The 126,841-nt window shown below is 46.2% G+C and overlaps 1 protein-coding gene across 1 annotated transcript; it reads right to left on the bottom strand.

The window, feature by feature from the left end:
* Positions 1-5,428: 5,428 nt before the first annotated feature.
* MARCHF4 (membrane associated ring-CH-type finger 4) lies at positions 5,429-107,368 on the bottom strand. Its single transcript, XM_046642801.1, has 4 exons — positions 106,850-107,368; positions 28,200-28,355; positions 24,174-24,366; positions 5,429-5,796 (listed from the first exon to the last, which is right to left on the bottom strand). Exons 1-4 carry the CDS (start codon positions 107,366-107,368, stop codon positions 5,429-5,431), a joined length of 1,236 nt encoding a protein of 411 aa, XP_046498757.1.
* Positions 107,369-126,841: the final 19,473 nt, after the last annotated feature.

Raw genomic sequence — 126,841 nt, 5'->3', positions numbered from 1 at the left:
ATGCATCTCCACTCTTCTGAGAGGCGGTATCACACAGTGGCCAACAGCTCGACATATGGCAGCACACTGCTGCAGTGTACATTCTCGTGCTGCCGAGTGTGGCTCCGCGACCTTGGGCAACTGCTTACCTCTCCATGCGTTAGTTTCCTCACCTGAAAAATGGGAATAATAGCAGTTCGCAACTTTGTGGGGTTGTTTTGGGGAATTAAATGAGTTAATATACATAAAAAGTTTGCGATGAGGTTTGGCATGTGGAAAGTACTACATGTTTAGCTATTTTTATCATTGCCCCAAAGTGGTTGGGGACAGGACAGCCTCATTAGGGGCAGAGACTGAGCATCCACTTTCTTGTTTAACAGACGCAGAGCAGATTACCTCTCGCCGTCAGCGAGGGCCTCTCTGGAACACAGACGCCCTGGGAGCAGCCTGGGCCGTGCTACCCACTGTCCCGCTTACGGCACCTCTCCTGCCAGCGGGGCCTTAGATGGACAGCAGAGCACCAGACTCCAGCCAGCACCAGAAGTACTGAGGCTGCTCTGTTTACAGCACTTTTCCCTCTCAAAAATTAAAGCGGTATGGGCACAGGGTGAGCCTGCTTCTCTTTTCTTCCCCAAACCCCTCTGACCAGGGCTCCTCGTCTTCCTTAAAGATCTACTGAGCCCTTGGGTCGGAACTGAGTGTGATGGTGGGGCGTTTTGGTACATGGTATAGGTCACTCACTTAAAGAGGAGGGACTCACCCCTGTGGTCAGTGGCCAGGGGCCAGGAGGACACTGGAGGCTGCAGCTCTCCTTGGGTTGGGGCTTAGGCAGGAAGAAAGCCTTCGCCCAGTGGATTCTTGTTCCCATGATGGGCTTAGTGAGGAGTAGATAGGATATGCCGGAGGGAGAAAGAGGCAGAATGAGGAAGGACCTATGGTCCCCTATAGTGGGACAAGTGGGTGCTTAGCTAACCAGTTGGCTGCCAACCCAATGCGGCCCAGACCCTGGACTCAGATGTAGGGTGAGGCCAGTCCTAGATCCTCACCACTTAGAGTCATCTTGGAGTGTCACCCAATTGTCCAGGGCACCCAAGGACTTCCCAGTTCTCAATGCCATTCTGCCATAAAGATGGGTGGGGATGGGTGGGGAGGAGGTTTAGGATCCTTGCCTCATTGCTATAGGGTCAGACCCTTACAGGTGAAAATCACTCTTGATTGCTTATTACTAATGAACAAACAGGATAATTTGAGAAAAGGTGAGGAGGAATAATGCAAAAAGTGTTCCCCCATCTCCCCCCCACCTCCACAATATAATCAATTCTGCTTGCAAAGCACATTAGGGATTAGTTACTGTTGTATCCAAACCCACCTCTGCTGTATGTTCTGGGTCTCACGGGCCAAACAACGAGGAAGCAGTAAATTGTCTCCTAGGAGTCTAAACAAGTCTGTGATTTGGGTGGTTCTGTGCTCTAAGACAGTGACAGATTTGGTTCTCCTGATAGACAGGGATGAGGCCTTATAATTTTGGGGTCCTCCTAAATTTTGTGGGCTGTGACTAGAGCGCCTGACCCACCACTCTGCACCCTTCACTTAGAAGTGGGGCCAAAATTCAAGTCCCCAAATAGGATAATTTTTTACTTTTTTTTCTAGAAGGAGAGCCCTCTGTGATCACTTATGGATCCTGGCCCTTTGTCCTTAAAAATGTGGTTGAATTATGTCCATTGTCCTTTCAGAATTCTCCCATGTCCAGGTAGAGCCAACTTTCTATTATGCAGGCTTCATTCGGCCAGGTTATTATCTGGACAATGTCACAAATTGACTGTTAGGTATGCTCAGGGTGTTTTTGTAGGGGACAGAAATAGTTTAGTCCCAATTTCCCCAACCTTCAAAATCTTTCTGTAGGCCTCTATCATCATGACATACGTCCCTGCATTGGACTGACCCAGATTTCCCTTAACTTGGTGCCAGTTGTCCTGCAGGAGTGGAGTGGAGCAGTTAGGATCAAAGCCGAATTGCTGAGATGGGATCCTGACTGGTGGTTATGGGCTACTATTTAACCTCTTTGCCTCAGTGTCCACGTCTGTAAAATGAAGATAATAATGGTAGCTACTTCATCAGTTGTTGGAATACTAAGTGTGTTGATAAAGTAATTTGGTGCCTGGCATGTAGGAAGAGCTTTAGATGTTAGTTAGCATCTTGTCCCATGCTTGGGCCATACTTGAGGATAATGAGCAGGTATGGACTACTTCTCATCGCTCTGCATTAGGTAACTGCGCAGGAAATCTGGACATTTGCCGCGTGGTATGAAGGATGGTTTGCACATTTGGAAGAGGATAGTGGCCTTGTGTCGTCAGCATGTGCTTCTACCTCACTCCCCAGAGATGCATATAAAATATAGACACCCAGTTCATTCCTTTTTGTACCCATAAGTGCCATCCCCCAAGCCACAGGGAATTTACCATCCTGTTGGGTGGAGAAGTCAAAAGTTGACCTTTCTTTTCTACTCTATGACTGACTTTGAGAGCTGGAGGGTAAATGGTAAAAAAAAGGAGGCATATCTTCTGCGAGTTAAAGGTACTCCCAGACTCGTCCAGGAGTATCTTCTTCGTTCAGAAATATTTATTTGAGCCCCTATGGTGTGCCAGGCACTACTGTAGGGCCTAGATATATGGCAGTAAACAAGACAGGTCCTTGCTTGAGGTCCTTGCTGTCTTGGAGCTTCCTTCACGAAGATCCCACAAACCCTAGCGTTCTAGTGGAATTATTCACTAATCACCCATTCTTCAGCACAGCCGATTCTGAATGATGACCCTGAATGACCACAGATTCTGAAGTGCCCTGTGATTCACCAAAGAAAGACGACATCATGGCCACTATAGTTTTGGTGCTATGCATATTTAGTTGCATTCTAATACTTTTTTTGAAAATGGTCTATGTAACACATCTGTATGTTCCATACATATTTAATTTAACTGAATGGCCCATTCATAGACCATATGGAAAAATAGACACCTTCACGTCACATGAGATACACATACAGTTTTGTTGGTTTTCTTGTCTGTGTGCTTTCCTTGTATATGTCCTCTGGCCTCACTGATTATGATGTCTTTTCTGACCCTGTGGATTGTGAGTTCCATTGGGAAGGAACCTTCCCCAGCTTGTGCACATCCCACTGATGACACTGCCTGGCTGACTGCTGGGGGCCAGGGCCAGGCGAAGGGAGGCAAGGTCTTGTCTTCTTTTTTTTTTTTGAGGAAGACTAGTCCTGAGCTAACTGCTGCCAATCCTCCTTTTTTTTTTTTTTGCTGAGGAAGACTGGCCCTGAGCTAACATCCGTGCCCATCTTCCTTTAGTTTATATGTGGGACACCTGCCACAGCATGGCTTGCCAAGAAGTGCCATGTCCACACCCAGGATCCAAACTGGTGAACCCCGGGCCGCCGAAGCGAAAATGTGCGCACTAAACCGCTGCACCACTGGGCCGGCCCCAAGGTCTTGTCTTCTGCCTAGTGACATGTCCAAGCCTCTCTCAGGGCCCTGCCCCGGGGGCTGTTTTCTGATATTAAAGGAAAGCCGTCAGGAGAATGAGGTCTAATATGCTCCACTCTGTGGTTCTCTCAGCTTCTCTGAAATGACCTGATGGAGTGGAGCTCCCCAAATTTCCTCCCAGCACTAAAGGTCTCTGCTTCTAGATTCCTGGGCAGACACCTGCGGAGAGTTTGGGAGCCGTTCCTCTTTGTGACTTGAAGGAATCCATCTGCTGGGAAGCCAAGAAGAGGCCAGGAGTCCTAGTGTTTCGCTGCAGGTTCACACACACACACACACACACACACACACGCACATGGACACGCACACATGCCTGCCCCGCCCCATCTGTACCCTCAAAGGAGAGATGATTTCCGCTAGGGAGCAGACTCCAGGGGTGAGTGGACACAAGGGAGAGGGAGAACGGGACAGAGGGAGGAAAAACTCAAATACAGAAAAGGACACTCATGGTAGGGAAAGAAATTTTATTTTCAAGCTTTTAAGAGAATAATACAAACAACAGAGAGTTTTAAAAAACCCTAAAAACTAGTTTAAAAAAGTACTTGACAGTGTCCCTTTAACACCCACAGATGACGTGGCCGTTGTGCAATGACAAGAAACTCTGCAGGTGACCACCCAGTGGCCTTCCCTGGCAGGGTCCCCAGAACCAGCAGGTGGGCTCAGGAGACAGTGCTCCCAGCCAGGGTCCCCGGGTCCATCTAGCTGCAGAGGGACCAGGGAGCACGTAGCACTGAGGGATCAGCCAAAGCGCCCTCAAGGGAGGGGTCCGAGCAGCAAGGAATACTGAGACTGGTCTCCGCTCCCTCCTTGGGGCACAGCCCCCCAACTTCCTCCTGGGAGACCCTGGGCCGGAGGCGCTCTGCGGTGGGGGCCCTGGATCTCAGCGTGTGCCAGGGCAGGAGGGAGCCTGGCAACCAGCGCGTCCTGGCCGGGGGTGGGGCTGGGTAGTTGGGGGAGTGGCTCCTTGATTGACAGCTCTGCAGGCTGAAGCCTCAGCCGCGGGACGGTGCTCCAGACCCCCACGGAAAACCTGCACTTTTCTCTAGTTGTGTGTGTGTGTGTGTGTTTCCTGTAAACATCTTTGAGCCAAATCACCATAAAATAAAGTAACAAGGGCACAAAAAGACACCCATCTCCAAACCGAAGCCCTCTTTGAACCCGCCTGCAATTGGGAGTTTCAGTTTGGAAGGTTTGCAAGCGAGGAGAAATCCCCCTCCCTCTGCCGCCCGCACCAGCATCTCCCTCCCTCACCGTCTGCCCTGGGGTTCCCTAAAGCCATCGAGTCAGGAGTCCTGCCCATCCAGGTGCGCCCAGGGGCCACAAAAGCTGTGTGCCGTCCCACGGGCCCACCCCCGCCCTCTCCCGCCTGCCTGGGCCCGCGGCTCGTAGCCCAGGGACAAGCAGACTCAAACTCAGGGTTAGACCAGAGCAGGCGACGGCGCTTTCCCTCTGGGTTGGTTCTCCCTCCGCAGGTGCACACCTGGGCGCACACCTGGGCACACACCAGACTCCCGGCTCCACCCTCCCAGCCTCCACTGTTCACAGGTGTTTAGCGCACAGGTACCGGGTACTGCTGGGTGTCCTGTCGTTGTGTTTGGTTAGTTTGTATTGCACTTCGTTGTTGAGTTTGTGTTGGTTTTCCTCACTCTCGTTGGAGAATGGTATTGACTGACTGGAAATCACGAAACCGCTCGTGGCACCGGCCTCACTAACTCCAGCTCCGACCCTGTCCCCAGGCCCCTCAAGTCCCCCACTCTCCGCCTGCCCTCTGCTCTGACCCCTGGGCTGCCACCTTGCCTCCCGCACCTGCTCCCCAGAGCGCGACCCGCTGGCCCTGGCCCCTTCCGGCCCTGACTCCCCTTTCTGTCCTGCGTGGTCACGGCCTCCCTTCCAGGTCTGTCCTGTCACACTGTCGTGACCCTCATGACGAGCTCTCGGCTGCCGCCCTGGGGGGTCCGCTGTTCATGAGGTCGTAAGTGACTCAAGATGTGCAGGATGGTGTAAGCACAGTGGTGATCGGAGAGAGGGCCTGAGGGGTGGCTGGCTGCCCGGGCAGGGCCTTCCTCAGGGGCAGGGGTGCCCGTGGCCTCCTCTTCTGAGGCAGGGGCATTGGCCTGGGTGGATGAGGAGGTCCGGGGGTTTGTCCTGCCTCCTGACTTTTGATCCTCCAGGTCTTTTGTCTTGTCATAGTTCAGCACTTTCCACTGCTGGTTGACAGCTTGCCACCGTTTAAAGATGCGGTACACGGAGGGTCCCTCGTGGATGATGAGACCTGAGGCAGCAGGGAGAAAAGAAGAGCAAAGGCCAGTAAGAGAGAGCCAGAAGAAACCAGTCTCCCTTTATCTAGAAATGAATATAGGTGTTGGGTAAGCTGGATTTATATTAGGTTGGTTTGTTCTTTTCAAACCCCCCTTTCAGCCCTGAGCCACGTGATTACCATCCCTGCATTCCTGGGTTGACCCAGCCTTCAGCAGGTAGAAGGCAGAAGCTGCCATGCCGAGCTGGTGACAGAGTTGAGCATCTCCCTGCAGGGACATCGCCTACCTCTGCTCCACCCCACCCACTTCTTGGCTTGACAAAATCCAAATTTATTGTCCGTTGAGGCATAATATAAATATCTTCTTCTTCTCCCTCTTCCATGTATCCATTGTACCTGATACTTAGCAGATGTTGAATGAATTGTGTGCTTTCAAATGCACCAAAACAGAAGCCCTGTGGTCTTTCCATACCTGCGGAATGATGTCTGAAATCCCACTGGTTAAGTTTTTGTGCAAATAGACCAGTGCTAATGAAAAACACTCTCTGGAAGAGAGAACTTTGATGCAATTATACGGCCAGAGGCAAGGAGAGTCATCAGAAACCAGGAAAATAAATATTAATTGTGTGCCACACACTAGGGATAGTGCAGTGAGCAGGACAGGCAGAGTCCTGCCCTCAGAGAGCTTACATTGTAGAGCAGAGACACACAAGAGACATCTAAACCAGCCAAGAAGACTATTTCAGGTGCTGACAAATGCTATGAGGAAGATAAAATAGGATTAAATCACCACTGGCTGAAGGTGTTGAGGGTCCTGTTTTAGTGAGAGTAGTGGAAAAGGCCTTTGAGGGGAGCGATATTTGAGTTGAGACTTAAGTGATGAGAAGGAGGGATCCATGCAAAGATCTGGAGAGAGAGGCAGGAACTGCAGGTGCAAAGGCCAGGAGGTGGGAACAGATTGCACAAGGGCCAGAAAGAGGGTCAGTGAGGCCAGAGTGCAGTGACCGAGCGGGCAGCGCAGGGAGGTGAGGGGCAGAGGCTTATCCACGGTCGGGCCTCCTGGGCCGTGGGAGGGATTTACATTGTCTCCTGAATGTAATGGGAAGCTGTGGGAGGGTCTAGTGGAGGGAATGGGGATCTGATTTACCCTTCAGAAAGTTCATTCTGGCTCCTGTGAAACAATAAACTGAGGAGCGACAAGAGTAGCAGCAGAAGTGATGTAGTGATTCAAGTTGGAAAGGATGGAGGCTCCACCAGGTGACAGCAGAGGTGACAGTGAGAAATCGTTGGAGTCAGGATGTAGGTCAGAGGTAGCGCCAACACACTTGCTCCCAGATGAGGTGTGAGTCAGGAAAAAAATCTGGACAACTGAAGCTTTTGGCCTCAGCAGTTAGATGGGTAGCGGTGCCATTGACTGGGACCTGGAGGGCATGTCTCCACATTGTGTATAGGGGTGTGGATTTGTGTGGTGGTGGCAGTGACTGTACGAGTTTCCTGTTGGGGCTGCAACAAATGACCACACATGTAGTGGCTTAGAAGTACACAAATGTATTCTTGTACGGTTGTGGCGGTCAGAAGTCTAACATCAGTCTCGTTGGGCTAAAGTGAAGCTGTCAGCAGGGCCTGTTCCTTCTGGTGGCTTTGAGGGGAAGATCCATTTCCTTGCCTTGTTCAGCTTCTAGGAGTTATCTGCATTCCTTGCATCAGTCCACCTCTTTCTTCCAATGTCACATCTCCTACTATCACCATATCTTTTGTCATCAGATCTTCCTCTGCCTCCCTCTTAGAACACTTGTGATGACATTGGGCCCACCTGAACAATCCAGGATAATCTCCCCATTTCAAGATCCTTAAATTAGTCACTTCTGCAAAGTCCCTGTGTAAGGTAACATTAACAGTCTGCAGGGATTAGAACCTGGATGTCATCGGGGCCAATTTTCAGCCTACCACAGTGATTCACCGTTATATTTTGGTCGTGGGAAACTTAAAGCGTCTGATAGAAATCTCACTGGTAGGCAGTTAGACATAAGGGTCTTAAGCTTAGGAAGAGACCTGGCCTGGAGATAGGCGCCATCAGTGCAGAGGTGGAATTTGAAGCCTTAAGAATGGCCCCAGATCTCCTGGGGACAGAGAGTAGACAGACAAGAGAAGAGGCCAGTGACAGAGCCACGGAGCTTCTGATGTATGAAGGTTTGGGGCAGTTTGGTGGAGGTAGAGCCAGCAAAGGAGGCTCTGAAGGAGCAATAAGTGGTATAGAAGCAAGAGCAGCAAGTGTGGAGGCTCAGAAGTCTAGAGAAGGAATGTTTCAAGAAAGAGAGTGTGTAACTTTTTAAAATGCTATTGAGAGGTCAGCTCAAGTGAAATGAGGAGTGACCATTGGCTTAGTGGGCACAGATGGAGTAGGATGACAGAAGTGACAGTGGGAAAATCAGGTAGTTCTTATCAAAGAGTATCTTTTTCTTCCATGAAATCATTGCTCAGGTGGAAGGGATAAGGGAGGAAGTGTTGAAGATTTGTGGAGAGAGGAGAAGGTGGGAAATAATTATCTTGGAAATTAGGAGAATGAATTTACAAGGAAGATAGATGGGAGCATTATCTGATGGTGCTGAGTGCCCATTTGAGATTTGTGGCCATAAATTTGAAGCGAGTCTAGTCACTGGTTGTGTGATTTTTCTCCACACCTTCAACTGCTTGCTAGGAGCATCTGTGGAGTAAGAATAAAGTTGAGTTCAATTAGTGTAGACTGTTTTCCGATGGAAAGTAAGATAGGAGAGAGAGTGGGACATGAGAATTATGGATGTTTGCAAGGGAGTGGTTATAGAGCTGGCCCATGGAGTCTAGGCTCGGGAGGAGGGAAGTGAGGGCACAAAGGGTTAAGGGATAATGAAGAATGGAAAATGGAAAGCTATAGGGTCAATGCCAAGGGGTCTCTAAGAAGTTGGAGGAATGCTAGAGTCAGTGAACTACGAGGATGGGGGCTGTGGTCAGAGTGGGCTGGTTGAATCCAGATTTTGGAAGCAGTGTGTTTCTTGATGGTCATGAGGTCTGGGGGCGACCACCTGAGTGGGACTGAGGTGGGCTGGAGGAAAAGGACTTTGGAGTAATGAGGAAGCCAGGGAGTTGGGTAGATGATCTGCATCAGCCATTCTCAACGCTATCAGACCAAGTGCTCCATTTTTATAACAAATATATTTCAATATCCCTTTTCCTATCCTGAAGTGAAATGCATAAGAGAACATAAGTCACTATGGTTTCTTTTTAAAAAAATAATATAATGCCCTAACAGAGAATGTAAAGAAAAACAAAGGGGAAGTCATTTGTAACAAGACAATGTAAATTTCAATATAAATGCTGGAGCACAACTACATTAGAAAACAAATAAAACGCCTCATACATTTCCAAAGTGCCCCCTAGGGGATGGTACCACCTCTGCTGAGAAACACCGATCTACAGAGATGCTGCAGCCAGGAACCGTGGGAGGGGGACTATGAGGCAGGGGTGTCAAGGAATGCGAGGAGTGAGCAGGCAGTCAGCAGCCAACAACTTCAAGAAGGGGAGAGGGTGGTAATATATGATGAAATGCACTTCAAAGGAGCTGGAGCTTCTGAAGCATCAAGGAAGAGAGGTGGTTTGGAAGTGGTAACGGGGAGCAGGGAAGACGTGGACCCCACCTCCAGGCCCCACAGAATACGTGTAATGGGAGAAAAAGCAGCCACCACTTGAGAGAGCCATACAAGAAACAATGTCCTCAGGAGACAGCTATGTTGCAATTAAGAGATGAAAAGAACTCAGAGAAGAGGTTGCCAGTGATGGACCGTAAGGACCAGAGGGCATGGTGGAAGGGCTGGGAAGATAGGGCCAGTTAAGGGATGAGCCAAACAGGGAAGGGATGATTGTCCATATTGTGAGAGTGGTCCAGGAGGCTGGCACGTGTGATGGTGAGTAAGGTGATTGGGGATGAGGCCCAATGGGATTCACCCTGCAGCAACTGTAAATCTAGGGGCGGCTGGCCCTGCCCTTGAGGGGAAGAGCTGACTCACAGGAGCAAGCAGTAATGAGTCACTCCAGCCTCCTCCATGTCAAGCAAAGAGACTGGATGGGGACACTTCAAAGCCCCTTCAACCTGCAACACACTGTGATTCTGGGAGACAAGACGGCCACCCACTGTCACTCTTTCCTCCAGTATTCCAACAGTTCCTGGAATTGTACTTTGTGCAACAATTCTTCAAGGACTCATTGAAGGAGAGACAGTCTCCCTGTAGCCCAGTAGTTTCTAATCCTTTGGGTCACCTACCCCTTTGAGGATCTGATGAAAGCTGAGGACCATCTCCCTGGGAAAAAAAAACAAACACAGGAATTGTCCTTATAATTTTAGGCGGTTCATAAATCTCCTGAGGACCACTTGTGGACCCCTTGATCTGGCCTGCCTCATTCTGGACAAGGAGACTTCCTCTCTGCCCGCTCTCTCACCCTCTTCCAATGTGACAATGCTCATCGCTTCCTTCACCCTTTGGAACATGTGCCTGTGACCCTTAGCCCTGCACCATTCATGTGTTCATTCATCCCACAAGCCTTGTTTGAATCTCGCTATGCTCTTTTCTCTAGATTGTAAGCCCCACAAGGACAGAGGTCAGCTGTGGTTGAGGTTTGGACAGCTAACACAGTACCAGGAGCTAACTGAAGCCTTGATGATGATGGGAGGAGAGAGAAACCTTGGAGGGAGAGGAGTGGGATCTTCTGAAGCCCTGAACTAACTCTTTCCAATAAAAGCCACTACACTTGATTCTTAATTAGCTTCTTGATCACGCGATTTTACCCTGATTGAATAGAGTGGCTTAAATTTTTTGTCTGAATGCCGCCTTCTAATTATCTAACTGTCTAGTGTTCAGGAAGTAATTAGACCTTTTTAATGGCTAGGTGGCTGAAGGAAAGGAAGGTGCACCTGTTTTTGTAGATAATGCTTGTTTGGCAAAAGATGGAAAAGCACAAACTGCCTTATTCACCTCCACTCCCCATAGTCCTCCTTCTGCTGCCTTCTCTACGAATTATTTATTGATTACTTCGATGGTGGAATAAAAAAAAAATGGAGGAAGATGGGTGGGGCTCATCTGATTGAGACCGGTCAAGTGGGCAAGTTTGAAGAGATGGGAGAGAAAGAAGATGGGTGGGAAATGGCAGTGGAGAGAGAGACTGAAATTAGAAAAGGAGGAAAGAAGGCTATTGGTGAAGGGAGGCAGAGAAGTAGTAGAAGAAGAAAATGGAGAATTAGAATGCATGCTAATGTCAGAAACTCAGCAGGTTTGGATTAAGTCCTTTTCTGGGGTTTTCTATGTAATTTAACAGTAATCTAGAAACCACCTACAAGGCGCCCAATCCTGGGCTGTGTCTGCGGGAAATCCCGTTCCAGAAGAATTGCCACCTTCATCTTTCTAATGTCCCTCCATCTTTCGGGGCTTCTCTTCCTCACATGGCTGTGGGCTCCATCAGTGGTCAGAACCCTTCCTTTGTCATCGTGTCTCTCTCCCTGGCCTCCAGCGGAAGTGGTCCTTGGCTCAGCCCACGAGGATGGGAGGGGAGGCGGCCATCGTGAGGGGTGATTCTGCCTGCGCGGTTCCCCCTCCCCAACTCACCACAGCGCTGTCAGGGAGCTCTCCCTGACGCAGCATCCCCATCCTCCCTGCTGAATTTTGGCCATCACTCTTGCTGTGTCCGCAGCAGTGAGATACAATTGAATTCCGTTTAGTGTTTCCTGAGTACCTACTATGTGCTTCTATAGCACCTGGGATGGAACAAAAAGAATGGTTCCCCTTAAGTATGGAGTTAAGAGGTCAAAGCTAACAGAAGTCTGCGGAGAAGCCCCTGGTCCCCTCAGCGAAAGTAGAATCCCCCTCCCTACCCGCATCTCCTGCTGGTGTCCTGGTTTAAGTGGCGTAAAAGCTGTTGATGTCTCTAGAAAAATGCTTCTCCAACTTTAGCATGCATCAGAATCCCTCAGGGAGCTTGTTAAAACACATATTCCCAGGCCCCACCTCCAGAAAGTCTGACTCGGCAGGTGTGGGGTAAGGCCTAGGAATTTGCATTTCTCATGTTGATGTTGCCTGTGTGTGGACTGCCCTTGAGCAGCAATGCCTAGTACAGGTTCTTATCCTGGCCCACTGCCTTCCGGAAGGCTGAAAATTTTGATCAAATAAAGAGCTATAAGTAACTTAAAAAATACTCCACTTTCAGATGTGATAAACATGAAAATGTAAGGCAACCGAAGAAACGGATACTTCCTCTCCTGCACCCAAAGATCTCTGGCCCCACAGTTTCAAGTCAACTCACCGATGAACGTGTATTGAATGTTCAGAGTACCTGCTGCTTCCCAGCCTGGTGCCGTTAGGTGAGTTACTTCCTCTTTCTGAGCCTCAGTGTTCTCATCAGTAAACTGGGTCTGATACTCCCTTCCTCAGAGGGCTGCTATGAGATTAAGTAGGGTGACGAGTCCTGCGTGCCGAGGCTGGCACCGTGCCTGCACACGTTTAACACTCAATGCCACCTGATGTTGATTGCTGTGGGGGAGATTACAGGATAGAAAAGCCCACGCACGTCTCTTCCTCCTCCGTCATGGCCAGCCCCATCCCCACCACAAGCACCTATTCTTCCATCTCCTAAACGTCCTTCCCAATCCTCCGTCTGAGTCATGGTTAATAGAAGAGCGATGTGCTAGGACTGAAAGAGCTCTTGCGACCAGCCGATTCGGCAGATGTGGGATGAGCCTTCACAGCTGCGCCCGCTCGCCCCCGACCAGGAGCCTTCAGTAGCGCCTGTGGAGGGATGTTCTCCTCCCGCTGCGGAATTACCCGCTGTTAGGCAGCTGTGGGGCAAGACTCACCCCACGTCCCCGACCAGAGCCCCATCGTTGCCAAACACTCATCTTGCAGATGTTGCCCCTCAAGGGCCCAGCCCTGTCAGAACCCGCGTGAAAGAACTAATCAGGCGCGTGTGGGAAGGAAATCAACAGAACCAGCTAGTTTGGGTGGGCTCACGAGGTGCTGCTGGGAGATGCCGGACTGGCAATACCACCAGCTGCCCAATATTCTCCAGGAGTACAGCTTCATACTCCTCACAAGTGTGGCCAGGCTGTAGTTCTGGGGTGCTCCCTGAGGAGGTGGCGAGATGTGAATCCAGGAGCCTCATCCGGGCAGGCTTACCTTCACTCAAATGCTTCGCGTCGTGGTTCGGGTGACTCTTGCAGTAATAAAGACCCAAAGGACAGAGGAGGCGGAAAGCACTCAGTGAGGCTGAGGCAAAGCCCCCTTCCCTTTGTTTCCATCCTGTCAATGTCCTGTCAGTGCCCAGGAGAGGGCGTCCCCTGGGTGGAGACTTCTGAAAGAGTTCCCTTCCGAGCAGATCTGGCTGGGCCAGTTGACCCTGTTCGAGCTGTAGTGTTTCTCAGGTCACCAGGGCCAGACCCGTTCCAGTCACTCTGCCACCCAGGGCACTGCAGGGACCTGTGAGAAGGCCTTTGCCGGAAGATCCCTGAGAGGGCTGAGAATCTTTGAAATGAAGTGAGCTTGACTCAGCAGGGCTGGGTAGGAAAGAGGAATATTTCTGGGCCCCAAATACCCTGGCACTGGCACAACCGAGAGGCCCATTCCTGGAAGTGTGTCTGTGAAGCTGTGCCCTAGGACACTGGGGATTTTTTTCTGTGGGGTTTCTTTATGAGGCTTAGAGCTTTCACCATCTGGACAGATACAGACAGAATTGCATTTCTCAACCACTCTGCGTGGTGATGCTGAAGGCCATGTGATGATGGTGATAATGGTGACAAGGGTGATGGAGATGATAGTCAATATTTATTACATTGTTACTATGTTCTGTCACTCTAAAAGGGCTTTGCAAATATGGTCTACTTCTCACAGAAACCCTATGAGGTAGGTGATATGATCTCCACTTTACAGAACAGGAAACTGAGCTCAGAGAGGCTACGTGTCTTACACAAAGACACACAGCTTGTACATGAAGTGCGAAATAAATCCAAGTTCATTTGAGACAGAAGAGTGCCATGTGTCTGGGTTGCTTCCTCCTCCATGATCCAGGTCACGGTCTCCCCACAGAGAGCAAGCAGCTATAGAGGAGATAATTTTTAAAACATTATGTATATGTATGTCTAAACAATTTGTATTGCGATTCATAATAAGACGTGTTTTAGTGTACGTGTTACATTGTTATAACAGAGCGGTTAAGGATGTGGGCTTTGGATCAGATCAAACTGCGTTCTGCTTTTGTGACCTTGGGTTATTTAGCTCTTAGCCTCAGTTTTCGCATCAGAAAAATGGGCATTATAATAGTAACTACGTTATAGGGCTGGGGGAGTAAATAAGATAATTCACTAAAGCACTTTTCACAGTGCTTGGTACATAATAAATAATAAATGTTAGTTATTATTTTATTATCATTACTATTAAATATCACATGATTTGGGGGCTGGGCCAGTGGCCGAGTGATTAATTTTGCGCGCTCCGCTGCAGGTGGCCCAGCGTTTCGTCAGTTCGAATCCTGGGCTCGGACACGGCACTGCTCATCAAACCACGCTCAGGCGGCGTCCCACATGCCACAGCTAGAAGGACCCACAACTAAGAATATACAACTATGCACCGGGGGGGCTTTGGGGAGAAAAAGGAAAAAAAAAAATCACATGATTTTATCCTAAAGGAGTTCTTATAAAGTTACAAAAGTAGTTTATTTAAGCAAATATGCCAAACTTCTCTATCCAAAAAGAGTTTTGTCTTTTAAAATCCTTGGAATTTTAGGGGCTGGCCCCGTGGCCAAGTGGTTAAGTTCGCGCGCTCCACTGCAGGCGGCCCAGTGTTTCGTTGGTTCGAATCCTGGGTGCGGACATGGCACTGCTCATCAGACCATGCTGAGGCAGCGTCCCACATGCCACAACTAGAAGAACCCACAACGAAGAATATACAACTATGTACCGGGGGGCTTTGGGGAGAAAAAGGAAAAAATAAAATCTTTAAAAAAAAAATCCTTGGAATTTTAAAGATTACCCTTGGGAACCGGGGTATTTTCTCTTGTCAGGCTACTTTAGCTCAGAGCTGCCACAGAGAAGGAGTTACACTTTTCAGCCCTTTGCACGAGGTGGAGCCAGATGGCTGACGCTGAGCATGAGCATGAGTCCAGCTGTGGTTTAAGACATGGGCATTGAGGGGAAAAGTGTGTCTGTGTGTGTGTGTGTGTGTGTGTGTGTGTGTGCGCACACGCCTTGTCCATGCTCTGTTGTATTGTCCATTGGCTGGAGATAAAAGATCCAAGAGCCTAGGGCACCATGGAGCCACAAGATGGAAGGGGCTGGCGTCCCTGAATCACTCTGTGGGGGAGAACCTCCCACTGACAGGAACTTCTATTAGGTCAATTCACTGAAATTTGGGGCCTTAATTTTCTTTATATCTGCTGGAGCCACTGTAACTAAAATACCTTCAGTGCTAGGCGGGTGCCACAAGAGAAAAGCATTTGTGGCTTGATGGCACGTTTCGGTTGGTCCCCAAAATGTATTAGCCGGCATGAACGTCCACCTTATTTACCAGACTGGGGCTGTGTCTAGCCACAAACCCATCATCAATGGGCAGACCTGCCTCTCCTCAATCTGTCCCAAAGACTGTACCACAGGGACTGGAGACAGTTCCTAAGAGGGGCTCCTAAAATATCTTGAGCCCTCTCAGCACAAGTGGAGTAACTGAATTGCCTCCCAGGGGGTCTCCTTTGAGGGGGACAGGACTCACTTAGCATGTCTGCTTCTAAATCAGTCATCTTCACCTTCCAAGCATCCAGCAGCTCAGCTGTGGAGAGAGGTGGCCGTGCACGGGAAGCCCTGGCGGTGGGGGGAGCAGGTTAAGGAAAGAGTGGATGGGATATGAGCTAAGTTGGATACGCCACATGCAGATAACAGAACATGGACTGAGCATCGTCTTGCCCGTTTCCGTGGTTGGTGCTGGAATCCCCACAGCTGTGATTGTCAACCTATGAGAATCATGACATCTTCTCACAATGGAAGTAACTTCAGAAGACTACAGTGTCAGACCTGGAAGGCGCTTGGAGATTATGAGGTTCAATCCTCTCACTTTACAGATAAGTTAACTGGGCTGTAGAAAGAGGAAGTAACTTGCCCAAGGTGAGAGGTGGTTAGAAGCTAATCTGGTCTTCAGACCTAGCTCTTCTACTACATTCTTGTCTCTTCTATGGCATCAGGCTGCCTCCTCCATGTTTTTGGTTTCCTAATCAAAGAATTAAAAAGCTCGACAGGTGGGGTCATTTCTGGCTAGAAAGAAGGAAAGAAGGAAGGAAGGAAGGGATCTTTGTGACATATATGTGCTTTTCTAGTTAATGTAAATTAAAAGTAAGTTTGAAAAAATAATATATTCACATTCCTGCTGTCCCTACCCCACTTGCTCTCAATCGGGATCTGACCCTTTACCTCAGAGGGCAGGGCCCAGAAATTTCTAAATCATAGGAAAGAACCTCGATGGGCAGCACACAGTGGGGGCTTCAACAAAAAACTTTTCTATAGTTTTGTTAATATTCCACTGTTTTAAAGATTTGGAGCAATCTCAGAAATGTTGCTCTCCTCCCTTCCCCTGACCCCATCTCACTCGCAAGTAAGAAACAAACATGATGGGGTTGAAGGCCTCATTTCTGCAGAGTTGACTTTTTGGTGGCCAATCTCTTGGGTCTGTGGAGTGAAAAAAAATGGTTTTGGTGCCAAAGACCTTAATTAATTTGCTCTTGTTAAATCCTAATAACTTGACCCACTGGAGCAGAGAATGTCCCATTTGTTTGCTGGGAGGCCCTGTCAGCTTCTCTGCAGGGGAAGACAGTGTCATTAGAGATGACGGAAGACGGGGCAGGTGGAACAAGGACATTCGGTGTAATCAGATCTTCTCATTGAGGGGACACTGGTGAGGGAACCAAAACCTTCAAGAACAAGCACTGTCCCAAATAACAGAAGACTCTCAACTATGTGAAGACGTCAGGTCAGGCTCGTAGGCTGTGACTGGATTCAGGTTCTCATAGTTTCGGTAAACCCTTACTGAGAGCAGACTATGAGGGAAACCTACCCTGATAATTGCCTCTGACCCTGGTCACTGATATTTCTGAGTGCCTGCTTTTCCCCATACGCCATCTCATTCAAGCCTCTCAGCAACCCTCTGAAGACAGCATCATTATCCCACTTCACAGATGAAGAAAGGGAAACAGAGAGGTTGTGCAAGTCACTCAAGGCCCCAAGGTTAGTAAGAAACTGAGCAATATGCAGACATTGTGTAGCACTACTCCTGCCATTCCAGAAACCCACCGAGTTTTGTGGCTCAGTCTCTCCTGTTTCTTCTCGTTCTGTCTCCATCCATCCTTTAAGAGTTTAATGTTCCCCAGGTTTCCATCCTTAGCCACCTGCTCTCTAAACGCACCTAAGTTATCTCATCAAAACCCACAGTTGCAATCACCTCTTGCTGTTGACCTTCAAGTCTTATTATCCAACCGCCTGCAGACACCTTTCCTTACCACCTCCCCCATCAGTCACCAGTCCCCATCAGAACTGGTCCAATGCCCTCGACACCTTCCTCTATGTCACAGGAGGGAACCTTCTGTGTGCCGGCAAAGGCCTGTCCCTCTTTCTATCCCAAAGAGGCTCTTTCCTGGCCCTGCCCTCTCCTGTTTGCAGCCCGTAATATACTGTGTGTGTCCTGCTTCTCTTCTACTGCAGACTCTTGACTAGGAACTGGCTCCTGCCTCTCTGCCTGGATGTTAGGCTTAAGATGCCTTTTGTCTCAGTGCCTTGGCTGAGGACATACCCTTTGGTTCCCTTTGTTCCATCCATTGCCCACCCCATTCTCATGCTCAGCTATGGTGCCCAGTCTCCACTCAAGCCAGAGTCCTGGGGTCTCCACTTGCCAGGAAGGAGTTCAGAGGGTCCTCTCTAGTCCACCTCCTAAGTGCTTCCGAGGTCATCCTGTATACCTCTTCCCCACTACCACTGTTCTGCATCTCTTCACTCTTTGCTCAGACTATTAAAAGTGTTTTCCAAAAGGCCTCTCCCTCCCTCTAGTCTGCCTAGCTCTGATTCATCCTCCCCACAGTTGTCACAGTTGTCTCTTTAAAACATACATCTGATCATACTTCTTTCCTTTACAAAATTTTATCAATGTCTCCCCATTGCCAGGGGGGTAAAGTCTGAGCTGCTTAGCACATGAGTCATGACATGGTGGGATTTGGCTCCTGCCAACCTCCCCATCCCTGTGGCCCATCACCCGCCCCCACACCCTGGCTATTTGCACTGAGCCATACAAACCTATCCAAATTTCCTAAGAATACTTGTTTTCTCATGTGAATTTACACATGCTAGTGCCTCTGCGTGGAACATTCTTCTCCACTCTTCTGTACGAGCTTTGACTTATCTTTTGAAATCAAGTCAAGGATAGGGTCCTTCCTTCAGAAAGCCTTCCTGGCCTCCAGGAGAGTTAATTGCTGTCTGCTCCGTTCTACCTTCCTCTGGATCTTATACAGGCTCCCTCTGTGTTGTGGTTTATTTGTAGCCCGTGAGCTCCTTAACGGCAGGGACTGTGTCTCATTTATCTGTCTGTTAAAGTTCCCTCAGTTGGGGAACAAAACAAGACAGCCCATAAATGCTACTGAATGAATGGCTATGACCGTCCTAGCTGCCTCTGACTCAGTCATTTCCTGTGCTCACTCAACTCTAGGTCCCAGCTCTTATTATTGGGATTAATGATTAGCTTGTTTGCCGCCGTAGTGATATGTAGGATCCTTGAGAGCAGGTGACTCTCTTGTTGGGAGTGCCCTCTCAATAAATATTTTTGAGTGAAAGGATGGGTTCCCTAAGTTCATGTTAACCAGTAGATTTAGCTCCCCCACCCCAAGTACCTTTCACCAGAGTGTCTCACAGGGAGACAGACCACTCAAATTTCATCTCAATTTCTCAAACCACCCTCTCAATTGGTGTCAGAATAGCACTGATGAAAAGGGAGGTGCAGCAATGGCCAACCTCCAAAACCCTGAATACAGAACAGGAGCAGCTGGGGCTCACTGGATTTCTTATGGCTACCAGCCGTTACTCTATGGGTCAAGGTATTACTAGACCCATTTCCCCTCAAGCTGCCTTCCCATCCGGGCTCTGCATTTGCAACTTCACAGAGCAATCAGAGATGAAACAGGCACTAGAAAGTTCCCTGGAACTGGAGCCAGAGGGTCTTGGGCCAATCCTCAGCTCTACCATTTGCTGAGCTGTGTGACCCGGAGCCCAGCTGCTCTAAGCCTTTCCTTTTGTTAACTATGGATCACAATACCTACTCTGCTTATCTTGTAGGGTCTTGGGCCCTCTCTCAGTTTCTCTCTGTTCTTGCAGGGGTTTGGCGGTTTGTTCTCGCCACAGCGACTTACATTTGGCTTTCGTAGTGGCATGGATTGGTCTAGGAAGCTAGGACTCCATACAAGAGATATTTAATCTTTAGGGGCAGCTTGTATCTCAAAGTGTACAACCCTCTGATATGATCAAGTCCAGAGCCGTTTTCCACAACCTTGGACCCGTGCTTCATCAGAGAGAGAACTTCCTGGCAACAAATTCAGGCAAAATCCTTTGATGAGAACCAAAGGCTGTTCCCTGAGAGTCGTTGCTCCGGAGTCTTCTCATTGACCATTGATTGACCTGGAGGCCAGCCAGATGGACACAGCCATGGGTAGGGCTGTGTGGCTTCACGAGCAGGAAGCTGACCATGTTCCAGACTCTGCATCCTCTTGGCTTCATGGTAGAGAATATCTGCTGAGCTAGTTTTGACACCCAGTGGAATTTCTCCTCATGTGTCCCTCCTACTCTCATGAACTTTCCCTCAGCACACCACTCTGATAGAAAAGGTAAATCTATTTTTAAGGATTAAGTAACACTATACGTTTTCTGTTTACTCAGATTCTTTGCTATCTGAGGCCATTTAACAGTCTTAAGAAATAGACAAATTGTTCTTGGTGTCTGAAAAATAGAGAAAGTCCAAAGACTCATTTTAGGAGATGGTCTTGTTCATTTCTTACTCAGCCTTCTGAGCTAACACAGAGCTAGATGCATTTTCCCTTCTCCTGATGATAAACTTTTTATCCAGGTACTGAATTTCTCCATCCATGCAAGGAGTTTGGGTCTATGGATACAGATTCTTCAATTCAACATTTTTTTCAGCCAGCATTTCTTGAGAACACTCACCTCTCCCATCACCACTTCCACCCACTTTCTGGTGAGGAGCCTTCTCTTCCTGTGCCCTCTCTTTCATCATCTTCTTCTACTGTCTCGGGATTGCCGGAAGGGAGTTTCTCCTTTCCCATCGGAATAAGCTAATTGACTGAATTTTAAAACTGGTGACCACCTTAAAAGTAGCATAGCTGCCACCCTGTGGCTCTCTTGGCTGTGTGTTCATCTTTGTGCCATAAGAAGACCACATTAGGCCTCCTTCTGGCTGGCCCAGCCAGCTCTCCATTCCCTGTTGCAGCTTCTCTGACGTCCACTGGCTCAGTAAATCAAGTAGTGTGGCCAGAAGTCCAGATAGAGGCAGGAGGTGGTAGGAAGAGGGGTGATGGCATACTTTCTCCTTCTCTCAGAACAAACTTGACCCTGAGTTGGCATTCTGGCTCGTTTCCCCTGGAGATCTGATGAAGGTGGGGTGTCAGCTGTGCTATAATGTTGCCTTGGTTGGAGGTAACCCCCGTTTGGAGAGTGCTTTACTCTGAATGCCTAGTGGGAGTGGCTTTGCGCTTCCCTGAGTACAGCGACTCTTATAACTAAGTATGACTTTTGCGGGGACCCTGGAAACTGTGCCAAGGTGGACGGTGCGCCCACTGTTGTGGATCTTATCTCCTTCTTCCTGAGCTATCATTGAGGGGCTGAGAGACTAGCCCTGAGCTAGGACATGGAGTGACGCAAGGATGCCTGCAAAGGTAAGCCGGACCTGCCTTGTGGAGGCTGGTGTTCTTGTCCTACATTCCTCTCGGTGAAGCTGGTGCCCGTCACTCTCTGGTAGTTCTGTGAGTCTGAATGCCTAGTTGAGCCTAAAAATAAAGATACCCCTGGTAGACATTGCAGGCTCCCTCTGATTCTCCTATCCAGAGAGCCCCTGAAAAGCTGATACTGTACAACCACATGTGCGGTGTTGTGTTTCCCTCAATTGGCCAGAACACTGCAGAGGAGGAGAAGCGACCGATACTCGAACTTCACCTTTCAAACCAGCAGCATCACTACTGTGCATCATCACCATCATCGCAACCACCTCAAGAATCTGTGCCCTCCAACTGCCGCCTGTCACCTCGCGCTCTCGTCCCTAGATCATGTATTGGTCTCTTTCTGGTTGTGTCTCCCAGCATTTCCTCCTATGAACAGCATCTCTTAGGAAAACACTGAACTGAGAGTCCTACTCTGCTGGCTGAGTCAGCCTGAGACGAATCCTTCAGTCTCAGAGTTTCAACATCTGAAAAATGGGAAGCATAACCATTGCCCCCCGGGCATGCTCTGAAACGGAATTCGCTCCAGCTGTAATCAATAAAATGATAGAGCAGTCTAAACTCTGTGTAGGTGAGATAGTCTAAATGTAAATATATCTGACCACTTTGCAACGGCCCCAAAAGCAGTCAGGGTCCCCGTGCATCCCCTCCCATCAATGGCTGTCTCCGTGTGGTCACTGGCTTGTCAGAGCAGATGGACAGATCATGGAGATCACGATGGGGCTGTGCATCTGTGAAATTACGTTTTCCTAAAACCTGGGAAAGAAGGAAAACAATGTGGAAACCTCAACAATTAGCCCACTCTGCTTCTTCCAGAAAGTGAAGGACTGAGTGCCACATGTATGTGAGAAGAGAAAGAATTAGAGAGATAGAGGTGGGCTGGGGGAGGCAGGCAGATAGAGAGGAGCCAAGAAAGAGACGGAGGAGGAGATGGCACTGCAGAGCCATATTCAGGGGAAGACTCTCTGAGCAGGAGAGACCAGAACAGCAGGCAGGCCAGAGTGGGGGTGCTGGGTGGCTCAGAGCCACAGGGAGCAGGCCTGCTTGTGGGAGTTTCTCCTGTAGGGGGGCCCAGGTGCACTCAAAGTCACAGGTTGCATTTTCAGGTATCCCATAGGTGATGCCACGGGACTCCTGCTCTCTGATGCAAGAGGGCTAATGAAAGAGCACCAGACTGCCAGAGGGAGACCTTGCTTCTAATCCCAGCTGAGCAACCATGAGCAGATCACTTCCCTTCTCTGAGCCCCAGTTCTCTCAACTGCAACACTGCTCTGGTCTACTGCAAAGTCTCTGCAGTGTCTGATTCTCTCAGTCTTCAAGTCCATGGAGCCCTGAGTGGTAGGCAGTGTTTATGCTCCCGTCTCTCACACACACTCCTCCAGGGGAGGAGGAGTATATGCCCCTGCCCCACCACCCCATTGATGTTGGGCTTATTGGTGACTTGCCCTGGCCCATGGGCTGTGAGCAGGAGGGACAGTGTGTCAATAATGAATCTGAGAAGCAATGCAAGTTTCCACCAGCCCTCTTGTGCTCCTGCACTCGGCTGGAAGCATGTACCCAGTAGTCCCTGCTCCTTTCACCTGCCTCCCGGTGTGAGGAGACCCTTGGAGCCTGAGCCCAGTGCACAGTCAGGAGCTAAGCTCAGTCAAGCCCAGCAGAGTCACAGCCATCTCGCAGACCCGTGAATGGGAAATAAATGTTTGTTGTTGTGAGGCACTGCAATTTTGGAGTTGTTTGTTACTGCAGCCAAAGCTGACTAATACACCACGTGACAGGAAAGCATATCTCATAGAAGCACACATCAGGGACCGATCAAAAGCCTGCCTGAAGGAGAATGAAGGGCAGCTGGCGGGACCCCTCCAGGAAGGCCCTCCACTCTTTCCCCCGCCATGCCAGAGCCATACGCCTCCATATGGAGACACACCTGGTTTTTGGCATCAACAACCCATGCCTCAGCAGGAGTAGGAAGGGAGTTTGATGGGAGGTAGAATTAAATTAGAACGCCTCAAAGTCAAATTCCTCTCCATTCACAGTTCTTTCTCTCCCACCGTCCTCCAAACCTGGGCCGAATGTTTCTTTCATCACCGTAATTAAAAGGCTCTTGGACTCGGGGTTGATGTATTGGCTCAGCCAGCAGGCATAGGCGGCAAGATGCTTAGACTAGTTTACCAGTTCCAGCATCACTGGTCCCTGGCTGCTGTAGTCAGTATGCAAGTCTCCAGGCCTCTCTGATTCTAAAACTAAAGGACCCCAAAGAAATTCACAGTAACGTCTTCCCAGCCAAATTCTAGCTAGTAGTTGTTTTCCTGCCAAACAGAGCAGTGTAGCACAGTTGATGTGATGCACAGACATCATGCCCAGAGAAGACAATGGTGGGCCTCTAAGGCCCTCAGAACTATGGCCCAGAGGATAACCTGAGAGCTCCGGGTTAGCATGTATGACCAGTGCTCAAGCATGCTTCATTTCACTCAGAGAAAACCAGGACCATTCCCCACCTCCTCGGTTACTCGGATGAAGACTTCAGAGTTGACAGCCATAATCATCCATTGGGAAAAACAAAAAGACCCAGCTATCCACCAACCAACCTCACATGATGGAAGAGGAGGAAACATAGATTTAGGAATAGTGTAAGGGAACAAGGAGGAACTAAAGTGGTGGGTTTCCAAGTTTTTTCTGAAACACTGAAGACTTAAGCAAAACCTTACCTGGAACGGAAATGTATGTAAGTGGATAAAAGGTCAGAAGCTCCGGGTGAGGCAGGAGTGAAGATTCAGAGCCTGTCTGTGGAGTATTCCATTTCCCACCTCACAAGGTGGCTCCTGAAACTGTGTATGGAACCCCAAGACTACACACGGTTTGCAAACCACTAGACTAGAGAAAGCTTGGGCATTGGAATGGGCTTAAGGAAAGCTGAAAAAAGGGGGCAGGTATCCTCATGGCTGTTCCTGGGTGTTTTGCTGTGAAGAGGATGGAATTAAATGTATAGGCACCCCTTGTCATGGCTTGCCAGTCATGGGGTACACAACAGAGAAGAGGCCTTCCATATCTTGCTTGAAGCAAATAGATTGACCAACTGACCTTTTGCAAATCTTCTTAGAGGCCAGCCTCCTTATCCTCATCTTCCACTGGGAAAGACAGATTTGCTTGGGAAAGATTAGATCTTCCTTCTTTGCCCTGCCTCCACCCCCTCCCCACTCACCCCTCAAATCTAAGCTGCTGGCCCCTCCTGAGCTCATGGGTCTCAAGCCTGGTGCCATCTCTGCTCTGACCTTCCAGAGGGAGGAATTCTGAGGGATTTGGCTAACTCACTAGCATGTGGCTCCCCATTTCCCAGCAAGACAAGCCCCCAGACCCACCTATGCACACCACGTCCATGAATCCATACATCCCGTAGCAGATCTGGAAGAGGAGGTCTTGGCGCTGCCATTTTGCCGAGGGACTGAAGGTCGACCAGATGAGCCAAGAGATACTAGCGATGAGGAAGAGGGAACCCAAGATGGCAGCTGCAATCTGAACCTTCTCGATGACTGTCAGAGAGATGGCCTGCCACTGGGGAGAAGAGAATGGCAGGTTAGCAGTGGCTTGGATGCCTCACCCCATTTCCCTCCCATTCCCACCCTTCTTCCTTCTGCTGCCCCGACCTCTCACCTCTGGCTTGGGGTTTAAACCAAGGCTTCCCAACTTGTAATACAATGGATATTTTTGCAGATTTCTGAGTTTTACATTGTTCTTCTGATGTGGAGGAAACCTATATCACACCAAATGATCAGAAGTTACTGTAGGGAGGGGATTCTGGGCGCACATGGCTGGGAAGGAAGGCCTACAGACAGAGGGATGGGAAGAAGGAAATGAAAATGCAGAGCTAGTGCGAGTGCTGTTCTAGGGCCCAGAATATTCTTTTCAGAGCAACGCTGTCTAATTTCACACTAATGGGCACTGAGAGGGCACAGACCTTTCTTTTGCTTGTTTTCTACACCACCTGGCATGTCATTTAATATACATGCTGGAGATTACCAATTCAACAGACAAGGAGAGGAGACAGGATGTGGGGGAGAGATAAGAAAAACAGTATGATTTCCTGACTGTATATGGTTACTGAGATTTTGGGTTTTTTTTTTTTTTAACAGAAAAAGCACTTTACTAATAGCAGTATTGATGGATGGGTTGAAGGCCGGGGTGTGGGCGGGTTTCAACTCTGAAATACAATGATTCTATGGCTGGTCTAGGTAGTACAGGCTTAAGAAACCGGAGTTGGGTTTTAGTTTGGGATTTATTCATGCTGTCACTCAACAAATACGCACCATGTATTATTTATGTGACAGCCACTCTGCTGGTGCTGGAGGTAAAGCAGTAAGCAAAAACATACAAGATTCCTGTCCTCGTAGGGCTTACAATCTAGGGAACACAGATAACCAAATAATTATTTACAACTGTAATTCATCAGGAGGTACATGGCACTGTGGAAGCCTTTGATAGGAGGATTTGACTTCCCAGAAGAAGTGATGCTTAAGTTGAGTAGGAGTTTACAAGGCAAGAGAGGAGGCAAGAGTGCTCCAGGCAGAGGGAAGAGCATGTACAAAGGCCCTGTGGCAGAAGAAATCATAGTGAGTACAAAAACCTGGAAGAAGACCAGAGTGGGTGAAGCAGAGAGAGAGAAAGGGAGCGTGGGGTGAGACAGCTACAAAAGTAAGAAAACAAGAGCATGTGGAATCCTGAAGGATGTGCACAGATTTTTGACTTTGTCCTAAGAGTACACATGATGCTATTGAATGGTTTTAAGCAGACACGTGACAGGATCAGATGTGGGAATGTGGAGGGAAGTACCATGTCCTGATTGTAGGGATCTGCGTAATGCCCTGCAGAGAACACCCCCAGAAGGTGTTTCAGCCTGAACTCTGAGGAAATGCAGACAAGCTTCCATCTGCCAACAGGGAGTCCTCCCTACGTGTTAAATGGCCTGGATAGAAGCACAGATTGTGGCTCCAGCCAAGACTGACCAGTGGCCCCTAAGGAATTGTAACCATTGGAAAACATTGCGCTTGTTAGTGTAGATATAGGACATGGGCCTTTACACTTAATTATACAGACAGCATCCCGTTACAGGTAATTGGGCCTTTAAGTTTTCCACTGCTTCCCCCAGCCTAGGGTTACACATAACAAAGAAATTTTCCAGAAGATGGCCTGATCCTAGAGCCTTCTCTCATATACAACAAATGCTTCTTCCAGAGCCTGCCTCACTGTCTGTGAAGAGGGATTTTGACGGAGCTGTTTGTTTCTACCATTGAGTCATCAATAACCCTTGCTTTCTCCTTCTCTAGACTTCAAAAACCTCAAATACAGAAGCACAGAAAGAGCCCAGGACACACAACTGGGACAATTTGGGCCACAACCACACAACACTGCTGCTAGACCAAACTACTTCCTTCTCCTGGCGCTATCAGGAAAAGTGAAATGGCATTTCCTGAGCCCACACCGCTGCATTTCCAGGAGCAACAGAATCAGAGGGAGTCCCTGGTGTCTAGAAACTCATAGTTCAAGACACAGTAGTAACTTAAGAATAAGCTAATGTCAGTATTATCAATTCTGCCATTTGCTTACTATACTTATGAGATTAGAATAACTTTTTCTTTTTTTTCACCCCCAGGAAGAAGTTATCCATAAATGGTTTTTTATTTTATGAGTCAAGGGCTGATACCAATTTATGAGCCACAGGGGTGCTTTGTGGGGCTTGTGGGTCTGGACTCGGACCCTTTTCTGAGGCTTGAACAGCTGAGAAGGGGAGAGTTAAGGCACCCCAAGATGTGGAATCAGCCGTCTCACGACACTTATTTTAAGACATTTCCAGATTTGAAATGAATGGCTAACAGTGGAACCAGCGTGGGGGCCCGCTCTTCTTCTGACCCTTGGGACACCATCAGGATGGCTGAGGTGTCTGGGGGTTGTACTGCCTCCATCCAGAAATCATGCCCCCTGCTGGTCCCCATGCATGTACTAGCATGCATGCACACACGCACACACACACACACTCATTCCTGGCAGACCCCCATGTAAATCTCCATAGTGTTCAAAATAAAATGCCCTGGACACTGCAGCACTGGGTTTCCAGCTGCCCCACCCGCAGAGACTCCACTCCACCATCACCGCCAAACCGCTCTTCTCCTGGGCTTGCAGAGTCTACTCTCCCCACCCTCCTTCAGAGAGGAGGAGAGAAACAACTGGACCAGGCCCTGAAGTTCCGTCCTCACTCGCACGCTGGCTAATTGATTATGTGGCAGCTTAATTGGCTGACCATGCAGATGTGGAGGTATTTTCAGAAGCAAAGTGCTCTCTGTTTGTGCGTGCGCCTTGCAGGGGAAGCTGCTGGATTTGGAGAATTTATGAGCTGGTGCAGGGCCTGCCAGCTCCTCTGGGGAAGATGGATGTGGCAGGGCACGGCAGGAGGGGTGGAGGGTGGATGAGAGGACCCCCTGGCAGGTCCAGCCCTGTGTGAATGTGTGTGGCAGACCCCACCCCCTGCCCCAGCCCCTCACAGGAGCCTCTTCATATTATCTCCCTCTTTCTTTCTTCCTTATTATCCATTCTTCTGTTTTTCTCCGCCTCCCTTTCCTGTCTCTTCTCCACTTTTCTCTGGTCCCTTGTCACAAGACATGCGGTCTATGGACCAGAAGCATAAGCATTACTCGATAGCTTGTTAGAAATGCAGAATCTCAGGCCCTTCTCTGGACTCCTGAATCAGAGTCTGTGTCTGGACCAGATTCCAGGTGGATTACATGCACGTGAAGTTGTTTAGTGGCATTGAGTTTCCTCTCTCGTTATTTCCTCTTCTCTCGCCTGTAGCTTTTTCTGTCTTTCTCCTCACCCTCCCACCCTCTGTCATTTTTCTGTCCTGCCCACTTCTGTCCTCTGGTCTTTCTTTCTTTCTTTCCTTTCCCTCCCTCCCTGCCCTCCCTCCTTTCTCTTTTTTCCTTTTGTTTGTTCATCCATGCATGCATGCATCCATTCATCCATCTATGCATGCATGCATCCATCCATCCATCCATACATCCATCCATGCATCCATCCATGCATCCATCCATACATCCATCAGCTCACTTATTATTTCATCTGATTCTCCAAACTTCTTTCCTTCTATATCTTTCCCTCTCTTTGCCCCCTCCTTTTCTCCAATTCTTGCTGAGGCTTGAGAGAAAACACAAAACTTCTTTCATCCCCTCCTGCCCACATGCCATCCACAGTCTTGCCTACCTGGCCCATCTTGTTCCTTTTCTCCAGACTGCCCTGACTCTAAGGTGGAATCAACCTCCTGCAGAAAAGCAGAGAGTGTGGGCAGCCCCAGTGCCCCTAGTGCCCCCAGCACCCCAGCGGGCAGCCCCCGGTTGTACCTGCAGAGGATTCTTTGTGCTTATGGCAATGACGTGGTACTTGTAGTAGCACAGCTCGCAGCTCCAGCAGCCCCGCTCGCTGATCCACTTGATGAGGCAAGGCTGGTGCGTGCATTTGACTGAGCCATCACAGCGGCACGGGCTCAGCAGCTCCCCCTGCAGGAAGAGAGGCAGAGGGTGGTGAGGCCCAGCCTCGGAGTCTGGCACGTGGGTGGATGTCCCTGAGACTGCTACTTTGGTCCATCCAGGTAGGCCAGACCACACCACTCAAACCTGGCCATGGGCTTTGTTGGGAGGCACCAGACCCCACAGAGGAGACCTGGGCTCCAGCCCTCCACTGTGGGAGCCAGGCTACATCAGTCAACTCAGCTAAGAGTTCTAAGCCCCAGCTCCCACTCGGTGCTGGCCAAGTCCTAGGGTTTCTGTGAAAATGAGTGGTTAGATTTCTAGGGAAGCCCTCTGCTGTACAAAGCCGGGGTCAGCCTCTACTGGCTTCTCTTTAAAGGCTCAGCCAGGGCTCTCAGACTCAGATGCCCTCAGGGCCAGATAGGGGACACAAGTGACAGAAGCCAGGTGGTGGGGACTGGGGCAAATTAAAGGGCCCAGACCACAGTGGAAGGGTCAGCCTCTATCAGATCCAGAAAACTGTAGATGTGGGAATCTAGGCGGTGGTTTTTATGTAGAATCTCCCCAAAATCAAATGTTCTGGTGAGTGCAGGTTTTTAAAATATATTGTGAGAGTCATTTTGCCGAGTTTGGAGCTCAGGGCTTGAGCGTTTGTGCTCTCCTGCAGGCCAGCATGTGGAGACCCAGATGCCCTCTGGGAAGCCTTCTGCCCTGGGTCCCAGAGTGACAAAAGCATGGCAGGCGGGCAGGCCTGATCCCGGGAACCTAGAAGGTTGGGCAGATGCCCTCACTGGAGGCCGGATCCCTCCAAGTATTTCCCTCGGGCCTGGCTGGGAGTGGCTGGGAAGCCCAGCCTGGGCAGGCCAAAGCAGGAAGGCAAAGGACCGGCCCAGCTCCATGGTGGCAGGATTTGAATCCCCTGGTGGGTGGACCGACAGTTGGGCTCAGTCCCCAGAGCACCCAGTGACCCTATGTCAGGTGACCACGACTGAAGCCTGCATCTGCTTCCTGCCAGGCCCGGCACGACGGCCCCAAAGTGCCTCCATGAGCCTCCCCGTCTCCTCTCCTTTTGCTATTTCCCCCTATTGTTCTCCTCCCTCCTAGCTCAGAGTCCATGATTTCTAATCCCATCCACCCACCTCCTTCAATTGCTTTCCCAGAGACTTAGCAGTTGCTCCCCTGACCCCCCCAGTGCTCCCTTCTGACCTATCCTTCCTTACTCTCTGCGCCCTCCCTCCCCCAACTCATTTATTCTGGATCCAGCTCCTCTGCCTCATTCCTATCAAAGCATCCAGGACATGCCATGTACACCCCCAATCCCTGAGCCCCATGCTGGCCTGGTGGGATACGACCACTGGAGCCATGTCCCTGCTAATTTAGGAAATTCGCCATTCAGGAAACCACATCTTGTGGCCAGCCTTGAATAAGCAAGCACAGGAGCTCCTGACCTAAAAGTTACAGATGTCTATTTGCATATTTAATCGTGCTCTTTGCTGTAGACTGTAGAACCAGTCATTTCCTTCCAAGAAGCACGGAATCATCTTTCCCTTCCACTTCAACTCCTATCACTCAAAGGCCACCCCTTGGGAGGTGGGATCTAGATGCCCTCAGGGCCAGATAGGGGACACAAGTGACAGAAGCCAGGTGGTGGGGACTGGGGCAAATTAGAGGGCCCAGACCACAGTGGAAGGGTCAGCCACTATCAGATCCAGAAAACTGTAGATGTGGCATGGGATCTAGAATGACCTTTTGCACCTGCCTGGTTTGACAGGTTTAGCTGTCAAACTGCTCCTCTGTCTTCCCGATGGTTCCAATGCCACCTCCTACAGGGAGTCGTCCCTGACTTCTCCAGGTTGAGCTCATGCTTCGGTCTCTGAGTATCTCGTGCTGAGTGCCCTGGGTGTGTCCCTGTTAGAGCACTCAGCACAGCCGTAGGAGGGTCTACGCGTGTGCCTGTCCACCCGCCAGAGGAGCCCTGGAGGGCAGGGATGAGAGGCTGTTCCCCCAGTGTGCAGCCTATCCCCAGAAGGCCCTCAATAACATTTGTTCTGAGTAAATGAAAAAATAAATCAAGTAGCTGCTCTGCTTTCCTGCCGCATTCTGAGGAACAGGGATGAGGCTGCCCACTCTGTGAGAATGGGAACCATGTCCATCTTGTTGACCTTGGAAGCTCAGCACCTTGCTCAGTGCCCAGCGCTCTGTGTATTGATGTGCAATTAATGAACCTGGTGGCAGAAATGCTTAGAGGGCCTGATCCCCATAAAACCCTCCCTGGTTCCCCACTCTGTTCCTCCAATATTGACAGGCCCCCTCTCCTGGGCTCCAGGCCTTTCCCATACCCTTGCTATAGCATTTCCCCCACTTGTCTCTGGGCCACTACACTCACAGGGTCACTATCTCATCCATCTTTGCATCCTCAGCACCTAGGACAGTGCCTGAAAATGTTAGACACTCCGTCCAGCTTTGACAGTGGCATGCATCCACATCTGTTTGATGAACAAGAGGTTTTGCCCCTCCAGGACATGGTCAGCCTGTGGCTCCAGGTGGGCAGCTGTGGCAGCTTGGAGAGGAGTAGAAGAGGCAGAAGATGCTCACATTGCTGGTGCTCACCACACCCACCCAGGCCTAAGGGCCCTTGGTATGGAGTAGCTGCAGTGCAGCTCTGAGAAAGAAATAGGAGGCAGTAGGGGGAGAGGAGCTGAGGGAGGGGCAAAAGCCCACATTATTCATGGCAGCATTTCCTAGGCTCATTAATTCTAACAGGATGAGCTGGGTTTGATTAATCGGGTTGTTAAGCAGCCATGTCAAATTGCCGATCAGGTAAGAGACATTGCTTCCGGTGCCTGGCAACGGTGCCAAGCAACTGCGAAGCAGTGCTCCTTGCTTCCCAAGCAGCAGCCGTGAGGTGGGGCAGAAAGAGCTGCTGGCTGGGGCACAACTAATAACCAGACCCGTGCTCTCCAGCATGGCCCCGAGTGTGGGACCAGCACGGCTCCCTGGAGCTCCCTACGCCACAACATCCTTATCGGGAGAAGAGAGAGCCTGACCAGGCCGGGTCAGAGCACCTGGCTCCGAGGCCAAGAGGCCACAGGTGTTCTGCCTCCCCCGGACCTCCTGGTCCCCCACCCTTTCCCTTGGGACAGGACAACCCAAAAGGCATGACAAATACTAGAAATCGAGGTCACTGAAACTGTTAGAAAAGTTTAACTTTGATGAAGTAAGTGATCCAGGATTTTAGAAAAAAATAATAAACCTGCGAAGAAGGTGTTTTAACCCTGGCATTCACATAAGGTTTGTATTTTATCATTTAGTATATTTTTATGTACATTTGGGAGGAAAGCCATAATCTCTTTCATGTGTAAGGCCTCTAAGGGACCTTAACAAGGACCCTTCACCATCTTTGACTGGTCAACCTGTGCTTCTCCAAGAACAAGAGAAGTGGAAATGAGCCGGCAGCCAGGCAGGTCCAGGTGAGACTGAATGAAGATGTGCTTTGCAGTAAACTCTGTTAAAAGCTAAAATGGTGTAACGTGGACATTGAGGTGGCAAACACCTCTCAATGTAACAGAGACCCTTATCGAAGAGAGAGGTTAAATGGCCAACTCAAGGTCGCTCAGCCAGCTGGTGGCACGGCCAGCAAATAGAACCAGGTCTCTCTGGCATCAGACTCCGTTTCTCACCACACCGCTCTGCTTATCCCCTGCACTCCGGTCCTGCTGTCCCTCCCACGCCTGTGCCCGTGGGTCTCTTCTCTGTCTCTCCCCTCCAGACCCCACCCCCCTCCCTGGCCCAGCTCAGGCCCCTCCTGCAAGTCTCCCACAACTGTCACCTACAGACTTGTCTTCTCTCCCTGCATCGTCATTCACAGTTTGGCACTTAATCATTCTCTAATCGTTTCCTCTGGGATTTGGGGTGCTCCGGCATGCCCCATAGAACCGGGCACATTGTAGGTGCCCGATAAAGGTGCGTTTACTGACTGGACAGCACGGGGCACAGGAGAGGACGGCCCCTCCTGAGGCTCCAGCCTGTGGGCTGGGAGGATTATTACGATCTTGTCTGCAAAGCCCAGCAAGCTCCACAGATCAAAGGGGCTTATTAGATGCAAAGGGCATCAGACACTTCCTCAATGATCTGCTTGGAGCTTTGGGGCCCAGGGACCACCTGGGAATGACTAAGGCAAGAAAAACTGGCCCTTCTCTAATCTCTGGCGCCCCTGCGTGGGGGAGGGGTGAAAAGCACAGTTTTTGGAGACAAACTTCTTAGGTTTGAATGCCTCTTCACCGCTTACCAGCTGTGCAAACTTGGGGAAGTCTCTTGACCTCTCTGAGGCTCCGTTTCTTCATCTTTCTGTTGCAGGCAACTCGTACCTCCTCAAAGGGTGGCTGCAAGGGTGGAGTGAGATGGTGCAGGCAGAGTGCTGGACACGATAAGTCCCCTTGTGAAAATACCGCAGTTCTAACTTGTGCTTCCATAAGCACTTCAGTTGCACAGTTTTTTCCCCTACAGCTCTGTTTTATTCTCCTGCTATCCAATAGGTAAGGAAGGGCGCCATGTGTAAGTGAAGGGGCAGCTGAACCACAGAGAGAGGTTGAGATGAAAGAACCAAGAGAGTCTGCCCTTGTAAGGTGGATCAGGGTTCAGCACACAGATCGGACTTCTGACCCAGGACGGTCCTCTGTGTTACCCGGGGTCGCTGAGAGCATGGAGGGCCCTCCTTCCCTGGGGATGCTGAACAGGAGGACACGGGCCTATTGGATAGTTTAAGTGGGGTCATGCTGGAGGCAGGAGGCAGGACAAGGTGACCCTCAGCCCTTGGCTGTGGCTGAGCTGGCAGGTGGGGTAGAGAACAGGGTGGATTTTCCTCGCTGCCAATGACACAGCAAGCTGCAGACGCAAGCCTGCAGCTTCCCCTCCATTCACAGATTCTTTCAGTTTATTTCGGGCTTGCTTCATTTTTTCCCTCTCAGTCTGAAAGGACTCACTCCTGGAGTCCTCAGGTTACCTGGTTGCCATGGCAGCAGCAGGTAAGCCAAAGAGTTCCCCTTCCACCCACACAGGCACCAGGCCTCCCGGCCACCGTGCAGAAAGAAACAAATGCAGGCTGGGCAAGCGGAGACAGCCCCAGCCCTGCTGCAGTTTGCAGCTCTGGAAAATCAAAACAAGGGGACAATAGAAACACCAGCCTTGGGGACAGTTTGGGGACATCTTCCCTCATTGAGACTAACATGGTGGTTGAGGGCCTGGGCTCTCATCTCAGACAGACCTGAGTATATCCAGCCTCTTACAAGCTGTGCAACCCTGAGCAAATCGCTTAACCAGTCTGGGCCTCATTCGATCATTCCTTTATTCATCAAATATTCATCTATTATGTTCCAAGTTCTGTTCTGGGTAACAAGGACAGAGCAGTGAATGGAACTAATCAAAATTCTCTAAGAGAGACAGACAATCAAAAAGGGAGACAAGGAAGCTGTAAGAAACTAAGATGCTGTCATGTGCTATGGGGAAAAATTAGCAGGGAAAAGAGAAATGGAATACCGGGGAGGGGGCGGGTTGGAATTCTAAATAGAGTGGCAATGGAAGACTTCATCAAATGGAGACATTTGAGAGAAGACCTGGGGAAGGTCAGGGAGCAAGCCATGCAGATATCTGGGGCTGAGCATTCCAGGCAGAGAGAACGTCAAGTGCAAAGGCCCTGAGGCAGGAACATGCCTGATGTGTTCCAGGGACACCAAAGAGGCTGGTGTGTCTGGGGTAGATTGAATGAGGGGAACGGGGGTAGGAGATGAAGTCAGAGATATAATAGGTACCAAGAAAGGGGGCAAGGCTTGTGGGCCATTTTAAGGACTTGGCATTCACTGTGAATGAGATGGGAAATCATGGGAGTTTTAAGCAGAGGGGAGTGACATGATCTGACCATGTTTGACAGGATCACTCTGGCTGCTGTACTGAAAATAGACTGGAAGGAAGGAAGGGCAGAGAAGGGAGACAGGAGGCTGTTGCAATAATCCAGATAAGTGAGGATGGTGTTTTAGACCAGTGTGGCAGCAGTGGAAGTTCTGAGAAGTGGTCAGTTTCTGGATGTATTTTGAAGACACAGATATTAAGATGTGCTCATGGACTGGATGTGGTGGATGAGAGGAGAAAAGTCAAGAATAATGCTGATTTTGACCTGAGCCACGAGAAGGATGGAGAGTTGCTTTCAACGGAGATGGGAAAGACTGAGGGAGGAGCAGATTTCAGTGGGTAGATAGGAGTTCAGTTGTGGATGTGCCGATTTTGAGATGCTCATTAGATATACAAGTGGAGGCATCAGATAGGGACTGTGATATATATTCGGCTGGAGTTTAGGGAAGAGGTCCAGAGCAAGACATAAATTTGAGAGTCATTGGCATACGGATGGCGTTTAAAGCCAGGAGCCTGGGTGAGGTCATCAAAGGAGAGAGCGTAGGTGGTACCCAGACTGCTCCTTGGAGGGACATCGGAGCTTAGAGACGGGAAAGGACCAGGAGAAGAGGCTGAGAAAGGAAGGTCAGTGAGGTGAGGTGAGATGAGAACATGGTGTTCTGAAAGCCAAAGAAGACCAAGTGTTTCCAGAAAGGGGTCAGCCTCATCAATTGCTGCTGATGGGTCAAGCTGGAGGAGAACTGAGAATTAATCCTGGGTTTGGCAAGTTTTCCTTCAATTTCTTCGATTTTCTAGGTGAAATATGAAGCAAAGTCATGGGCTGAGAGTAAACGTAGGGGAGGAGGTATTGGAGTCTGAGAATTGGCATTATTTTATCAGTCATCAGGAGAGTCTGAATGATTAGACTAGAGAGAGAAAGAATGACAGCAGGCAGCACTAAGGGTCCTTTCTGTTAAAATAAAATAGCTCATCTGTGCAATGAAAGGAGGAGGGTAGTAAGAGAATATATTTAGCCCCATTCCTGGCACACAGTAAGGTCTCAGTAAACACTGGCTAATATGTAAGGGGTTGTGATGGGAGTTAAGGCAGATCTCGTCTCTAAGCTCACTTTCTCACCTACTTCAAACTTTGATCACTTTCCTTTCTTCCTTCTTTCCTTCCTTCCTTCTTGTTCATATAACATTCTCTTATTAAGAATCTTGATATTGCAAACATTTCACAGTTCCAACAAAATACGTTCATAGACATTCTACTACCTCAATAACCAAAGGAGGCTAATAATTATTTCTCCTGTTTTACATATGAAGCTACGCCACTCAGAGAGGTTGTTATTTGCTCAAAAGAAAGGCAGAGTGATGCTCTGCAATCAGTTCCGTCCATCAGGTACCTGTACCTACAGCATCTCTGCCCACTCCAGTGTCACTGGCCTTTCATCTCTTCTCCCACCCCTAGCAGCCTTGTTCATCAGATCCTTACCTTTCCAGCCCTGATAAGAGAGAGAACCTTGCTGACTGCCCTATTAACATATAAATGTAGAGGTGTAAACTAAACCCTCTTCTCCTCTGCCCTTCTCCTCTGAACCCAATTCCAGGTATTAATTCCAGGTATAATTCCATGAGCATTGGGTATTGATTGATGTGGTGGGGTGGAACATGATGGGGTTTAATTTCTCCTCGCACCCCCACGCTTGGTGGGGAGGAGACAACTGTTACATCAAAATTCAGAGAGATTTTTGTAAGCATGGTAATACATTAAAGTTCTCTCTGAGATGCAATCTAGATTAGTAAGGAAAGTTTCACTTTAGTAGGTGCTCCATTGTGCAGACTCAGAGGAGCTAAAGCCTCCAAGTCAGTTTCCCCTCCAGCATGGAGCCAGAACCGGTGTGTATTAGGGTGAGGAGGAATGGGCATAGGAGTAGAGAAAGTTCATTGGGATTGTAGAGGTGAATAAGGAGGGATGCCGAAGAAAGCAGAGACCCGCCCCCTGCCCAGTGTCCATCCTAGGTAGTCTCTATGAGGATGGATAGTTGGCTTGACAGGGAAAGTAAAGAACTCTTTACCATTTTCTGGACTCCACATATTTGGGGGACCAACTAACAGTAAATCTTATCAACAGCACATCCTCCTGACTCTAGGGGCACAACCAAAGTGCTCCAGGATATTGAGCAACTATTTGAGTAGCTGTATATAGGTTAATGGGGGAGAGTTAGGGAATGAGAAGACAAAGGGAGAGCACAGATGGAGCCAGTGAATAGAGGGAAAACCTAGAAGATTCTAGGGTCTTCTTCCTGCAGCACACCAGGCAATGATTTCTTGGTTGCACAGACCTGTAAGAGGTCAATGTATGCTGGCATTAGGATCAGGAAAAAATGACCTAGCCTGAAGATCTTACCGTGCAAGGTTGTGGTGAAGAGATGAGTAGGAAAGGGTGTGACTGCTGCTGCCTTGGAGGATGACAAAGCAACTTTCTCCCTTATCTATGGGAGGCAGGCTGATTGGCAAGATGACCTTCAAAGATCCCCATGGCTCTAGAATCGATTACTATACACAGACAAGCCATTCTGAATTTTCTGCATATTGTGTCAGGCAGTATACAGCCAGTTCTTTGTCTTCTGGCTGGAGCCCTTTCCAGCCAATCTTTAGCTCTGCCACCCATCCATAGCATTTAACATGGTCTCTTCCCAGCCAGGCTGTGCCCAAGCTTCTCACTTCCCCTGCTCATGGCGCCAAGGCCAAAACTTGGCTTCAGGAGACTAACAGTGTGTCAACACCCAGCAGAAGGAAATAAGAAATCGTGGCAAGATAATTTGATTTTTAAAAGAAAGAACTCTATTACCAAGTAGAAAAAAAATAGTTAAGGCTTTAATGAGCTGTAGTTATCCACACTTAATCCAATTAACCACATAATTATTTCTAGTTCTACTCTCATACCAGCAGCTTATTTTCACATACGTACACACACACACACACACACACACACGTATAATCTACCTCCCTCTTCATGGGAAAATTTCCAGGCTTTTTGTTCTTCAGTTCAAAAAAAGGAATACAAAAGGAGAGAAAAAATAAACACAGAGACCCAAACCAAACCCTCCAAACCATTTTTTTTCATTTTCATGATAATTATTTCATTCCTGCAGCTCTTTTCTCCCCATCATTTAACTGGTATAAGACAAATGTACCTATTTCCTCTAACTGCCTCTAAATATACTCGACTGGTAGTAGAAAGAAGAACTTAACCTCACAGTAATTGAATTTAAATAACATCCAATTCCATAAAGTCAAACATGATCTGCATAATAAACAAACCAAGCTGTACAAGGGCTGGCGGAAAGAAAGGTCATATTTTATGTGTATATTCATAATCACATCTGTATTTCTAATGATGTAAATGTGCGACATCCTGTCCCTGTGTCTTTCCGGGTGACTCATCATTGCCATCACCATCGTTACCAAAGAGCTAAAATTAAAGGCTGATCTGCCCTCAGTCCTCTGTCTGACTCAATAGAAAAACGAAATTTCAATAAACCTGGACTGGCCAGAATTGGGCTATTTGCATAAAGCAGCGGGCTGGGCCTGTTTCCAAGGTTCCAGGTCACCAGGCTGAAATTTCAGAGATTCCAGTCTGCTATGTCCTCTTTCCTTCCCACAAGTAGGGCCAAGCCAAGGGCACAAGTCAACTGTCAAGTTAAGGGACAAATACTCAATTGCCCCCTGGGGCCAGCCCTCCGTAGGCACTACACACTGGTAGAGGGATGCCCAGCTTCAATTGTGCAAAATCCTCATGTCATTTGAGGGGTTGTAGTGAAATTCTATAAAAATTAATTTCCAGTCATGGTAATTAATCTATCATTCAGTGCGTTTAGGGTATACAGCAGATGTTACAAGTGTAAATGAGCTATGATGACGTGTTACGCTGCATGGACGTTCCGAATCACAGTCCTGGGCACTTAGAGCCTTATGTAGTGCTGACTTTTATGGAGCAAAAAAGGCAATGACTTTCATGGGTGTCAGTCCCAACTCTGCCCCCCTCTGGCTGGTGACCTTGGGTTTAAATTATCTAAGTCTTGAGTCCTTGGTTCTCAGAATCTAGCATACGTAAGAATCACCTGGGAAACAAGAATTCCTGTTCCCAGGCTTTACTCCAGAGATCCTGACCCACTCCTCCTCTCTTGAAGCAAGGTTGGCTAAGAATCCTTTTGTGAAGCTCTGGACCAGATATACTTCAGCAAAGCTTCTGTCTCCTGTATCACTCTAAGACTTCTGTGTATACGAAGATGAAAAGAAATACCAAGAGCTAAAACTTATTGCGCACTTACGATGTGCCCAGCCCCGAATACACGCTCTGACTGCTAGGTTCGAATCCCGGTTCTTCCACTTACTAGATGACGGATATTGGGCAAGTTACTTACCCACTCCGAGCCCCAGTCCCATTGTCAGCATTATCCTGCTTTACAAATTCATCTGCGGCTGCGGCTGCCTCTGTTACTTGCTCATGCTTATTGAACATGTGCTAGGGGCCAGCACTTGACGTGCATGAGGCCTGTAGCACGGTTACTGGGCCCAGTGGACCCAGACTGGCTGGTAGAATCCTTGCTCAGCCATTTATTACCTGTGTGACCTTAGCAAGTTTGTTCAGAGTTAAAGTGGGACCAAGGGTACTTCCTGCCTCGCCAAGGTCCCATGAGAATTAAAGGATATAATACACAATGAGGAGGACTTAGAACCCTGCCTGACTCATAGTGAGTACTCATTGTAGGTCATTATGTATTGTCTCTCATGGGCCCGCCTATCCTTGCTGAATCCCTTCACATCCCAACAAAAGGAGGTAGGCAGAGGATGCTGCTCTCCCGATCTGTGGATCAAGCGTCTCGGCAGGTTGTTGCCTTACCAACACCTCACTTTACCTACTTGTAAGTGAGGCTCATCAGTTTGAAGCCTGTGAGTACTTAAGCTGCCTGGGAGCCTGGATAATGAGTATAGGTAATAGCAGCGTGACGAAGGCCAGGAGTCTCCAGGTGCTGCTGACTGTCCTGTTATTTTAGGCAGAGGGGAGAACAAAACAGATTCCCCAGCTCTCCATCCACCTGGCTGCCCCAGTGTCTCCCTGAGCCTTCTTCCCTCGCTTGCCTGTGTTTCTACCTCCTGTGACGAGATAATGAAAAGGTCGTAAGCTGTGAGTGTTTGCAACCATCACTTCTCCTTCCCCCACCTCTTTCAGGTAAGGCTGTAAACTTGTGTGTTCCAACTGAGGGCTTTGTGATGCCCTTGGAAGTACAGGAAAGGAGGGAACGTGAAACCAGGGCAGAGAAACTAAAATGATCTGTGTAATAAAGAGCTCAGCAAGGAAAGGGAAGTGAGAAAAGGAAAGAGGGATTTTCATCCTATGATTTCCTCTGCCTGCTTTATAAACAGATTGCAGTAAACATTCAAATGTTTTTCAATTCTTTCCCTGTATGGGATTTGCATTTCTTCTTCACTATGAGCTTCATTCAGATTATACTCCGTTTAGACTGAAAAACCTGAAGCCCAGAGCAGGCAGTGGCCTTTCCTAGGGTGGTGCAGTCAGGCAACACTGAAATAGGAATAAATTACAGACCCCTCCTGCTCTGGGTTCAGAGCTCCAAAGAGTCTGTCCCACATCCCTGCAGGACTGATGCCTCTTACTGGATGGTACCCATTCCAGAGTCTGCTGAAAGTTCAGCCCAGTTCTTTTCACACCTCTCAAGGAAGCGTACTATTCCTGAAGTCTTGGCTCCAGTTCCCTGTCAGGAATAAGCATGCTAAGTAGAATTGGAATTACTATGGCGTGTGAATAGACGCCCGTCTGTTGACTCCAAGCCTCTGCTAAGCTGCTCCAAGTGGTTGCAGCTTCTGTCATCTTGGCGATTTTACTTTTTGTTTGAAAGAATTCTATATCCCTCACTTCTGGACCTGGGAGGGGGGCGGTCTGCAAAGGCCCTCATCTCCATCCCCTAGACTCTGGTCAGACTGCCTTGCCCCCAACCTTGACAGATGGGGTGCTCCTGTATAGAGATAATGCTGGGGAAGGGGACCCCAGAGGGTCCCATGTTTACCAGTGCCTTCCAATTTTCCCTTTCAGATCCATATATGAAATCCAAGGAAGGACAATGCCAAAGCTCATAGAAAAGCCCAAACCTCTACACTTGAGGATTGGGAAGATATGCATGGACCATCAGTGTCTCCCTCCAGAAGACTGAGACTGTGGCCCATAGTCTTCATTCAGGAGCCATTCAGCAGTTGGGTTGAGCACTGACTCTCAGCCTTGGCATTGAGCTCTCCAGACGGCGCCTGCCTAGGAGACCCTCACACGCTAGGATGTGCTTCCTCCAACTTACCCAGATTCTCAGTTTTTGCCATGGTTTTTAGGCCTGAATTTCACTTAATTAGTGGCTGGTATGCAAAATATTACTTCCTTCTGTTTGCCTTTAACCTCTTCCAGATGATAAGGTGGTTAAGCAAGCCATCAAGACTTCCTGTTTTCAGAGACTTGGCAAACCAAGTCCCTGTTCCCCCTTCCCTTATCTGTCATGATTATTTAAAGCTTTATTCATCTTCCCTCAGCAGTCGTCCATTCACACTGAAAAGTCCTATTTTTAGATCCAATTCTCATGTCATGCATCATTTTAGCCACCTTTCTCCAGCCCTTCACCAGTCTTTTAGGTTTTTAGGTAAGTTTCTCTGCCATGTCCAAGACAGCCAAGGATCCACATATCTAGAGGCTGGAGGAGAAAAAACTATATATCGAAAACATGAAGAGATTTATTATAAATCAAAATTTTCCTTATAACTATAGCTGCACCCCGCACACACATAATTTCCCCCAAATCTCCTGACATAATATACATAATATATAATAATATAATATGCAGTCTGTTTTTAACTTGTATTTTTCCATTCACACTAATTCATGAAAAATTTCTTATGGTGATCCACGCTTTCATGGATCATATCCATGATTATTTCCTTAGGAGACAGTCTCGGAACGGAATTACTAATTCAAAGGGCATGGGCATTTTTAAGGCTTTTTAAGTGCATTACAGTACATCTGTACCTGCTGCTGTCGTCCCATCTTCAAAGTCCTGTCCTTTCTCCATGTTCTCATGGCTAACTATCAGTAGTCCCATGGCTGTGGCCCTCAGAAGGAAGGCTCAGAAAATGCAGGGAGTCTATTTCTTTCTCCCTTTCTTTCCAGGAACAGGAGGTGGCTGCAGGATTGGGGTTGAGTAAAGTCGAGAATTTGCAGCATTGCAACCAAGGCAATCTTGGGGGAGAGTCTCAGGCATGAAAGAGAACCAGGGGGCTCCTAGCCAGCTGGAAGCTGCAGAATCTTAGGCTGGTGCTATGGGGCTTTTCCTCCTGCAGGGAACTGAGGGATGATAGAGATGACTCAGAGTATTCTTGTCAAGAGTCTCAGCATAGCCCAGTCTCTGAGATGTCAGACTACAAGGCTAAGACACCCGGGCTGAGGGTCCCACCGTTAAGACCCTTCACCTGGATGATTGCCCACTACTGCCTTGAAGATACTGAGATATGGGAATGCCATACTCCTTGCAGTAATACCCTCGTGTGACTGGGCGACTTTGTTGTTAAACACATATCATAACTTAAATTTATTTTCCCTGCTACAGTTTCAGCCTTTTTCTATCTTTTTATAACAAATTAGACAATGCACAGGTTTTAAGATCAAACAACTTCTGGCTCTGCCATTTACTAGCTTTATCAGTTAGTTCCAACTGCTAACTATGCTCCTGCCTATGGACTCCAAAATTAGTGGCTTAAAAAACAATCATTTATTATTTTTCATAAGTCTACAAGTTGCCTGAGTGGTTCTGCTGATCGGGTTTGGTGTCTTGGCTGGGTTCTCTCACGCATCTCTGAGCTGGCTGGAGCCTGGCTGATCTACAATGAGATGGCCCAGCTCTGCTCACCTGTCTCTTATCATCCAGTAGGATTGCACAGGCTTGTTCACATGATGGCAGAAGAGTTCCTGACAGTAAGAGAGGGCAAGCCCCAATGCACCAACACTCTTCAAGCCTCTACTTGTATCAAGTTTGCTAATATCCCATTGGCCAAAGCGAGTCATGTGGCCTACTCCAGAGTCAGTGTGAGCAGGCATTGCCAAAGGAAGTGACTACAGGGAAGCAGAAAGATCTAGGCAGTTAATCAATTTATCATATTAACTGTGTGACCGTGGACAATTTCCTTAACCTCTCTGAGCCTTAGTTCTATCATCTTAAAAATGCAAAGTTTTTATAGGATTCTTTGCTATAATATATGTAAAATGTCTGGCACATTGTAAACATTCCATATGTGTTAATTTCCTTCTCTTTTCCTTTTCCATCATTTGGACTTTCTCTTTTTTTTTTTTTTATATGTACTTGACTTTTTATACTCCCATGCATTACCTTCTACATTCACAGCTTCGACATAATAACACTAAACATTATGCCTATAGCTTCTGTTGAATCCTCAGCTCCTAGCGTGTGCCTAAAAGAGTAGGCCCTCAAATCATTCCCATGATTTGGAATTTGGATACTAAGGGAATCAAGAGATCTCCCCTCCCTTTATTCCTGGGACTGTCCAGTTGAGAGATCTCTTGGTCTCTGATCCAGCTCCACCAGCAAAAGTGAGATAGAAAGGGCATTAACTGATCACTCTCAACAGAGACAAGAGGATGGGGAACCTCCATTTCCTAATTTAAAGGTGGCCTTGGGGGTAGGATAAGTATCCTGGCCTCTCCTTAGCTAATCAGGCTCCAGAAGAGTCATTAATTGCAGCCAGTCTGTCCTGCTGGGGAGACCCAAGGCTGCCAGCTCCCTTGTTGGGAATAGAATAGAATTTTAATTGGCTGTGAAGCCTTCATGGCAGGAGGCGCAGGAAAGAGTTGGTCCTTTCCCCTGAAGCAGGGGAGAGAAGCTTCAAGGGAAAGGCCTTGAAGGCAGCAAAGACCTGCCACCTTCAGAGGCCATCCCAGCTGCAACACCGTGTTTCCTGTCCCAGGGCTGGACTCCAGCCAGGGTCCAGGACTCTCTTGCGTGGTGCACTTGGGATGGTCAGCACAGGAAGGCCTAGCCTGTGAACATTCTCATCTCTGTGCTTCCCCTGACTTTCATGAGAGAAGCACTACACAGTTAAGGTCACTTGTATAGCCAAGAAAACCAGGGTCCCCTACGTCAGAGAGCTCTCAAAATATAAGCTCGACCCCACAGTGTTTGCATGTGTCAATTTGTCCACTCATGTAGTTTGATTCAATGGCACAGCATTCTTGTGCTGTTGTTTCTGAGCAATGTTACACTCAAATAAATTTGTTTCACTCAAATTTGTTGTTTTCACTCAAATAAATTAATATGATAATGTTTGGGGAAAACACGTTCTTGTGGCAATGTGTGTGCTCTTTCTGCCATGGCAGTTCCTAGAACACACATATAACATGGGATGACATGTGTAGGTCATCGTGACAATGTAAGCTTGTTAGCATAAACAGACAGTGATGTATGTTGTGGTTTTCAGAGACTGTTGGGAATGTTGTTTAACCTCCTCATACCTTAGTTTTGTCATCAATAAAATGGGGCAATAGTAGTTCTTATCCAATAGGACTGTTGGAAAGAATAATGACATGTAAACAGCTTGGAATAATGCAGAAACTCAGTAAATGTGGTTTCATGAATACTTCCAGTAAAGGGTGGAGATGAAGCTGATCACTGACCCACCTGTGCTCTGTTGACCTCGTGGTATAATGAACCTCTTGGCAAAAAGCAGAGAAGTAAAACAAAAAATAAACAAGCAGCATCAACACTTTCAGAAAACTATTTTGTGAAATGAAAGCTTAATAAAAATTGACTTTCTAAAGAAACACTACTTCATTAATACTTTAAAATTTAAAGCAATAAACCATCATTTATAACTACTAAACAGTTTTATTTTTATTGTGTATTTTTATTCTTATTGTAAGTTTATCACGTATTCAGTTAGGGAGAGGAGAGATGCATTGAAGGAGACAGTTGAAAACGGAATTTATAATTTATAAAGATATGAAGACAAACTTCTAATTTTTAACCGAAAAAAAAAACCCACATGACTCAATTCCATTTCTACTCTCACTGCCCCCTCCCCGTATTCATATCTCCTGTCTCTTCATTGGAGAATAAGACATCTTTCTGGTTTAAGCTCAGAACATAGGAATAAAAATAGTTGGTATAAAAGAAGTGACCAATACACAGCAGCCTCTCTGAAATGGTGAGATATTCATCTCCTGGAAAAGCAGACCGAAGTCCCTGACGTTTGGGGAAAAGAGTCTGAGGAAGATGATGCCCTTAGAAGGCAGAACAGACCTCTTGCTATTGAAATCAGCCCTTTCTCCCTCCAAACCTGGTCCCCAAATCACACTTGGGTGCCCAGGCTCCTGTGCCTACTCTCTCCCAACTTGGACCATCAATGTTTGGGAAATTAGCAGGATAGTCGTTCAAAGAAGTAGTTGATCACACAAATCAGCTCACCCCTTCAAAGGATAATTTTTCTCTGATTTCCTGCATCTGTAGTAGATGATTAGCGTCATTGGAGACAGAGCCGGTTTTTTTTTCTTCACTGTCCGAGGTACTGAAAAGCAAGGCTAGGCCGCTTGACTGGGACGAGGTTACAGGTGGCAAAGCTGATGCCCCAGAGAGAGCCAATGCCCAAAGTGGGTGCATTCCCGATGGTGTAAGGGATGACTAAGAAACTCTGGGAGCAAATTGGATGAAAGCCTGGCTTTGAATCCACTTGGGCAAGTCTGTTTCTCTTTCTGGGCCTCTGTTTTCTCATTGTTTAAGTGGGGGGCGTTGGTTTAATCTCTACCGGTCTCTGACAGCTTTTGACTTTTTAAGATTCTATACATTATACGAAATCTCTGTAGGTGCAAAACAACTCAACACAAGATTCCAGGAGTTGCTTGAAGGTGAACTTGGCCAAAGGCATAGAAGCAGGAGCTCTTTGTGATTGAAGTGAGCACACTCCACGGGCAGATGAAGAGGTTTCCTGGAAGTGGCACCACCAACCCCTGGAAATCCCTGCCCATCCCAGAACCTTAAATCTGGGACCAAAAGAGAGCAGTTTAGGGTCGTGCATCTGCAACACAGCAGAGGAAGAAACATGTAGCCACGGGAGTCCTCAAGGAACTGGAAAGATGTGCTCCGTAGAGTGGAGAAGGGCAGATTTCTATTGCTTGCCCCAAATTATTTTTAAAGAGCATCTGGTTCACTTCCTCATGCCCCCATGTCATTAAGCAAGTTTCCTATGCTTGGTTTGGCTGCCCACCTATATAGGATCCTAGAATGAGCTCCCTTGATGTGGGGACAAAAGAGCTCTGAGTACTGAAAAGCAGTGTCTTCCACTGTAAACATAAATCAGCTTTCTAGTCTCTATCTTGGTTTCTTACAAATTTTCTTGGCTTGAATTATGTCTTTTCAAAATATGATCACCCAGAGTAAAAGGTCATTAAATCAAGGTTCTAGACATCCTTCCGCCCATCCTTGTGGAGAAGTTGGGGGCAAAATTCCTCTTAGGTCGGTTGCCCCTTTTTCCCCCTCTTCCTTCTCCCTGCACCCTCATCTGATAAAGGAGATGAGTTACTTCTGACATGTATATGATGTAAGGTCAATACCATTTATTTACGTTTTTATTCTGGTTTTGTCTTTACACTTTAAATCCCCATCAGTCAAGTCTGTCTTAGACCCTAGAACAGTATGGAAAACGTTCATAGATTCCATGGAAGCCATTCCAGGCAGCACGCGAGCATCCCCGGTGTGCTATTCCTAACCATTCACCAGCCTCTCCGTGACAGGGAGCTCACTACTTTACAAGGCTACAACTTGCATTTTTTAATAATTCCAACCAGTGAATGCTTGCTGGAAGAGTGATAAATATTAGATTGCAAGCTGCAAGAGGGCAGGGCTGTGTGCAAGCCATGGCGAAGAGGCATTACAAAGGTTGGAAGATGATCAGAATACGTGGTGATGTGCATCTGCGTTGGTCAGATGATATGCATGTGGAGCCAGAAAAGGAGACAGGCAGATGCACTATGGGTTTGTCTGAATGTTCATGTGGTCATGGTGCATGGCCTGAGTGCCCTTTTCCATCACCTCTGCCATGGTTTCTCCCATCACCTGTCCCATCTACCTCTTCTGGAATAAATCCCTATCCCTATTCACCATGAACATCAGCCTTCTTGGCCTGACTCTAACCCTCAGACAAAAATACCAGAAGCAAGAAGAATGGACGAAAGCATGAGAAGAGGAGGGGAACATGGGAAAAAAGAGCCAACCTGGGGTGCTTAGGAGCTGCTAAATATCCCCCAAGAAAAGTAGTGGAATGGATGGACAAGCCCCTCATTGCCCCAGCAAAGCTGGCAGAACTCCACACATACTATGGCAAAGAGGTCCAATTCCATGAATCTTTAACCTACCACATCTCAGCCCAGGGTTATCATAGGCTCATGTGGAAACTGAGTAACTTGTTCTTGGGGCTGTCCTAAGTGGTCCAGTCGTGTGGAAGGATTCAAGGGCTGGTCATCGCCAGCCATCTCCCTGTATTCATCCTTTTCCCTTTTGTCTGAGCCCCTCAGAGGAAAGACACAGCACAAACCCTAAAGAATAAAGAGGCAGAGGGACCATACACATCTTATTCTAGCATCTCCTGTATCTAAACACTCTCCTTTCTTATCAGACCATCCCAACACATCTACATAACCACATCCCACCTTTCCTTCACCTAAACATTCCTCATAGCAGTCATCATCCTCATCATCATGACCCTGGTAGAGATTGTTTCTGTTTCTCTATTTAGACCCCAAGGACATTTTGATTCTGTGTTTACAGTGCAAAGTTTTAATGGGAATTATAAACGCTTGATAAACTCTCCTTGAGAATGTATTTTCCAAAGAGAATTCCACTAAGCCAATTTAATTTTTGATCAATCTTCTTTAATATAGAGCAGTTAAACTGTTCCCATTTTTTTTCTATTTCTCATTTAATATTATTGAAACTCTGCATTGGGATAAATCATTTTAAAGTAAAATACATGTGAACCATTTGATTAGTTTATCTGGTTTCGGTCCATATTAAAACTCACTAATTATAGCTTCCGTCATTGAAAATTTGATTTTGTGGCCTTTATAATCCTTCCAAATTCAATTTTTTTCTGGATCAAAGTTTGTGGATCTGAATTTTGTCAAGAAGCTGTGAGTCTTCTGCCAGATTTTAATAAATTATAAATTTTACTGAGGGCAGTTTTCCACTATCAGTTTTCTTGTCTTGAATGTTTCTAAACATCATTAGGGTGAAGATGTCCTGCCATGTAAGAGCAAGGGTACTATTAGCTGCTTGGTACGTGCAGGTATCAAATAAACATGACGTCACTGAAGTCTACAACAGTGCTGAGAGATCAGTAGTATTATCCCCATTTTATAGATAAGTGAATTGAGGCTAAGGGAAGTGAGGTCATTTGCTCAGTGTCACACAGTGACTATGTGATGGACCTGAGAATCGAAAACTAAGCTTTTGAGCATTAAAAGCTTTGATTTTTTTCTATTGTACCACAGTGTCTCTCTCTTCATTCATAATTGTACTGTATCCACTGGCTGCACACACTTCTCGTTACACCTTTAGATTTGTTCTTGCCTATTTCCTGTCATCTCTCTCTCTCTCTTACACACACATACACACACACACACCCCTTGTGCTTCTGACAAAGCACGTCAGGCTATCATTGGACTGCAGGCCTCACCCCTGGAGCAGCTCGACTCGCTTTCTTCTTGCTGGGCCCCACAACTGGGCCAGGGGACCACCAGGGAGGAGCTCCTATTGGCAGCTCCTTAGGTGGGCACATATCACAGCTTCACACTGATGAGTGCCTCCAAGTTCCAGCTGGAAAGCTGGATGAGGTGACCATGTAAGGGTGTGTGTGTTTGTGTGTGTGTGTGTGAACCAATGGGCCCCCACGCAGGGCCAGGGAGCAGGCTGCTGCCCAGGAGGCCAAGCCCCTCAGCCCAGCCATCCACCGTGCCTCACGGGGCCATGGCCGCCAGGCTGGGGAGTACATCAGCGTGCTGTTTTATTCAGTCAGGAAGAGCGTATCTTTTCAGTGGAGCACATCCAGGCGGTTTCCTTTTTTACAACAAATTACAGGGGGATGGGAAGGAAAGGAAATGGAGGGAGAGCGGGAGCGAGAGGGGCTTCTATTTTTAAGCCTTTCCCAGGCATTAGTTCTGTGGAAGTTTCTGTGAGGAAGGAAGAAGGGAAGAGAAAACGGGAGGGAGCAGGGCACTGCTGCTGGGAAGGGCAAGGCTTAGGAGAGTGGTTTTCAAACACTTTCTCGTCTCAAGTAGCTGGAACCTTTTCTTCAAATGTATCCTATGAAGAACGCCAACATTTAAAAGAAGTGAAAGGAGAGCAGTGTTAATTGACGTGAAGGTGGGAGAGTCCACATCTCCACCCACGTGGCCTTTCCCCTGAGCACACAGCGGCCCCGTGACAGTTCCACTGAAAACGGGTTTAAACCATGTATTGAGTAGGGTGTAGGAAGGGGAGAACTTTTCCATGTATTCATTCATTCATTCATTCATTCATTCATTCATGAAATACTTACTGACGCATCTTATGTGCCAAATTCCATGCAAGGTGCTAGGGAACACTGCGGCAAATAAAGCAAATGCTGGTCCCTGTTTATGGTCGAGTTGGGGAGACAAACATTCATGAAAGAGTCACACAAACATGTGTAGAACGGCTGCTTTGACAAGCTCTGAGAAAAAGAGGACACGGTGACCCAACGGGAGGCAGCCCTGAGGGAGCCACATGTGGGCTGAGGGCTGACACACAGGCTTAACCAGATGGAGAGGGGAGGGAAGGGAGGTCTGGAAAGACAGGACAGGAAATCCAGGCTTCTGTGACAGGAGAGAGCATGGCAAGGGTTCCTATTTTTGACTCCTGCCTAGCAACCCATCCCAAAACTCAGCGACTTGAAATGATCACCATTTTATTAATCTTACAATTTTGTGAGTCAGAAATGTGGACAGCGCTTGGTGGGGCGCTTCTTCTGCTTGGTGGTATGTGATTGGCAGATGAGCTAGTCCAGGTGTCCACGACAGCTTCACTCATGTGTCTGGGCCTTGGTGAGGATGACTGGAAGCTGGGCTCCTCTAAGACTGTCTGCCTGCACATGGCCACTCTAACCAGATGGTATCGGAATAGTTGGGCTTCGTACATGGGGGCTCAGGGCTCCCTGAGAGAGTGTTCCAAGAGACAAGAAGTGGAAGCAGCTGGTTTTGTAAGGCCTGGATCAGGAAACTAGCCCAGCATCACTTCTACTGTATTCTATTGGCCAAGGTGGTCAAAAAGCACACCTAGATTCAAGAGGAGGGAATGTGGTCCCCATCTCTCAATAAGAGAGCATCAAGGAGTTTGCGGCAACCTTTAATTCGCTACAGCAAACATAAAGGATTGAAGGAAAGTCAGTGTGGCTGGAGGACAGGGGGAGAGCTGCGAGAGAAGAGGGAGAGGGCAGGAGGAGTAGGCCTTGTTAAGGAGAGATTTCCTTACCCAGACAGGGCTGCAGTGAGCATTTGTGTAGGTTGCGCACAGCTCAGCTCCAGAGGGCGCCATTCCCATTGTAGGCCATGTGAGTGAGGCCCTTGGAGTTATGCAGTTATGCACAACCTACATGGCCACACTGACCCCAGGAAACAGGGAGACCATGCAAGGATTCTGCTCATTGACTCTCAGCTTTTCTGTCCCATAGAGATAATGTACAGGCAGCCTGCAGCTTAAACAGTAGTTGGTTTAAAGTTTGGGTCCTTGCAACTTGGAAGTTGCTATAGACTGAATGTTTGTGTCCACCCGCAATTCATACATTGAATTCGCTGCCCAATTTGTGATGGGATTAGGAGATGGGGCCTTTGGGAAGTGATGAGGTCAGGAGGGTGGAGTCATCATGAATGAGATTAGTGCCCTAATAAAAGAGATCGCAGAGAGTTCCCTTGGCCCTCCCACCATGTAGGGACACAGCAAGTAGACAATCTTCTATGAACCAGGAAGCGGGTCCTCAGTAGACACTAAATCTACCAGTGCCTTGATCTTGGACTGCCCGGTCTCTAGAAGGGTGAAAAAGAAATAAACTCGTGTGGTTTGTAAGCCACCCAGCTTACAATATTGTGTTACAGCAGCCCAAACGGACTAAAACGGAGCTGTAGCTAGATACACTGTCACAGGTCACATTAGCTCCCTTTTAAAAACAGGCATGCCCCCTCCTCCTGGGCCCACCCTGGGCACGCTGGGCAAAGGGCTTATGTTGTCTGAACTGCCCTATCTGGCCAATGGCAGGGCATCCTGCCCTGCCAGCTCCGCTGTGTCCCTCAGGTGCCAAGGCCTTTCTGGTCTGTCCTAACTTGTCTGCTGCACAGGCTCTTTCGCACTCACTCTTGATCCCACGCTGACTCTCTGGCCCTAACCAGATCCTGCCCGCCAGCCTTCCCTGTCCGGCTCCGCGATGTGTTAGTGCTTCCCGACAGACTCCGCCCTCGCCTCACTCCAGCCTGGCTCAGCTTTGACTTGGTGCCTCGCTGACGAAGCTGCTGAGGTTTGCCCACAGCCCATGGCCACCCTTGATGGGACTTAGCAGAACACGGTTACCAGTGGGCTCAGGTTGTTAGATCCAACAGTAATTTGAACGTTTTCGTTGCTGTAGAATGTTGCACTGTATGAATATATCATAATGTGTTATCCACTCTACTGTTGATGAAAATTTGTATTGTTTCCAGTTTGGGGTTACTATGAACATTCTTGTGCGTGTCTCAATAAGAAGGATGGCCACTTGAGGAAGAGAGCAGCAGGGCTTCCCTCACTGGCCCAGTGGAAGTTCTAGACCTCTTAGCAGCATCTTCTCAGCCCAGCTGACCCTCCTCCTCCAGAAGTCCCTCCAGGGTCCCACGTGGACTCCTTCCCACGTCGCTTCAGGCTTCATCACAGTCAGAAGACTGGCTTCCAAATGTGGCTCCAACTCTTAAGGGTTAATGGCAATTCTGGGCCTCGCACACCTTGAGAGTTTTACACCGACCAAAAGATAGGATCACAGGCCCCCAAAAGAGGCCCCACTAGAATTTCTCCCTCTCCCCACCCCAGGAATTTACCTGGAATAAATATGACTGGCTTTATCTTCTTGTCAGCTCTTCCTGGTCTCGACTTCAAATTTGTCTCCGGACTCCAACCCTTGGGCACATCTCTATTTGAGCAGCTCCTGTTGTGCTGGTCTAGCCCTGACTCTGACTCGTGGAAGGGAATTCCACCTTTATTTCATAGACCAAATTTGGCCTCTTGTCCACACTATCCTGAGACCCCAGCTTTTTGTCCTATAATGAATGCCATGTGATCCTGGGCAGGTCACCCACCCCCTCTGAACCTCTCAGTTCCCCAGTCTGTAAATTGGAGCAAGGAATTAACTCTTGTCCCGCTTTAGCACAGTTGTGAAGGGCCTGGCTCTTAGAGCTAGACTCCCTGGGTTCAAATTCCAGTTCTGCCACCCACCAGCTGTCTTAGCCCTATGGGCTGCTATGACAGAATATCACAACCTGGCTGGCTTCCAAGCAACAAACATTTATTTCTCACAGTTATAGGAGCTGAGAAGTCCAAGATCAAGGTGCCAGCAGATTCGGTGTCTGGTGAGAGCACACTCCCCAGTTCACAGACGGCCATCTTCCCGCTGTGTCCTCACCTGGTGGAAGGGACAAGGGAGCTCTCCAGAATCTCTTTTATAAGGACACTAATCTTCTTCATGAGAGCTCCACCCTCATGATCTATCACTTCCCAAAGGCCATGCCTCCTAATACCATCACACTGGGGTTAGGATTTCAACATCTGAACTTTGGGGAACACAAACATTCAGCCCATAGCACTAGCTGTGTGACATCCTTCTGCACGAGTCGCTGAACCTCTCTGCTCTTCAGGGTCCTTACCTGCAAAGTGAATAGCACCTCCTCACTGGGTCATGGTGAGCATCACATGGGTTAATATACAGAAAGCACTTAAGCAGCACTCGGCGTGTGGCAGGTCTCAAATAAGCTTTAGCTAATATTGCTAATACTTTGGCTCACACGATGTTGGAAGGATGAAAGAAGATGACTATGGTAGTGAGCCATCGATGCCATGTGGTACACACAGCGTTTCTAGAAGTCCTAGGAAAATAGGTCAGGCTGTGATGGTCAGGATAGGAATGCATAGTCTTCGACACCTAAAGGACCTAGGTTAGAATCCCACTCTTCCATGGCTGGGTGGCCTTGGACTAGTGACCTAAGTGACGGTCTTGTCAGCCTAGAGCGATTGATTGTGAAGATTAAGAGGGCAGTAGGTGGCCTGGCTGGCACAGAGTAGCAATTGGGTTCATGTCAGCTTTCTGTCCTGCCACATGCCCTGCTCTGGTGTAAGCGATGCCTGAGCTCATGTCAGACAGAGTCAGACCCCTTACGAGTGAGGTTTCGTGATTTGCAGACAAGGTGGGGCTCCAGGAAGGTTCAGCCTCCAGCTCAGGAGGTGAAGCATGCAGGAGCAGGTGACACTTATGCAGGGCGGCTCCCAGCAGGAGTTGCTCCGTCACAGACATTGCAGGGGCCTCATTGAGTGCTCTGAGAGCAAGGCTGTTTCCAGCGAAGGATGTTTATAAGCAATTAATAATGATTAATAATAAACCGAGTAAATCATCATCAGGGTCTACAGCTATCACCATTCCTTGGCAGAACTGGGCCAGGAATAAGAAGGAAAAGATAAATGAGGGCATGGTTCTGTGAGCAGATGCCCACAGGGAAACTGAGACAACCCCACCCTGAGCAGGCCCTACCATCACGGCCCCTGGGACCTGTCTTCAGTGTTCCACCTCGGCTCTCCAGAGCCTGGGGGCTCTGCAGGGATGACCAAGGCTCCTGGGTGCTCCATCTCCGCCAAAACTTCACCTGAAGTAGCTCTATTTTAATCTGGGTTATATACTGGGTTTCCATGAATTTCACTTGAAAATTAAGTTCTGCTGATAAAAAAAAAAAAAGTTTGGAAACTATTGCATTAGTTAAACATAGGAATTAGGTTTTTGTTAGATGCTAATTTCATTTTAACCCCCATTTTGATTCTTTCTGTTACACAAGAGGGTAAAAAATTCAAAAGTACGCAAACACACGATAATAATGATCCTTCCCTGTGTTTTCGTATCATATTCCAGTTTGCACTGTGCTGTTGATCACATTTCTTATATGATTCTCACAACGGCCTAGTAAGCTATTCAGAACAGGGCTTCTTCCTCATTTGTGGATGAGGAGAACGGGGTTAGGAGCCCTGGAAGTTCCCAGGGAGATGGAACCCTGTTTGGGAGCAGCACCCATAGGCTCTGGATGGGGATGTCAAAGATGACGCTAATTACAGAGCAAACAACTTTTAGGTGCTTATTTTGGTCAGCTCCTGTGCGAAGAACTTTAGATGTTCTCTCTCTTGGTTCTCACAACCACCCTGTGAGGTATGTAATATTATCAGTAAATCAAAGTTCTGCATCATTGAGTAACTTGCTAAAGGTCACGCAGCTAAGAATTCATGCATCGAACTTGGATCTAATCGGGAGGAAATGATCAAACAAATCCAAATTGAGGAGCAGTGTGCAAAACAGCTGGCCTGTGCTCTTCACCCTTCAAAAATGTCAACGTCCTGAACGATAGACAAAGATCGGGGGGCTGGAGAGAAAGAACTCGGCTTAAAGGACATTATGGGGTCAATCGGGGTATTTGAATACAGATTGTAATTTAGCTTTTATCATGGCATCAATGCTAATTTCTTGGGTGTGATAATTACACTGTGCTGCTATAGCAGAATATGCTTGTTCTTTGAAGGTTCATAAAGAAGTTTTTAGGGGTAAGGTATCATGAAATATGCAGCTTACTCTCAAATGGTTTAGGGAAAAGATTTTGATATCTAGTTAGCTGGCTAGATAGATGTATATATTTGCACAAATGCATACATACACACACTCATATATACGTTTCTATCAATCTATATATGCATGCATATGTATAGATATATGCCATATACATATCTATGTACACACCACATACATATATATACACCATATCTGTCTAGATAGGGAGATAGATATGGATATATAGTATATCTATCTCTGTGTCTATCAAGAGAGAGCACACAGTGTGTCAAAATGATGAATCTGGGTAAGGAGTACATGGGTGTTCATTGTACTATTCTTTCAACTTTTCTATATGTTTTGATGTTTTTAAAATTAAAAGCTGGGAAAATATTTTCTTAAAGGAAAAAGGTCAGGCACATGGAGCTCCTGTCCTGGACTCCAGAACTTGCTCCCTAGAACAGGAGTGGAAACTGGCTTCCTGAGGGCCGATGATGGGCCCACATAACGTAGGTAAGCAGACGGATGGGAGAGCCCTACCACATGCTCAGGCCTGCCTAAGGTGCGGCTTGTACCCTGTGTTCAACTCTCCCACCAAGCACTTCTTCCCAGCATTTGTCCCTGACAGTCCTCAGAAAAGGATCTTGCAGGTTGACAGAGAAGCCCAGACTATGACGTTTACATACTTCCCAGACAGTTATAAAGCATTCATAGCTCATTAACCCGAGCTAAAAAAGGAAAGCCACTCAACACAGCCAGCTGCTAATCCTTGGGGAACTGATCCTGGTTTGGTTCATATTATACAACCTACAGTAGCCACTCCTAGCTCCCTGTTCCCACCTTCTCCTACCCCTTTTGGAGAGTTTAGGAATAGGATATTCAAACCTATCCTGTTTGCTCCTTGGGAATGGCAGAGGCAAAGTATTTGGAGAGGGAAGGAAACAGTTATCATGGCTAAAGTAAAGCCTCAAGACTATTTGCAGACTTCCGTTCTTAGCCTTTTGATCCAGCCTCACCCCCGTTCTCCGTAAGCATAAAAAACAAAGAGTTGATTCTAATGGCAACATATCTTTACAAAGCATCTGGTTCTGAAGATCCCATGTCCATATACAGATGGTTTCTGGAAAACCTAATTAATCCTCACAATGTGTCTCTGAGGGAAGAGGTTTTGATCGAAATCTACCTTGAAGATGGAACAGAAGAAGATGGGTGGAAATTATAGCAGAAGGAATTCAAGCTAGAAGAGAGGTAGATTTACCAGATGGTATGGACATGAAATAGATTTCCATGGCAGCTGGTACATCTCTTTTTCCAAAATATTTTAAAAATAGGAGCAAACTCCCTATAGTGGACATAGGACACTTTCCTTCACACATCCTGCTCAACCCAGAAGGTCCACAAAAGGCTAACTTGCCTCTACCACACTCAAGTTCCAAGTGTGTACGTACAACCAGCCTAACCAACCAGTTGACGACTACCCTGAGACACAGTGATTGGTTTAAGAATAGGTTACATGACCCAAACCATCAAAGAAGATCTTCCTAAGGATTTTACTTAAGTTTTAGAGGAAGACACTGTCTTAGTCTGAGTCCATGAGCTGTAAGTACAACATACACTCAAGGCTGTCAGAGACCATCTTGCTTCCATATGAAGAAGCCTGTCAGGAGGCAGCAAACAAGCTACATGGATCAAGGGATGGAATCTGAAATCCGATACCCCTGCCATTTAAATGATTTGAATCAGCCCACGAATACCATGGAAATTGGAAACAAATTACTTGTATTAAATTTTAAAGATTAATTGAAATTGTTAGAGATATGTACTCTTGGCACTAGCCATGTGCACCTGGTTCCACTCACTTGAGCTTTCCTGCTTTTTGGCTAATACACTTTCTATTTTGCTTGATACAGTTTCAGTTGGCTTTCTGTCACTTGCAACCAAGAGTGCTGGTAGAGCTCCATTTCTCTGCTCTCCAAGCCCCTCCCATCCACAAACACATAGCACTTGTCTCAAATGGCTTTGGTGCCTTCCTGCTAGGAACTGAGGTACTAGGAGGGAGTGGGGAGAATGACTAAGTGATACCTCCAGGACTCTCTTTTCTGTTTTATGATGGGCGAAGCATAGATTCATTTGCCTTGATGAGATTCTGGAGGGCACCTAACCAGTATAACCACTCAAGTGATGCCAGACCCCTCTCACCTTTGCCTCCAGGTGGTCACCTAGCCATGACCCCAGCCATGAGTCTCCCTACTCACTGAGGCTGCCCTTTCACTTTAGGGCAGTTCCAATCATAGACAGTTCTTTCTTACTAGTGAACCCAAATCTAGTTGTCTGTTATTTCCAGTTATTGGTCTTGCTTTCTGATGACACAGAGTAATTTGCTCTCTTTGCTTCATGACAACCTTCATGTACTTATGGGCAGCCAATCTGGCTTCCTAATCCTGCCTAAGTATTCCAGCCATTTCTCATGTCCCGTGATTTTAAGTCCCTTCATCATGTCACGCTTTTATTAACCCACTTCTGAAGATACGTGCTCTTAAGGGCTTTATCCTGCACAGACAGGTGTTAGGGTGACAAGGAAGGCATATAGCTCAGCTCTTACTTCCCTTTTCTGGGCTCCATACTTCAGTGAGTGTAGCCCAAGACCACACTAACATCACCAAGGGATGGGAAGGGAGAAGGGGGGAAAGACTTTTATAAATAAAAAAGTAATAGATTGGGTTGTAAAGAATCTGGAAAATCTTAAGAAGGAAACAAAATATTCCCTTTAATCCTACCACCTAGAGATAAGCACTGTCAACACTTTATTATCTCTCTTCTAATATTTTGCCTATAAAATACAAATATAATTTAAAACTTGAAATCAAACTCTGGATGCTCACTAGATTCAGGAACATATCACATGTCATTAATTGATCCACAGACATGATTGGCCATAATAGTCCATACTGTGGCTGAACCCCAAATTTCTTTGCATTCTTATTGTCAAACACTTAGGTTTTCTCACACTTTTACTTTCATAAACAACCACATGATGAACATTCTTAGTAGAGATTTCTGAAAGTAAGATTAGAAACGGGCAGAGTATGGGCATTTTTAAGGTTCTTGCTTCTTTCTGGCAAATTCCTTTCTGGAAACATCATATCTATTTATTCCCCCATTCATAGTGCATGAAGCACTGTCTTACTACATTCTGTTCAGCGTGACATGTTATAATTTCCTATATTGCAATGAATTTATTAGACGTAAATAGTATCTAATTGTAGGTTTAAGTTGTATCCTTTGATTATTTATAAAGTTGAAGATTTTTAGGTTTAGTACAAGAATTTCTAAATGTAGTAAAATTGGTTTCTCTTTTGTGAGTTCTTCCATAGTTTTGAGGTAAATGGTATCTAATTGCTCCTTAAGTTGTATTCCTTTCATTATTAGTAAAGTTGAACATTTTTAGGCTCATTAAAACAGTTTTTTAGTAGAGTGAAATCAATTCTTTCGTGACCTCGTCTGGTATTTTATGCTTTGTGGATTACTTTCATAAATTGGAAACAATTTACTGATACCAAATTTTAAAGACTAAAAGTTATGGCCTCCCTACGCCTGATTGTAACTCTGTCCTAGCTACTCCACGGGTCGGTTTTGAAGGGTCAGATGGCATGTGGCATGAGGTGGTGCTTGAAAACTTTAAGAGCACATGTAAGCAAGTGTCGTCATCTTCCCCTTTCTGACTGTCTCTGACTAACTCTCCATCTCTCTCGTCTTTATTCGCAGCTGTGAGATGTGCTCCCTAGATACAGAAAGGATGTAGGGAAAGCCAGTTTCTCAGGCTTGTGGAAGCAGCATAGATTTCTCAGGGTTTCCAAAGACTGGTGTGAATATTCTATGAAACACATGAAAGGTACCTGATTCCCCTGCCATTTAGATGCTTTGAATCAGCCAGCAAATACCATTAATTAAGAATCTGCTCTATGGGGAGCCCTGCAATGAGCATTATGGGAAGCTCTTAGGGCCAAGGCAACGATGGAGAAAAGGAAGTCATTGCAGAGAGAGACGGTGAGGCTGAAGAACGGTGATAATGAGAGCCATTGATTCTGCCCCCCTCCCGCATCCCAGGTTTTACTTCTTGGTTCCAAGTGGAATGGAGATCACAAGAGAACTAGTCTGCATTATAGCTGTCTGTTGTAATCACAAGATACCATCTGAAACACTTAAATTCTATCTCTAGTTCACACTTTATACCAAAATAAATTCTAGATGAAGTTACCATTCAACAACTTTTAACAAATATCTTTCATGTATCTACTATGTGCCAGACACTAGATTAGGTGCTGAGAAAACAAGACAGATATGATTTCTGCCCTCCAAGAGTTTACAGTCTAGTTGCAAATATTGAATAAGTAGACAAAATATGTAACTACAATTCTTCATAAAACTTACGAAGGAAAACAATAAAGTGCAAGAGAAAGAAAAAGTGGGGGTGGGAGAATCTTCTTTGGGTGATATAACCAGGACAGTTGTCTGAGGAGGTATTTAATCTGAGACTCAAGGAAGGAGAAGGCGTCACCCAGTTGCAGAGTGGAGGGAGGTCATTCCAGGTGGAGGAGACAGTGGTCAAAAGACCATGAAAGTTGAGAAAGCTAGAATGCACAAGGAGAAAATCCAGGGAAATATTTTCATAACCATGGAATAGAGAAGGCCTTCTAAATGCCTTCTGAAAAACCTGGAACCACAAAAGTTAACTTTATTAAAATTTTGACCTCTTCATGGCAGAAACCACGTAAAGTTAAAGACAACTGGCAAATGAGGCAAATTCCTTATAATTTATATGACAACAGGTTATTATCTTTACTGTATAGAAAGTATTTAAAACTGAATATAAGAAAAGTTAACACTCCCAAAGAGGAGGAAAAAAGTCGAGAGACTTCACAAAACAAGAAACACAAATGGCCAATAAACAAGAAAAAGTCTTAAATTCCTCTAATGAATAGAGCAATGCACATATCAACAACTGTGCGCTGCCATTTTTCACTCAGGAAATTGGCAAAGATGGAAAAAATGGTAATCCCAAGAATTGAAGAGAATAAAGAGAAGCAAGTACTCTATAACCTGCTGGTGAGGGATACGCATATTGGTATAACTTTTCAAGCAGCCAGAGAGCAAAAGACTTAAAAATATGCATACTCTTCAACTCCTCAATTTCACTTCTAGGAATTTACCATAAAGAAACACTCTCAGTTCTGCAAAAAGATTTAACTATGAGACTTTATAATATATTTGTTATAATATAATTCTATCATGATTAAAAATCAGAGGCAACCTCAAGAAGTTCATTCATATACAGTGGAAATCATTAAGATGGAATGGAATACTACAGTGAAACCATTAAGAATGGTTTTGTGAAATTTACATTTTATTGACATGGAAATGTGTTCAAGATGTTAAGTGAAAAATACACATTACAAAACAGTACTTATAATAGGATTGTATTTTGTTTTAAAAAATTGCATATATGCGTAGGAATGTCCTTAAAAGGTTAATAGTGGTTATCCCTGAGTGGTGGGATTACACGTAATTTTTACTTTCTTCTTTATACCTTTATATGTGGTATCGTCTTTTTAGAATGAGCATGCATTACTTTTTACAATAAGAAAAAAAGAAAGCTGTTTTCACACTGAGGTGGGTGGAAAGTGAGTCATCACAGTGCCCCTGGGCCAGAAGGGACTGGAAGATGATCCTGTCTCTCTCGCTTCCTCAGAGCAGGCCTGCCTGTTTGATCAGCATCACCTGAGGCCCTGGAACAGGACTAATCACCCGGGGAGACAATATCCTCCTCCAATCCCTTTCTATCCCCGCTTTAGACACAGTCACCCCATCCACATAAGCCCCCTACTCAACGTTTGCTCTTTTCCTGAGAAACAAAGCCCTTTTCGTGCTCTGATTCATAGCCCGGTTGGAGGCTAAGTCACTGGAGCCTCCGACGCAGGTGTCCAGGGTGACACAGTGCGACACAACGCCTCCGGAATCAGGGCAGCCCTTCCGCCTTCGAGGCTGTGAAATGTCAGGCGTGATTAGAAAGGTCACTTGTCCTGACAGCTCTCTGTGCTTCCCGGAGAGCAGCCTTCCTGCTGGGAACATTCTTAATTGTGCTTCCTGTTGTGGGGTCCCCGCCTGCTCATTCCTTTATAATGAAGGCAGCCCATCCTCCCTCCAGTCCGTCTTGAACGTAAAAAAAAAAAAAAAAAAGCAAAGCCAAGGATTGCAAAACCTTGCAAAACAGAACAGCTCTCTAATTCAAGAAAAGAGATGAAAGGTAAATTTCTAGGAAAGGGTCTTGCATGGTGGAAGATGGAAATTGCATCCTCGGAGAAAAGAAATAGGCAGCCTTGGGGAGTGTGTGGAGGCAGGGGGCAGGAGGGTGAGAGGAACAGAGAAGAAAAGAACAGACGCGCCCCAAAGTTCTATCAGGTAAGAAGGAACTAAGAGTAGTGCATGAATCTATGAAGCACAAATTCTGAAGACTGAGGCAGAAGTTCTCAAACAGCTTCGTGCTCCTGGCCCCACCCCCAGAAACTCTGGTTTTGCAGGTCAGGGGTGCTGCCCAGACATCTGCATTGTGAAAAAGCCCATGGGGTGATTTGGAAGCAACAGCCTGCGCACCCTGCTCTGGGAAACGCAGCCTAAAGCATGAGGATGGACATGTTTGAGGGACTAGTTGCTGGGCACGTCAGAGGAATCCAAGGGGGTAGTGAGTGAAGGATGTGATGGGGTGGGAGAGGAGGAATGCCTGTAAGGAAGGGAAGAGGTGTTGCTGTATAACCCTTTGGCTGCTTGAGGCCAAGTTAGCCCAGAAGTGGCTTCTGACCCTGTCGAGTATGCCTGATGTGAGTGTCCACAGATCTGTAACCTCTAGTTGGTGTCTCTATGGAGGAGCTGTACTCCAGTCAAACGTTGGCTGGACAATTGCCTTCTAGCTGGGCTTCCAACATGTGCACAAATCACCAAGGATCCTGGTCAAATGCAGATTCTGATTCAGTAGGTCGGGGGTACGGCCTGAGATTCTGCTTTCTAGCAAGCTCCCAGGTAGCTTCTGGTCCACGCTGGGTAGCAAGGCCCTACAGGGCAGTGGCTCTCCACCAGGACTGCCCAGGGTGATCACCTGAGGAGCTTTGGGAAGCAGTGATGTTCAAGTCCCACCTCCAGAGACTAGGAAGGAATTGATCTGAGGTGTCAGGCTATTTAAAGCTCCCCAAGAAGGCTGGCATCCACTGCTCAGGGCGCCCCAAGGAGGGTCACAGAGGCAGGCAGGGGGTTGGAGAGGGCAGCCGGGCAGCATTCCCTCTTCGTCAATAAGCACAAATCAGGCAGATGAATGTGGAAACTCCAGATGTACATCAGAGGGCCCAGACGCAGACTCAGACCCTTGGGCTTGAATATGGCTTTGACTGTATTTTACATTTGAATAATAATTATAATTATTAGAATAATTGTTATAAATAGCATTTTATAGCTTGCAAAGTTCTTTCCCATACATTATACTACTTGATCCTCAAAACACGTCTGCGAGGTAAGACAGACACTGTGCACGTTTTATGAAAGGAACACTGAGGATTAGCTGTAACACTGAGCATTAGGTACCGGGCTCCACCTCAGACCTGCTGAGTCAGAATCCGCATCTGAAGGAGATCTGCAGGGGTTCACGCGCACGTTAAGGTCTGAGAAGCTCCATGCCACTGCTCCAATCTCTAGTTGCACCTGACAGTTGAAGCAGAGGTTCTTTTGTCATCCGAGGGTCTTTTTAAAGATGCAGTTCTGGCTCTTGTTAAGATTATCTAACTATGCTTAGAGAGTCTTGGAATGATGGCTGAATTAGAGATGGTTTGAGAGCATTTGGTTCAGTCTTTCACAAAATGTGGACTGTGGAAAGCCGCTTCCGTGGAAATCACCTGCAGCGCTCGTAAAACAGACAGATTCCTGGACCCTGCTGGAGACCCGCTGGATCAGCATCTCGGGGTGGAATCGGGAATCTGCATTTTGATGGCCGGCTCCAGACTGGCTCCTCAGATGGTTCTTCCACTTAGGCTGAGAACCACTGCCTTAGATCCAGGGGGAAGGTGTCACTGACACTAAATTGTCATTTTAAGGAGGAGACATTTTTATTTCCTGTGTGGTTGGAGCTAAACTATCCACATTAATATGACGCCTTGTTGACTTATGGGGATATTTTCCTTTTATTTCCTTGTTTCTTTTTTCTGGCTGCTCCCCTCTTACTGGACTTGTCCCCAGAGTGTGGGCAGGGCAGAGGGGGGACCACACTGCATTTCATCTGTGGCTCTGCTGAAAGATACGAGGGTTGGGACAAGTGGAGGACACGATACCATCAGCCAAAATGAAGCGTTAGGGATTATCCGTGTGTTTTAGTATCTTTATTTTTGCCCCATTGGTTGGCAGTGTTATTTTCTCATCTTCAGAGGAGTTCCTAGGTTAACGAGAATATTCTGTGTGTATTCAGCTTTCATCACATCTTGTCAAGGGAATGCAGCAGGGAGGTTGGGCTCTAAAACATCACATCCAATTCCTGCGGTCCCTAAACCCCCTGGCTCCTGTGAGGAGCCAGTGTGAGCTCTGATGTGTATCAGCTTCCTGCTCCTTTTAAAGCCAACTCTTTTTACACTTCTCCATGGGCAGGTAAAGGGGAGAAGAGATATGACCAGGTCATGTGGTGATGGTGTGGAGAAAACAAACAGAAGAGTGCACAATGGACACACTGACTCTCCAGAGGATTCTGCAATTCTAGGGCAGTCTGTGGTGATGGAAGACAAGGGGAAAATCTCAGCCATTGCTCCAGCTGCCTCACACTGAGTAGGAAAAGAAAGCGTGTGTTAAAATTACCAGAAAAAACTACAAATCATGGATGAAAGAAGTTAAAGAAGGCACAAGTAAATGGAGTGACACGCTGTGCTCATAGATTGGAGACTTAATATTGTTAAAATGTCCACACTACTCAAAGTGATCTACGGATTCAAGGCAATCTCTATCAACATCCCAATGGCGTTTTTTAGAGAAATAGAAACGATAATCATAAAATTCAGATGAAACCACAAAAGACCCTGCAGATCCAAAGCAATCTTGAGAAAGAAGAGCAAAGCTGGAGGCATCACACTTCCTGATTTCAAAATACATTGAAAAGCTATGGTAATTAAAACAGTATGGTACTGGCATAAAAATAGACACATAGACCAATGGAACAGAATAGAGAGCCCAGAAATAAACTCATGCATATATGGTCATCTTCAACAAGGGTGCCAAGAATACACAATGGGGAAAGGATAGTCTCTTCAACAAATAATGTTGGGAAAACTGGAAATCTACGTGCAAAAGAATGAAATTGGACTCTTATCTTATACCATACACAAAAATCAACTCAAAATGCATTAGAGATTTAAATGTAAGACCTGACACTAGAAATTCTAGAAGAAAACATAGGGGAAAAGCTTCACGACATTGGGCTTGGCAATGATTTCTTGGATATGACACCAAAAGCACAGACAACAAAAGCAAAATTAGACAAGTGGGACTACATCAAATTAAAAAGCTTCTGCACAGAAAAGGAAATAATCAACAGAGTGAAAAGGTAACCTACAGAATGGGAGAAAATATTTGCAAACTGTATGTCTGAGAAGAGGTTAATATCCAAAATATTCTACAGCTCAATAGCAAAAAAAAAAAAAACCACAAATAATCTGATTGACAAACGGGCAAAGGGCTTGGATAGACTTTTCCAAAGAAGACATGCAAATGGCCAAGTCGTATATAAAAAGATGCTCAACATCATTAATCATCAGGGAAACGCAAATCAAAACCACAATGAGATATCACCTCACACATGTTAGGATGGCTATTATAAAAAAGACAAAAGATAACAAGTGTTGACAAGGATGTGGAAAAATTCGAATCTTTGTACACTGTTGGTGGGAATGTAAAATGGTGCAGCTCCTATGGAAAACAGTATGGAAGTTCCTCAAGAAATTAAAAATGGAAACATCATATGTTCCAGCAATCCCACTTCTGAATATAAATCCAAAAGAATTGAAATCAGGATCTCAAAGAGATATCTGCATTCACATGTTCATTACAGTGTTATTCACAATAGACAAGAAATAGAAATAACCTAAATATCCATCAACGGATGAAAGTATAAAGAAAATGTGATATATACATACAATAGGATATTATTCAGCCTCAAAAAAGAAGGAAATCCTGCCAAATGTGACAACCTGGATGAACCTGGAAGACGTTATTCTAGGACAATAAGCCAGTCACAGAAGGACAAATACTGCATGATTCCACTTATATGAGGTATCTAAAATACTCAAACTCGTAGAAACAGAAAGTAGAACGATGGTTGTCAGGGGCTGAGGGGAGGGGGAAATGGGGGTTGCTGTTCAATGAGTATAAAGTTTCAGTTATGCAAGACTAATAAGTTCTAGAGATATGTTGTATAGTGTAACACCTATAGTTAACAACATTGTATTGTGCACTTAAATATTTAAGAGGGTAGATCTCATGTCAAGTGTTCTTACTACAATAAAAAATAATAACAAGATTACCAGGAAAAAGAAGAGTTTTTGCCAAGCAAATGCAACCAGCCCTTCCCAGCTGAATTTAGAGGCAAACTACAGAAATGATAAGGTGTTGCCTATCAGAGCATCTCCCCTTCTTGCAGCAAGAAGCTCACTACAAGTCATCCACGGAAAGTAGAGTGGTCTCCATGTTTTTAATTTCCAGGCTCTGCAAGTTAGTACTTATACTTGAGGTTTCTCACCTGTGCATGGCTGATCCCTAAAAGAGTGTTATACTAAGGGAGGCAGGCAGTTCCTCACCACCTCCACTGAGAAAAATGTAAGGGGAGGGGAGCTGAAGTAGAAGCACCATTCAAGGGTCAGATGAGTGTCCCTTGGGCCAGCCACTGCTCTAGGCACGAGGATCCAGCAGTGAACAGACCAGACAACACCCTTGCTCTGAGGTGATTCAGTCCAACGGGAGGAGATAGACCACAAGCAAATACCTTAAAATATATATATGGCAGGGGGTCACAGGTGCTGTGAAGATAATTAAATCTAGATAAAGGGACAGAGAGTGATAGACGCTACTAGATAGTCAAGGAAGGCCCCTCTCAGCAGATGCAATTTGAGCAGTGATGGGAATGAAGTGAGAGAGTGAGCTGTGTCACCATCAGGGGGAACACCGCTCCAAACAGGGGAGGGCAAGTTCACAGGCCCTGAGGTGGGAGCAATCTGGTGTGCAAGGGGCTGCATGAAGGCCACCATGAATGAGGAGAATGGCAGGGAATGAATCAGAGGCAGCCAGGGCTCCAGCACTCAGGGTCTTGTTGATCATGGATGGAATTTTGAGTTAGCTAATGGGAAACATTTATAGCTTAAAAGATTTTTCTCCCCAAAACTTTAATGATGTGACTAAGGAAAATCATCAAAGCTACTTCTTTAGAGATTGTTATAAACAGAGAGATTAGAAAAGGAACACACAAAAATAAAAAACGTCTATGTTAGGGAGATGAGATCATGGAATTTATTTTCTTTTTTTCAAAAAATAAACTTGTGTTATTTAAAATAAACTACAATGCTTCTAGAATATAAAACAGGTTTTCCTTAAAACAAGTCCACCACATTAAGGGTAGGGGGGTGCTTCAGCATCCCCAGTTCTTGCAGGTGCACCCAACGCATGTCAGACACTCACAGAAACTCATGGACTCAGTGAGTCCCTGAGATGGGTGACACGTTCTGCCTGGAGCAGGAGAATAAGAAACTCTCCAGGCCCTACCGGAATCAGGCCAGCACAGTCCTAGCTTCTGTACCTCATCCTTGCCATTTTGCTGTCTTCAACTTAGTTATGCCTGTAGATAGTTTGATGGCTAGAGAAACACTATGATTTTGAGCCAAGAGGTTACAGACCTTCTATTGGCCTATCAGGAAACACAACAAGCTTGCTGCCTGGCTGCCCCCTGACATGCTCAACCAATCTGGAAGCCCCATGACTGAATAACGGAATAAGCCACCGATGCCTTGGTTAAGCTCTTCTTCATCACCCCATTAGGCTGGGTGGTGTCAAAAGGAGGGTGAAAAATCTACTTAGAACAAAGGTAGATTCAGAGAATACAAAAGATTCAGTGTTAAACAAATCTAAATTATATCAGCTGTTAAGGTATTCTTCCTTCCATATTTTCTGGAAAATAAATAAGAAAGGTGGATGTCACATATTAACTCTTTTTTGGCCCAGTTCCCATGGTTGCTCAATTCTTAATGCACCTCTCTGACGAGCACCCAGTTTAGTTAGCAATAAAAATGTCTACTGACTGAAGCACCTACTATATCAGGGTCCCTGATAAATATACCACATAGCTTAACTCATTTAATCCTATAAGGAAGATATTATTACCTCCATTTTACAGTTTGCACATTTTGCATTTTACAGATTGAAGTAACTGAGGCTAAGAGACAGGATACCATTTGCTCAAAATCACACAGCCAGCAAGAGAGCAGCCCCGGTTTAAGCCCCAGGTCTACCTGATCTCAAAGCCCGTGTTTTAACCACCACACCATAAAGCCTCTCAGGGCAGATAAGGATGTACAGTGTAGCGTCTTTTCCTTTAAATAAGATTTTGAAAATTTCTCTGACGTTAGGTAAGAGTGAAGAGAGACGATAATGTTGCAATGCCAGAGCCGTAACATGCAGTTCAAAAAGAGAAGGCTGGGGTGAGACAAGAGGGTGATTTAGTCTAGGAAATAAGCCTCCTACTGTTGGTAGGACAGCCTTAAATCCTGGGCCAAAACTCTAAGGATTCCCACAATTTGGACTACCTCCCTCCCATTCATTCATTCATTCAAGCGAATATTTAATTAAACATCTACCATGTGTCAGGCAACATGGATGCAACAATAAATACAAATAGAATGGTCCCCACTCTCATGAAGCTTATGTTTCTGTGGGATATATGTATACATATATTCAGTGGTACCCAAACTAAATATTAAATTGCAACGGTGGTAAATCCAATGCAAGAGAGCTCTGTGGTGCTATAAGAACATGTAAGAGGGGATTGGTCTGTCCTTGAAGAAGTGTTGCTTGAGCCATAGTACACATGCTGGCTAGGGATTAAGTAGGCAATAACAGGAGGGAAATGCTAGTAGAACTATCCAGCCGCTCCTCTTCTCTTTCCCTCTCAGCTTGCCACAGCAGAAACCTGAATCCTGTGAAACGGAGATGGGCAACGCAAGAAACCGATCCTTCAGGTCTCATTCTTCCAAGCAAATATAGCCCTTGGAACACTGAAAGTTTTATTTATTGAGGAGAAAGAAGAGACAAGGTTACTGGTGATACAAAACCAGGATAGGGACATTGGTATTTTATCCTCTGGTATATCAGTCTTCTGTACTCCCTAGTGACACTGCTAATCAGGGAGGACTGCCACTGTCCCATATATAGCATTTGATGGAGCTAGAGAAAGATGTCCATTCCTCCAGGAAGACCCAACCTTGGGCCTGAGCACCTGGCTGTAGGAGTAAAGCACAGGCTAGATTTCTATACCCAGTGACAAACTCCCCCAACCCAAACCAGGTGCTCTTATTCAGCGAACCATCATCACATCCATACAGAGTGGACTGTGAATAGACCTCTATTATACAAGTATCTGTAACTGAGACGGCTGTAAAAGGAGGACTAGACTGATCCAAATGTTGTGCACAATGATGCATATTTGGGAGGGAGGTGTGTGTACTGATGAATAAATGTAAATTACCAAATACAGCTAAAGAAGTCCAAGGGAAGTATCAGGAATGAGAACTCGCAAAACCAGCTTCTCCTGGAATGTGTTTCCTGGGACCAACTTACTAGGAGACGAGGAGAAAGCAAGAGGTAGACATCAAGCCACTAGGTGAGAAGAAAACTAAAACCAGATGACTGGTCCCTGGTGATGAGCTGTCTGGAATAATCAGACAAGTTGAAGGCTGGCTTAGGGTCCCTGGAATCTGGCCCCATTCTGCTTTAGAGCAAAGGTTTTTAACTTGGGGCTCATGAACGAGCCTCAGGGGATCTCTGAACCTCCTGAAATGGTTGTATTATTTTGCACATGTGTGCATGAACACTTTTTCTGTGGGAAGGGTTCTTAGCATTTAGATTTGAGCGTGAGATGGTCAAATTAAGAACCAGTGGTCTCAAGACATACAGATGACCTGTTTGGGTGGGTCAGAATGTATTCTGTAAAGATAGAAACATCTTGTTATGAGATGTCCTTGCAGAAAACAAGCTATTTACTATTAAGGCCAAAGAAGTCGTAATTTTCCTTGGGAAGGAACTATGGATGCTTCTAAGTACCCTTTCCCTCTCGTATGGAATTTGACCACCTTGCCCATAAGAACCCAATGGTAACTCTCTGAATGGCTTGGGTTTTCTGAATGAGTGTACCCAAAATTGAATAAGCAAAGTGTGTTCATCAATAGATGTTTACATTGGTACTGCACGAAGTTGTACTCGCATCATTTCTGCCTCCTCAAGCTGATAACAATTAATTTTCTCCTTCTTTGCAATCATCCGAACGACGCGAACATAGCGTGGAGGAGAATCTGGGCGCTGGAGTCCTTCACTCTGGAGTTCATAACCTGGCTCTTCCAGTTTCCAGTTGGAGAAACTGGGAGGCTATTTCATCACCCTGAACTTCAGTGTCAATACCCCGCCAAATGAGGATAACGATAGGACATACCACAGAAGCTATTATGGGGGTAAAATAACCCAGTTAATCTATGTAAGGTAGTCAGTACAGTGTAAGTGCCTGATACATGTTAGAATTATAATTTACCCCATATCTCCCTTTTTAAACGTTGTTTTTACTTTGTACCTTTTAAAATTGATATATAATCTGCACACAGTAAAATCCACAGATTTTAAGTGGTAAGTTCAAAAAGTTTTGACAAATCCGTGCATCTTTTTGATAAAGCAAAATCCTCCTGCTCTTTCTGTTGTCCATATGTGAAAGTTTTTTGTTTCCCAAATGTTGTTATATTATAATATGTAATTTTTCTATGAAAAATCTCCCCCCCTCTCCGTCCAACATGCAGATTCTAAAATAGCTCCTCCCCACCCCGCCCTAATTTAAAACCTGCAAGGAACTTGGTGCAGTCATTTTGGCCGTCCCCTGCATCCAGGAGAGGCTGTGCATAAATCGGTTTTATTTTTAAGTCTCCAGGGAAAGAGTTTCTATGACCTCCTCAGCCACCGGCTTCAGCATTTAGCAACATTTGACACAGAAACCTCCGCCCTTGTGTGTCTCTAACTTTTAAACAAGTAACAAAACTAATATTGATATGATGCTTTAGCAAGGACCACAGACGGAGAAGAGGCGGGCAGAGATGTGTCAACTTGGTGGTGTGAGTGCATACGCGTACATGTTGAGGATGGGAGGGTGTGATGCAACTGAGACTGTGTCCCAGCAGAGTGAGCGCTGCTCAACTCCAGTCCATTGGTCACATGGTGAAGCCAGGTCTACAGCTCCAGATCTCTGGATTTTCTATCCAGAGGGAAAGGCAGAAATCTATATTTTTATGTGAAATATGGTTTTTTAACGTTGATTTGGTTTAAAAAAGGAAGCATCCTGTAGGCCAAAGAAAAAGTCTGTTACCTGCATGCAGCCCATGGGTCAGTTTACAATCTCTGCTTTAGTATTTAGACAGTGTTTTCACATTTACTATCTCATTTAACCTTGAATATGCCTGTAAGATGGGTAAGGCAAGCAGGTGTACAGCCTGGCTTTTAAGAGATGAGAAACTGAGGCTCAGAAATGTTAAATGAGTTGTTCAGGCTACACAGCTGGCAGAACATAGGACTTGTGGTTTCACTGTTTCTCCTGCTGCGTCCCAGCTTTGCCTTCCAGGGGCTGTTAGAGCCCTTGTTCACGTCTCAGTGAATGGGCTGCTACCTGCAGTTTATCAGTTGTTTACGGAAAATGCACAAAGAAATGAGGAGCAACTCAAAGAATAAATACGTGGATAAATAAAACTGAATATTGACTGCACAAAACAATAACAATGATATTTTATGGGGTTTAAAATATTTGTAGATTTTAAATCTATGATAAAAATGACAAACACAGCCAGAGGGGTTGCAATGGACTGGATGTTTGTGTTCCCTCCCAGCCAGGTTCATACGTTGAAACCCTAACCCCCACTGTGATGGTATTAGGAGGTAGAATCTTTGGAAGGTAATTGGGTCATTAGTGCCCTTATGAAAGGGACCCCAGAGAGCTCTGTTGCCTTCTTCCTGCCATGTGAGGACACAATGAGAAGACCACAGTCTGCAACCCAGAAGAGAGTCCTCATCAGAATCCCACCATGCTGGCCCCCTGATCTCAGACTCCCAGCCTCCAAAATTGTGAGAAAGAAATTCCCGTTGCTTATAAGCCAACCAGCCATGGCATTTTGTTATAGCAGCACCCAACATAGTAATTAAGAGATTTAGATGTTCTAAGGTCTTAGCATTGTCTCAAAACTGGGAAAAGCACCAATTTATTAACCTATGGTAAGTAAAGATAAGCACTAGAAAAACAAAAGAATGTATAACTAAAAAGCTAATTGAAGGGAAATATACTGGATTAATACAAATGAAGGCAAGAAAGGAGGGGGAAACAACATAAACCGGGTAGGACAAACAGAAAATAACGGAAAGATGGTAGATATAAACCCAACTGTATAGTTAATTATATTACATATAAATGGACTAAATACTTCAATTAAAATAGGAACATTGTCCAACTGGATAAAAAAATCAAAACCCAATTATATGTTCCTCAAATATGAGGACTTAGAAGATTAGAAGTAAAGGATGAGAAAAGCTAGACCTTGTAAACAAAAAACCAAAAGAAAACTGTGCTGCTAATCTGACGTCAAAGTCAACTCGACAGCATGAAGCACTAGAGGAAAAGAGGAGCGTTTTATAATGATAATATGGTCGATCCATCAGGAATGTATAACAATTCTTAATTTATATATAACTTATATATAATTCAAAATATATAAAGCAAAAATGGACAGAACTAAGAGGAGAAATAAGCAGAGCCACAATCATGCAGGAAAACTTTAACACTTCTCCCTTAATAACTGATAGAATAAGGAGACCAAAAAAATCAGTAAAGATATGAAAGATCTGAAAAAAAAAATGACCAACCAATCTGACTTATAGATATAGGGAAACACTGCTCATACTGATGACAAAATGAACATTCTTTTCAAGTGCACACGAAACATTTCCAAAATTTGAACATGTATTGTGCTAAAAAGCAAGTTCTAAGAAGATTCCAAGAACTGAAATCACTCAGAATTTTCTCTAAGCATGTTCAATTGAACAAGGAATCAACGACAAAAAGTGACTAGAATATCACCAGAATGTTTGGAGATTAAGGAATAAACTTCTAAATAATCCATGGGGCAAAGAAGAAAGCACAATGAAAATTTCCATTCTTAATAATGAAATGACATATCAAAAACGTGTGATGCAGCTAAAGCTTTACTTAGAGCCTTATACATTCATATTAGAAAAAAGACAGGCTTAAAAATCAGTAATCTAAGCATTCACCTGGATAATTTAGGAATAGAACAGCAAATTAAACCCAAAGTAAGTAGAAGAAAGGAAATCATAAAAACAAGATCAGGAATTAATGAAGTAGAAAAGAAATGCACATTAGAGGAAACCAACAAAGCCAAAACTTGGGTCTTTGGAAAGAACAATAAAATGGATAGATCTCTAACAAGACTCATCAGGACAAAAAGTGGAAAAGCACAAACTACCTATATCAGGAATTAAGTTCACCACAGACCTTTAAGACATTAAAAAGTTAACTGTTAAAAATTCTGTTTATGGTTAATACTATAAATTCCTATGCAAAAAATTTTAGAAAATTTAGGTGAAATAGACAACTTTCTAGAAAAGTACAACTTACAAAACCAACATAAAAGAAACAGAAAATCTAATATCTCTCTATCTGCTAAACAAATTTGTAACTGAAAATCTTCACACAAGAAAAAACTCTAGGCCCAAATGGCTTCACTGGTGAATTATCCCAAATACTAAAGAAATAAATAACGTCAATGTTACACAAACTAAAAAATAAGAGAGAGAGAGAGAATACTACATTCCATGAAACCAGTATAACTTTGATACCAAAATCTGATATTAAAAGAAAAGAAAATTTTTGGCCCATGTCTTCCATGAACATGACACAAAAATCCTAAACAAAATATCAGGAAATTGAGTCCAGTAATAGATAAATAGGACAATACGCCAGGACCAGAAATGCAAGGATTGTTTAACAAATGAAAATCAGTCAATGTAGTTCACCTCATAAACATAATAAATATGTCTAGTTCTCTATTCATACAGCAGAAAAATCATATGACCATCTCAACAGACGAAAGAAAGAGTTAATAAAAATTAACACCCACTCATAATAAAAGTTCTTAGTGAACTAGGATTAGAAGAGAATTTCTAAATCCTTTATGGAATATCTATAAAACTTCTAAAGAAAAAGTAATACTTAATGGACAAATATTGAAAGCTTTTCCCCTGAGATCAGAAATGAGACAAAGATGTTCACCATCACCATTTCTATTCAAACTACGCTAGAAGTCTTAGCCACTTCATAAGTCAAGAAAAAATATGTTTGTATAAGAATTGGAATGAAAGAAATAAAATTCCAATTATTTGTTGTCAATTGCGTACCTAGAAAAGATAATCTACAAATTATTATAATTAAAAATGAATTCAGCAAAATTTCTTGATTTTAGGGCTACAATAAAAATCAATTTATCAGTAGCAAACAGAAAGTTAAAACTTTTAAATGATACTATTTAAAATAGCATCAAGAATTTCAAATACTTAAAAAGAAATCTTATGAAAGATATGCAAGACCTTTATACTGAAAACTACAAAACTTTGCTGAGAGAAATTTAATAAAATATGAAGATGCTCATCTTTCTAAGTGCATCTATGGATTCAACGCAATGTCAATAAATCCCATCTTTTCTGTGGAAATTGACATGTTGATTCTAAAATACATGTGGAAATGCAAAGGGCCAAGACTGGCCAATACAATCTTGAAGAACAAAGCTGTGTGCACTACCAGATATCAGGACTAACTATAGAGCCACAGTAATTAATTCAGTGTGGTATTGAACTAAATCAAAGAGATCAGTGGAACAGAGTGGAGCATCCAGAAACAGGCCCACATTCGCTCATCCATGATTACTTGATTTATGGCAAATGTGAAATTGAAGCTCAGTGGAAGGAAGGCCAGTCTTCTAAATAAATAGCGTTGTCTCAATTGCACATACACGTGGAAGAAAAGAAAGTGAATCTTGAACCCCCCTCATCCCATACACAAAAATCAACTTTAGGTGGATTACACTTCTAAATGTGAAAGTAAATCTATAGAGCTTCTAGGAGAAAGCAAAGAAGAATATTTTCATTATCTTTAGGGTAGGCAAAGTCTTCTTACACAGCACTCAAATAGCATTAACCATAGAGGGAAAAAAATTGGTAAAATTAAGAACCTGAGGGGCCGGCCCCGTGGCTGAGTGGTTAAGTTCATGCGCTCTGCTTTGGCAGCCCAGGGTTTCAACGGTTTGGATCCTGGGCGTGGACATGGCACTGCTCATCAGGCCATGCTGAGGCGGTGTCCCACATAGCACAACCCGAAGGACCTAAAACTAGAATATACAGTTATGTACTGGGGGGCTTTGGGGAGAAGAAGAAGGAAAAAAAAGAAGATAGGCAACAGATGTTAACTCAGGTGCCAATCTTAAAAAAAAAAAAGAACTTCAGTTCATCCAAATACTTAATTTAGAGAGTGAAAAGGCAAGCCCCAGAATGGGAGAAGATATTTGTAAAACACATATATGGCAAAAGGCTTAAATCCAGAATATATAAAGAAGTCTTACAAATCAAAAAGAAGGAGACAGACACCTCAGTGGCAAAATGGGCAAAGGCTTGAATAGGTGCTTCTCAAAAGAAGATGGCCAAAGGGCTGACAAATTTATGAAGAGGTGCTCAGCTTCAGTGGTCATCAAAAAAATTAATTTAAAACCACAACAGATACCATGTAACACCATTGGATCGGCTAAAATTAAAACAACGTAAAAGGCCAAGTGTTGGAGACGCCATGGAGCATCATCCTTGCTAGTGGAGTGTAAATTGGTACAACAAACAGGGCAGCTTGCTTGGCAGGCTCTCTTAAAGTGGAACAGGCATACGCCTTGTCCCAGAGATTGCCGGTGCATGAATCATAAAAGCAGCTCCTCGGTTGCTCCCACTTTACTCATTTCTCTCTGTTCTAAAATAATTTCTTTTGACCTCATTTTCTCTAGAGTCCTCCAACTCTCTTCTCACCTCTTCTCCCACAGGGCTCTCATGGGAGCTTCCAGTCTCCTCTATTTAGCTTGTACAGCCCTCTGGGAAACACTTGTCCCACACACACACCTCCTGCCTATGGCAAAGAGAGTCCTCCTCACCTTCTGGAACAGACCACAGCCTGGAATTGCTCCCACCCAGGATTTGCGGGAAAATGTTTTTGTAGCACAGTGCCAAAGCAACCACTGGACCCCCATCTCGCTCCCCTAAACCTAGGCCCAAAATAAGCCCAGCTCAAGTGATTTTCTTTTTTAACAGTAGTGGCTAATATTGGCATGGAAGGCAGAATATGGGCCCCCAAAGATGTCTATATCCTAAACCAGGAAGCCCATGAATACGTTCTTTGTTGTTAGTGCCGTGAAGTCAATTCCAACTCCTAGCAGCTCTGTGCATAGCAGAGTGGAACCCTGCCCAGTCTTTTTGCACCATCCTCTCACCTTCTGGTGCTCAATCAGACAATGCTCTGCTGCTGTTCACAGGGTTTTCACGGCCATTTTCTTCAGAAGCGCATGGCTAGCTCCTTCTTCCTGGTCTGTCTTAGTCTGTAAGCTCTGCTGAAACCTGTCCACCATGGGTGACCCTGCTGATATTTGAAATACCAGCGGCATAGCTTTCAGCATCACAGCAACACGCAGCTGCCACAATATGGCAATCCACAGGTAGGTGATGTGGTTTCCTGACCTGGAAACAAACCCAGGCTGCAGAGGTGAGAGCACCGAATCTTAACCACTAGACCACCAGGGCTGGCTGAATATATTACATTACATGGCAAAAAAGAATTAAGGTTCTTCCTCATACAATGCTGGTGGGAATGCAAACTGGTGCAGCCACTATGGAAAACAGTATGGGGATTCCTCAAAAAACTAAAAATAGAACTACCATACGATCCAGCCATCCCACTACTGGGTATTTATCCAAAGAGCCTGAAGTCAGCAATCCCAAAAGTCCTGTGCACCCCAATGTCTATTGCAGCACTGTTTACAATAGCCAAGACGCGGAAGCAACCTAAGTGCCCATCAACAGACGAATGGATAAAGAAGATGTGGTACATATATACAATGGAATACTACTCAGCTGCAAAACAGAACAAAATCATTCCATTTGCAATAACATGGATGGACCTTGAGAGAATTATGTTAAGTGAAATAAGCCAGCGAGAGAAAGATAATCTGTGTATGACTCCACTCATATGAGGAATTTAAAACTATGGACCAAGAACAGTTTAGTGGATACCAGGGGAAAGGTGGGGTGGGGGGTGGGCACAAAGGGTGAAGTGGTGCACCTACAACATGACTGACAAACATTAATGTACAATTGAAATTTCACAAGATTGTAACCTATCAATAACTCAATAAAAAAAATAATAATAATTAAAAAAAAAGAATTAAGGTTCTTAATCAGCTGACCTTACATTAGGTTATCCTAGATCATCCAGCTGGGCCTAATCTAATCACACAAGTCTTAAAAGTGGAAGAAGACAGAAGAGTGGCTCAGAGAGGGTCAACGTGAGAAGGACTGACTGATGTTGCTGGCTTTGAATATGGAGGAGGGGGCCTGTGAGCCAAGGAATGTGGTGGCCTCTAAAAGCTGAGAAGGCCCTCAGCTTATAGCCAGAAGAAAATAGGGACCTGGGTCCTACAGTCCTAAGGAATTGACTTCTGCCAATGACCTGAATGAGCAGAAAGGAACCCTCCCTAAAGCTTCCAGAAAGGATCACAATGGGCCGACATATTGATCTTAGTCTTGCGAGACCTATACCAGACTTGAAGCCTACAGAACTGTAAGAAAATAAATTTGTGCTATTTATAGCTCCTAAGTTTGTAGCAATTTGTTACAGCAGCAAGAGAAAATGAATGTAGTGGGCAAGGAGGCAAGGAAATAGAACTCTCACAAGGAAGCAGGCTGTTTTATCAGAAAAGAATTTGCTAAAACATGGATTTTCCAAATAGCCAGTTAGTTCAATAAGTCAAAAAATTTACCAAATTCGCCCTGAAAATAACCTGTGGATTCTGTACTGTGAGGGCTGGTATGAGGATGGAACCTTCAGAACTGCTCCCACTGTTCAAATGGCTATGTGCTATTTCTAGCAATGACACATGATTTATATGTCGGAAAAAATAAACAGTAATGTCAACTTGGTAGCAATTTATAGAAAACTTATATAGTTTACAATTCAGGACAAAATTGGCCAAAGCATAAAAAAGAAGATATCCATGACAGAACAGAATCACAAAATCTGCTATTCATTCACCATAAAGATGAAATATCTGACAAAGGAGCCAAAGCTAATTGGCCCCAAGTCTTATAAACACCAGAAGATGGGGTAAGTAAGAAAAAGGCAGAGCAGTCAGATGAATTAATTCCAGAGATTCACAATGAAATCTGATAATGCCATTGGAGGAGCTGATGAAAGAACGCCCAGAATAGCTGAAGAGTGGATACACAGAAAATGACATGCGAAACTGTCCAAAGCAATCCTATCAGAGGAGAACTGCTGAAATCTAAAAAATTAACTGCTAGAATTGCTTCAAGGTTGATATGCAATTTGGGGAATTGGAAAATGAATGCTAAGAATGCATGTAAGTGAAAAAAACAGAGATATTCACCAGCATACTAAAGAAATCGGAGGAAACAGTCCCATCTAGTATAAAATCCTGACATTTTGGTTTCTAACAATTAGCAATTGGGACATGATGACTTGGTAGACATTTGTAGAAGAACTGACATGAATGAGCGAGCTGCAGAAAGAAGTAGGGGAACCAGAAGAAATTACTGTAGCGAACAGTATGATGGATGCCTCAGATGCGACGGACATTGGCCATCAATACAAAAATTGGTTATTACTAATCCCAAAAATGCTAGATGATTTTAAGCTAAGAGAAAAACTAAGAAGTGACAGTAGTACCCCATTAGAAATTAAATTTTGTTTACTAATTGCTAGAAATAAATCAAGGGACTATTGGGAAATTAGCTGAAGGCTTATAAAAATGTTAAAAGTGTGGCAACGGAAAATGATGTAAAAAAAAGAATTTTAAAAAATCAGCAAAATGGAAAGATTTCCACTTAAAATGCCAACATTCTGGTTTCTAATGAAGAAATACGCTATTTTGATTATTAAAGATACTCTCACACACAAAACTCCATCATTTCAACAAAGCGAGCAATTCTTAAACTGCTGAAATAAGGACAAAATGAAACCTGGTTCACTCAAAATGATGCTCATCTCCAAAAGCCTTGAAAATCTCCCCATGCAATAGAAATTCTTTACAATGATGTTAATCTATACATTTATTAAATTATTTATCCTGTTAATTGGTCATTTAATGAACTGATTTTGGCTTGCTCTATCTATCTGTCTCTCTGTCTATCTATCTATCCATCTATCTATTTTCCTAACTGGCCATTTTGTAAATTGGTCATTTGATAAACTGATTTTTGGTAAAATGGCATTAGTTCAATTCAGTGTTGGTACGTTGATCCAGAACCCTTTCCTCTAGAGCAAATGGGGAATGCAAAAAAAAAAGAGCTTTCTAGAAAGCAATTTGGCAATCCTTAGTAAAAGCTGTAAAAATGTACATGTTCTTTGACCAATAATTCCACTTCTAGGAAATTATCCTAAAGAAACAATGACAATGTGCAAAAGATTAGGTTACACAAATTTCATAATAGAATTTTCTAGTACAGTGAGATATTAAAAACAAGCTAAAAATGTCAATAAGAAAGTGTTGGTCAAATAAATCAAGCGAATGTGTACAGTGGGCTGTTATGAAGCTTTATAATTGGTGCTGTAAAAGAGTATTTAATGTCTTGGAAAATTGTTTAAGAATTATTCTTTAAAAAAGTAGGCTGTAAAACAAATTGATACTACTTCAGTAAGAAAAAAATCGCCATATGTGTATGACTGAGTGGAGAAACTCCAAAATATTTACTGTGGTTATTTTGGGGGTTGGCATAACAGATAATTTTTATTTTCTTCTTTTTGCTTACCTAAATTTTCTAAATTTTCCACACTGAATATGTGTTATTTTTTATTAAGAGAAAAAAGTTAAAGTTTTTAATCACTCTCCAGCTGAGAAGCCAGATGTGACGATCTTCACTGTGTGCGTGACCTTGGATAAGCCCCCACCCCTTCTCCACATCCTCACACTTCTCATCGTCCTTGAACTTCATGCTTCTCTCCTGGCCTTTCCTTTCTCTCCAGTAAAATTCTGCTAGTGACTCACTGCTTCTAGGAACCCATTTCCCATGAACTCCGGCATTGCCTGGAGACTTTTGAACAGGTATCTGTAGTTATGTTGACCGATGGGCCTTTCGTCCAATAACTATTGAGTGACAGGCACTCCAGGAGCACTGGATGCGAGAGGAGGAAGCCACTCCTAGAGCTCATACTCTGGTGGAAGAGAGATATTTTTTCAAAAACGGCACTGCACCGTGATAAATACTTTACTAAAAGTATGGGCAAGGTGGTGTAAGACCACAGCCGTCAGTGGTGACTTCCAGAAGAGGTGACACATGAGTTGGATCCCAAAAGGAGGAACAGCCTGGACTCGAAGTTACTGAATGCTTACTACAACCAGGCCCTGTGCCTTATCTCATATAACACTCACAACAATCACGCCAGGTCAATCATCAAGCATCCTCTCCCTTTCCTCATTTTTTCTTAAGCAGTTTAGAACACTAAAGTTCAAGCGGGAAAGTGACGTGCCCCAGGTCTCTCTGCAGGTCACTCCTTGCCTTGCTCTGCTCTGTGTTGCAGGACACTGACCCCTGGAAACTACCCTTCCCAGGCCCCATTGCCAACTGGTTCAGACAAGAGGGAGGTTGGAGCGTGGGAGTTGAGGAGAAGCCAGGGTAGTTCCTCATTCCCTCCCAGCTTCAGATAGCGACTTCAGAAGTAGCTGTGTAGTCTTCTTAGTTCCAGCCCCCTGGCACCCCTGACAAGCCCTCTTCAGTGGTCCCAGATCCAACCAGGAAGCTTAGATCCCCAGGCTCTGGGAACCCGCCTCCTCCCTCCATTCCTCCAGCTTAGGGACGGTACCGCTTTACTACATTGCATCTCTGCTCTGCCTCAACAGCTCCAGCTTGGACTTAAAGCTCCACTAACACCTCCTTCACTAGTTCTCCCGTGAACTACCCATTATGGGCTCTGTTTTCCTGAACAGACCCTCGCCCATTTAGTCACACAGCTAATCATCGGCTGAGCTAGGACACTCATGGCTCTTGGACTCCAAAGTCCTCAAAGATGATAGTCCACATCCATTGAGCACTTACCATGTGTCAAGGTCTTTCAATGGGTCATCGATTTAATCTTCATTACAACCCTATGAAGTGGGTGCTCTTATGATCTTTCATTTACAAGAGAAGAAGCTGAGGTTCAGAACATAAAGTAAGTTTCCCAAAGATATAGCAAGCAAGTGGGGGCAGGAAGAGTTGGATCCAAGCAGTTTGAGTCCAGGGCTTGTGTCGCCAGCCACTCTTCTGTCCCCAGGTTGGACAGCAGGGAGTAGGGAGGTGGGAGAGAGTCTTGAGAGAGATGAAGGTTAAGCACAGAGAAAGAACATGAGGGTGACTTTGGACCAGTCTTTGACCTTCAGTATTGCACTTCCTGAGCTATAGTTTGAGAGGATAGACCTGGTAACCAAGACATCCCTCCCCTGTGCCCCCAGCAGCCCCATCCGACTGGCATCGGTGGGAGAAGAAACTGCTTGGCTTCTCACAGAAGATGCCAAGAAATCTAAGGTGCAGTGTTAAATGACCCTGCCTGTGTTAGCACCTCCCTCAGTGCCTCATCTCCACCCTCCCACTTTCTAGGTACTCCATCCTCAAATGGGAGAAGCCCATGATCTCTCTCAGAACACCCGCCCATCCATCTGGCCCCAGCTCCCTTGGCACTTGCACATCGCAGGGAACTCAGGTTGCTCTGATTCTAATTAGCAGGTGCTAAGCAGTTTCCACATTTCTTAGTAAATATGTCAAAACACAAAATCCGTTCACTCTTTCCCCCTCCCTCTTTAAGACACGCTTTTCTCTCTTAGCTGCTCAGCTGAGAGCGAAAGTGGCATTAACACGGGAGTCTGGCAGTTTTACAATCCTCTTCAAATCCTCATCTGCCCTCCCGGTCATTCATCCATCTGCTCATTCTTTCCTTCTTTTCCTCAGCATGGAGCAGGCACTGACTCTGAGCTTTGGGTTTTACTGGGGCCTCTCAAGGAGGGATCCCGAAGAGACCCTCGGGGGACCCCATTATCACCAGGACTCTGCCTGGGCGATAGGGTACCAGGGAGCCTCCGGGGAGTTGTGCACTGAATTTCCATCACCTCCCTGGGCCTCCTGCTCGGGCGATTGGAAAACAACGCCTTAGATCCAGCATCCGATCCAGCCCCGGGGGCTCCCCGCCCGCTGGCTCCGCCCCTAGGACCAGCCCCCTTCGCTCAGAATCCCGGGCCTGGGGGAAAGTCGAATTCCTGACGGAGCTGCCTGCCTCCTTCCCACACCTCTCCAGCAGCCTTCCCTCTGACCCCTCGCCCCAAACAAAGGAGACGAGAAGTCGAGAGGGCGGGGCGCTGTTCAGACCGATCCGCCCGGCGGAAGCATTTCCATGCGGCCTGCTGCCAGACTGGTTGTACAGCCTGGGCTCTGGGTACCAGGCTTGGTTTTCACGGCCAAAATGAGAGACCTCTGGGTGGGCTGGGGGGACACTTTCCCGTCTGCGTTTTAAAAAAAGATCTGGAGTGACACATGCATATGAAACCCAAAATGATTTTGAAGGGCTGGCAGTTCCATTTGAGCCAGGATCTCGCACCTGATGCCCTCCACCGCTCTTCCTCAGGCAACCTTCACCCTGACGGTATCTTTGGCAGAAAGAGAGGAGGAGGCAGAGGGGTGCTTCCAGGCTTGAGTCTCACCGTGAACATAAAGTGCCCCGTTCGGATCCAGTCAAAGCCAGTGATTTCAACGAATCCCCCCACCCTTCCTTTGTAAGTAGCCGGCATGGCTGCTGCCTGCAACAAACAGTCTTAGCCATCCCCGCGGCAGTCCCTCTGTCCGTCATTCCATCATCCCAGCACAGACTCAGCACCTTCCATGCTCCACGGACCTCATGGCCAGAAAGGGAAAGGAATGATTCTCGGCCTTGAGGAGGAGCTCCCAGCTGTGGGAGAGAGAGAGATAATCCAAATAATTTCAACAGAGGCAGTGGGGGTGGGGGATGTGTATGAAACAGTGTGCAGGGCCACAGGATATTGGAGCTGCCAAGGACTTGCAAGCTCCCTTAGCCCAGTATACTCAGTGATATGAAGGCTGAGGCCCAGAGAGGTGAGGCGATTGCCCTAGGTCACCCAACCAAGAGCGGACTCACACTGAGGCTTCTTGGATTCTCAAATGAGATGTCTGCATGTTTCTGTCCAGGCTGTGGACAGCCCCGCAGCTGTGAGTCAGTTTCCTCTTCCTCCCCTCATCCTCCTCTGGATCATTCAGCTTCTCAAAGAACTAATGACAAAAAGCCCTCCCCAAGTGCCAGGCCCCCCAGGGCCTGGAGCCCAGGAAAGCAGTTGCCGGAACCATTCCAAGGAGGCAGGCAGGCAGCGAAAAGTGCCAGCAGAATCATTTTCATTAATTTATACCATTTCACAGCTCCTCCAATCGGCCTGCTCCCTGCTGGTCCTCCTATGTCCTCGCTGAGACTGCTGTTCTGTTTGTTTCTATTGTCTGAGAAATAAAATGGTTTTGATTAAACCCACGGTCTCTTGTGCATGACTACGTTTTGGCTGCCTACAAGGCAGAAGGCACCATCTGTATTCTGGAAGCAGCCTGCTTGCTGCTGAGGGGCCTGGGCCCAGGCACACCACCAGACCTGCCCCCACCCCACCCCCAGTGATGGGTGTGGATTGAGGGCGCGGAGAGCCGAGATAAAGGGCAGGATCCAGGGTGGGCCAGTTGCTCCTTAGCTTGAAAAGAAGGCGGAGTGAGGGAGAGGAGAGGAAACTAACATTTTGAGACGATAAGGCAGAGTCAGTCAGTCAGCCAGTCAATAAACAACACCTACTGTGTGCCAGACCCCCTTCTCAATCCTGGGGACTCAGAAGTGAACATGGGGGCATGAGCTCCCGTACATCCGGGCAGTGATATTGTTCAGAATATTTAACAACTGGACCTGCACAGACACCAACCAGTCAGCTGCCTTGTGGCCCTGAGAAGGGTGCCAGAAGTCTCCTACTGGGCTGGGCATTAACCCTTTAGTTGCTGGATCCTGGTGAGGTCAGGGAGGAAGGGTCGAAGGGAGGAGCTGGGGCCGCCAGGATGGTGGAGCCCCAAATAGCAGTTGCTTACCTACCGGCACGGAAGAAATGCAATATTACAGTAGTATTGACTGTCAGCCATATACACAGAGGGTCAGCTCAGGGGGTTGGGAGCGACTGTAGCAAACTGCCCATAGTCGGGGGCACCACAACTGAACAACAGTTCATAGTTGTCTCATGGAAGGAAAGGGCCCAATGGTTTCAGATCTTCCAATTTTTCAAGAGGAGCTGGTGGTGGAGTGTGTCTGTGTGTGCGCACAAGTGTGCGTGCGCAGGTGTGCATGTGGGAACTCTTGATTCCAAATAAATTATTTACTCAGCCCAGGTCAAAGAAAATGTATCTTTGCCCACACTGCCCCCAAAAGCCCCCACTTTGAGCCCTCTGGCCTCAGGATACCAGGAACTGGGCTGGACTTCACAGGTCATAACCTCAGTTCATCCTCACAGCCACCCATAGGGTTCATGCTATTCCCTCCAGTTGACAGATGAGAAAAATCGAGGATCAGTTTTCTATGGGGTGGCTGGAGCCTACAAGGGCAAGAGACGGTGGTCAGTTGAACCCAGGGCTGTCTGTCTCCAAGAGGAGAAAGGACCTTCTCGGTTGCAAAAATGTTCTGTGCTCCAGTTGGCACCTGTCCTGTTGATGGACGGTCTGCGGCTAAGGGCAGCTGGAGCAAAGGAGCTGGGAATGGCTGCAACTGGCCTAGGATGGCTATGGGAGTGGCGAGGAAGGAGTATGATCTGTGTGTAGAAGTGGGAATGGAGTAGATGTGTTAGAGAGATTCTGGAGTTTATTCCCGCCAGAGGAATGAGAGAATTTGGGTCACGATGGGAGAGTCAGGGACCCTTCAAAGAGAGTCAGTGGATGGGCTGAGGTCTTATTTTTCACACACCTGCAAAAAGGTCCACATGCCACCTTCTTCTCTGCCTTGGGTCCCAGGGAACTGGTTAGCATGTGCAACAGTACATCCTGCCTTTGAAGATGCCTATTGTGCCTGGGCCTGAACCCAATCTATTTCCACAGGTCTCTGGTAGGGCCACCAGCTGGCGGGTAGGTTCTTGTGTTCCCCTTCTATAAGACTGTACTGTAATGACAATGATAGGAGAGAGGTGGAGTTGAGGGGAAGGACCAGCCAGGCAAAAGGAATTGGCCAGGAAAAGAGCCCAGAGTTAGGAATGTGCATGTCTGGGAGAGGAATGGTGAGTTGTCCCACTGTCCGGATGCACAGGGACTAGTAGAAAGCAAAGGCTTAAATGGAAGGCTGTGGCCAAGTTGGAAGACCCTTAGGGCACTGGGACCAGAGCTGAGATATTTTATTCAGTAGGCAATAGGGAGCCATAGAAAGTTTGGTAGCAGGGCGTCTGATGACTTAGGAGGTTGGAAGTTAAGAGCTGAGTTCCTAACTTGTGCCAGCCTCTCTATGTATCCTTTCTCCAGCTTTATAAATATTCTTTATATATCTTTCTACTGATCCTGAGAACAGTACTGTGAGAAAAGTATGAAATACTTCTGCCTTGCAGGTAGTGATATTGAAGCTCAGAAATGTCAAACGACACTTCTGACATCATGTAGCTTATAAGTGACAATTCAGGCTTGTAATTGACGGAGGGGTTGGGAGAATAGTTAGAAGGTTATTGTAACATTCTGGGTGTAAATAGTAATATCTGTAACTGTCATGGAAGCAAGGAGAAAAGCAAGGGAGGATGAATGCTAGAATCCTCAGCGTGGGACCCAGTGACTGATCCAGTGGCTGGAGAGAGAGGGACAAATCAAGAGGATTGCGGAGGGGAATGGGAGCCCTGGAGAAACCATTGTAATACAGGGAGTCTGGGAGGAGGGGCTCAGTTTTCAGAAGATAGTCTTACTGTGATTTTAGAAATGTTGCAGAGGTGCGGGAAATGTCGTTTTTACTCCCCAGCTTGGCAGGACAGAAAGGCAAACTAGAACAGAAGAAGTTTCTCAACGTTTTTACCCATCCGCAGCAAAATACGCATTTAACAAAACTTGCCTTTCCTACATGTAATGTACTCAGATTTTTTCCTATCCTATTCTAGTCTATTCCATCGTAGGGCAGGGGGTGGAGAAAGAGAATGCTGGTTGCAACTCAATCATGCAATTGCTTTCATGACCCACAAATGGGGAATGGCCCGAAGTTTGGACAAGACCTCACCAGAAGCAGGGTGGAATGGACATTGAGCAGCCAGTCCTCATATTCAATGTACACAGACATTAAAAAAGACAGAACCAAGAAAGGAAGGCATACAGACAAGGAGAGGGGAATCAAGAGTGTCTAACATGCAGAGGAATCAAGGAGGGAGGGCTCCTAAAAGTCCACTAGTTCTTAGAATTAGGTCATCAGAGACCTTCCAAGGAACATTGTCAGTCAGTGATGGAGATGGAAAACCAGACTGCACAACGGGAGTGGGCATGGGGAGATGAAAGAGACCTCTACACCTTCAAGGGGTATTGAAGACCTGAGCATGCCTGCGTGCAGAGGAGAGGGAGCCAGCGCAGAAGAAGACATGACTGGAAGTCTCTGAGAGTGCTATGTGTGCAGAGGGTGGCAATGGATGGAGAGAAGTCTCTGCAGGGATGGAAGATGCTGGAGTGAGCCAGGACAAAGAACACCCGTGCGGTAACTTCGGGGAGGAGGCAGATAGGCGGGAAGGGAAGAGACTAGGTAAAGACAGGCATCTGCAGGAGCGAAGAGGGGGTGATGACAGGCAGAAGGGAGGAGGTGATGGAATGCGAATGGCTGGTTCCAATTTTCTTGGTAAAGTAGGAGGCCAGGTCATCTGCTGAGAATGAGGCTGGCACTTGATGAGAATGGGAAATGTTTGGAACAGCTGCTGGAAGCATCAACAAGCAAGGAAATAAGAGACATTCTGAGGAGTTGGAGGACTCGTTTGGATGACTCGGTCCATGAAGCCTGTGGCTTGCTGGACTCAGAACCTCTGCTCTCTCCCAGCAGACACTTTCAGAGCAAGGGGCTCCCTCTTCTCCTCAGGGCTGCACACGGGCCCCATCACCTGAGAGTCCAAGGAATGTTGTTGGCCCCCTGCTAAATGACCAAACAACACAAACCATTAAGCCCTGTTGGGGGTTTTTTGGGAAAAGAATCTTGCCTCTAGGCTTTCCAAAATAAGTTCCCTCTTTTAGATTTCTGACTCCACTTCCAATAAATCTCTTGACAGCACAGCCTAGCCCATCTGGCCCAATCAATCAGCTCTTATCATCAGGCAGTATTTTTCTCTCTTTCCCCACCCTGGGATTTGCAACCCTGTCTGCACATTGGAATCTCTGGGGGAGTTAAAAATGCTGATGCCTGGTCCCACTCCTGGAGTCTGACCTAATTGGTCTGGGTCTGTGGGTGGGTGTCTGTAGGATCGCCTCAGATAATTCGAATATGCCAGCTCAGGATGAGTACCACTGAGCCTTTTGATACTCAAGGTGTTGACTGTGGACCAGAGGTATCATCATTGACCTGGGTGCCTGTAGAAATGCAGAATCTCAGGCTTTATCAGACATGGGGAATCAGACACTGCAGCTCAACCAAGACTCCAGCGGTTTGTATACACAGGAAAGTCTGAGAAGCTCCATGCTAGAGAGAGAACTTCTTAAGCCCTCCCTCCCGCCCTGTGTAAGATCAAAGAGGAGGGTCTCAGAGATCACATCTCTTTGACTCTAAGCAGCCTGGCAAAAAGCTGGTGGCTACTTTCTTCTAGAGAGTGGAAACAAGCACCTATCAGCCAATCGATCAACTGTGCTTCCAGACATACAACAAGCAGATGCTGAGCATTTGGAGGTATTGTCCCTGAGTTTAGCAGTCTACAGCGTAGTTAGCTGGAGCATTCTTGTATGGTGGCCAACTGTACAGGTTTGTCTGGGACTACCTCAGTTTTAGTACTATAAGTCTCACGTCTTGGGAAATTCGTCAGTCTTGGGCAAACTGGAATCATTGGCCGCCCCACGTTAAGTAACATTTAAAACTGATTTTACCCTACATCCCACCCCCCCCCGACACACACACACACACACACTCCCCATCAAAAATAAGATCTTCTGCTTCTTTGGTACCCAGCACCCTCTCATGCACACACATAGCTAGGAGCTACAGTGTTTTCATGCATATAGTTAATGATTAGACATGTTGGTTCACTCATTCAACAAAATCCTTTGAGTGTCCTCAGCATACTGGCCTCTGTGCAAGGCCCTGGGAGGCAACAGTACCACAGCAGACATGACATCTCCCTCACGGGGATTATAGTCTAGAGGAAAATACAAGAGTGAGTTAACGATGCAATGGGGTGAGTGCAGCAATCTGCAGAATCTTATAGGAGGAGTGCCCAACTCATACGCGGGCACCAGGGACTCCTGAAGGATGGCAGAAGTTAATCAGGTGAGGCATGAAGGGTATATGTGAGGGGGCAGAGAGTTTCCTAAGCAGAAAGAATGGGGATCCACGGGCATCGATAAAAGAGAGCACAGCTCCTTTGAACCTGAAGGAAGGTCAATAACTCTAGGAAAGATATGGTGGAAGGTAGGAGATGAGGGCAGGCAAAAAGCGAGCCTGGAGAGGTGGGCAGAGGCTGGCCCATGAACGGCCTTGGAAAGCAAGTCAGGGAGCTGGGCATGGTCCTGAAAGAAACAGATCCACAGAAGAATTTTAAGCCAATTTTAAGAACTCAATTTGGGTGAAGAATCCCTTTATAATTCTGTAGAGAATAGAATGGAGAAAATAAGAGTGAAAGCAGGGAGCCAACATAGAGGTTTAGTAATCCAGGAGAGAAACAAGGGGAGCTCAGACTGAGGTGGTGGCAGTTTAGAGCCAGAGAAATGGATGGACTGGGAGATATTTAGGAAGTAAAAGCAATAAAAGGATGTTGATTGACAAATGCTCATGATGGAGAAAGATTGAAGGAAAGGAAAAAGAGGCACTGAGGATTATGCCCAGGTTTCTTTTTTTTTAACTTTTTTTTTTAAAGATTTTATTTTTTCCCCTTTTTCTCCCCAAAGCCCCCTGGTACATAGTTGTATATTCTTCGTTGTGGGTCCTTCCAGTTGTGGCATGTGGGACCCCGCCTCAGTCTGGTTTGATGAGCAGTGCCATGTCCGCGCCCAGGATTCAACCCAATGAAACACTGGGCCGCCTGCAGCGGAGCGTGGGAACTTAACCACTTGGCCACGGGGCCAGCCCCCTCTTTTTTTTTTTAACTTTTTATTTTCAACTACTTCTAGACTTAAAAGTTGCAAAAATAGAAGTTTCCATATATCCCTTACTGAGTTTCTCCCAGTGTTAACATCATGCATATTCATCCTACAATTATCAGAACCAGGAAATTACGGTGCAATGCCATAAGCAAAAGGAAGACCCTCATCAAAGTTCATTAGTTTTCCACTAACATTTTCTTTTTTTGGTTCCAGGATCCCACATTTCATTTAGTCGTTATTTATCCCAAGTCTCCTGCAATCTGCAACAGTTCTTGAGTCTTTCTTGTCTTTCACAATCCTGACAGCCCAAAGACTGTCGATCAGTTTTTTGCTGGATGTCCTTCAATGCTGACCTGTCTGAGATCTTCAGGTTTCTTCCTCTGACGTTGAGAAGACAAGCTCCTTGAGGGCAGAGGTGTTGTCTGACTGCTCCCTGACGGATTCCCTGAGCCAGGAGAGGTAACAGACTCATCATAGTTGCTCCATGTGTTGAAGGAATGACTGGTAGGGTGCCACCTAGTGAGATGGCTAAAAGCAAGTTTCACAGATCTCCCCTCCACCACTGTGTTAGTCTGTTCAGGCTGCATAACCAAATGCCATCGACTGGTGGCTTAAAGAACAGGAATTTATTTCTCGTGGTTCTAGAAGCTAGAAGTCCAAGCTCAGGGTGCCAGCATGGTCAGGTTCTGGTGAGGGCCCTCTTCCTAGCTTGCAGACAGCTCCCTTCTCACTATGTCTTCACAGGACAGAGAAACAGCCTTCGAGCTCACTGGTGTTTCTTCTTACAAGGGCAGTAATCCCATCATGAGTGCCTCACCCTCAGGACCTCATCCGGACCTAATTACCTCCCCAAAGCCCCATCTCCAAATACCATAATGTAGAGGGTTAGGGCTTCAGCACTTGAATTTTGGGATAAACAATTCAGTCCATAGCACCCTCCTTAGCAGAAAGGGGGAAATGTTGGTTAGAAAAATATACTTTACTTGAGTGGATTCATGAAAGTATTCAAATACCTAACTGATTTGGATTTCATTAATCACATCACCTTTTTGAGCCCCTACAAATGCTAGGCACAGTGGATGGTACAAAGGTGAACCGGGCCCAAGGAACAAGCTCCCTCGAGCTCGCCTTCTACCAGGGAGAAGGAAATGGAGGTACATGGTGATAACCAGGCAGGCAGCCTGTGGGGAGTAAGTGGTATGGGAGCACAGCCAGGATGAGATGAGGTGTAGGATGGAGGAGGTGACACGAGAGGTGGGGCTTGGAGGAGGTTAGGGTTTGGTCTGGTAAAGGAAGCAGAAGGATGCCCCCAGGTAGAAGAAAGTCTTTGGAATGGAAATCAAAATGCAGACCATGGAGTGTAGTTGGGAAATGACAGGCCATGGGGATCGGCCGGAGCATCTGATGGGAATTGGGTGTGATGAGTCTGAAGGCTGGATGGAGAGCTTAGGTCCAAATCCCAGCATCCTTGGTTGTCACCATTTAATTTTTTTACAGGACAATAAAAAGCAGGAGAGTGAACTGCTCAGAACTCCTTATTATGTGGAGTCAGAGGGTGGCCTCTTGATGGAAAGTGGTAGCCATAGGCGAGACAACAAACGGGACCTGCTCAGGGGCCTCTGGTCCTCGCCTTCCTGTCTCCTGACACTCCTCATGTGTGCTCATTTCACATGTCACCCTGCCATGCTATGCCACACCACCTCACCTTTGCAAGTGCCAGGGTGCCCCTTCCCCCATGGGTCTCTGGGGAACACTTGCCCATTTTCCACGCACTAGCTGAAGTGTCTTGTCTATGAAGCTGCCTGCCTCTGAACTCACTCGAATAGAGTGGACCTTTCCCTCTTTTCTGCCCAGGCTGTAACTGGAACATTTCTCCATCATGATTTTTATGACAATTTGCTCACACACTTGTCTCTCTTGTTAGACTGAAACGTCATTGAGAGAAGGAACCATATTTATTTATCTGTGTTCCTAAGGCTGGCACCATGCTTGGCACATCATAGGTGCTTGAAAAACAGCTGCTGAGGTTAATTAGGTTTCATTAAATAGTAAAAAGAGCACTGGACTTGGAGCCAGGAGCTCAAAATCCAAAGGCCAGCCCTACAGACCAACCAAGTTGCCTGACTGTTCTGAGTCTGCCTCCCCATCCCTAGGATGAGTCAGGGATGATAATCTCATTTCATAGTTTTGTCCTGAAAGACTCTATTAGATTCCTGGAGTATAACAGCTGGACTTCTGTCCATCACGCTTACCTCACCCATAACTATTAGTTCAGAGTCTGAGAGTCTGTAGAGCAGCAACACACAAAGAATAGATGTTGCCACTGCCCCTGGGCATTCCACTGCATGCCAGCCATCACCAAGTGAGAGGAAAAGGGCATCTCGGGCATGTTGAAGCGGAAATGCAGTCAAGAAGGGACTAGAAAGTTGATCAAAGAAGTGTGAACATTTTCTAGGAGAGGATGAAGGCCTGTAAGCAGAGGAAACACAAGAGCTACCAACAGAACTGTGCCAAGAAGCTAGAACCAAGGCTCACCAGGACCACCAGCATGAACTGAGGCCCCTAATTCCGCTAAACTTCACCTCCAGACTGTACACTCCATGAGGGTTGAGGCCCTGTCTGTTCTGTGCATGGCTGTATCACCCATGCCTAGCCCGGCATCTGTGCATGGCAGTGACACGGACGCATCACTCATCCTCTTCAGAGCTTGATCCCCTTATCTCAGAGATGAAGGGGAGCCCCTTTCTCAAAGTCTTCTGTTCTAAAGCAACAAAACCTGTAAACATTTTCTAGCATGAGGGCAGGTAGTAATAATGCTCATGGCACGATAATCTCAAAAGGACTAAAAAAGCAGACATATCCTCGTTCTGTGTTTACCAGATCCCCGTGGATGAGCAAGGACAGAGATACAGGGAAAACTGGAAAAGCTGAAGGTCTGCAAAAACTATGGGGCCTGTATCACATTGATGACATTTTCTTGTGGCTCTCTGGCTAGAAAGTGGCCTCTAGGTTAAAGACCTGAAATAAAAGTGTGCCTGGGTCTTGAATAAGACGCTATTTACCAACTACAGGGAGCGTGGACCTTAAGTCCATCGGACCTCAGCATGTGTAGAGTTCTTGGGCCTCTGCACTCTCCTTTGTCAACTCCTCAGCAACCTAACGTGGTTGGTACCGTGGTGATCACCCACTATTGAGGGACCCCTGTGTCTGCCTCCTCAAGTGGGCTAAGTAAGGCAGATCCTGATGGAAGCCAGGCTGGGCTGGGCAGGGGCCTGCACAGGTGAAGCCTCGAGCTGATAAGACCCACGAGGGCTGCAGCTGATGCCCCAAGGAGGCAGGCACAGCTCTACTACAAGACAACACAGAGAAAGGAGGATGAGCGAAGGCTTGTGCATTGAAACAAACTGGGCTTTTCCATTCCTCCTGGGGATGACACTCCTTTCCTCTTTCCATGCTTTGGGAAAAGCTCCTCCAACTGCCTGGAATGTCCTTCCTTCTCTTATCTTGGCCAACCTCAGGTCCACCATAGAGATCTCGTCTTGTGAGAAGTCCTCCCTGGTCCTCAAGCCTGCACCCCATGGTACTTCGCATAATTCTTAGTCTTTGCCATCCTATATTGCTATTGTCCCGCCTGCAATCACAAGATGCAAAGCTTCTAGAAGACAGCAGCTGTGTTCTAGATCACTAATGTATCTAGAATCTCAGCACAACTCTGGAGCAAAGCAGCCGCTCAGTGAATGAACCGGAAATTTTACTCCACTCTTGTGGGAAAAAGAGGAAAAATAAAATCCACCTGCCACCTTCTACAAGATAACCTGTAGTCTGTGAAGCTAGAACTTCATCTCCTTTGCTTCTATGACCACAAAGCCTAACTTTAAACAATTATTCAACATAAAAGAAATTTGAGGTCATGTCCAAGTGCACTGCAGAGTGGACTTATATTTTATAAAGATTTTCAACAATAAAAGTTGAAATATAAATTACAGAGTTGTACCCAAATTGACTACAAAATTAAATTAACCATAAGCTTACCCATTCCTATCCATTCCTCCTCCCTAATCTCTTCCATTCTCCAAACATTCTGGGAAATGAACACTTTGTTATCGTATAGGAATGTGCTAGGAAGCGAATGAATGAAGAGTTCTGCTACTGGAAAAGGGAGGGTAAGGAGGAATGTCTTCCCCCTGCAAGGTCCTCACTGGTATCTCCCAGTCTGAGAAGAGGAGACTCCGGCTTAGCACTCTGCCTTCCGTCTTGAGCGTATCACAGCGTCTCTCTGGATCCTGGATTCTCACTTCTAAAAATTAGGGAAATGATGCCTGCTCTTCCCTCCCTTTCAGAGGAATATGAGCTTGTGTCTCTGCATGTGTTGGCAGATAAGGAAGCTCCTGGACACACAAGGATCCTTCCAGACCCTCCTGAATCTTCCAGATAAAAACCCAATTCAATCAACCAAGAGAGTTTTTGCGGAGTTAGTATTCCCAGGCAGGTGGCCCCCGGGCACAGCCAGACTATGCGGCTCCTATTACAGACAGGCCATTAGGATGAAGCCCAGAGAGGCCGGCATTGAGAGAAGTAATTGCTAGAGAGAAGTAAACACACCCCTCCCTGCTCTGCACCCCGCCCACACTCTAAGCCATCCAGCTCTTTGAGGAAAGCTATTCTGGGTCTTAAAGCCTAGCAGGGCAATTTGAAAAGCAATGAGAGGGAGAGAGGATTAGGCCGAGTGGAAAGGAATATGTTTCTGATGAGGAGAGTAAGGGTAGATCTTGTACTGCCATACTTCAGCACACACTTCCACGTGGAGAATTCCTCCTACTCATCTACTTGGCCACTCAAAGATTAGCTTCTCCGGTGATCCTTCTCCAGCTCTCCCAGGTGTTACTAGTCGTCCCTTTTGTGCAGTCCTTCAGCACCATGGATGCAACCCTGGTCCAAGGCATTCATCACGTTGTTGTCTTGTGGTTGCTTCTTAGCATGGCAGTCTCTTGCAGTAGACTCCGAGCTCCCCATCTTATCTCCACATTCCCAGGGCCTGGCACCCAGTTGTGTTCACTCAATGTCTGCTGCGTGAATGGTCACACTGATCCTTTTACTGCCATCAGACCAGCCGGACCAGAAAGGAAGTGGGCGACAGGACATTTCATCTTTAAATCACGACCTCTGGGGGTGGAAGACCCCTTAAGAGATCATCAAACTTCTTCGCCTCATTGAGCAAGACTAATGAAGTACCCAGCGGGATGCACTCCGGTCCTATCTATCTGTCTTTGACTCTGGTCCTCGGCATAATTGTGCCCAAAGCTATTTTGTCCACCCTTGCCTAGCTCCACCTCCTCTTTTGTAAAACCTGTTTACTAATTGTCTTTTTATAACATGTTTATTAACCAAACAATATGCCATACCTTTTTATTATGGAAAATTCCAAACACATATAAAATTAGAGAGAATAGTAGAAGGAACCATGTATTCATCACGCAATTTCAGCATTTATCAACACACGACCAGGCTCGTTTCATCTATAGTCAAGGGATTATTTTGAAACAAATTTCAGCCATCATGTCAAATAAACACTGTTTTACTTGAATTGCATTCACAGGAAGGAGGAAAATTAATTTAAATCATGAGGGACCTCTCTCTGTGTTTTCTGGGGAGGAGGGAGAGAATCTTTGAAATCATATCATGTGGTCCTCCAAAGTCCTAAACTGATCTCTTTTTGCAAGCAAACACTTAGTGGATGCCAAGAGCAAGAAACAAGGCAGCGAGTGTTGCATCAAATGTCAGCACTGACTTTGCAAGGACCAGACCCTCTGGGCACTCTTTGGAACAACGAGGCGCAAAAGGCAGCAGCAGCCAAATGGACTGACCCCCTCAAGTGCCTTTTTCTTCTGTATTAAATAATTGTATGTCACGTGCAGACACACGCCCACTCCCTTGCCCCCTCAGGCTTCTTGCTCATTCCCCACAAACATGCATACGACAGGAGTGGACCCCGCCGCCCTCCCACGCACGCCTGCTCTCACTCACCTGCAGCTGCCTGGTTTGGGTAATTGTTTTGTAAACATGTTAGAGACCGTGTTTAGTGCCCCAGCGCTAGAAGGCTTTTCTTTCTAATGCAGCACATTGCTCCTCCGAGGCTTAAATCTGTGTCTCCTGGAGGGATCGCCACAGGATGAATCAAAACATACAACCCACACACACTCAGTGTGCCAAAGCACTCCTTTTGGGGTGTTAGGTTAAGAAGCATTAAAGAATACTGTATAATGGCCAATGCAATTTATGCTGATGATTATTAACTCTGTTTATATGCTTAAGAGCCCATATTGGGGAAACTTTCCTGCCCACGCAACAGTTTTCACTGCTCAGGTGTCACCCTGTCAATCTCAAAGCACTTAGCACACAGTACTCATACCTGGGGAAATGTTCAAGGTATGTTTAATCCTTCTCTTTGGACAGAGGAGGAAGGAGAGACCACAACGAGAGCTAATGTTTATTGGGAGCCCCCTTCATGCACGGTGATAGGTGTTGTCTACTTAAATTCTCACAATTCCATGAAGTATTTCTTTTTATTTGCTCCATGGTACAGATAGAAGACGCTGCAAGTTAGAGGATTTCATTGATTTTCCCAAAGCAACAGAGCTAGGAAGTGATACAGCCTGGATTCTAATCCAAGTTTTTCTAACCACCAAATTCATGCTCCTTTTCCTATACAGTCACGTGCCACACAGCAACGTCTTGGTCAACGATGGACAGAATGCATATACAACGGTGGTCCCATAAGATTAGTCCCAGAGAGCCTAGGTGTGTAGTAGGCTATACCATCTAGGTTTGTGTAAATACGTTCATGATGTTGACATTACAATGAAATCACCTAACAGCGCATTTCTCAGAACCTATCCCCGTCGTTAAGCGATGCATGACTATACTGGTAATTCCAAGTTTTTCCAAGTATTAGAAATCACCCTCGGGACCAGGTCAGTGGCATAGCAGTTAAGTTTGTGTGCTCTACTTCAGAGCCCTGGGGTTCGCTGGTTCGGATCCTGGGCACGGACTCACACACTACTTATCAAGCCATGCTGTGGCAGGCGTCCCACATATAAAGTAGAGGAAGATGGGCACAGGTGTTAGCTCAAAGCCAGTCTTTCCTAGCAAAAAGAGGAGGATTGGCAGCAGATGTTAGCTCTGGGCTAATCTTCCTCAAAAAAAAAAAAAAAGAAAGAAAGAAAGAAAGCAATCACCTTCATTTCACCCTCATTTAAATTATTTTTATTTTCTAACTTTTCATTTGAAATAATTTTGGACTCAAAAAAATTTGTAAAAATAGCATAGATCCTTCACCTAACTTCCCCAAAGGTCAACATCTTATAGAACCATAGTACAAAGACCCCAACTAGGAACTTAACATTAATACAATACTATTAACTAATTTATACACCTTATTCAAATATCACCAACTATCCCACTAACGTCCTTTATCTGGTCCAGGAGCCAATCCAGATCACACATTGTATTTAGTTGTCATAGCTCCTCAGCCTCCTCCAGTCTGGAAAACTTCTCCCGCTATTCTTCATCTTTCATGACCTTGACACTTTTGGAAAGTACCATCCAGTTTTTTGTGGAATGTCCCTCCATTTGGATCCCTTTTAATGTTTAAAGTTTCACAAACCCTCAGGTGACTATAGTTGTTGATCAACTATCTGTTGAGCGAGAAGATACTTCTTGATGAGATGCTACGCTAAAGTGAAGGATGCTTTGATTTTGTTCATCAGAGTGGCCTCCATATACAGTTGAAAAATAGTGTATATATATATATATATATCTGTGAGATAATTTCTGTTTAGTCTACTGGCAATACTTGGGCATATTTAGTTTCACCTACTCCTCTGATATCTTGGCAGCTCCTCCCGAGCTCAGCAGCCCACAGTCTGCTGTCCACAGCCCACAGTCTACACACCAAGGTAGAAATTCTCAAAGAAAGTTTGAAGAAGACAATAGAGAATGGCAGGTCTGATTACATCAAGAGCTAATGTTTACTGTACCTTTGCTAATTCATTGTATGTTTGTATTCCACTCTTGCCAAGAGTTTTGCATGCATTTACCATTTGAGTCTCACAATAGTATCTCTGAGACAGGTACTATTATCATTCCCATTCGACAGTGGAGGAAATTAAGATTTCGAGTCTGTAAGTGATTTGCCCAAGATCACATGTCTACTGCATAGCAACAGTTCTGCTGGGCTCTGAAAGCCCCATGTTGGTATCCACCATGCTAATTTTCTCCAAAAGCATCTCAGATTCTTTGCTTTCATTGTTCCTAAGTCTGGGTCAGTCTTCATTTCCTATTTTCCAAATTCTTTCCCTGATTCAGTCTTTAAGGTCCAGTTGTAAGGTCATTCTTCTAGGGAGACTTCTTCCATTGGTGGAGGTAGGAATAGGATCCATACCAACCTCAGGAGCTGCTCCTCCACCTGATATGGCATAAAAAGGGACAGCAGTCTCTAGAAGGGACATGGATATTCCTGAGTACAACCTCCTCCTTTCATAAATGAGGAAATAATAACAATAACTACTAGTACTTATTGTGTGCCTACTATGGGTTAGGCAGTGTTCTAAATGCTTGACATGTGTTATCTTATGTAACTCCCACAACAACCATAAAAGGGAGGTACTAGTACTATTGAGGGAGAGACTTGTAGAGCTCACCCGTGTCTGGATTTCCTCTCTTCCGAGGCACCTCATAGGATGACACTCCCACCCCTGCTGCTGTTAGGCAGAGACAGAGCCATGTTTCTAGCTCCAGCCAATGAGTTGTAGGCAAAAGTGATGCCTCATTCCTGAGCTGAGCCCTTCATTGTTGGTACTCAGTGAGCTGTGAGGGAGCGAGCTGTGTACCATCTGTTGCCCTGCTCTGGGACTCTGGGGCTTCCCGAGGGAGGACCCTGATTTGACTTCACTCAAGAATACCTTCTGAACATAATTCCGGAATGGGAATTGATGGCTGTATTAGCCAGGGAAATTAACATTAGCTGGGCAACAGACAAACCCCCAAATCTCTGTGTCTTCACACAATCAAAATTTGCATCTCCCTCATGTCCCAGACCCACAAGGGTTAGACTTTCCATCTTGTGGCCATCCCATCTAAACGTGCAGCTCTCAGATCACTGAGGCAGGACGAGAGAGAGATACAAGAGGCATCTCTTCCTGCCTCTGCCCTGAGTGACACATGTCACTTCCTTCCCAGTCACATGGTCCTGTGCCCTTCCAACGACCTCTCCCTTCCTCCTGCAGTGCCCACACCCCTGTTCTTCGTGTGTCTGAGAACCTCAGGTATGGTGGAGGCATTTCTTCTCCCCATTTGGCTGCCTCCTCAAACTGCTGCCTAATACACATACTCCTGAAGTAACCACCTACTTTGGAATTGCCAAAGCAGTGGTTGAAAATGCAGATTCCAGGGCACTACCTGAGACCATGGCCTGGGACTCTGCATTTCCCCCTTCCTGAGGCACTTCTTGATGCCCACGAAGCCCAGGTCAGAGTTACCCAAACTTCAGTCACTTATAATTTTCAGTGTTTTCATGTACCATCTATACTATTATTTTCCTAATGCTTAATATTTTTCTCTAAATGTCTCACATTTTTACTTTAATAAATTTATTTCTAAAGGAGACTTTTTGTTACTACCATAGATAAAAAACTGGTATCCTTTGCCAAAGAAAGAATAGACAAGCTGTGGTACATCCATACAATGGAATATTATGCAACACTAAAAACAACTGAGTTATCAAGGCACAAAGAGACATGGAGGAACTTTAAATGCATATCACTGAGGGAAAGGGGCCAGTCTGAGAAGGCTGAACACTGTCTGATTCCAACTACAGGACATGCTGGGAAAGGCCAGGCTGTATTGCCAGGAGTTTGGGGATGAATGGGTGGAACACAGGGATTTTTAAGTCAGTGAAACTATTCTGCATGATTCTGTAATGATGGATACGTGTCATTATACATTTGTCCAAATACATAGAATGTATATCACCAAGAGTGAACCTCAGTGTAAATTTTGGGTCATAATGATGGGTCAAAGCAGGTTCATCGACTATTCTGGTGCAAGATGTTGATGGTGGGGGAGGCTGGGGGTGTGGGGGCAGAGTGAGTATATGGGAACTCTGTACTTTCAGCTCAGTTTTCTTCAAGCCTTAACCTGCTTTAAAAAGTAAAGTTTATTAATAAAAAAAGAATAGATACACACATATACAAACAAAACAAGGTTAACAAATTCTAGCTAGATATTGCTACATGTCCAAAGGCTCTGAGTCTGATGTCTTCTCCCTTTGTTTATGAAGGAGATTGACAAGCATTAGAAAGGTGTTAAAGATGTATTATCACTCCAAAGAGATTTTCTCCTGGACGTAATCATAAGGCATGAGAGTAAACTGGAAAGAGAACAATGATATTTCACCTCGTGTCTGTGTGGGGTATCCATGCCTTCCGAGTCTTTCAGAAACACCACTCTAGGGATGGCTCTGAATGAAAACACCTTGCTGTCACATTTTGGGCAAGGGTTTCCTCTGCCACTTCCTCCGCTGCGTGCCTCGTCTGCTCCTGGCCTCTAGGGACTCAGAGTCCAGGAAAGTGTCTCTCTACACAGTTCCGGCAAAGCAGAGAATGCTGCTTAATACAGATCTGTCAGGGACGTGGTGGTGATGGAGATGGATAAAGACAACTACGTTGGGAGTGAGGGACCCAGACAGGAGAGGGTGGAGGTTCAGCTGAGTCAGGCAATCCAGAGGCAGAAAGTCAGCTGAACAGAGACATGGATCTAAACGTGCCTCCCTGATGTCAGGCACAGAGACAGCTGGGGGTTACCGTGGTCAAAGTGCAGCCATACTTAGAGTGTTTGACTTTTTAAGGTTCTAGTAAGAGAGGGTGGTAAATACTGCCCCTGTTTAATGAAGAGCTGCCATATGCCTAGAACTTAAATATATCATGTCCTCTCCTTATGGCAACTGTTCAAGCTCAGTATTTTTGCGTGTGTGAGGAAGATTGGCCCTGAGCTAACATCTGTGCCGATCTTCCTCTATTTTATGTGGGCTGCTGCCACAGGGTGGCTTGACAAGCAGTGCTAGGTCCGCAGCCAGGATCCAAACCTGAGAACCCCAGGACGCTGAAGCAGAGCGCGCAAACTTAACCACTATGCCACCAGGCCAGCTCCCAAGCTCAGTATTTTATCCCCACTTTATAAACAATGAAATCTAGGTCCAGGGAGGTTAAATCAGTTGCCCAGGATCACCCAGCTGGGAAAGGCCCAAAGTGGGATTTCAATCCATGTCTTTCTGACTTCAGAGCCCCTGATCTTCCCATCATTCTGCAATAGAATGAGAAAAGGTCTGCTCCTGGCCAAGGGCTCTCAAGCCAAGATAACGATCACCACGATTACTAGGACAAGAGTCATTACTATCCATCATTAGACAGTCAGAAAAGGAGGTCGGATGGGGTGGAAGGGGTCTCAAGCGTTCATCCATATCCCTACTTGCTTGGCATTTCCATTTATGCACATACACACACACATTTGCACGCAAAAATATACCTTCCGCCATGTGTACACTAGGGACCGAAGACAGCACTGTTAGTCTGGAATGAACATGTGCCAGGACAGAGGGGAAAGGATCAACAAATATTGAGCCCCTACTGTATGCAGAGCCCTATGCTAGCCATCGGGGTAATTTCAAGAGACTTCTCTTCAACCATGTCCAAAGTAACCTTTCCGTAAAGAAGGAAACCAATTTGATCTGTCCTCCTCAACACCTCCGAGCGTGGGCCCTGGAGAAATCCTCATGCGAGCAATGAGCTGGGTCCAAGACTGAGGCCCGTGCATCCGCCCTCTGGGCTTGGATCACAGAGCTGGACAGAGCCTGTATTTGCAGATCCCCCTTTTTTTCTGACAGTTGTATCTACCTGGAACTCGAATAGCAACTTACTCAATTTTGCCTATTTGTCAGTCCCACGTGCACCCAATTTTTACTTATATCAAACACAGAGGGAGGTATCAAATGTGCACTAAATGTAACACGCACATGTAGACTCTGTCTTACATATGATACATCTTGGGCGGGGGATGGTGCGCAGCTCGGGCCCCACAGCATTCGCTTGCCAGCCCCTCTACATCCGGGCTCTCTTCCAACTTGGCTTCCTTCCAGCAAACAAGAAGCAGCTCGCTCATTCCCTCACTCCTTTGAGCATCCCCTCCCCCTCGAACCTTCTCCTCCTCCCTCAACTCACAGCTGGGCTTCTCCAACATACCAGCTGGAAAAGAGAGCGGAAAGAGAGAGACAGAGAGATTGATTCCCAATACCTCTCCTTTCTTCTCCCAGGCTCTGTTGAAATCCATATTTCAGCTTTATTAAGTAAATATATGGAGGGGCTCAGCTAGAAGCCACACCCAATAAATTAGCCAACCCACCACAAGCAGATGCAGGCTGGCAAGTGGAGAAGGATTGCTCCAAAGCGAACACTGTGTAGAGGATCCACAGATAACTGAGGGGAGAGTCATTCCACAACTGTCAAGATGCCAGGTGTCTCCTCCCCTCCAATCGCTAATTCTGTCTGTGAAAGTGAGACAGAAACACTCCATATTTTATCCGTGTGTATGCATGTGGATATGTGTCCATGGAAATAATAGATAGCTAAGCCTGGGAAATAGCCAGGGACCTGATGGTGGGGTTTGAACATCCTCACATCATCTCCCAATAAAGACTTAGAGCACTGGTGAGAACCCTGAGTGAGGGGAAGGGTCCTTGGAGCTTCCAGCTGAAACAGGACCAGAACTGGCGAAAGGAGGAATTGAAAAACTACAGTGGAAAAACTCGGATGGGAAAATGAAAATGCTCACTCATGACTCAGGGAACAGGTAACTGGGCTTCCCTTTTTCTAGGATGGTTCTGCATCCCTTGGTCTATGATGGTATCTTTTGCCTATTGTTCAGGAATGCTTGCTCTCCTACTGTAGTATGTGCATGGTATAAATCCATGATTATGTCAATCACATGATGGCCAACAACTTGGGATTTCTATGAATTCCATGGACAGAGACTATTCTTCACCATCTTTGCTGAAGACACGTGTAAATGCCGTGCATTGTGTACACTGGGACTAGATATCCTTTGATGAGATGACCTCTTGAATTGGAAAGGGACGCAAGCTCATCTCTTTCTGCTTAGATAAAAATCTCTCTGGACCCCCAAACAATCTCATTGTAATGAACCCCAACACTCAAGCTCAGAAGGGATCTTGAGGGTCACTTGTTTGACCACCCTTCTAAGGCAGCCTATACTATCTTGGGACAGCTTTGATAGAAAGTTCCTTCTAATATCAAAACCCAAGTTGGCTTCCCTGGAGATTCCATCACTGGCCAAGGCACTGCCCTTTGTGATCCCACAGAACAAGCCTGCCCTTCCTCTGCACAGCATACATTCAGCATTTCGTGCCAGTGAATAGTTTTCTCCCTTGTAGTCTCTTCTCTGAGGTTGTCCTACTGTGGAGATGCCCATTGGATGAGCCCTAGAGGCTCATTCATTCCACAAACACTTATAGGGTGTGAAGCAGGTGCTAGGCACTGAATTGCTAGCTGATGACCCAATGATGAGCAAACACACAAGTTGCTGCTTCCACGGATCTTGCAGTCCCTTGGCAGTGCCTCCTTCAGACCTAGGGCCCCATGCTGGCCCTTCTTCAGCTGCACCCATCCCATAGGATGAGGAGTCTGCAGGGGCAAGGAGACATGCCCCTCTTCTAGAGCAAGCTCCAATTACCTGAAAACCTGGAATCCCTGCCTATTCAGCCATGAGCCTGCTCCTAGAACCTTGAGGGTTCTCTTATTTAGGTTCAAAGGGAGAGGGGCAAGGGGCAGCTATTTGGGGGGTGGTATGAGTAGAGCTTGGATAAGCCAGCTGGAATGTTCACACACGTGTGTCCAAGGCTCATGATGGTGCAGGATGGAGCCAGCAGTGGAAAGAGAATCAGAGTGCCTGTAGACCAAGGGCCAAAGATCCCCATTTGGCACAGAACTCAGAGGAATTTAAGAGTTCTAAATTCAAAGCTGTCTTCTAGTTTGTTTTGAAGGCATATTTGTCAGAAGAGGAGGATAAAAGGCCTTTTGTTTAACAGTTTGTTCGCTGGATTTATTTTGGCCTGTGTTATGTGAGCCTCCACCTATACTCCTGCCCTACGGTCCATAAATGTTAGGGATGGGTCTATTCTCTGTGGAGACAGATGACAATTAAATAATCACACAAAGAAATGCACAATTGAACTAGGGTGCTAAGAAAATTATACGCCACTGAGTCTCTCCTAAAATGCTGAACTTGAGCTCCATTCTCATTGCATCTTTGGGTTTCCAGATTCCCCTGAGCCCTACAAAGCCCTTCTCTTACTCCCCAAGGACTCGAAACATTGGCTAAAGTATTCCACACTACTCTTGCCCCTTCTGAGCACAGAGCTCCAGGGAAGTGAACCCAAGAAGAATAAGGGAGGCAAACCAAGCCTGTTAATCTCTTCCAGACTCGCTTCCTGTCTTCCACTGGGTCCAAAACAGGTGCCCCCACCATCACTGCCATGGATTTCATCTTTGTACCCACCTCCAGGTGCTCCACAGCTGACCCCGCCTAAGAGGTGTTTTCACATCTCTTATGCTTCCAGCTGTCTAAACTCAACCTAAGTCTATTTCTTCTCATTTGGTCTTCAGCCCCAACAGAGAAGCCTTCTCTGACTAATTGGGGAAAAGGTAGCAAATTCCTCCACTTGTCTCTCTGAATAGGAATCCCACACACTAGCCGCTTTTAAACATGCATCTCTTTCTTGTACCAAATGTTACTGTAATTCACCTGCGACTCACTGTCTGTGTGTTCTTGATCTCTATCAGCCTCTGTGATGTCTAGGCTAGATTGTGAAACTCCCAGAGGGCAGGGCCACATCTGCGCTGTGTCTCCAGACCCTGCTCCACAGAGCAGCAGGCATAAGTAGGCACTTAATAAAGACTTTTGATGATGGAAACAGAGAAGCAGCACTCTGTGCCTAGAGCATTGTGAGAGCACAAGAAGCAATCTACTATCACAGCCAGACCACAGCCACAGCAGTCTTCCTGCCAGCCTGGGACCTGGGCACATTTTTCCTTTTAAATGAGGCAGGGGGAGCACTCTCTTGCCTCTGAGATAACAATGACAACAAAACACTGTGACAGCACTCCTCTAACCTGATGATCAGAATGACCTTATAAATCGAAGACTGTCATTATTCTCCTGGTTTTACAAATGAGGAAGCTGAGGTACAGAGGCTGTGCAACTTGTTCAAGCCTCAAACTGGGGCCATCTGGCTTCAGAATCTCAGCTTGCCTCATGGTACACTGCTCCTTAAAGTGAACTAGTGCAGCTTCATCCAACCTGAATGAACGGCTCAGAGGAGGAGAATGGCTACTCAGCAAGCTGTCCAGCGTGGAACCAAGTTGGCTCTCATAAGCATTTTTTCACACCCCATCCCCCTCCCTCCTGTCCTCTCTTCTGTTTCTCAAACATGCTAAGCTTGTTCACAGTTAGGGCTTTGAACCTACTCTTTCCTCCACCTGGAATGCTCTTAGCCCAGACCTAGGCATCGCCGGGTCCTTCTCATCGTTTAGATGTCAGCTCAGATGGCACATTCGTAGGAAGGCTGTTCCTGATCACTCTATCTATTGTAGCTGCATGTTTCCCAAGCCCTCCATTCTTTCATTATTTCCTATTTTACTTTCATTTTCCTCTTTTACTTTCATCATGGCATGCAACATCATCTGAAATCACTTTGTTTATCCATTAGTTTACTTGTCTATTTCTGTGTCTCCACTAGGACATCAGCTTCAGGAGAACAGAGATCTCATCTGTTTTGTTCACTCCTGGATAGTCAGTGCCTGGAACAGCATCTGGCACACTGTAGATGCACAGTAAACATTTGTTAAATAAATGCACGCATGAATGAAGGGCTGCAAAGTCCTTTATAGATATGTGCAAAGGTGGAACTAGCTGGCTCCTTCATTTTCCCCTCATCACATACATTACAAGCCCTTGGCAGGAAGAGACCAATCTTCATCTTTGGCAGTCTTTTAACCCATGGAGCAGTGGCGAATGACTGGGGAGCTGTTCAGTTCCTTTGTTTGGGCAGAGAAGAGACCAAGACATTCAGCTCCTGAGATTGCAGACTGTCTGTACCCCTTCAGGCCCACGTGTGGACAACTGCTGGACAGCTCTCTCCCTGACCAGCTCTCTCTCTCTCTCTCTCTCCCGTCTCTAGAGAGTTTTCCCCATCTCCTCCCCTTTGTCTCCCTTCCTCGTTGAAATGCTGTGAAGGAAAATGAGCAAAAGTGGGGAAATGTGTCCCCCACATCAAACACACATTACTCTTATTACTACTATGACTCGATCTCATTAAAATCTCCTGGCTCCTGCACAGATAAGGCAGACCCCAAAATGTAATAATCATATACAGGACGTGCTTCATTTGATCCAGTCTTAATGCTGACATGACCTCCTATTCCTCCCACATAATAATAGAGCCCATTCCTTTATTGATGTTAGCTTTATTATTCAATGCTTTATGTATGACACATCATGAAAAATAACAAACAAGAAAGGAAAGCTCCTGACCTCCAACCAGACCCTGTATCATGTGAGGATATTTCACAATATTCCTAGTCATCCGTTTCTTTTTCTTTTTTCAACAAAATACTGCTTTTCCATGACGAAAATACATGCCACTATATATTAATTCCTTCCAAGGCATTTTCACGCTCATTATCTTCTGGATCTTCCCAATACGCTTATAAGTAAAGGAGCGGGGCACAAAAAGGTGTCTGCAAATCACAGAAGTTGGAAAAGGGGCCCAGAGGCACACAGTGATTTGGAGAAGTTCCCACAGTAGGTGCAATATCATCCAGAACCGGCTCCGAGTCCTGCTGCTTTCTAGGGACAAGGGTGCTCTTGCCAGAAGCCACACTCCTGACAGCCCCTGTGACATGCAGACCTGAGCCAGCCCATATGGAAGAAGAAAGAAATAGTTTAAGGAATTAAGAAGCTAAATAACTCTTTCTTTTAGGAAAGATGAGGCTCCCAATTGGGGCAAGATGCTGACAAGGAGCACCCAAAAGTGAGGTGTCACTCTGGCTCTCAGTCAAACCACCCAACCTTGTGTCTCTGCTGGAGATCTGGCACTGGAAGTGGAGAGAAGGGTTGAAAGAAGGGCACTGAGCAGGCACGCTGGACCTCCTCACCTGATAGGATTCCTCAGCTCTGGGTAGCACTTCTTCTGGGACTTCAGGCAATCGTAGCCACGAGAAGGAAGAACTCAGCCTTCAGCCTCTCAGAGATATTTATTCATGCTGAGATCTACATCATCTCCCTTCATAATGCCCAGGCTGTGTCCCCAGTCATCATCTGTCCCTGAAGTGCCTTGCCCATTCAGAGCAAAGACAAAATGAATGAAATTGTCAGCTAAGCCTGCCTGTCACAGAGCAAGCCCTCAGCAAGAGCCAGAGCCACTCAGAGCACCAGTCCGGCATCCTACTGCACTGCATCTTGTTCAAGGAGCACCCGGAAGTCTTCTCTCCACTTCTGGGAAACCACTGAAGAAGTGGCTGAATGACCATATACCCCTCCCCAGGGTGCAACTGAAGCTTCCTTCTCCAGCATCACTAACTAGATCAGATTTTCAGGTGAGCCCTTTCTATCTGGGATTCTCCGGAAAGTGTTGCCATGATTCATGACTCTTGGAGAATGTACACATGCTATCCAGCATTGCAGAAACTACATTAGAAGTGGAGCTGGAAGGGGTGGGGTGAGGATGTCTGTGAAAATCTTAATAAATGGGGTAGGGAGAGGCCCAGACTTGGGAAGATGCTGGTCCATGAGGTACTTGGCATCCCCTATCCTGGATGGAGAGAGTTTAAGGGACATTCTAAGTTTCTGTGCTTCAAGCCTGAGAAGGGGAGTAGATATGACAAGATTCCCTACTCCCTTCTTCATATCCCTTAAACTCACTCTCACCTCACTTACATACTTGCTTTCAACCTAGGAAAAACTTGAATCTACCAAGAAGTGTCTTAGCAAACTGTATAGTCTTCTTGGACCTAGAATTCCTCTCCATTTCTTCCTCAGTGACTAAAACACACTGCTGAGGATATCAACATAATACAGGAAAGGGTAGTCTCAAAGTGAAAGAACAGGCACAGGCCTGTTGGGTTTCAGTCTACGAGAACAGGGGAAGAGGACAAGATGCCCGCACTCTTAGAGAGGGAAGAAGTTGTAATCTGGGATTGAGGATGGGCTGGGGAAACAACAAATAAGAAAAAAGGGTATCTTGGCAACAAGCATGAATGTACCACTAAGTTCCTTCATTTCATCGCTTCTGAATTCTGTATCTTCTATTCTGAGGATGCTTATGGAATTTTTGGATTGAATTGAAAACACTAGCATTGGAAGGAAAATGCAAAAACTTGGGTACAGCTGAGCCACCAAACAGGTTCCACCAGGAACCAGACACTTCTTGGGCAAACTTAACCACAAGAAACATCATTGAGGAGCCCTTAAAACTTATAGTCCTCATGCTAGAGACAGTATAATGGTTTCCCAGGGCAAGCAAGCAAGTAGCAATCTGCAAGACCTGGGGAGATACCACAAGGAAGCAGGAGAAGGGAAAAAGGGTCTCACCTGTTCTGGCCCCTGGAAACAGATGCGGCAGAGCGGGGTCCTCATACCACTGTCCAGGCTGCTGCCCAGTGAGTAGCGATCTTCAGGCTTCCCCTTACAGAAGTCATCTGAGGAGGCACTGCTGAACAGTGAGGCAGGTGGCTCTGTGGTTGTTCCACCCCAGTCATCTTCCACAGAGGGTGGCAAAGGTGGAGGAGGTGGCAGAGGAGGGGTCTCCCTGCCCACCCCTTCTCGAGGGCCCCTCCAGCCTGCCCACCCCCCGGCACCCAGAGCCGGAAGGGTGTTGTTGTTGGCCGCCAAACCGGGGGGCTGGGGGTCGCCGTGCATGGGCAGGGGCGCTGGAGGGGGGCGCCGCAGTAGGAAAACCTTCAGGTCATTGAAGAGCATGCGGCAGCGGCACTTGAGGAGACCCTGGTGGCGCAACATCTGGGGAGCCGGGGCGCACAATCCACAGGGGTACCAGGCACAGCAGCAGCACCACCACCACCACCAGAGCAGCCCACTCAGGGGCATCAGCATGTGCCCAGTGGAAGCAGAGAGCCCAGGAGGGGCAGGTGGAGTCTTTGTCGAAGAGGATAGGATGGTTTTGGGGAGTCCACAGCGTGTCTGTGTTATGAGGGGAGTCTGCTTTCTCACTGGCTCCTCTTACACCCCCTCCAAGTAGCAAGTAAATTGCCCCCAGGACTGAGAACTGTGAGTCATTGATTCTGAATTCTACCTGGAAAGTCCAACAACAACAACAACAGCAAAAGTTTTTCCTGACCTCCTCCTACCCAGACCTCAGGCTTTGCTCAGGGTGTCTCTTTTCTGCCTTTGACCTGGGGGCACCAGTAGGGGTAGGGAGATAGAAAAAAATGTTGAGGATGGGCTGTTAGGGCCTTGGGATCAAGATATAAGTGTTAGAAAGTTCCCCGGAAGAGGATGATTGGGTTCTTCTCAAATTCCTAGGCAGTGGAAAATCTCTCTCTTTTATATAAAAGGGTGGGGAAGGTTATATTTCAAATTTGGAGTGGACTGAGCCAGGCTTAGAGCAAACTAGCTCAGGAAAGAATTGAGGACTGTATGTTCAAGAGAGAAAAGATAGTCTTTCTCAGGTAGCAGATCCGGGGTGCTAAGTGGGGGAAGACAGGAGGTTGGGAGAAGTTTTAATTCTCCTGGGCAGAAAACTGGGGCAATCAACCCCCAGAAGCACCAGAGTTGCTTTGAAGAGAGCAGTTGGGCGCAGGGAAGGGATTCAGGTGAAACTGGGCAAGGGGCTTGTGCTTTGCCTCTGCAGCCAAAGGGCTGCACAGAAGAGGGGAAAGCCAATTAGGAGACTAGAGGTGGGAAAATAAGGGACTGGGGAGGGGGAAAGGAAGAGGGAAAAAAGAAAAGATGGTTTAACCCTTGCTGAGCCGCCTTCTTCCTGAACATTAAGATCCTGGCGAGAGGAAGGGTGTGTGGGGGGGGGGGGGGGCGGGCGGGGGGGGGGCAGAGAGGGGGGGCGGGTGGGGGGGGACAGGAGGAAGGAGTAGTTACATGATCTCAGCCCCCAGCCCACCCATGCGGCTGTCTGTAAATCCGTGGCCCCTTCCTCTTGGCTCCATCAACGGTTCCGTCGGGCGAGGGGCAAGGTCCAGGACAGCGGCAGGTCCGGGGTGAGTGGCCTCGCCTTCTCCTCCTGTTCCGCCTCTGGGCCGTTGTCGCCCTCCTCCTCTTGCTCCGGATCTGCCCGCGGCCGCGGACGCTGCTGTGGCGGCGGCGGCGGCGACTGCTCTTCGGCGTCCCGGTGTCTCCGGGGCGGGGGCTGCTCCGGCTCGTCCTCTGGCTGCTGCTCGCCGTCCGGCGCGGCCGCGACTCCCGGCTTCATGATCCTCCTCCTCCTCCTCCTCCTTCCCGGGGGGCCAGCCCTGAGCCCCCGCGCCCGGGCAGCGCTGCCATGCAACCAGAGGCCAGGCAGGCGTAGAGGTGGGGGCGGCTGGGGAGTGAGGAGGGGGGATGAGAAAAAATGAAATAATACTAGTAGAATAATAATTCAGTTCTCAAATAATCAGGAAAGAGTGCTTCTGGAGGGGTGGGGGCGGAGGAGGGCGGCTGCCAGGTCTTCACGGCAGCTCTGCCCCGGCTACCCCCACCAAGGGCAGCCTCGGCCGGCTGGCTGCGCCCCCACCTCCCCGCCCCTCCCTCCTCTCCGCTGCCTCTGGCTGGCTGGGCTCGCTGTTGCTGCCTCTCCTCGCAGATACAACGAGGTAAGACTTGTTTGCTCTGCCAGCTGAAGGTGGGGAGGGGGAAAAGAAGCAGTGTGGCCGAGGTGGGAGGCAGCCAACACTTGGCTCCGGCTTGGTCCTCGCGACTCCCCAAACCGTATATAAATATATCTCTTATAAAAGGCGAGAGGAAGCAAATCAGATTCCAGGCTGCTGCCAGGTGTTGTCTCGTCTTCCGCCGTTGCTCAGCACCCGCCGCCGTGGCTGCTGCCCCCCTGGTTCAGTTCCCAAAGGGGGGCGCTGGGAGGGAGGTAGCGGGGCGGCGAGCTGACCGTCCGCGGACTGGAAACAAGGTTCTTGGAGCAGAGAAGGCTCTCAGCTATCGCCGCCGCCGCTGCTGCATTCAGCACCCCGGGCGAGTGGACAGCTCCCACCCAGACCGCGCGTCACGGGAGTGAGGGCCTGACGCAGACGCCGCGGAGGGATGGAGGAGGGAAAGGGGTCGAGAGGAAAAGGGGCGAGAGGAGGAGAGAGGCACTGTGAGAGGGAAGGGGATGGGGAGGGACCAAGGGAAAGGGAAGGAAGGAGTAGAGGGAGGGATTTAGGAAGGAAGGGAGGAGGGAGCAGAGTGGAGGAAGAGGGAGAAAGTCAAGTGGGGTGGAGGGGAGCATTCAGGTACTAACTCGTGCATTTCTCCCTAGTGGAAAGTATCAGTGTAGATAGTACAGTTGTAGAATTTCTTCCCACTGTACATTGTCACCGCCCCCCTCAATGCACAAACACAGAGACTTACCCATGTTAACCAGAGTCCATTTCCCTCCTCATATAAACATTTTAAGCAGGTATCAGTCTGCAAACTTTGGAAGAGATAAAGTACTGTGATTCTGTCACTGACCACTGGGACTTGCTGGAGACTAAGACCCTCAAGACTAGGAACTCACGAGAAGGAAATACTTTGAACAGGGAGGCAGATGCTAGCACCATTTTTGTCAATTTCTTCTTAGAATTTAAGCTCCAAAGGCAGAGATGGGGGGGGGGGGGAGCACGTCCATTTTGATCCCATGTGTGTACGTCAGTGATGGCATATCATAGGTGCTTGATACATATTTATTGAATGGATTATGACCACTGTCAACATCACCACAGTCATCATTAGTCCAAGTCATAGACCTCTTTCAACCGTAAGTCATAAGAATCTAGAGCAATATTACAGCTTCATCTTAACCAATATCTCCAGTCTTTCACTGAGGGACTAACAAAAGGTAATTTGAAATGGATTTTAATTTCCTCTCTTATTTCTGCTTCTAACTCCTGTCACCCTACCCTGTCCTTCTCAAGGAGCTGCTAGTGAGCAGAAAACTGTCCCCAAATGTAAAGAGCAAGACAAAGAAGAAAACTTGAAGTGGTCTGTACAAACACTCCGTATTTGCATCATTGCTTTCTTGCCTTTCCTCATAAACTCCTCTCTGTCTCTCTCTGTCTCACACACACATACACACACATACCCTTCCAGGGTCATAAACTTGGACAAGCTATCCCAATGAGTCATCTACACAGCTGTGGTAATGTCTTTAGAAACGTTGGAGCCATAGACAGAGCAGCATGCAAAATCTCTGCACCAAAATATCATTGGCATGAAGTTAAGCCCTATGAATCATAAGAAAACCACCTCTTTGCTGCTCTCTTCTTGATTGATTCATTCCTACAAGCTCTAAGGAGCAAGGAACTAAGTCCAGGTCTTGGTTGACCCAGTGTGGCTGCTTGTTTGAATCATGCCTCAGTAACCACCAAGGCTGTTGAGACTTGGCCCAAGGTGAGTGATTTGGAGATGACACTGATGCTGTTAATAACTACAAAATGATGTATATATTATGATATCAGCATGACCACTGTACTACAAAAGAGAATTTCTTTGTTTAAGAAAAATCCATTTGCTCTCAAAGAAAATTCTCTGTGCTCCACATCACCCTGTGTTGCCTCTAACATTGTGCAAATCACACTCTAGAATAATGATGTCATTATACATTCATCTTCCTTTACAAGACTCAGAGCTCCTTGAAGCCAGGGACCAGTATTTATATTTGTATCACCAGCACATAGCACAGTGCCTAACGTCTGGTGGGTGATCAAGAAAATGAACAGTGAATGAATGAATGGCCTTTTTGTTTCAGTGAAGCTACCATATTTCTCCCCTTCAACCTAGACACATACATGTGAGTGATCTATATATGACTGAACATCTGCTTTACCTAAAATTGAGTTTCAGGGTTTTGTGCTCATAAAATGCTAGTCCCAAGTGTGTCATGCAAGTAAATTGGGGCAGAAGATAGAAAAGCCATAGGAAGCCTATATTCAGAGTCATAGAAAGAAGCAATATTCATAAGAAGACTGTCTTTCAGGCTGGCCCAGTGGCGCAGGGGTTAAGTTCGTGCATTCTGCTTGGGCGGCCTGGGGTTCGCCGGTTCGGATCCCGGGTGCAGACATGGCACAGTTTGTCCAGTTTGTCAGGCCATGCTGCGGCAGGCATCCCACGTATAAAGTGGAGGAAGATGGGCACAGATGTTAGCTTAGGGCCAGTCTTCCTCAGCAAAAAGAGGAGGATTGGCAACAGATGTTAGCTCAAGGCTAATCTTCCTCAAAAAAAAAAAAAAGAAATAGAAAGAAGACTGTCTTTCCCAACATTTCCACTGAAAGCATAAAGATTTCTAGAAATAGAAAACTGCTAAGGATGGGAAGTAACAATAAGATTGTCTTCAGAAAGAGTGAAAGCCTTGAGACTCCTGTTTTGAATCTGACGTAAATCCTGAAAAGCACCTCACTGAGCTAGATTCTCCTTACGCTAATGATGAAACAGTGGTTGTGAGCCCCAAGAGTGAAAGCCACAATAAAGAAAACATTAAATCAACGGGTCTCCATTTAAACATTAAAAAAATATTTACTGAACACTAATCATAGGCAAGGCATTGTGTTGGAAAATGTGGAGAACAGAACAATGAATTGGCTGGAATTGCATCCTCAAGGGTCTAGTGCTATAAATATGTACATAATCATAATATAAGGTATAAAATGATAGATGCTACAAAGGCATAAAACGTCTGGGGAATATTTAGAATACGGATATAATGCTTATGGTTTGGCAGCAATTAGGAAAGTAGGGGGAGGTGGAGATGCCAGAGCTACAGGAAAACGTTTTCAAAAAGTGACATGGAGCTGAGTTAAAATATGCATGTAGAATTCAGAGGAGGGAAGCCTATTTCCAGCAGTGGGAACGCTGGATACTTTCGTTCTTCCGTTTGACTGGAGTGGAAGGTGCTTGAAGGTAAGTAGCTTGGAGTCAAGTCAGAAAGGTAGGCAGGGGCCAAATCACAGAAGGCTCTGAATGCCACTTTAGGAGAAGATTTATTCATTGACCAGGTACTTGTTTTAATGGTTTTAAAGATTTGGAACTGAAGGTGAAGGGCAGAAATAAACTCCATCTCTGAGTAGGTTAATTAACTGGACGGGATTTCATTGCTAACAGGTGAGAAGCAATCAATATTTTTCATTTCACGCCAGAAAGTTCTCAGCTCCTTAATAGATTTATTCTTTTAAACGAGGTTGTTTTCAGACATATTTCATTACATACGGAGATGCTGAGGTCATATGAATTGGAAGAGCAGAGGAATGAGAGGCTCCAGGAATAGTCTTCAGAAAGAAATATTAGGAGATGCAGAATTTCAGAGAAGACTTATAATGGAGGCTGTTACACTGGTTTCTCCAACCAGGGGAGCCCTAAAAAGATCCCATGCTAGCTGCGATTGTTTTTTCTTTACCTAGACTGAGAGTACTCAGGCTAGAAGGCATTTTACAGAGGCTGAAAAAAAAGAAGTCCACAAAGATTGGGTGGCTCTGTGCCTAGGATCCCACAGCAAAGGAAGTGTCAGACGAGATCTAGAACTTACATATTTTCCAATCCTCAATACAGTTTGCTTTCTACTGTATCACAGTCAACTCTTTCAAACATATAGTTCCTCAAGAATAATTTCAAAACTACTGTTATTATGCACATTATTAATAGCCACCACGTACTGAGCCACACGTCTTTCTCATACTTAGTTACACCTGGGCACTTGTTCATAGAAATTCTTGGGTTCCACCCCAAGTTTACTGAATAAGAATTTCCTGGGGAGCATCTTGGAAATCTGCATTTTAACAAGAGCCTTGCCCAAGTGATTTTTTGATCCTCAAAACTCCTTAGGTGGTAGGTATTTTCCACATTTTTTGTAGGAGAAGACTGAGGCTTGGAGAAACTAAGGTTATACAGTTGGCAAATGCCAAAGCTGAGACTCTAACAGAGGCCTCTCTGAACCTAAAATCTATGCTTTTCTTATGATGCAACACTGCTTTTTAAATCAAACTTCCAGGTGCCACATAGAATCCCCACACAGTTATTTTCTGTCTGCCATACTGTGTACCATGTCAAAAGATAATTCAAAGCTCAGGCTAAGTTGTGGTAGGCAATTTCTACAAAGGCTCCTAATGATCCCCACCTCCTGGTATTCCTTCCCTTATGTAATCCCTTCCTTTTGAGTGTGGGCTGGACCTAGTGACTTCTTTCTAATAGATAGAATACAGCGAAAGTGATGAGATTACACTTACAAAAGACCGTGACTTCCATCTTGCTCTCCCTCTCTCTCTGGCTTCTCTCGCTCTCTCACTCTGATGGAAATCAGCTGCCATGTTGTGAGCTGCACTATGGAGAGGCCCATGTGGTGAGGAACTGAGGACAGCTCCAGCCAACAGCCAGTGAGGAACCAAGGCCAACAGCTCACAAGGGACTGAATCTTGCCAACAATTATGTGAGTGAGCTTGGAAACAATCCTTCCCCAGTGGAGCCTTGAGATGACTGCAGCCCTGGCTGACATCTTGATTGCAGCCTCTGAAAGAACCTGAACCAGAGGACCCCACTAAGCTGTGCCTGAATTTCTCACCTACAGAAGCTGTGAGATAAATCTAGTTATCTTAAGCCCTCTGTACACTGTCACAGCCCTCACCCCCAGCACACGTACACAGAGACATCTACTTCTCACCCGGAGTCTATTTCCTGCACATAAGCATTTCAAGTAGATATCGGTATGCAAAGCTTGGAAGAGACAAAGTTTTGGGAACCTCTCATTGGACCTGAGGACTTGGTGGAGACTAAGAACTCACGAGAAGGAAATGCTTCAGACAGGGAGGGAGATGCGAGCATCATTTCCTTCCGTTTCCTCTTCTAGAATTTAAGCTCCATGGAGGAGGGAGTTGTTTTTCTGGTCCATTTTGATCCCATGTGCCTGCGTCAGTGATGGCATGTAGTAGTGCTCAATACATGTTTGTTGAGTAAAGTATGAGCAACATTACAACGCCCTCTTAACCAGTATCCCAGCCTCCTCCTTACCCAAGCCTTTCACTGAGCCACTAATAAGGGGTCATTTGAAATGGATTTTAATTTTCTCTCCTATTTCTGCTCCTGACTCATGTCATTCTACCCCCCCCCCCCTTCTTAAGGAGTTTCCATTGAGCAGAAAAGTATCCCCAAATGTGAGAAGCACATTAAGTTTTGGGGTAATTTGTTACACAGGAATTGGTAACATACACTAAGGCACTGAGAATATCAGTCACTGTGCCCAGGCTTCCTGTGCCCCAAGGTACTCTACTGTGACCCCAGACAGAGAGCTTGATCCTCCACAAGACAATGCAAGTGTAAACGTGAGAGCTCACCAGGAAAGAGTATTTTGGCATGCTTAATTGGTGGGCTGAACTTAAGACCGAGGAGAGTCCCTCTCAAGCCTGAGTTTGCCTTAAAGATCGCCTTGTGTAATTGTTGAAAGTGCAGGTGCCCAGGTGGACTCTCACCTCCAGAGATTCTAACTTAGTACGTCTAGCACGTGACTTGAGACATGTGTCTTTTACTAGTTCCTTGGGCAAATCTGAAACAGGTGGCACTTGAGCTCCACCGTGGAGAGCACTGGCTTAGAAGACAAAGCTCAGAGCCAGAACTTCACCCTCTGGTTTCAGGTGCCACATGAGTAGGGCTGGCCACTCCCTTGCTACGAGTTGATATTCTTCTCCAAATATGAGTGAGTAAAGAGCAAGTTCCAAATCAATATCAAAAAGAGGCAACAGAGTGATGTGGAAAACGTGCTGAGAGAGGTTTGTGCATTCACCACTGGAGTCTGGACCACTCCTGGGGATAGGGAGTAAGACGGATGAAGGCTTTGCTCTCACAATTCACATCCTGGTGTGGAAAACAGGTAAGTAGGCAAATAAATAAAATAAGTTAATTTCATATGGTGATAAGTGCTATAAAGAAACTAAACAGGGTAATGTGATAGAGAATGACCCACTAGCGTGTGTATACTGGAGGGAAATAGACGGTGAGGTCAGGGAAGGCTTCCTGAATTTAGATCAAAGAGGTGAAAAGGAACTAACGATGCAAAGATCTGAGGTAGAATGTTCCAGTCAAGAGAAGGCAGCAAGCACAGAGCTCAGATGAAATTTATGTAGCACGTTAGACGAACCGAGAGGCCAGTATGACTGGAGGCTCGGGAAAGAGGGGAGGGGTGATGGAAGAGGAAATCGGAGAGGAGGACAAGAATCACGTCATGTAGAGTCGTGTAACAATGGTGAAAGAGATTGCATTTAATTCTAAGTGAGCTGGGAAGCCGCTGAAGGATGTTAGGTAATGGATTTCTATTTTTTAAAAGGTCACTCTGGTTATTGAGTAGGGAGTGGACTGGAGGTCTACTATTTTTTGAACACTTATAATATGCCAGACACTGTGCCAAGCACTTGATATGCTTTATCTCATTTAATCCGCACAACAAATTTATGGCTTAGATACTACTGTTTTCCCATTTTATAGAAGAGCAAACTGAAGCTCAGAGAGTTAAATAACTTGCCCAGGATCAAACAGTTGATATGTGGCTATGGTGGTTAATACCAGGGGTCACCAATATTTCCGCTTCTTTTCCCCTTCCTGGGTACATGGAGAACCATATTTCCTGTCTCCTTTGCAGCTGGGGAAGGTCTTGTGACTAGTGTTGCCAATGGGTTGTGACTTCAAGTGACAAGGTTGGGCCGACACATTTCAGAGCTGGCGTGTGATCTTCAGTGCCCGATTCCTGTGCCACCACAGTCATGGGAGCGTGTGTTGAGATGGGGGCACCGTAAGGTTAAAGCAGCCTGCACTGCTGAGCCACTACATGGAAGCAGCTGCCCTGCAGAGTCGCTCAGACCTGCACTGACATGATCGAAAGGCAAAATGAACATTTATTGTGTTAAGAAACAGAAAATGTGGCACTGTTTCTTATTGCAGCAAACCCTAACCATTCCAAGAATGCAGAGTCTTGGTTATACAAACAGCTTGGCCACTGGTCAGCTGTATGAGTTCAGAGATTGGTTACAATCTGGGCCTCAGTTTCACAGTCTGTAAAATGCTTGCTTGGGATCAGAAGAGCAATGTGGTTCATTCTAGCTCCACGATTCCATGAAATACACTGCAGTAGCCTGAATTCGAGCCAAGCTCCTATATGTGAGTGGAAACTAAGTCTCTGGTTTCTGTCTCACTGCATGCCATGGTCACTTGATACCAGCTCAGCACTTCCTCTTCCTCTCTAAGCTCCCGACTGGTGCCTGAAACCACCTGCATGCCCTCCTCTTTATTCCACATCCTCAGCCCAGGGCCATCTGTTGGGGTTTTCAGTTTGGGGATGCTCCTGGAGGCGAATGACTGGCCGGCCTGCTCCGTGTCAGCCACAGCCCTGCTGCCCACCTCCGGTGGCTTCTCTGAGCTTTTTTTCTGGGAAGGCAAATGGTATTATTAAATATTCAAAAAGCCTGCAGCGGACACGATAGACAGAAGCTGCTTCTCAGTTGTGCTGAGAGGGTAGTTGTCTGCTCAGAGCCAGGTTGGGACAAAGGAAGAGGCAGTCTCAGCTGAAGATTCCCCCAGCTCCGCTGGATGTGCCTTGGATGTGTCCACCCCACATCTGCTCCCAGGACTTGAGGGCTTTTGTCCTTCATAGGGACAAAGCCCTCCACCGACCAACCCTCTTTGGTAACCTATCGTCTTGTTCGAGTGACATGTGACTATGCATCGAATTATAGGCATCCGAGATGTACACATACCTACATAGTCTTAAATAGAAATGTAATCTGTATTAATACTGCAAACTCCCCCAGTTCATGTGTGTACAATGATACTCACACTGCAGACTGCAAACTTTAGCCACGTACATGTAACCTATTTTAACACAGAGCCCACAATGCAACGTGGCTTTAAAGAGGGCCTGTTTTAAATGGATACCCAATGTGCACCTGTAGATCGATAGCCAGACAGATAGAAATATTGATTTTTAGATACATACATAGCAATAATAAAACCTTGAATTTATATACCCTCTTTCTCCTGGGGAATTCACAGGATATGTCAAGTCTCCCCTACGTGGATAGCACAAGAGTTTATCTGTGCATGTGATGTGAAATGGAATTAATATAAACACAAAGAAAGCTTCACACACCCTCATACTTCATACACCCCGAGCATCTGGACTCACATACCCTCCAAAATAGGGGAGACTTGGGTTCTATATAGTACAACAAGATGTATGTGATACCATCCATGTGCATGCTGTAACACCGTGTTCTAAATAACATTACGTGGAGATAAAAGAAAATTTTATACTTCCTGCAATGTTAATCATTTTTATCTTTTCAGATTAGAAGTAGTTATTGACATAGAGAGTTGACACATGGATATTTAATTGTGTCCAAACCCATTCAGCCCTCCACTTAAGATTTGTGTACTTTACTATGTATAAGTAAATACCTCAATACAAAAAAGCAAGAAAACGCAAAGTTGCCTCTTGAAATCCAGGATGCACTCTCATAGACTGGGGCCAGGCCGGTGAAGAGTGCTTGGTACATAGGCGTGTCTCAGAATTCTCTTATTCCAGATAAGGTGGGGCACTGAGTCTTGATTCTGATAGTTCATGGTTGTGTGACTGTGGACAATTTACTTAACCTCTCTGTGCCTGTTTCTTCATCTGTAAACAAAATAAAATCAACCTGGCAGATTGATATAAAGATTAAATGAGAAAATTAATATAAAGCACTTTGCACGGTGTGTGGCATACAGTTAACTCTCAGTAACAGTTGGCTGTTCCCATTGTGACCCTGGTGACCTCCAATTCCTTGTGCTCACACTGCCAGAGGCCATCATCACACAGCATCATTTATGTGCCACAAACTCTGCCTGCCCCCAAGCATCTGCAAAAACAAGAATTAAATATAATCAGAAACAGAATTAATGATTTTTAATGTCCTGGTAGTCCAACCCCATCCACAACAGCCAAATGAACAAATTTTGGTCTTCCAAACTCCCAGCCAGGCATTGCGTTTTCTAACTTCCTCAGCAAACACCACAAACTTTTCCCATCACCATTATCTCCGCCTTAACACGCTGGAATACCTCTGCTCTTCTTTCCTGATCTCAAGACTCTACCTTCCGGTCATGGTCCTGTCTCCCAGCAATTCCCCTTTATATGCACCCTGGCAGTTATGTACCCCAGAAAAACTAGCCCAACCAGTGTTCTCTTCCAATTCACCTATGTGGGAATGTGTGTGAGGGTGGGATGTGTGTGTGTGTGTGTGTGTGCAGCACGAACAAAGCATGGGCTCTGTAGTAAGAAAGGCCTGGATATGGATCCTAGGCATGCGCCTTAGTGCAAGTCACTTGACCTCTCTGAACCTTAGTTTCCTTATCTAGAAAATGGGACCTTTGATTCCTACCTTAGAGGGTTGTGGTCAGAGGGCAATGAAAACACACGTACCAAGGAAGAGCCCAGCATTAACACTGCTGAAGAGAAGCATGGATTAGTTCTAAGTTAGAAGGATCTCACTGCAAATTCCTTGCTTAGGAGAATGTTTGCAGTTCTGTTGGGCAGGATTACTCCTTATTAGCTGAAATGAAATCCCATGCCTCCTCGAGAGTTATCTTCTCTGAACATTTTCATTGAGAGTTGGTCCTAGCAAAGGCTGGCAAGTTTTGTGCAATTCACACATACATGTGAAATTCAAGAATGTTATCTCTTACTGACAGTCCATAATGACTGTAATAAACAGGGAAGCCTCCGTTCTAATAAACAAGTAATTAGAGTTGACAATAAATGTGTAAACATGATGCTAATTAGCAAATCCTCTCCTAGCTGTTCCCAGTTTGGGGACCCATGTCCACATGCTTGGGAATATGGGTAAGACTGGGCACTCTATGTTCAGATCCATAGGTATATGAAGATGTGTGCAAGGGATGCCACATTCTTTGTTAATTTTTTTTTCAATAAAAAGTATTATCTTCTTCAGTCAAGAAAATGAGGTCATTTTTTGATCTCAGTTTCCAGTGTAACTCCTTTAAACTCAGGTTTCCTAGTAACTTTGGGGGACTGTGATTTATTACACAAAGTGGCTTTAGATATGGGGACACTGGTCTCATTACCTGGGTTCTTTCCAAACTTAGATACAGAGACTGGGCTTCTCTGTCCTTGGGATTTAGCAGTTATGGGGGATAGAAGGCTGAGAGAACAAGGAGGTTAAGATTAAGAAATGGGCTTAAGCCAACAAATGGTCTTATCAAACCAAGAAAAGGCAAGTCACACAGGCAGACAGTGACCCAAATGGAGGTTCTAGTCTGCTGGCAGGCAGAAGAGCCATAGCTCAGAGTTTCTCTTCCAAAGCAGAGAGCATTCCCACTTATGCTTCCCTAGAGATGGGCTGCAAAATTATTTTTAATGAAGAGCAGCCACAATTAATTCCCTGGCCATGAGCTAAAATCCTGGAGGCCCTAACTATAAGCATTTTTCTAAGGAATCCTATTTTTTATTTTCCTTGTTTTTTTTTTTTATTGCTATGGTGAACAAAGGAAAGATAAGCATGATTTTCTACTAACCTCTTTCCTAACACTTTTATTCCTCCAGTAAGAGTCCTCATAGGTATCACTTTCCTTTCTTGGTCCCCTTTCTCTCATCTTTCCAAGGCCACAACTTTATCCAAGAGATCTTCTTGGATAACAAGACAGGGAGAAGCAGTATTGCCACTGGTTGAGGACACTGACTTTTGGTTCAGAAAGACTTGGTTTTGATCCCAGCTCCTCCACCATTTCAGTCAGGATGGGTTAGGTTATGCTACAGTAACAAACAGCACCACATTTTCCGTTTCTGAAAAAAATAAGTTTATTTTGCTTTCCATCAAGTCAGTGCAGGTCTGAGTGACTCTGCAGGGCAGCTGCCTTCATGTAGTGGCTCAGCAGTCCAGGCTGCTTTAATCTTATCGCACCCCCGTCTCAACACACGCTGCCATGACTGCGGTGGCACAGGAATCGGGCACTGAAGATCACACGCCAACTCTGAAATGTGTCACCCAGGAGTACTCTGTTACTTGAAGTCACAACCCATTGGCAACACTAGTCACAAGACCCTCCCCAATTGCAAAGAGAGATGGGAAATATAGTTTTCTATGTATCCAGGAAGGGGAAGAAAATCAGAAATACTGGTGACCACTAGTATTAACCACCACAGCCACATATCAGCTGTTTGATCCTGGGCAAGTTACTTAACTCTCTGAGCCTCAGTTTGCTCCTCTATAAAATGGGAAAACAGTAGTATCTAAGCCATAAATTTGTTATTCAGATTAAATGAAATGAAGCATATAAAGTGCTTGGCACAGTGTCTGGCTTAAGTGTTCAAGAAATAGTAGGCACTTTTATCAAATATAGCATGGTTAGTGCACTTGCTACTTGCTTAGAGAATAGAGAATGGAGGTTGGCAATAGGAAGGAGAGAGGGAGAATATCTCTTGAATCCATCATTTTAATTATTAGGCTTCCCTAAAAGGCTCAGTCCTAAAGAACCAGTGTGAAAGGCTATTTAGGCTTATGGAACATTGGGTGTGATCGAGGCACAAGATATCTTGGTATGACATTCTGGCATGAGGGGATCCTGAACCTGCCACCTGCCTGTTGTATTGTTCAACATCCTTGGGTGTACCAGCCAACACACTCAGAGACTTTCCAGTGAGGGGACTATATGCAGATGTGTAGGTAAAATTAAAGGAACCAATGGGGAGTGTTGAGTCACTCAAGTAGGTAACATCAGGGAGTTAAAGCCACCTTTCAACCTGAAGGAGCAAAGGGAGGAGGTAGCGTTGTGAAACCTAAACAAAAGCTGCACTGTGGAAGGGGAACCAGTCAACAGAAGCACTAGTCACAGTGGGATGTAGACACTGGCAGAACCATGACAAAACAGGGAGGAATCAGGAAAAATAAATATCCGAATCTCTCTCTCCTCCCTTCCTTTCATCTCCTGATGATGCTGACCATTGACCAAAACCAATCGCAAGCCAGAAGACAAGGGGGCCGAGGTGATGCAGCCCATAGAGCTCAGCTCCAGGGCAGAGACGTCATCTGGGGTTGGGAACACACAACATACCTGCGCTCCAGCTCTCCCTCTCTCTGCACCCTTCTCAGCTGCCACCTCCTCCTCTCCCTTCTCTGCTCCTCCTCCCTTCACTTTGCTAGGTTGACTGAGCATCTCCTTAGGTGAGAAGTGCTGCCAGGATGGAGGTAATTAAAGCCACAGGACTTCTACCCTCCACGTGGGATGAGCAATGCACAGGCACCAGCCCAGAGTGTTCCTAGACAGTCCCATTGACCTCCCACTGCTGCTGCTGCTACTTTGAGTCCAAGTACAAACACAGTTCTTGCCTTTGCAGTCTCTTGGTGAGAGGAGTCGGGTGGTGGGCATCTGTTGTCTTTGCTGCCTAGCATCCACTCACCTCATCTTGATTACCATTCCCAGTTCTCTCTGGGGTGTCACCTTTTCTTCCCCGACTCTCAGCTCATGTCCTTAGGTAGGGATCATTCATTCCTGGCTCAGAGGTGGAACACGTGACCTCAGCTTAAACCAATCATTGCATCTCATTCTCCTTACATAGTAATTGGTTCAGGGGAGGACGTGTGATGCAATCAGACCAATAAATATAGTGAGATTTTGCTAGAAACGCTGAGACAAAGGCTGTTGTTTTCCAGACAGAACATTGTAGAAGACGTTATGGTTGACTCTCCACTAACCATGCCACCCAGGTAACTGTCTAAGCAAGGGTTTCTCAACCTCAGCACTACTGGCATTTTGGACCATATAGTTCTTTGTTGTGGGGGCTGTCCTGTGCACTCTAGGATGCTTAGCAGCATCCCTGTCCTCTTCTCACTAGATGCCAGTAGCACCCCCACACTACATTTGTGACAACCAAAAATGTCTTTGGATATTGTCAAATGGTCCCTGAGAGACAACTTCCCCGGTTGAAAACCACTGGTCTAAGCTAGCCAAGGTAGTTTTATCCGACTTGTCAGTGGCTGGTTGGGGAATGGGCAAATGGGGCAATTCTGTCCTATAAGACATGAGAAGTCTTCTAGGATATTCTGGGGAACATTTCCTTTTGCTGCATAAACAGTTGGAAGAAGAGGTAGTTTTGCTTCTTTTCCTGCACATTGCAACGTCTAGATATGACACTTGGAATTTCAACAGCCATATATGACCATGAGGGGAGCCATTCTAAGAGAAGAATTGATACTGAAAATGAAGGAGTAGAAAAAACTTGGCTTCTTGATGACATTTTTGTGGCACTTAATTAACCAATCTGGATCTCATCACATCTTTGGATCTCTTCTTGTGTGAGGTGAAAAATTTCCTTATAGATTAAGCTAACTTGAGTCAGTTTTTCTGTTGCTTCCAGCTCAAATTATCCCAACGGACATAGACTTCAATATGGAAGTATGTGTAGCCCTGGGAGTTTCTGGATATTCTCTTGTGATCACAAAGGGACATCCTAGCTAAGACCTGGGAAAATACAGAGGATGCAGAGCTGAGAGGAGAGAGAAGAAATGTGTTTTAGTGACAATAGTTCAGACATCTGAGACAATACATTTTCTTTGCTTGGCTTCAGTCCATCAGAGTTGGGTTTTCTGTCCCTTGCAATAAAAAGTGACCTACTGATACAGATGGAATAGGATAGAGCCGCTAGCATCAGAAAGTCACCTCAGAGCAGACAAGAGATATGGGTACTCCAGATGCCAGTCCACCCAAATTAATCTCAACCCTTTAGCTGTGTCTATACCAGCAAATAAAGTAGAATAAGGAACTACCTAACCTCCCCAAGCCCAACTTTCCCAAACATAACAAAATATTTCTGGCTAAAATATTAATAAAATTAAGGAAAGTATGGGCCTCAAATATGGACACGTCGCAATTTCAAATTCCACTGACTCACTGAAGATTTTGCCTGGATGCTCCATACAGATATTTCATCATATTGGATGATATTGGATCCATAAAAAGAAAGAGTTAAAAGGCAACTTAGATACATCCTATCTGACTTTTTCTTTTTACAGAGGAGGAAACTGAGGCCCAGAGAGGGGAGATGATTATCAAGGTCATACATTAACCAAGTGGCAGAGCCAGGACCAGAAGCCACGTCTCTTGACCATTCAACCCATGTTCATCCTCCGTCACCTGGCTTTGGGTCCCATTTTTGAAATGGTCCATGCAGAGACTGGGAACTTGGCCTGGCTTTCTTGAGGTGCTAGACATCACTCTCTCAGCATCCAAGTCATATTAGTGGTACCCATGAGAACACAAGCTTTAAAATCTTCTTTCTGGACAAACACCAGATGATTTCACTCATACGTGGAATATGAACAAACCCACGGACAAAGAAAACAGTTCAATGGTTACCAGGGGAAAGGGGTCGGGGCTGGGCACAGGGGGTGAAGGGGAGCACTTATGTGGTACAGTCAAGAAATAACATACAAGTGAAATCTCACATTGATGTAAACTATTATGAACACAATAAAAAAAAACAGTCTTCTTTCTGGAGCAGCTGTGTCAGTGGCCCTGGGAAGCCCTGGGACGGGTGAGACCCTCACCCTCAGCTGGGACAGATGGCCAGTCTGGCGAGGCTGGTCCCACTGCCTGCTCTCCTTCGGGCTGAGTTGGAGCCAGCTGGATGCTGGAGGGCGGAATAACTGGAGACAGCAGAGTGGGAGAATGGGCCCTCCCAGTGGCAGGAGGCACAGAATCTTTTGTGCCACCAAAAATTCAATCCAAATTTAAAGCTGACACACAGGTGGAGTGGGCGGGCCTGTATGATTTGATGGGTTCTCTGAGGTTCTGGCTGCCTAAAAATATCTCCTCTACCCACTGCCTAGGACACCCTCCCTTCTTATCCGGCCTGCAATTCCTACCATTAGAGTCATGCAGGTTTTAGATGACAAAGGATGCAGTGTGTTTCCCAGCAGGTCACTGCTAAGGCAGGTTTCCTGGGAGTGGAAGGGAGGCCCTTGCGTCTGCTTCTTTTAGCACAAAGAGGGAATACAGCCCAGAGCTCAGAGGAGACGAGAGTGGCCTATTTTACTATTTTGCCTCCTACTGAGACACCAGTCCCTCGATTCATTCAAGCCCTATGGCCAGGGCCTTGAAGAAATCAGGCAGCAGGCTTTAACGAAAACAAGGCAAAGAGGCCTATGAGCAGAGCATCATGTTCTGATTCTCCTTTGCACTTCCACTTAGGTTTTCTTCCCCTCGGTCCAAGTTGAAGAACTTTCCCGTATGCTCACTGCAGCCAGACATCAGAGCGCTTCAAAGCTCTGCAGGGCTCTCCAATTATTGTTGTTGTTTTCCCCTAAATTCTTTCCCAATTCCTCTTGCCATCACTTGCCCTTGGCCAATTCTAGAAGGAAATTAAAAATCCTGGCATGCTCTTGAGAAGTAGAGGGATGAAATGGTGGGGGCCAGGGAAGGGCAATGGGAGAGATTCATGACCTTGTTGATTGATTTCGTCCACCCCATGCCGACAGGTGTGAGCCTCCACTCTGCTCTGTCAGAGGCTGCAGCAAGGGACAGAGATGGACAGCAAGCGTCAGAGGGAACAGTTGCTGACAGAAACGGCCTGGCAGGCAGCAGAGTGATTAATGATCTTGGGCTTAGGGACCAGACAACAGCCAGAGGAGGGGAGGGTGGTATTCATGGGGTTGGGAGTTGTGCTAAGAATTTATAGGCTCTGGAATTAAGGAGAAGGTCTCTGAATACTTAAAAGGATGCTTGGTGTAGGGCTTATTGGTTGAAATCAGGGTGGGTACTTTGGTTTGGGTCAGACAACTCATTCGCTATGAAGGTACACGTGGATAAGACTGGAGAATCCGATTGAAGAAATGGATTAATGTCAGACCATTCTATGATTGTCTTATCTGGGCCAGACACACCCTGGAGCTGGGAGAGGAAAGGGCTTGTCCTTGAAACAAATGGATACTCCCATGTCAATCATCCTGGCATGAATTTATTGGATCTAGCTATAAGGATATAAGGAGGAGAGACCTTTACTAGGAAGAAAAGAAAAAGTATTTGTTGTTCCAGAGTAGGATAGCTATTTAGCTGGGGCCCTAAGGCCAGGAACAGCCCTGGGATGTTTCTGGTGTGAGCGCATGTTGGCGCAGGGGGAGGGCTGCCCTTTGTCACATGAAGCAAGCCAGGAGCCAAGAAAGGAAACAGACCTGAAGGGTGAGCCTGATGGGAGGCAAGAATTTTTGATAATTCTGTTTTCATAATCTTGTCCATTAATCCCCAATTTTGAGAAACATCTTCTTAAGGTTTACAGCCTGGTCTCAGTGACGCTGCAGTGGCTGAGGGAAGCAGCTGATACCTGTCTGGGACTGAGCAGCAGAGCAGTGAGCCGCATCCCCTCCCTTGAGACCACAGAAGTAGAATCAGGGGCAGCTGCGGGGCAGTGGTACCCAGTAGGAATGTCATGAAGGTCAATGGCTGAGGCAGTGGCTCAGGGATAAAGCAGAGCGAAACAACCTCATGACCCTGTTCCTGGACATGAGTAAGGCATTCCTCTGGGAAGCTCTCTGAAATGGTTTGAGAGTCTCAGGGCTGAGGTCTCAGCTCAGGCCACTGTAATTTGAGGATCTTTCTTTTATAACATCAAACATGTCCTGAGGGGATAGGCATTGTTTTGGGCTCTAGGGGTACAGGGATGAATTAGACATGATCCCTCCCTTCGGGACCTTCCTGCCAAGGTACTTGACCCAGTCCCTCCAGGTGTCTGGTCCCTGAGTAGGGAAAGGCACTCTGAGTCCTGGGCTCAGAGGAATCACTCGTTTTCCTTTGCATTGTCCATGTTGCCAGGCCCACAGCTCAATTTTAGGAACCACAGGCTTCTAAGACCTGGGAGAGAGATTGGAGAGTATCTGATTTTATAGACTTGGAGACATCTATACAGTCGGCTCTGGTGGGGAAAAGGATCTGGTGGGGTCCAGTGTCCAGACCCAGCCCTTGGCAAAGGGGCACTTTCTGCAAGTTGATATGAGAGCATCACCCTCACTCAGAAGCAGAGGAAAGGAGCTGAGTCCTGTGACCAAATGGGCAGGCTCAGACACAAGGACTCAAATCCTAGTTCCAGCTCTGTGACCAGGGGTGTGTTATTGAACCTCTTGAAGCCTCCATTTCCTTGTCTACCAAATGGGGACAATAACGGCAGCCACTCACAGGGAGTCTGTTGAGGATTAAATGAGGAAAATCTGTGTCAAGGGCTTAGTGCAGTGTATAGTACATTAAAAATGTTCCATGGTTTTCAATTATTTAAAAAAAGCTTTTTCTCAAAATGTGGTGGAGTTGGAATTGGTTTGCCTTTTTATCTGCCTCAAAGTACATGTCAACTGTAAACCTTGCTACTTTTAATAT

The sequence above is a fragment of the Equus quagga genome, chromosome 17, assembly GCF_021613505.1.
Source record: "Equus quagga isolate Etosha38 chromosome 17, UCLA_HA_Equagga_1.0, whole genome shotgun sequence".
Lineage (NCBI taxonomy): Eukaryota > Metazoa > Chordata > Mammalia > Perissodactyla > Equidae > Equus > Equus quagga.
The sequence above is the reverse complement of the archived record's forward strand: the minus strand, read 5'-3'. Positions and strand labels throughout refer to the sequence as shown.

Coding starts and splice junctions, on each gene's coding strand:
- MARCHF4 (XM_046642801.1), bottom strand. CDS start 107,368: ATGCTGATGCCCCTGAGTGGGCTGCTCTGGTGGTGGTGGTGGTGCTGC. Junction 28,356..106,849: donor GTTTCCAGGGGCCAGAACAG/GTGAGACCCTTT, acceptor CTCTTCCTGCAG/GGGGAGCTGCTGAGCCCGTG. Junction 5,797..24,173: donor CATGGACGTGGTGTGCATAG/GTGGGTCTGGGG, acceptor CTGCTGCCTCAG/GTCTCATCATCCACGAGGGA.